Source organism: Lampris incognitus, chromosome 2 (assembly GCF_029633865.1).
Source record: "Lampris incognitus isolate fLamInc1 chromosome 2, fLamInc1.hap2, whole genome shotgun sequence".
Taxonomy (NCBI): Eukaryota; Metazoa; Chordata; class Actinopteri; order Lampriformes; family Lampridae; genus Lampris; species Lampris incognitus.
In genome coordinates, this window is record NC_079212.1 from 112,663,213 (window position 1) to 112,807,391 (window position 144,179).

Genomic DNA, 144,179 nt, shown 5'->3' on the forward strand with positions numbered 1-144,179 from the left:
AAGGCAAAAAAAAAAACCAAACAAAAAACAGGCAAAACAAAAACACCCCCCCCCCCATACGAGCCCGCCCTTCCCCCCCATACCTATGCTCATCTTCCCATCTATGATGAGCTGCAGGCAAAACTATTTATTGACTTCCGGAATAACTGAAAGAAAGCACTATCCTTCTTCTTCCTCTATCCTTAAAACAGAGAGCACTACCGAGCTTGCATATGTACTGTAAACACACATCAACAGATTTAGAAATAAAACAGGAACAGAGCAGAGTAGCATAAAAATGCCAGAAAAAAACAACCTAGTATATGTATATGTGTGCACGTCCACATCTACATACCCATACACACATATGCACATGCAACACACACACACGCACACATACACGTATGCACATGCTTAATCGCACACACAAACGCACACAAACTCCACACCATTACCTTGAAGGGTCAAAGCTAGAGATAGACCGATATGGTTTTTTCAGGGCCGATACCAATACCGATTATTAGTAGTCAAGGAGGCCGATAACCGATATTTGGAGCTGATATTAATTTGCAGTAAAAGGGAACATATTGGCGTCAAAATTTTGAATAATACAAACTCCAACACTTCACTTCGTTTAAATGCCTTTAAGCATATGTTTATTAAACAGCTTTTCAGATTTGCAACATGTTAAAGGTTTTTTTTAAATCTTGGACAATAGACATCTTTGTTTTAAAATTCTAACAAAAAGTGCAGGGAGCTCCCAGGCTCAGCAGCATGTCTTATAAAGTTAAATGAAAACTTAAACAAATAAATAGCTCCCTAAAGTTGTTTACAGTAAATAAAGTTGTCCAAAATTTCAATATAACTAAAATATTAATCTTTCACTTATCTTTGTTTTAAGTTCGAACAAAAACAAAAAGTGCAGGGAGTTCCCAGGGTCAGCAGAATCTCTTATAAAGTTAACTGAAATTTTAAATAAATAGTTCCCTGAAGTTTTATAAAGTAAATAAAACAGATTTAAATAAAATTTGCACAGCAATGTGAGTCTAAAATCAATTAGTAGTCCCAATTGAGCAGCACCAGATTGTGGTGCAAAAAGCAGAGTTGTTCAGCGTGCTCTCCAGTGAGACGGCTTCTTTTGCTCTCATAAATTGCAGAGACTTCACTGAAGACGCGCTCACTTGGGACTGATGAGGGTGATGCACAAAGAAACTTTCTTGCTTGTTTCGCAAGTAGCTTGAAGCGCCCATCATTCTGTCTCCACCACTGGAGTGGGTCCCCTTTACGCCTGTCGATCACTGGCTCCTTGAGGTACAGATGCAGCTCATCCTCAACGCAGCTACTGGCCAGCAGGTCACCAGTGTGATGTGCCAGCAGAGAACTGAACATCTCATCAACACGGCTGCGGAAGGATGTGTGTTCTCTCCGTTGCCTTTTGTGGGTGTTTCCGTCATTCTCGTGTGTCCCATATGCAGCTGCCTGCTCCTCCATACTGGCTCCTTCTGTGGCAGCCTGCTCCTCCATATTGGCTCCTTCTGTGGCAACATGCTCCTCTCAAGTGGTCTGTTGTGTGGCAGCGTCCTCTTCCTCTTTCAACCATCCTTTGGCCTTGCTCAATGTTGTGGCAGAGGAGAATGCATGACTCTTATATCAAGGATCTAAGAGACAGGCCAGCAGCACAGTTTTTGTGTCTTCTACTTTTGAGAAACGCTTGTCGAGGCTCTCCCTCATGGCTTGCCTGAGCGTTCTGATGCCTTTTGTGGAGGGCCCCTCATCATCTTGAAGAAGCATCTTCAGCACAGTCAGGCATGGAATGATGCAGGATGCTGATGAGTTGCTGTGGCTCACCTGAAGTGTCACTTCCTCTATTGGGAGAAGAGTTTCAATTAAATTGGACACAAGGTCCCACTGGTGAGCATTAGGACCTGCAAATCCTCCATGTTCACCACAGTAGATGGTAAGCGCACGCTTTTGCTCCAGCATTCTTTGCAGCATGTGGAGCGTTGAGTTCCACCTCGTTGGAACAGCCTGGATTATGTTGTGCTCTGGCAGGCCAAGTTCCCTCTGAATGACTCGCAAACGCTGTTTGGCCAGAATGGAGTGGTGGAAATGTGTGGCACACTTCTTAAGCATTGCAATGACATCTGTGACGGCTCTTTGACTTGCCAGACCGTCATTCACCACAAGTTGCAAGGTGTGCGCCGTGCACCTGAGGTCTGGGAGTTCAGCTAGCCTCATTCCCTTCACAATATTGGCTCCGCTGTCTCGAAGCACTAGTGCTACACGGTCTTTGCTTATCTTACAGTCCTCAAGCATATTGAGGAATGTCTCTTTCAGGTATTCCCCAGTGTCGGACCCATGCATTGCTCTTGTATTTAAGATGACCTGCTTTCTTGTCCATTCAGTGTTGATGAAATGGCATGTCAGGCTCATGAGAGACTCTGTCACACCAGACCAGCAGTCTGTGGTGAAGGAGAGAAAGTAGCCAGCATTCTCTGGTTGAATCAGCGCTTTGATCTTGTCCACAATCTTGTGGTGAACTTCTTGCAGCTTCTCAGTTCGGTAATACTTGTCACTTTTCAGTGCATATCGTGGCTCTGATGCAGCCATGAGGCGCTTAAAGCCAACATCAGACACCACCGAGAACGGTTGGTTGTCAGTGACTATCATCTCTAGGACTAGTTTGTCCGTTAGTTTCGACCTGTCATCTCGGTTTGTCCACTTTCTTTGTTTCTGAAACATGTCCTCTATTGTTGGCTGAGATGAAGTTGCCTCATCCTGATGAGATTCAGATTCCCGTTTCTTCTGTGCTGTTTCATACAACTCAGGGTGATGAATCCTAAGATGGGACCACAGGTTTGAAGTATTTTTGTTTTTCCCAGTTGTTGCTCCCATGCTGACACCTTCATTGCATGTATTACAGACTGCCTTCCCTGGTGTTGGTTGAGTGTAATACTTCCATACTGCACTTTTAAACTGAAGTCTATCCATCTGCAATAAGGGTTTGAAAAAAAGAGAGTTAAAAGTGGGGCCACATGCTGACATATGCTCAACTCATCATGCTTCATTTATTACAGCATTTGGGAAGCCTGTAGTTGATTTTATTATGTAAATGTTACATTTTAACAACATGTGATAGCAGGGACCCTGTCATTCAAAACTAGGCTGCTACATTAATAATGATTAATGTAACTATATCTGAAAAAATAGTACAATAGCAATAGGAGAGACTATTCATCCCTGAACACCATGCAGTTCATGTAGGCTTTATGATGCAGTTACATTATGTCTTAAGTCTTAAACAGCAATATCCTGCTCCTCTCTACAAGAAACTATCAAAGACAGCTTCGGGACACACTTAATCTAACAATATGTAATTTTCTGCTGCTTGGGATCTCTCAATCAACACAGAAAAAGGTAAAGTAAAATAATTTGGTAGTTAAACAGCCATTATTGCCTTACAGTTTTCTCTCAGACAGACGGTGCTTTGCTTACTTTTATCACTATTTCCCTATCAATATTATCAGCAACCTTGTTTCACGTGATTAAACCGTTAAAAACACTAAATAGCCTACAGCATCTTCACTTTAATAATCAGTTTATCATAGGAACAGACAGCTGCTGCTAACGTATTTGGCCTCACAGTAACGTTAGTAGTAGTGAATTGTAGAGTTTCTCATGTGGCTTCCACACAAACACACTATTCTCTACCATAACAGACATTCTCCCCATTCATAGTATTCCATGACGTCACTCAAAACGAACCGCGGCCAGTATAACAGCACATCGAGTGTGATATTACTTTTATACAATATTCTACAAGCGCCATTTATTAGTTAACAGTAATAAGCGACAACAGATAATAATTAGCTAGTTTATTTAATCATTTATTTGACTCTGCCAACAAAAATACTGCTGCATAGCACTAATTTTGCACTGTTGGTGCATTTCTAACGTTAGCTTTTGAACGCTGGTATCTTCTTGCTGTTTCTGTCCCTGTTGGTTAGCTAGCTGGCTGGATAACGTTAGCGCTAATGCTCCAGCTAGCATTCGCTAATTTACGTTAGCAGAGAGAGATCGTTATCTTAAATGCATTTGCTATGGCAATGGCTGTATGTTTACTTGCAGAGTGGCCAGTGTGCTCATTTAAGATAACGTAAGGATATCTCTCTGCTAACGAAAATTAGCGAACGCTAGTTGCAGCATTGGCGCTAAAGTTAACCAGCCAGCTAGCTAACTAGCCGGCTTATGGCTTCTTACCATGCTATACTAACGTGACAATAACGTTAACGTTGGTTGTCAACACTGGCATTAATCCATTTGATCTGGCTAGATTATAACCTCAATGAAGGTGCTCAGAACACATTGCTGCTTTGTGAAGGCAGGACATTTTTCCGGTTTATTCTGGCTAGCCTCCTGGCTTGGAGAAGGAGAAAGCGGACCGGTGGGCTAACGTTACGCTAAAAGCTAATCAGCCTTCACCTCAACGTGCTTCCCTGCAAAACTGGACTGAATTGAGTTCATTAGGTTTTTACTCTCTCTCTCTCACTCACACACACAGAGTTCTATCACGGAGTATTTCCATATCTATATTATCAGCAACCTTGTGTAACGGGGGCAGTCCTATGCTGTTCTATGCTGGTCAGCCTGCTGCACGCCCGTCACTCTCATCGTTAGCTCTGCGTTGTGTTCTATTTTGGATGGGGCCCCAGGTGTTGTGGGGGGCCCTCAGTCTCTCATCATCATCATCATGATCAAGGAAGGAGGGGGGACACACGGGACTCCATTTGGCCCACCTTGCCATTTATTTTGGTTTCAAACCCTTCGACAAACGTCCAGTCCTCCAGCTGGAGCGGTGTTTCTTACGGACGTGGGGGTCGAAGTTCAACCACTGCCCGGACTTCACTCGTGTGCGTTAGAAGGAGAAACCGTCCACGGGACTCCGATGTAAGAAAGTATAAACAAGTATTTTATCCCACAGCTTGCAGTATCTTCTTACAGGGATACTCAAGGTTATGTTCTCCTCAACCAGCAAAACTGCTACGGTAAGAAACACGCGTGGCTCGGCTCGATCGCTGCTTGAGACTCCTCCCACAAAACAAAAAAGGCCTCTCCCGCGTTCCCTCTTCCGTGTACCCACAAGACCTCTCTCTTAACGTGACAGTACAAGTATATGACGGTCGTTATAAAACATACATAAAAGTAAATAATGACATAAAATAAAATGTAGTAAACACAAATAACAGCACACAGACAGGATTTGGTGATATTTCATACTCAAACAAAATAAAATAAAAACATTGATTTTAACCTGGTTACACTTGTTTCAAGTGATTAATAGGCACGTCTGGAGGGACTGCGAGCGAGCAGAGCTGCCGCTTATGTTTATATAACGTTAATGGACTCACAGTAATGTTACTAGTAGTTGTGAGTTGTAGAGGACTGGGATGTTTATTACAATTTCGGGAGAGTCTGCTGCCTTAACTTACCTTCGAAACATATATCTGCTCTCCGAGTCCGGACCTTCTCCAGATTCGGCAAAACTTTTTCTCCTCTCCCCCGTGTGTGAGCACTGTGCATGCACAGCTATCACTGCTGATTGGCTGTGGCTCTGCGTGTAACCAATCAGATAGTGCTGTGGGTGGGACAATGCTGGAGAGACAGAGTAGTGACAGCAGACAGAGGGGCGCGCCTGCATCAGAGCCAAAATAACCCCGTTTTAAATTGATCTCCTATCGGCCGTTGGATTTAAAAAAAAAAAGGCCGATGCCGATATGCGTCAAAATGCCAAATATCGGCGCAGATAATCGGCCCGTTCGATAATCGGTCTATCCCTAGTCAAATCCCTTTAAGAAGCAGGTTCTGATTTTGAGATGACTGCAGTTTGAAAAAAGAAAAGTCCGAAGTAGACTTCTATGTTCAGTGCGTGGCGTAGTTGTCCGAAGAGACTCCGTTTTTCGTGTACTTGCTTTGAGGAAGCCGATATCATGGCGATCGCGGCAGTGGTGGAAAAAGTCCAATTGTAGAGTCCGGAATTAATGTTTAGTCCACATGTCCATATTCCAATGGCAGAGGTCCACAATCCAAAATCAAACGTTAGTGTTATAACGAGGAACTTTCGTCGGGTTGAAATAATCACATTTCAAAAAAAGGGCCGAGGTGCCCGGTAGCCAAATCAGTCGCCCACCGTGACACCTGGAATTATTTAATTGTTTATATAACTGATGCCTGGCCCGGACCGAATAGGAAAGCCTCGGCAGTATTTCAGGAGCCGTGTACGTTGCGAGCTTGTTTACTCATATCAATTTGCCTGGTGCTGGTTGTAGAACATTTCAGCCTCTTCTGCGGTGTGAAACTTGTGCGCAACGCCTTGGTGTGTTAGTGTAAGTACAGCTGGATGGCGGAGTGTGAACTTAATACCTCTCTTGCAGAGTTTGGACTTGATTGTGAGGAATGTGGCGCACTTCTTGGCCAGCTCGCTGCTCATATCTGGAAAACTAAAGATCCTTTAACCCTGATATACAAGTTGCCCTAGTTTTCTCGCTAGGGCGAGTACCTGGTCCCTCTGTTTGTAGCGTAGAAAGTGAAGGATCATGGTCTCCTTCCCCTGGTTTCGCTCTCAACGTGCGGTGTGCCATTTCAAGCTCTGGTGGTGAGGTGAACCACTCGTCTTGCAATATGTCAACGAAGAATGTAGACATAAAATCATAAAATCTGTACGTCCCTCTTAACCTTCGGGTAGTCCAACTACTCTGACATTGTTCCGACGAGAGCGATTTTCGAGGTCTTCTGTCTTGTGTTTAAGACGAAGGTTTTCAGTTTGGAGTTGTCTCAGCTGTGTTTCAATGCTGGTTAGCCTGTCGCTATGGTCGGACTAGTCTGTCGCCCTGTGATGGCCTGGCGGCCTGTCCAGGGTGTCTCCCCGCCTGCCGCCCAGTGACTGCTGGGATAGGCTCCAGCATCCCCGCGACCCTGAGAGCAGGATAAGAGGTTTGGATAATGGATGGAATGGATGGATTCTCAGTTTAAGTCTTGTCTTAAAGTGGACTGTTTACATGTTATTTTGCTACACCTCTACACCACAATTTAAATGGTAAATTTGAATATCTTGAGCTAGAACGTTCGCAGTCTGAACTCAGCGCACTCGTTACCTGAAATTTTTACACCGCAAACTTGTTTCTATAGCTCTGATTCAAGAGACACACCTGACAGCTATACAGCGGTTCCAAAACAAACACGATAAAAAATTATAGCTCATTCATGTGCATCAACTAAAGCTAGAGGTGTCCTGATTACAGCAGAAAGGAAATTACAGCTTGTGGTTATGGAGAATGGTAATGACAATGATGGTAGATTTGTCTATGTGCTGTTCTCTATTAATTATACAAAACTCCTATTAGCGTGTATCTATGCACCTAATGTTTTTGATGAAAACTTTTTGCCCTCCATCAGTATGACTCTGTTACGTTATCGAGACCCTCATTGCATTGTTTCTGGCGATTACAATACCACAGTCTACCCAGAGCTTGACAGATCTACAGGCGCACTTAACTCAGCTCCTCCCTTATCCTTATCTCTAAAATCCTTCCTGGTTGACTTGAACTTAGTGGATCTCTGGCGCATTCGTAATGACAAAGTTAAAGCCTATTCCTTTCATTCTGGTCATCATGGCACCTCCTCCAGGATTGTTTTTATATTTGTCAGCCCTTCCCTTATAAGTAATATACCCCATATTAACTCGCTCCCTATCTTAATCTCTGATCATGCCCCTGTGTCATGCACTTTAACACCGTTAATTAATTATCCCAAAGCACGCAGATTGAGATTTAATGACTATCTGCTTAGCAATGCTGATTTTCTATCACAAAGGAAAGCACAACTTGATGAATTTATTGAACAGAACGTTGGGTCATGTGACAATCCCCAAACATTATGGGAAGCAGCGAAATGTTTTATAAGAGGCACATGTATTAGTTTTGCTTCTAGGTTAAAAGCTGAACGCCATAAGCGGTTTTCTGAAATTGAGCAGGAGATAGAGTGGAGAAGGAACAGAGAGAAACACCTCTGAAGCCAACACCAATATTCTCGAGGCGTTAAGGGGAGAATATAGAAACTTATCTATAAGCAAGGCCGAGTTTATTCTACATAGAACCAAACAGAGATATTATTATGATAGACTATTAGCCCTCCGGTTAAAACAAAATTAATCCAAAGCAGTGTTTAAATAGTATTCGTACAACAGAAGATGACATTGTTACAGATCTCAGAGCAAGCAGCAATGTTTTCAAAAGATTTCTACAGCAGTCGTGACACATCAGACTGCCATGTAGACATGGAGAAGTGCAACGTGTTTCTTCAAAATTTAGCTTTGCCTTTAGAGAGCTTAAAATTAGAAAGCCCAATCTCTTTAGAAGACCTTGAAACAGCAGTAAACGTTCTCCAAAAGGGCAAGAGTCCTGGTTTGGACGGCCTACCTCCGGAACTGTATCTAGCCTTTTGGGATCAGGTAGGACTTCTTATATTGAGCTCTATAAACTTTGCCATTGAACAGAGATCCTTTCATAGCCAGAGAAATGCACTCATCACCATCTTACTCAAGAAAGGTAAAGATCCACTTGAACGCTCAAGTTATCGCCCAAGTTTGCTGGGCGATAACTGAGATGTGAAGCTCTATGCCAAGGTACTGGTTACTCACATGGAGACAGTAATTGGGAAGTTAATTCACTTTGATCAAACGGGATTCATGAAAGGGAGAGTAGCATCAGATAATGTTAGGAGGCTCCTACGTGTTATCGAGGTCGCACATACCATTTCAGAGGACTGTGCTGTTCTCTCTCTTAATGCTGATAAAGCTTTTGACAGACAGGAGTGGAGTTACCTATGGCTGGTCATGGAGAGATTCGAATTTGGGCCTATCTCCATGATAAAAACACGATACGGTCATGCTACAGCATCAGTTCTCACGGGAACATGTCAATCACAATCCGTTCCTTTACATCGCGGAACCAGATAAGGTTGTCCACTTTTCGCTCTGCTCCTTGTCTTGTCCCTAGAACCCCTGGCTCAGTACATCAGAGAGAGTGACACAATATCTCCTATAACCATATACCAATCTAGACATTGTATTATATTATATGCAGAAGATTGTCTTCTTTTCATATCTAATATTTGGACATCACTACCGCAGGTCCTAAAACTCTTTGATCTATTTAAAGGGATGGCAGGCTATAAAATCAACTGGACTAAATCTGCTTTTCTTCCATTGAATACTGCTGCATTAAAAACCAGTTTGACTGCTGACATCCCTAACTGTACATCCTTTACATGCCTTGGCGTAAAGATTTATCCCAGTTTTATCCCAAGATTACAGATGATCTGAAGAGGTGGGGCTCTCTTTATGTGTCATAGAAGGCAGAGTTACAACTATAAAATGAACATTTTGCCCCGGGTTAATTTTTTGTTTTTATGATCCCCTAGCACCACCTCCTAAATTTATCACAGAAACTCACTCCCTCATATCACAGTTCATCTGGGGGGGAAAGCATGCACGAATCAAACTTACAACCTTACAAATAACCAAACTCACTGGAGGCTTAGCCATCCCAAACCCTAATTTTTATTATGCTTTTCAAATTAGACCACTGTGTGTTTGGATAAACCAGGAACCTGAGGTCCCTTGGCAGGCTATGGGGGCAGCATGCTTGAAGCCACACCGTCTGGAAGACTTAGTATTATATACAGGCAGTGGGTGCAAAAACAATCTATGATACGGGAGCATTGTAACCAATTCTGTTGATGTATGGGAAAGAGTGGCGCTGATCATGGGCAAAATAGATTTATTCCATCAAACATCTCCGCTATGGAATAACTATCACCTTCAATCAGATGGGCAGCCTTTTACGTTTCATGCATGGTCACAAAAAGGTGTCTCCACTTTCAGCGATATTCTTAACAATGCTGGAGTCCGTTCATTCCAAGATATTAGGGAGGAATATGATTTACTGGGCACCTCTTTCTTTCTTTCTTTCTTTCTTTCTTTCTTTTTACTTGAGACTGAGATCTGCAATGAAAACATATGGGGTGCCCTGGAATGGGCCTTTGCCGGTGCACCCTATGGAGGAGTGGATCGGTCCTGGGTGGCGTTCTTAGGGGACAGTGACGTGTATATACAACTCTCTGCTTGATCGCTCTACTAAGACACTGGCAGTTGAAGGGGTGTGGCCTAGGGAACTCTGCATTGTCGGTCTGGAACCAAATTGGGAAACGATATGATCTAATGCAGTGTTTCTCAACCGGGGGTCCGCGGACCCCTAGTGGTCCGTGGTGTAATTGCAAGGGGTCCGTGAAAATAAAATATCTTTAAAAAAAAGATCCTATGACATTTATAGAAATAGGATTATTTTACTCAAATGTGACTGAGACCTTTATCTACCTAAACTATAAAGGGTAACAGGACTTTTTTCTCTAATTACATCTGTTTCACAAGTGTAATTTATTGTATTTTAATAAGAGATCTCGCTCCCGTTTGCATTGTTAAAAGTTACTGCATAAGAATTCTGTTGTTACATATATCTGAAAGTTACTGCATAAGAATTCTGTTTTGTTAACTATATCTAAGTTACAACTGAAAGCTCTTATTTTTGCCCCAAAGAGTGAATAAATGCTATAATGCAATTTAAAATGCAGTTTCTACTGTTTCTGTCAAATTGCAACCCCCCTCCCCCAAGATCAGGTGGAGGGGTCCTCAGGGTAGATCAAAAATACGCAGGGGGTCCAGGACCTCAAAAAGGTTGAGAACCACTGATCTAATGTAAGTAGTACCTCTAAAAATCTTGCGCATCAACTTATACACTATAAGATGATTCACAGAGCATATGCTACACCCATCAAATGTTTTAAAATGAAACTAATTACCAGTCCTAACTGTACTCACTGCTGGGCTCAGGTGCCGGGCACAACAATGCATATATTTTGGGACTGCTCACTGATCAGAGATTTTTTGGACACAGGTTATGTCAATGCTGTCAGAGTTATTAGGATCAACAATATTGCCTGATCCCTGCCTTTGTCTGCTCAACGATGATTTGTCTCTGTCTCTCAATTTAAATCAGCGAAGACTAATGATGGCAGGCCTTACTGCAGCAAAAAAGACCATACTGACACTGTGGTTTAATCCCAAACTTCCTTTAATTAATTGCCAGATGGCGTCCTCCCAGAGCATAGTGTCTCTTGAGAGTACAACAGCACGACTCAATAGAGCCAAGCCTGCCACTGCATGTACAGGCATGGTCAGGCATAGCTGTGTCCATAAGGGACTACCTTAAAAGAAGCGATCTCCCCCCTCCCACACCCCTCAACACCCAGTAACATCAGACCTGGAGCAGGCCAGCGTTTAGAAGTTAGTAGAAATGGATGGTTGTATATACAATGTAGAGCTTTGTTTTACTGTTTTTTCTTTCTTTCTTTTCAGTCCAGCTACTATGAATACGGTTTTTGTATTCTGTAAATTTATTTTCCCCCTTTGTTTCGGTCCTTAAACATTGTTACTAATGTGCTGCCCTGTTGCTTTTTGTGCATTTGTTGTGTTCTGTTTTTTTAAAAAAATAAAAATTGTTGATCACAAAGAAAATAAGACTACCAGTCAAACATTTTTCTTGTCTACATTTTTATAAATTACTGAAAAATGATGTGCTTTTTTTCTCCATCCTCTTTCCACTTGGCTCTGAACCCTATATGCTACCTGTGTTTTGTTGAGATACAGCTGATCTAACTGAGATTGCAAGAGTTGGTAAATAAGGGTTTACCGCTTTAAGAGCAAGGTCTGTGGTCGGACTCTGATTGGTTGGTAGGGAGGGGGGAATGAGGAAGTTGTTGTTGTTGTGTGGCGCGAACGGTATTGGGAGCTCCGCGCAATGAAAGGAAATACTATTGCTAAGAACTGTGATATATTGGACCTATGTCAACGTTTTGTGCAGCTGTGAAGAAGGATTAAATGTGTTTCCAAAGAGAGAAGACGGTGTCCTCGCCATTTTCAGACGAAGTGAACTATTGAACTGTGTTGGGTTGTACTCCGGAGTTTAGCTGGCTAGCACCAGGCAGTGACGGACAGCGCCAGCGAACTTCGGCCCTGGATCCGAAATAAATTCGGTTCCCCTGTATCTTCCGGCGAAGGTAGTCAGAAGACGGAGACAGGAAAAGTAACACAAGGTGTCAATTTTTTTTTGGTCCTCTACTCTCCAGTTCAACTTACTATAACATAAAAGTAATTTTTAACTAACTTTTTTTTATCTGCTTTCCTTTCCTCATCCGATCTTTTGCTAAATTGTACTGGATGTTGTCTAACAGTGAATTTTAAGTATTGTGGTGGACACGTATTGGGGACAGAATTCAACCCAGGAACTAAGGGTTAAGTCATGGTTGCCCTGGCAGGTTAACGCAGGGTTAAGTTATGGTTGTCCAGCCAGTTTTCTGGTTATTCTTGCCACCTCCGCTCAGTCGAGCTGTGGGTTTTGTTTGTCTCGCTGATTTACCGTGGATTAAAGAAAGTTGCCTACACGGCTAAAGTGTGAACCTACGGTCTTCTCCGTTACTTCGGCTCTACACTGGTGACCCCGACGTCGGTTTTCGGATAAGTTTTCTGAAACCACACACATTATGGCTACGAACGCCGTTGCAATTAAACTGCCGGAGTTTTGGGAGTCTTCCGCGGCTACATGGTTCGCGCAGGCTGAGGCACAGTTCGCGCTCAGAGACATAACAGCAGACGAGACCAGGTACTACTACGTAGCGGCAGCGCTGGGGGGCGCTACGGCTTCCAGGATAAGCGGTTTCATAACCAACCCACCGGCCGATGGTAAATACGCCGCACTTAAACATCTCCTCCTTGAAACTTTTGAACTGTCAGCAACGGAGAGAGCACGTCGCCTCTTCGCAATTCAGGGCTTGGGAGATGGCAAACCATCGGAGCTAATGAGCAGGATGTTAAACCTACTGGGTCAAGAAAAGCCATGTTTCCTGTTTATGGAGCTGTTTCTGCGCAACATGCCGCCCCACGTCCAGACTGCGCTCGCTAACTCCACCATCACTGATCCCCGTGAGCTGGCAAAGGAGGCTGACCGATTCTTCGTCGCTACACAACGTTCCTCCCATGCCGGGGTGCTGGCTCCTACCTTCACTGGCCCCCCGCCGACATCGCGGGCGTGGCCCGACGGTGGCGCCACAGCATCAGACCGCTACAAGCCCTCTGGACTCTGTATGTACCACGCTCGATTTGGTGCGAAAGCTAAACGGTGCCGTTCCCCCTGCAACTACAGGCCGACGGGAAACGAGAGGGCCAACACTCAGTAGTGGCCATGAGTGTTGGCGATACGAGCAGGCTACTCTTCATCCTCGACACCATCTCCGGTCGGCGATTTCTTTGTGACACGGGCGCACAGAGAAGCGTGCTCCCTGCTACTGACGTCGACATCATGGGCGGGGAGCGGGGCCCCCAGTTGGCGACGGCTGACGGCAGCCCTATCCACACCTACGGCGTGCGGTCTGTAGAACTGTGTTTTGGTGGACAACGTTTCACGTGGGAGTTCGTCATGGCCAATGTAATGCTTCCCCTCCTCGGAGCTGATTTTTTGTGCGCTTACGGTTTGCTAGTGGACATTCAGAACAGCCGTCTGGTCGATGCCTTAACCTTCTCCTCCTTCGCATGTACGCGGAGGGAAGCGGCCTATGCAGGTCTAGCCAACTCTCTCTCAGAGGCAGACAAGTTCACCCGCCTCCTCGCTGAGTTCCCTGACCTCACCCAGCCTACCTTCTCTGCACCCACTGCTAAGCATGGGGTGGAGCATCACATTGCTACGAAGGGGCCCCCGGTCTACGCCAGAGCCAGGCGTCTCGACCCCGCCAAACTCGCCATTGCCAAGTCTGAGTTCGAGCACCTGGAACGCATGGGGATCATCCGCCGCTCTGACAGCCCGTGGGCGTCCCCACTCCACATCGTCGCTAAGCCTGATGGAGGTTGGCGCCCATGCGGGGACTACCGCCGACTAAATGACGCCACCACGCCTGACCGCTATCCTGTCCCGCATATCCAGGACTTTTCTGCAAACCTGTCTGGCAAATGCGTCTTCTCAAAAGTCGACCTGGTCCGTGGTTATCATCAAGTTCCCATGCACCCCTCAGACATCCCCAAGACAGCGGTGACAACCCCATTCGGCCTATTTGAATTCCTACGAATGCCATTTGGACTCAAAAACGCGGCCCAGTCCTTTCAGCGGCTGATGGATTCAGTGCTCCGTGGCCTTCCTTTCATCTTCGTCTATTTGGACGACATACTCATCGCCAGCGCCTCCGAGGAAGAACACCTGTCCCATCTTCATGCCCTCTTCACACGCCTCAGCCAGCATGGGCTGATCGTCAACCCGGCGAAGTGCCGGTTCGGGCTGACAGCCATTGATTTCCTCGGGCACCGCATCACTGGGGACGGGGCAGTCCCCCTGCCCTCAAAGGTGGAAGCGGTGGCGGCCTTTCCGCGCCCCCAAACAGCTCGTGCGCTCAGGGAGTTCATCGGGATGGTGACATTCTACCACCGCTTCATTCCTCGAGCCGCCTTTATCATCCGGCCACTGTACGAGGCGCTGAAAGGCATGTCCCCCAACCAGGCGGTCGACTGGACAGCAGAGCGGGACCGTGCGTTCACCGAGACTAAAGCTGCGCTCTCCCAGGCTACCCTGCTAGCGCATCCTTCACCTACAGCGCCTATTTCCATAACCACGGATGCATCGGACTATGCTGTTGGTGCGGTTCACGAACAGTGGGTGGGGGGGGCTTGGCAGCCTTTGGCCTTTTTCAGTCGCCAGCTTACACCCCGAGAGCGCAAGTATAGTACTTTTGACAGGGAACTCCTCGGTCTCTGGCTCGCCGTCCGGCATTTCCGTTTCCTGCTAGAGGGCCGCGAGTTTACTGCGTACGTGGACCACAAGCCCCTCACGTTTGCCATGTCCAAGACGGCCGAGCCATGGTCCGCTCGCCAGCAGCGACAACTCTCCTACATTTCGGAATTCACTACCGACATCCAGCACGTCGCTGGTAAGTCTAACCAGGTAGCTGACTGCCTGTCTAGGGCAGTGATTGGAGCGGTCCACCTAGGCCTTGACTATGCACAGATGGCTGCTGACCAGGCCACGGACCCGAGCATCCTCCGTCTCCGGGCCTCCGACACGGGGCTCCGCCTGCAGGACGTTCCTTTCAGCGACACAGGTGTCACCCTCCTGTGTGACGTCTCCACAGGACAGCCCAGGCCCATCGTCCCGCACAGCTGGAGACGCCCCGTATTTGAAGCTGTGCACGGCCTCTCTCATCCAGGCGGTAAGCCATCCGTGCGCCTGACCTCTGCTAAGTTTGTGTGGGAGGGACTTAAGAGAGACGTGAAAGCGTGGGCCGACTCATGTGTTGCCTGTCAGCGGGCTAAGATACACCGCCACATTAAGGCGCCCCTGGAACGCTTCGCAGTGCCGGAGAGACGATTTGACCATGTCCACGTCGACCTGGTTGGTCCCCTACCCCCCTCCCATGGGTTCACCTACCTCTTCACTGTGGTGGACAGGACTACGCGCTGGCCTGAAGCTGTTCCCCTGGCATCCACGACGTCTGCTGATGTGGCCCGGGCTTTTATTGGGTCGTGGGTCTCACGTTTCGGTACGCCTTCCGACCTTTCATCTGACCGTGGGCCACAGTTTACCTCAGAGCTATGGAATGCTGTGGGTGAGGCTCTGGGCGTCAAGCTTCATCGCACTACCGCCTACCACCCTCAGGCGAACGGCCTATGTGAGCGCTTCCACCGGTCCATGAAGGCTGCGCTTCGGGCTACTCTCAAGGACTGCAACTGGGTTGACAAGCTCCCATGGGTCATGCTGGGCCTGCGGACCGCCCCGAAGGAAGACCTACAAGCCTCCTCTGCGGAGCTGGTGTACGGCACGCCGCTGCGAGTCCCAGGCGATTTCATGCCCAATGCAACGCGTCCCTGGTCAGCTGTGGACCAACGAGCCTCCTTGCTGGACGGGGTCAGAGCTTTCACACCCGTCCCTACCGCCCAACACGGCGCTCCGGTGTCCCAGGTGCCCCCAGGTCTGCAGTCAGCGGACTACGTGTTCATCCGTCACGACGCACACCGCCCCCCTCTGCAACCCCCTTATGACGGCCCCTTCCGCGTCCTGGAACGGGGAACTAAGCACCTGGTGGTGGATTTTGGGGGCACGGCCGAGCATGTTTCAGTGGACCGAGTTAAACCCGCACACCTGGACTTGACGCAGCCGTTGGAGTTAGCCCAACCTCCTCGTCGCGGTCGTCCCCCGGCTCCGCCTCCTCCCCCCGTGGAGGCCCGAGCTGCCTCTTCTGCTCCTCAGGCCGACCTCCACAGGCCCGCGTCAATGCCTCCCACAGACACTCCGGCCCCTGTTATCCGGAGCCGCCGCGGACGGCCTGTCGTCCACCCGCGCCTGCCTGACTTCGATTACTAGGGCGAATTCGGGGGGGGCTCATGTGGTGGACACGTATTGGGGACAGAATTCAACCCAGGAACTAAGGGTTAAGTCATGGTTGCCCTGGCAGGTTAACGCAGGGTTAAGTTATGGTTGTCCAGCCAGTTTTCTGGTTATTCTTGCCACCTCCGCTCAGTCGAGCTGTGGGTTTTGTTTGTCTCGCTGATTTACCGTGGATTAAAGAAAGTTGCCTACACGGCTAAAGTGTGAACCTACGGTCTTCTCCGTTACTTCGGCTCTACAGTATCGTCATTTCTGTGTTGAGGTAACTTAATATCATCATTTGTAATACCAATTTTTTAAATATTATTACAATATTCCTCATTTGTTGCCAAGTTTACATTACATTTCCAATAATCTTTGGCTTTATTAATTTAATTTAATTACTTGATTAAATTAAATTAATTTAATTTTTTTGTTAATTTCAAATGTATTATACAGTAATCACTTAGGGGCTATTTGAAATATAGGTTTCTGTGATGTGCTTTAAGTTTGAGTTTGATTAGCTCCATTATCAGAACAAGAACTGCGTGACGATTTGGAGAAGTCCTCATTTCTAACACTGAGCACGGACGCATCGAATCACGAGGACACGAAGCTCTTCCCTGTGCTCGTGCGCTGTTTCACCACAGAGGTACACCACAGACCACAGAGGCTTGGGATCAGCTGCCTTTACTGTTCATCCAGAAGTCCATGATGTGGACTGGCGATGCCCTGATTTAATCCAAGATGTGATAAAGGGCATTGGGTCGACTCGAATCTCTCCAAAGAGCGATGAGAGGCTATTTTTACGCAACCTGTTGCAGGTCTTGCTATCAGTATTAGTGTCTGCAGAAAACCCCCTCTCACACTCAGATGAAGTGGGAAGGTATGTCCTGCTTGCTGTACAAAGCTTTTCCAATGTTTTGCCTGGTGCTTTATCTTGTAACTTCCGGTCACGGAACTCCTCAGTCGCCTCTCTGGCTGGTTCACCAAGTGTTTTAGCAAGTGCCCGTATCTCGTTTTCTCCATACAGGATCAATGCTTTCGAGCTGTTACCCCCATCTCCAGCTTCTTCTGTTGGCTTGTCCTGCGTTTTCACACCGGGCGTTGGCGGGTTTGTGCTGACAGCAATCCCAGCAGGTGTAACATCAATGTCTGTTGTAGAAGACGCCTCTTGCTCTGGTTCCTCTTCGATGGGCTTAGATTTTTTTTTTTTTTTTTTTTTAGTAAATCCAAAATTTGCGACTAAACTCCCTTGGTTTCTTTTTGACATAGCTATCTGTATGCTGACTACAAATTAGAAATGAATAATGGCAATTCGGCGCGCAGACTGAGTGGGACTAAGAGAGGTTTTTTTTCTTTCTTTCATAAAGTTAGCTTTTTTTCTGATTGTGCCGCCACGCTTCAATGGTGATGGCAAGAATTGCATGCATGCCGGTATCTATTAAAAGTGAATAAGTGATCCTCGTATGAATCATGCACCAATAATAGCCTAATTGTACACATGATCCACGATGATGAAGACACCCCAAAAAATGGAAATGCATAGCATATTGTTAATATTTTAGAGACCCCCCCCAAATTTTTTTTTCACAAATCATGTTTTCAGGGGAGCTTATGTCTTATTAACGGGAGCCAAGCTCCCCTGTAGTTCGCACCCTGTAAATTGGCCGTGCCTGCGGGAGGGAATCTGGATGTGGGTATGTGTCCTGGTCGCTGCACTAGCGCCTCCTCTGGTCGGTCGGGGCGCCTGTTCGGGGGAGGGGGAACTGGGGGGAATCCTTCTACGCGCTACGTCACTCTGGCGAAACTCCTCACTGTCAGGTGAAAAGAAGCGGCTGGCGACTCCACATGTATCGGAGGAGGCATGTGGTAGTCTGCAGCCTGCAGCTGCAGGATGGCTCGGAAAAGTGGGGTAATTAGCTGGGTACAATTGGGGAGAAAAAGGGGGAAAAGCCAAAAAAAAAAATAACGGCAAAATGCTGTGATTACCTTTATTGTATCGAACATATTAGCAGTCCAACTCATTATACTTCTGCCAAAGTGATTTCAGAACTTCATTCCCCTGTTTTCTCTGCATACTGTGAAAATAATAATAAAAAAACATAAGAAAGCTAATACCCAATTCCAAACAAGCCACTTTTTAATTACATTCAATCTAACCAGAATGCCACGGAACATTTCCTTCTGTTAAGATAATAATAATAATAATAATAATAATAATAATAATAATAGTAATTGTAGCGCTATCTATCCTTTTTAACTGTCAAGGACAACGCTCCTGAGTTCTCTATACAACTCGGTATCCAATAAACTATTGAAGTATGTTAACTTCGCTTTTTATGTGTTTAAAGTATGTTCTAAAGGCTCTAAATGTCTTACAGTGTCATCTGGTAACTCCAACTAAAAAGTTGACTACCCCTTTAAGGCGCTCAAATATTGCATATGACCCCTTTAAGGCAATCTAACATGGTCTAGACACCACAGGAATAAACACACATGAATAATCCACACTCACACAGGTACATAGAATTATATATACAAATGTATTATGAGTAATAATTATTAGAATGAATGAAAGTGATAAGCCTCAATGGCTAATGAGCATCTGCATTCAGATATACACAAATTAATCAGACTAACACATTAGCATACAGCTCAATAACCCTATAACTAAGCCGGCAATAAAATAAAAGAAAGTCAACCCCCAGTTGCAGGCCTGTTTCTTTATCGGGTACGTTGGGACCCTAAACAGCCCTCTTCGCTCCCCTTGGAAGCCCGCACATCCAACTTGTACTCACAAAGAATGCTCCATCTCACGGTAGAACCGTGCGCTCGCCTCGGCAGGCCAACACGGCAACAGACGACTCCTTCTGCGTTCCTCGATGGTCGCATGAACCCACCACTACACTGTACTGATAACGTTACTTCGCTAAACTAGAAGACGGCCCGACTCACTGTGGGGAGAGCCCCTTACCGCATCCAGTCCATTCGCCCGTCTTGCTGTGCTAACAACGGACACCGACTGGCTAGCTCGCTCCGTCACGTCGCTGGGTCCACATATGGGACTGACGAGTAGTCAGTTTGTCTCCCAAATCCACACAACAGTTCCCGGGATGGGTCTCGGTCAGACACCCTCACACATCACTGTTCACTAAACTTCAATTACATTTCTCTCACCGCAAAATAGCATATAACAACTCGACATCAAACTGCTCCGTTTGGCTCACACAAAGGGACGAGTGACCTCCTTTCTCTCTCCGTTCAGTCTGCTGCGCTGACGTTCCCCGCTGCCCTCTCAACCAATCACAATCAAGGTAAGTTATTCTCTCCACAGCCAACCAATCACAACAATGGTAAGTTTTCAGCAATAAAAGTAAATGCATTTCACATTGGTAAACAACTGTTTTGCAGAACAATATCAACAATATAATATATTCATATTCAAAAGGTATACAAAATAACAAACATAGGCCAAACTCTTATCTAATAGTGCAATGTCATATATCTAAGGCCTATAATTTAACCACAGGGTTACACCCTCCCCCTACTGAACGTGTGAATGCCCTCATTCACCTAAATCTAACTAGTAAGGTCTCAGAACATCTGAGGGTATAAACTAAGTGTGGTGCACTAACTCTTTCCTGTCCTGATAGTGACACCTCTGTGTACTATAGTTATAGGCGTATCGCTGGCTTTTCCTGGCTCATCATAGGTAAGTCTTACGACTGGCTTTACTAACCTCTTCGGCCTACCTACTGGTTGTCTTTGGGGACTAGCTTCCTCATCTACGCTGCTAGCTTGGCCCTCATCTATGTCAGACTCTGACTCTTGAGCTAACTCTTCTTCAGCCTCATTCCCCCTCTCTTCTTCTTCTTCACTTTGGTCTTCGTCATTGTTGTCATCATTTGGGTCTTCGTCATTATTCTCTTCAGTTCTAGCACCAGGAGGTTCCTCTTCCTCCTGAGGGATAACTGCTTGTTCCCGTGCAGCTCTACGCTTGTTCAGGACATCTTCCGGGTAAGTGCTGTAGGGTCTTGGTATCGGTCTCTCGTACTCAGACTCTGTAGATGAGTCGGTCAAGCCCTCTTCACTATCCTCTTCTTCTGTACTGACTGTTTGAGACTGTTTGGTTTGTTGCTTCTTTCTTGTGTCGGCTCTTGTCTTTGGCTTTGGTGGTGGTCTGTGGTCGCTCTCTTCTCTTTGCATTCTGACTTGCTGCCCGATAGGTAAGAGATGATCTCGGTGCAATGTTCTGATTCCTCCGTTTCCATCCTCCTGCTTCACTCTGTAGACAGGTAAGTTTGGCATCTGACTCACAACCACATGAGGAATCTCTTTCCATCGGCTTTGGAGTTTGTGCTTGCCTTTGAGTCCGAGATTCTTCACCAACACTCTGTCGCCGGGTTCCAGGGTTTGTGATCCCACCCTGCTGTCATAGGCTATCTTGTTCCTCTGGTGTGTTTTGTCGGCTGTGGCAGAGGCCAGTTGGTATGCCTTCTGCAGATCTTCTTTGAGTCTAGCCACATAGCGTGAGTGGTGACCGACATCATAGCCATCGGGAGACGTCCCGAAACACACATCCACGGCCAGCCTTGCCTCTCTCCCGTATAGTAAGTAGTAGGGCGAGTAGCCGGTTGCATCAGACCTACTGGCATTGTAGGCATGCACAACGTGGGGCACTTGCTCACTCCACGGCCTCCTCTTCTCTGGATTCAGTGTGCCTAGCATGGGCAGCAGGGTACGGTTGAACCGTTGTGGTTGTGGATCTCCTTGTGGGTGGTAGGGAGAGGTCCTGGACTTTCGTATCCCCATCACTTTCAGCATTTCTCTGATTGTCTGGCTTTCGAAGTCTCGGCCTTGGTCTGAATGGATCCTTGCTGGCAGAACATAGTTTACGAAGAACTTCTCGTTGAGAACTTTTGCGACTGTGAGCGCCTTCTGGTTCTTCGTTGGGTAGGCTTGTGCATAGCGGTTAAAGTGATCAGTGACCACTAGCATGTTGCCAATACCCTTGCAGTCTGGCTCCACGGAGAGGAAGTCTATACAGACTAAGTCCATTGGCCCATTGCTCCGGATCTGGTGGAGCGGCGCAGCTCTCTGACAGGGACTCTTCCGTGAGACACACTTCCCGCAGTTTTTGACATACTGCTCTGTATCTCCTGCCATTCTCAGCCAGTAGAATCTTGCCTTCAGCAGGTCAGTTGTTCTCTCGATGCCTAGATGTCCCATATCATCGTGTAAGGACTTTAGCACGACACCTCTGAACACGGCAGGCAGCACCAGCTGAGAGGACTCTTCTGCTGATGGTCTCTTGCTAATGCGATGGAGTAGGCCGTCTCTCAGTTGTAGTCTTCCCAGCTCCCTTTTCATCTGGCTCACATCTGGATTGGCTTCCAGATCCTCTGGCCATTGGCCGTGTTTCAGAGCTTGGATCGTCAGTCCTATCACAGGATCCTCTTTCTGTGCGGCTTTAAGCTCGGACCTGGACATCTGTCCTAGCGCACTCACATCCACACGCGTGGGAAAGGCGTAGCGCTCAGGGACACTTTCAGGACGAGCTCCTAGCTGTTCAGCATATCTCGGAGATGTCTTTGGGGAGCTCAGAACGCTTACTCGTCGACAGATTGACTGCACGCCAGCTTGTGAGATGGTCTCCCTGTCTCTTTGCCTCTCTTCACCCCTCTCTTGCCTCGACAGCAGGTCGGCGTCGATGTTGCTTTTCCCAGGTCGGTAGCGGATGTCGAACTCATAGGTAGACAGATCGGCCAGCCACCGATGCCCTGTGGCGTTGAGCTTGGCTGTAGTGAGTACGTACGTGAGGGGATTGTTATCAGTTCGTACTGTGAATCTGGCTCCGTAGAGGTAATCATGGAACTTGTTTACCACTGCCCATTTGAGGGACAGGAACTCCAGTTGATGGATGGGATAGTTCATCTCAGATGCGGACAGCTTCCTGCTGGCAAACGCCACCGGCCTCAACCCCTCTGGGTACTCCTGGTACAGGACGGCTCCCAATCCCGTTAGACTGGCGTCCACATGAAGGACATAGGGCTTGTTGGGATCAGCAAACGCCAAGACGGGCGCGTGGGTGAGACAAGTGATGATCTGGTGGAATGCTGCAGTGCAGACCAGGTCCCATCGCTCTCCGAAGGGTTCAGACTCCTTCAGGTAGGCTTTCTTGGAGTCCTTCGCAGCTCTCTTTCCTTGCTGTTTTGGGGCGTATCCTTTTGTCAGCTCGGTCAGGGGCCTGACGATGGAGGAGTAGTTGGCGATGAACCGTCTGTAGTATCCGCAGAAGCCGAGGAAGGATCGCAGAGTCTTCAGGTCAGTAGGCTGGGGCCAGGTGGTGACTGTTTCGATCTTGGCTGGATCAGTGGCGACACCGTTAGCAGATACGATGTGCCCAACGTACTTGACTTTGCTCTGGCCAAACTGACACTTGTCCAGAGAGATCTTCAGCCCCGCCTCTTGCAGCCTGTCGAGGACTTTGACGAGCCTCTCCTCATGTTCCTCCAAGGTCCTTCCGAAGACTATCCAATCATCGAGGTAGACGAGCACTTCCAGGAGATTCATGTCACCCACGGCTTTCTCCATGAGCCGCTGGAACGTGGCTGGAGCTCCAGTGATCCCCTGGGGCATTCTCTCGAATTGATAGAACCCCAGTGGGCAGATGAACGCCGCCTTATCCTTGTCTTCCTCCTTCATGGCGATTTGATAGTATCCGCTTCTTAGATCCAGTACGCTGAACCACTGGCTTCCGGACAGGCAGTCCAGTGCGTCGTCAATACGAGGGGTTGTGTACTGATCAGGGATGGTTCGACTGTTCAAGGTGCGGTAGTCGATGCACATCCTCACTTTCCCATTCTTCTTCCGCGCGATCACTATGGGTGATGCGTAGGGGCTTCGGGACTTCTTGATAATGCCTGCTGCTATCAGCTCTTGCATATGTCGTCTCACGTCATCAATGTTAGCTGGGGCGAGGCGTCTGGACCGCTCACGGAAGGGTCGCTCATCCGACATCCTGATACTGTGCTCCATGCCTTTGGCCAAGCCAACATCCCATTCGTGTAGGGAGAAGACATCCGCACGTTGTGTGAGCTTCGTGCGGAGTCGCTCCTTCCCCTCCTGAGGTAGTGGCGAGTCCCCGAAGTCAATCTCGCTGGCATCCCACTCCACTGAATTTGGTTCTTTTTTGTGGGTGGAGGTAACGACATCTGTGGCATACACGTGACCCAGTACTGCTCCAGCAGGTATGATGGCTTCTTTGAGTGACTCATTCTGCAGCAGGACTGTGAACTGTTTGGGGTCAACATCATAGCTGGGCACTACTATTGACGTCAGTAGCACGCCGGCAGAGAGGGGTTTGGTAGGAGAGTCATCCATCATCAGGATCTCTTTCTCCACTGGCTGGGTGAACTCTACTTTGCAGCTGGCCGCACGGCTGGCCCCAGGTGGTAGAATGAGCGAGCCTGGACCTAGCCACTTCACATATCCCACTCCCTCGTCTCCATCTTCCGTATCGTGTAGCGGGAGGTTTGGTCCGGTCTTTGTCCCAGCATCCATCTTCTTGACTCCAATGGTTTGGGCGAGGTGCACACCCACCATTTCTCCATACAGACGTGCGAGACGCTTAGGTAGATTGGCCTTGGCGTTAGTCCCCACAATGATTGGTGTTTGCTCTGGGCCTCTCGGCGTCGGGCAGATCAGGGCGAGCACGGAGATCGTCTCAGGGGCACCAGTGACTTTCTGTGGGAATTCCATCTCCACCACAACATATCCTTTGTAGGGGTAGCTGGACTCACTCAAACCCCAGATGTCTAGGCCGTCTACTGGGTAGATGGGTACATCAGGTATGTACTTCTTGTACCAGCCTTCGAAGATTATGGTGACCTGAGAGCCACTGTCTAGTAGGGCAGTAGACAGATGTCCGTTCACCTTCACTGGCTCGAAGGATGGGGCTCCGATTAAGCCTGTTGGCAGGTTTGGGCCTCGCTGTACGTCAACAGCACTTTTCTTGGACGTGACAGTCACATTACCAGTAGAACTATCACTGGGAGGCTTCTGGCTCGTGACAGCAAAATGGCCGCTTTCACCACACCGGTAACAGAAGTGTTCATCGGAGCCACTGCGAGGCCCTTGGGGCCTGTGACGTACAGGGCGTGTCGTCTCCACTCTCATAACTGCTGCTTGGTTCTCTAGGGGACTGACTTGTCGGTGTGAGAGTTTATGCTGCAGCTGCTTGACTTGCTTCTTTAGGGCTGACACTTCAGTGTCCTGCCAGTGTTCCTGTTTGGGTCTGGCGACTTTAACCTCTTCAGCGACAGAGGGGCCCTTTGTTGACATGGTAGCGAACATTGACCTTAGCTCCTTGATCTCGGCTTTCAGGTTCTGGATCTCGTCCTGCTTGCTATTATCATGTTTGGTATGGATAGTCTGCACTGAGGGGTTCAGTCTACTCCGAGAGGTGTCATACTCTTCCTCACTGCGGATTTCGCTGAGCAGATCCACGAAGTTGGGAGGCTTGTCCGTCCTTTCTCTCAGTCTGAGCCGGATGAGCATCAGATCAGCCTCGATCCCGCCTCGAAGTAGCTGCTCTACACGGGCACGGTCAGCCCGGTCGGCTGGAAGTCCACCCTTCTGCACTACTTTGGTGAGGGAAGTCTCCAGGCGTCTCAGGAACTCGGACAGCTTCTCTCTGGGTTTCTGCTGTAGTAAGCGGAAGGAGAAATACAGATCTTCCCCTGACTCTGCTGTTCCGAACGCATGCTCCAGCGCTTCCAGGCACATTGCAGGACTCATGTTGGGGTCGGACACTCGCACAGCTTTGACTGTCTCCAATGCTGGCCCTTTGAGGCTTTCCAGGATCCGTCGCCTTTTCTCCTTGCCACTGCAGTCACTCTCTTCAACCATGAGTTGGGCTTGCTCTAGCCAGTGATCAAATGGCTCTTCACCAGCTGGCGTGGGTAGGTTTCCTGAGAAGATCCGTAGTCGCCGGAAGCCACCACTGTCTGAGGAAGGCTTGGAGGTTTTATCAAGTAGGACGCTGACCACTCGTAGGAGTGCTTCAGTGGCTGATAGGGGTTCGGCTGCGGGTGGAGTAGTGGCGACGAAAGCCTGCAGGTCCTCTTCTGTCTTCCCCTCAGCTTGCAGTAAGGCTCTCAATTTACTATTGAAGTCTTCAACTGTAGCTTCCGGCTCCCCTACCATGACGATGGGCCACGCCTCTTGTCCTTCGATAGGTAGCACTTCAGGGGGGACGGTCTCTGACGCTCTCTCGACACTCACACAGCACCATCAGCTTCCTTAGCTTCGTACTGAACCTCCTTCCTCTAACTCGTACTCTTCCCAAACACTTGATGGTTTCCATGGCTTCTTCAACTTTGGCGGTTTCGGTATCTTCAGGTGCTAGAACCATTACTGCACGGTCCTCTTGCAGGCCCTCACCTCTGCACCAGCTCTTTAGATCAATAACTAACTCCATGTTTGCTTGTTGTCTTGTATTTCTATGTAAACTTACTAATAAAGACTCAATTCTAATTTCTTGGCTCAGGTAACTGACTAATGACTAATTTAATGACTTGGACTTAAATGTACTGGTCTTACATACAGCTAAACACATAAAAAGATCCCAGCGGTGCCTCCATTTATGTAGCGCTATCTATCCTTTTTAACTGTCAAGGACAACGCTCCTGAGTTCTCTATACAACTCGTTATCCAATAAACTATTGAAGTATGTTAACTTCGCTTTTTATGTGTTTAAAGTATGTTCTAAAGGCTCTAAATGTCTTACAGTGTCATCTGGTAACTCCAACTAAAAAGTTGACTACCCCTTTAAGGCGCTCAAATATTGCATATGACCCCTTTAAGGCAATCTAACATGGTCTAGACACCACAGGAATAAACACACATGAATAATCCACACTCACACAGGTACATAGAATTATATATACAAATGTATTATGAGTAATAATTATTAGAATGAATGAAAGTGATAAGCCTCAATGGCTAATGAGCATCTGCATTCAGATATACACAAATTAATCAGACTAACACATTAGCATACAGCTCAATAACCCTATAACTAAGCCGGCAATAAAATAAAAGAAAGTCAACCCCCAGTTGCAGGCCTGTTTCTTTATCGGGTACGTTGGGACCCTAAACAGCCCTCTTCGCTCCCCTTGGAAGCCCGCACATCCAACTTGTACTCAAAAAGAATGCTGCTCTTCGTCTCGCGCTTCTCACCGCAGCACAGCAGCGAACGTCAGGCAGGCAGCCATCCTAGCTAACTGGCTAGTTAGCCGTTAGCACCATCTCACGGTAGAACCGTGCGCTCGCCTCGGCAGGCCAACACGGCAACAGACGACTTCTTCTGCGTTCCTCGATGGTCGCATGAACCCACCACTACACTGTACTAATAACGTTACTTCGCTAAACTAGAAGACGGCCCGACTCACTGTGGGGAGAGCCCCTTACCGCATCCAGTTCATTCGCCCGTCTTGCTGTGCTAACAACGGACACCGACTGGCTAGCTCGCTCCGTCACGTCGCTGGGTCCACATATGGGACTGACGAGTAGTCAGTTTGTCTCCCAAATCCACACAACAGTTCCCGGGATGGGTCTCGGTCAGACACCCTCACACATCACTGTTCACTAAACTTCAATTACATTTCTCTCACCGCAAAATAGCATATAACAACTCGACATCAAACTGCTCCGTTTGGCTCACACAAAGGGACGAGTGACCTCCTTTCTCTCTCCGTTCAGTCTGCTGCGCTGACGTTCCCCGCTGCCCTCTCTACCAATCACATTCAAGGTAAGTTATTCTCTCCACAGCCAACCAATCACAACAATGGTAAGTTTTCAGCAATAAAAGTAAATGCATTTCACATTGGTAAACAACTGTTTTGCAGAACAATATCAACAATATAATATATTCATATTCAAAAGGTATACAAAATAACAAACATAGGCCAAACTCTTATCTAATAGTGCAATGTCATATATCTAAGGCCTATCATTTCACCACAGGGTTACACCATAATAATGCATTTTATTTGTGGGCGCCTTTCAAAACACTGAAGGACACCTTACAGAACATAGTTAAAAAAAAAAAAGCAGCACTGTATCAGACAGCGTAAAATCAAAACAACGCAGGGTGGACAATATAAAGTTAACACAACAGATAAGTATAAAATCAACATCTGCACAAAACTCAGTGAAGCGTGGATCAGACTGAATATGCCAGTTTTAAAAGGTACGTTTTGAGACGGGATTTGAAGGTTGAAAGAGAGTCAATTTTGCGAATTTCTTGTGGCAGAGAGTTCCATAGGCGGGGGGCAGAACGACTGAAGGCTCTAGTCCCCATGGTAGTCAAGCGGGACGATGGTGTAGTGAGTTGGAGAGCAGAAGAGGATCTGAGAGTGCGGGAGGGCGTGCGGATATGAAGGAGTTTAGAAAGATAGGAAGGAGCTAAGTTATTCAGGGCCTTAAAGGTGAGTAGCAGGATCTTGACGTCAATACGGTATAAAACAGGAAGCCAGTGGAGTTGCTGAAGAACAGGAGTGATATGATCTATGGAAGGAGTTCTGGTAATGATACGGGCAGCTGAATTCTGGACCAACTGAAGCTTATGAAGACACTTGATACCAGATACCAAATATTTGTTTAATAACCTTTACAAAAACTACTCACAGAGGCCAATTATTGACACCTGTAACATCCTAAAGGAAAAAAAACCCCAGATACACCTGTCCACTGTCACACGCATTAAAAAAAAAAGAATTATTGAATCTCATATTCTGGTTGTAGCCTGTTATTTAAGACACACAATTTCTGCCAAAGCACCGTTAGTAATGTTTACGGTAGCCAAGTCAACATGAATGAATCAAATTTTTTCCCTTTCTTTCCGGTATGAGAATGTTATTCCAGAGCCAAAAAAAAAGAAAAGAAGGTCAAACGCATGCCAAATTTCAGCAATCGCTGCATTTGCAATGCAAATTTTGTGGGTAGACTGGAAGTGTCTAAAGCTTAAAGCACACACATGTTCACGCAATGTCTTTGCTTCTCTACACAGATCTCTGATAAACCTGTTACAGAGCAAATTGAAATCTAATTGAAACTGGTTTGAATTTACAATAGCTGAATGCATCATGTCACACGAAAAGTGCAGTATCAAGTATGCAGTAATACATGTACACACAAATTCACAAACACACACATTCACACGCACACACACACACACACACACACACACACACACACACACACACACACACACACACACACACACACACACATATATTTGCAAGACATGACTGCATGAACACCAATGCCTCCATGCTTTTACATATATTACACACATACACATGGGAATTAGTGGATTCATTTACACAGTCATCAACCACACACACACAAACAAATTACTCCAAAGGCCTGTATACACACAAATACATACACGTTCAGATCAAATACCCTATCAAACTGGCCAGTGAGAAGAGGCATCGGCATTTGGTTTGATTTGGTGTGTCTACAAACACTAGCAACTAAAAGTGTTGACGCAACCTGAGCACACCCTCTGTATATCTCACAATTGGTCCATTCAAACTGGCCAGTGATATCAAACTGATACTTCTCACATAGAAACTACAGATGAAAATACTTTAGGGACTGAAATAATTTTTAGAATTTAATTAGCAGACACTATCAGAAGATTTGGAATTCATTGATTTCTGGAATGAATTTAAAAATCTTGTTTCAGCTGATTGACTTGATTTGGTCCCAATGTATTCTTATAATGTTGGTAGGCCTTTTCAGGAGTATCTATCATTGCAAATCTTTTGACAAATGTGCAATGTTGAAATGTGCCAAAGCTATGCAAAATACTCCCTCTGAAGGATTCTGCATTTTCCACTTTGCAAATGAAACAAGTCATAACTGAAATTCCCAGGACTTCTTGCCTTTATTGCACAAAGGTTAAGGGAAATACTGATAAAGTTTCTAAATATCTCTGGGTATGTCTCTCCAGCTTGGGATCAAGATTGTAAACTGAATTCACAGAGATCTCAGTACCAGGAGATGTTTCTCTCCACATCAGCACAATTGTTTCTAGTGAGAAAATGCTCCTCACAGGCCCACACAACTCCAAGGCAAGTACACTAGTTTAATTTTGTATTATTCTTTCATAAGCAGATCAATTACTTGTAAGCTTGTGGTTTCAAGGAACTTGGTTTAGACATACGTAGTTGACCCATTACCATGAAAGGCCACTGACGGAGACCTTTTTCCTACTTAAAGTTATGAATTTATAGACTTTATTCATCAATACCAACATCATTTGTGGTAATGATGGAAATAGAAGACTACAGCTGTTACCAAGAAAAGAACTGAGCAAGATTTGATGAGACACACATCTTGCACTTGTTTTTCATAGCATGCTAATAACAAAAACCATAAAAGAAGAAAAGGAATATGAAGAGGAGAAAAAATCGGATGTACATTTTGCAGATGAAATAGATACCACCACTTAACAGATACATACATATAAGGGATACAGCTGGTCATGCATGATTTGCTGTTTCTCATCAGTGTGGGGCAAGTGTATTGCAACTTGAAGTTAAGGGTCAACTGGTAGTATTTGATGAGGTTTGAGCTAATCTGTAAAACACATAGCATGCTAGACTGAGGTCTTCATGCATCCTCCGTCCACACACACACACACACACACACACACACACACACACACACATGTGCACACATGCACGTGCGCACACACACACACATACTGTTGTGTGCATAGGTAAACATGATGGCCCTATAAATGAGTCAATGGAGCTGGAATTCCTTTGCACTCTCTCACTTACCAACTCTCGCTCTCAGTGTGTACACACCCCAGACAGGTGCTTTCACTGATGGTAATAGCAGTTGTGCTTTAGGCTGTGCCTTTCAGTCTTGTTGTAATCCAACCAAAGCCTGAGAGATAGTTTGAGGCCTCTGGGTAAATCAAAGAAGGTAGGATTCCTGCAAACAAGTGATCAGGTTAATACTTGGGCTTTGTACAGGGCATTATTACTAAAACTCTGCATCTGTTACTATCCAATCAACACTTTGCCTCTGCCAGGGACCGGCAATCTAGAGCACAGAGCATCATTGCCCAGGTAAGAAGATTTTGCTACTCTACATTCTTACATATGTGATGTTGAAACTTGCAAATATGAATATTTTGCATATTTTGTCCACTTGTTATTGACCTGTTTGATTTGGAATCAGGAAAGAATCATTTCTGTTAATTGTCCTATGGAAATAGACACTGACAGCCTGGTCTTGTCATCTTCTGGAAAATCAACAATGTGTGCAGTCAGCTGGTTTTTAATTTCCTCTATGGAACTGCAAATATCAAAACTCAATAGGGTTGCAACCTGTGCCATGGGACCATGAGAAGTGTTTTCTGGATGTATGCAAGCGTTTTACATATAAGGTCTGATATAGTGAACACAGGCGTGAAATAAATCCTTCTTCAATTTGCAGAAAACAGCATTCATTTGAGCATGGCGTTGCTAATCTATGAGAAATCTTTCATTCCGGGGAATGTGTCTGTTAAAACAACACAACTTCATGAAAAGGCACAAGTCCTTATGGGGAAAAAAAAAGATATGCCCACCGGCAATGTTGGGCCAAGTGCATTAAGCATGCATTGAAAAGACTAAAGCACTCCGGGGCCTCTTCAAATTGTTATAGTTGCATCTCATTAATATGCGCCAGAACAGAAATAACAGTTGTCATCCTGCGTTTTATCTAGATTGTAATGCTTTAACATGTCTGACAGGTTTTACAAGTGCAGTACTCAAGTTGTACTACTTAATGTTATTGATTTGTAGAATTTAGTTGCGGTATATCAGCCCTCGGGCCATTTTTTATTTGACAACATACATTTTTGACCCAAAAGGTCAGGAAGGTCAGGTCTTTGAAATTCGCATGACCATCTAACCTAAAATGGGAAACCAGCATATCATTTTAATAAAACTTTATCGATCAGCTAATGACTGTTGCCTTTTGACTTCACGTTTTTGCACGTTTTCAACCGGCCCTATCAGTTGATGTGTATCATGCTGGCTCATAACATCCCTGCTTCAGATCCAGCCCACAACCTTTGTTGCATATCTTGACCCATTCTCTCCTCAACCCGTCCCTCTTGTATGTCTCTTATCTAATAAAAGCGAGAAAAAAAAAAACCTCGCCCATTTTTTAAATGCTATTATGTAATGTCATTGTAGTCCAGATGAGTCAAAAATACACTTTTGATTTCACTGCAGCAGGTTTGAACTTAGTACCATTGAACTCCCGACCATTTCAATCTTCAATCCATCATTTGTACAACTATCCAACTCAGTGTCCAGGCTCAAAAACAGCTTTAAATATTGTTTCCTTTATTTTATTTACCATAACCCTGAGGCCTCTTGACACAGTTTGTCTTTGGTGATAATACATTCTGATTGGTGTGTTTGATAACTTTATTCATTCATATTCACGCTTTTCCTTCATTTTTCTGCAACATGCAATCAGTTGGTACAGAAGGGAAACTAATTAGAAATGCATTAGCAGGCAACTTTTCACTTTTGGCAAAATGAGTTCTGTGAGAGGTGTTGAACTTGGAAAACCAACAGCAAACCGTTACGCTAGTGGTTGGCAGGGTGTTTCCCAGAAAACTGGCATTATGCCATTGCACCTGTGTAACAGGTGACAACGGTCCAATGTCCTGAGAAAAGTGACAAAATTATCTGTCAATCAATCAACTAATGAAATGGGAATCTTGGAAAGCTGGTCGTGAAAAAAAACATCACAAATCAACAGGGAGAAGAGACTGCCTCAATGGTCAACACTTAGTAAACAGCAAATATATGAAAGAAGGTGCAATGCACTGAAATACAGGTAAAAAATGTTTATAATTTATGCAATTCATAGTATAAAAACTGGGGAAACTGACTTCCCTTCAAAAATCGTCCTTCTAAATAATGTGACACTTTTACACACTCTAAAAATGTTTGTTTTAGCATCAATTTTAGGAATTTATTGTGTGAACGGCACTCATAATCAGCACCCAGCAGTGTCAACCTTCTGATAATGTGTACTGAGAGATTATAGCGACACACGTCATTTCCTTTCACAGGACGTTGGTGGGTATCATTGTCATACTGAACACATGACTTTATGCAGACTCCTCCTATATACTTCTTTATTCTCAGTCTTGGAACAATAGCTTCCTTAGCTGGCCCAAGTTTCCCATGAGAAACAATAACAAAGCAACCACATGGAAAAAAAATCTTCCTTTTAAAGCCTTTGGCCCTTGCTCAAATGGCAAACAGTCACGCCTGGCTATATACACTTCTTTAACTCCAGACTCAAACAATAGAGCCCTTATTCGTAACCAACAGAGGGAGAGCGCTTGGTGGACATGTTGGTGACGAAAAGATAGGAGACCCCATGTCACGCTAATGACCTTCTTCCTTTCAACTATGATCGAACCACATAAATTTAAACACCACTGTGAAAGATCAGGCTTTTTTTTTCTGTTGGGGAGGAAATTACCTCTCAAGAGAAATCATTATTCATTAACTTAAACCTGAACACTTAGCTGGTCTCTTTTAAACAACTGATTCAGCAGTAGTGATTGATAGGTTATGCTCTCTCTCTCTCTCTCTCTCTCTCTCTCTCTCTCTCTCTCTCTCTCTCTCTCTCTCTCTCTCTCTCTCTCTCTCTCTCTCTCTCTCTCTCTCTCTCTCTCTCTCTCTCTCTCTCTCTCTCTCTCTCTCTCTCTGTCTCTCTCTCGCGATTCTCCTTCATATTAAGATCGTAGTAAGATGTGGGGATCTAATGGGATGTTTAATTTCAGCTAACTTCAGTCTTTTTTAATCCATAATTTACTCATCTTTCTTTTGTCAGAGCAGGATATGTATGGAGAATGGTTTATCCTGTATTCCAGTCTGCTACTAGGCTAATTTAGTGTCACAAGCATTTTAATATGGTTAACACCAAAGCAGAGATTTTGATGAAGATTCCCACCCACCAGACAGCAGACAGCTGCATCTGTACAAAAGGATGCTAAATCTCTATACAAAAAACCCCCCCCAAAAAAAAAACAAAAAAAACAAAAAATAGATTTAATAAATTGTGTATTAGTTTAGTTTTTTTTGGGGGGGAGTTGTTCCTTATCCGATGCGAGGGTCTAAGGACAGGATGTTGTGTAGCTGTAAACCCCCTTCAGGCAAATTTGTAATTTGTGATATTGGGCTATACAAATAAAATTGACTTGACTTGACTAGTTTAGTTTATATAAGCTTATGTAACCTTTGTTTGATTTATTTTTGTTTAGTTTAGTCTTGTTATTCCCACATATAAAAATGGCATACACTGAAACAAGACAACACTGGTACAGATGGTATACATCAACTCAAAAAACAAAACCAAACTAGGGGTCATGTGGCAAATGAAAACAAAAAAAAACTGACCTTGAAAGTGAAACAAATAAACCAACCATGCCTCGCAAAAAAAAAAAAATGTGATGCCTAGCTGAATTGTTACCATTCCCTCTGTGGAACAGAAATGCCAAGAACGCTGAAAAAAAAGATGGTTGCCAAGCAGGACGCCTACATGGAGCTCCTCCTTTGACTACATGTCAAAGGCTGACTTTGCTGAGTAAATGGAGCAAGCGCTAATTCTCCTTAAATGAATATCAGTATCTTGACCAAACTCATTTAGAGATCAGTCAGGATCTTAATCCCTCTCTCTGGGGTGGGTGTTTGCACCTTTTTCTTCTGCCCCCTCTAACGTTTCTGGAAAGAAAAAAAAAAGGTAATATGGCTAAATTTACTGGGCTAATGGGCTTAGCACAAGCTGTTACAGAGGGGAGTTGATGCACAGTGGCCACGCAGGCTGGGATACTGATGCGGCCTTTAATCTGAGGCCCGACTCATGGAAAATGAGCGTGTATTATGGTTTGTGAGAAATGGGGAGATGAAAGGCAGAGCGGGGGTCAAGGTTTTACAGTGGGGGGTTGCGGAACAAAGAAAACGAAAGAAGACTACTTTTGGAAAAAGATAGCTTGATCTTCCCTGAAGGTTAGGAACGCTTTGGTGAGATGATTCCTCTCTGCAAAGTCAGTGGAGAGCAAAGCTGTTGGAAACAGTGGCCATATCTAGATTGCTTACATACAAATTTGACAACACTGTTGTAACAGACCGGAAAACAGTTAATCAAGATCGTTGTGAAAGGTATAACTCAACCCTTGTTTTTTGAATAACAACTGCAAACCCTAAATGATGATAGTATTGCTGATAATTGAGGTGGAAATAAGACATATTTGGTATTTTAAAAAAACTGCAATTGTATTGTCTTCATGCATGCTCAATAATCCAGGTAAGAAAAACACAGAAAGGTGAATCAGTTTATCAGGACACAATGTTGTGTCTAGATGAACCGATTCACCTTTCTGTGATACAATTGTATTGCTTTAAAGGAGTCTCAGGTCAATGTGACTTGTGAATACTACATCCAACAGTACGTCCAATGCTAAGTAGTGAACACAACATGAGGGTTAATCTTGGTTAGTGTAATTTTTATACCTGTGAATGACAGGTGGGCTCTATTGCCTGTAGAGAGTTTATGGATCTCCATTTTTGTTTTTATGTCTCTTGACAAATAAGCCACCAATGCCATCTGAACATAAGCTCAGTGAGAAGCATACTTCCGTTATCAGCTCGGTACTCACAGCCCTTGATAACCTGGTGTGCAGCAGCCATGTGCCTCCCCGTATGCCAGCTGTGACCAGTACACCTTTTGTGTGCCATAAGCGAGCCCACCCTGAGATTACACTGCTAGCACCACAGCTGATGTCCATAAAATCTCCATGTAGGGTGGCAATTTCCACAGAAGGGAAAGGGACCTTGTGATAGACTGCACACGCCGTACGTCAGAAACAAAAAAAAATTGATGAAAGTGAGCTCAAATAATGAAATCAGAACAACAATATGCCTATAAGTATATTTTGTTTAATTTCTACTTGGAAGACAACCGACAGTGTTGACTGTGGTCAAAGCACATTTTGTGCACCCTGTCCCCCGCATTATCTGACCTCCATTTGATTAAAAACTCCAGCTGACAGTGGAGACAGAGGGCTGTACAGACGGCACCTTAAAAGCCAAGACAAACAGCAGTGTTGGTTCAGGTCTCAATGCAAGTCACCTACCCCCAAGCCGTCACCCATTCTGGGCCACTGACCCACAAGTAAGAGACTCAGTCAAATCCATTTTGCCCCATGCCTGCTGGCTCCGTGTGGTGACTCTCTTAAGGGTCATTTACCCAGTAGCTTAATTTGGCCAGGGGTTCATTTATAGAGGTTCAATCAACACAGTCTTACCTCAGTGTTGAGCTACTAACCACTCTGATACTCTTTGGATTCCTGTCTGCAGCTTCTCTGATGGACTTTCTGACGTTACAAAAAATATAGCTTGATTAGCAGCTAAAGAATATCACATCAAGGTATTGCAAACTGGATTTAAAGTATGCATGAATTTTGAACATGGTAAGATTGTAATTTGCTTGAATATTGCAACATAATGACTGTTGGAGAAGACTGATCTCTTGTCAGCTGCTGTAGAGTAATTGCTGGATTTTATTGATGTATTTGTGTTTGTAAGAAGTCTGCAAACATAAGAGTGCACAACACTTTGGTATCGTAGCAAGACAAATACGAAGTGCTTCCTTTGCTGACCCTAGAAGTACTTATGTTAGACATAATTGAACCAAGTGTTATTTGTTACTTCTGCAGCTTCTTTATTCTCACTTATTTATTTGCATACTTTTCATAACCAATTAGCCTAAGACTTGCAATAATTTTATCTCAGCTTGAAAAAAAAATCTCATGGCTGTCAATTCAAGTTTGCACATTATAAAGATGCATCATATGAATTTAGTTCTTCACTTCTCTCCCTATTTTACAAGGTATCAGCTATGACAAATCCCGTGGGCAGTTTATCAGAATACGGATCCCGGCTGGGACTGACAGAGAGCTCTCTTGCCATCCTGGAGCGAGACAGGGGGTCCGGAGAGACCTGGGATGTGGAGGACACCAAGCCATGTGTGGAGGTTTTGGAGCGTGGCCTCTACCTCTCCTGCTTCGACATGTTCCGTACCGAGGACACCGCCTGGCTGCTCAAAGTATCAGAGGCGTCCTCCGCGCTGACATTACCCGTATGTCGCACCGATGCACAGGAGGAACCCGAGCAGTGTCCCGTCATAGATAGCCAGGGACAGGGGCTGTCCTCTGGACTGGAAGGGCAGGAGGAGGAGCGGTCTCTGGAGCAGGTGCAGAGCATGGTTGTTGGAGAGGTGCTGAAGGACATAGAGACGGCCTGCAAGCTGCTCAACATCACCCCAGGTAAACTGTCTTCTACTGCAGCCACATTTGCTACCACAATGTTTGTCATCCTTGTGGAGAGTGGTAACCGGTGGTGTAGTATTAAGACATATAATAGACAAAGCGGTCACAAAGCATTACTTATTGCAAAATGATCTCAAAACTGCTGCCCGTTACGTGCAGGTAAAAAGGATATTGATTTAGAGATACTTGACCCTGCTGGATCTTACACCCAAAAACAACAGACATGTGTATGCATAGAGCAGAAAGATGACAGATATGTTGAGTAATGTCTTTACTGACGCAGGCCATGTTTGCCCTCTCCAGGATCTGTTTAATCCTGACCTTTGCATAAGTTCTGTTCGATTTTGAGATGGCTCTTTCCTGCCAATAGATGTGTACACAATATGAAGGGCGAGGTCTCCTAAACTGGCAAAGCAAACACAGAAGGCACTGTGTATTATAAGGCTTCGACCTGTCATAAACCTTTGCCATCCACAATCCTCTATGCACTCAGTGGATGTTTTCACAAAACCTAATGTGTACGGACCATCTACCCCTACTCTCTGAGAGTGTGATTGCAGGGAATCCCTTGTGAATCTTAAACCTCTCAACTGTTAATGCTTTCATGAGAAACTGAACAAACTACTAATACTAGGAAATTAGCTTAGTTAAATAGACCTAGTTTAAGTCATGAGGGACACTTGACCTAAACCAGGTAAGAGAGAAAGAGCTGCAAATACAGCTGTAAGTTTTCTCATCATAATCATTTGTCATTTATAGTGATTGTGTGTGTGTGTGTGTGTGTGTGTGTGTGTGTGTGTGTGTGTGTGTGTGTGTGTGTGTGTGTGTGTGTGTGTGTGTGTGTGTGTGTGTGTGTTTACACCCTCCCAGATCCTATAGAGTGGAACACAGGCAATGTTCAGAAGTGGCTGCTGTGGACGGAGCATCTGTACAGGTTGCCGCAGGCCGGTAAGGCCTTCCAGGAGCTCACAGGAAAGGATCTGTGTGCCATGAGCGAGGAGGACTTCAGGCAGCGATCACCCCAATGTGGTGACACACTGCATGCGCACCTGGACATATGGAAGTCAGGTGCGTAATGGTGTTTATGAGACAAATATAACAAAACCTACTGTGCTCACTATGTGTGTTTACTTCATTCAAGAAAGGCCTAAACACTTTTATCCCTCCAGTCCTGCATTAATCAGCAGATGGCCCTAAACAGGACTGCAATACTGATTTTTGGTATTGTCCATCTAATTTGTAGTTTCAATCCTCTATCAGTCACGTTACTCTTCGTCATGCACTTACAGTAAATACAGTTGGCATGACAAACACTCCTGGGTATGAAACGATGACTGCTCAGCACTCTTAAGATGCCTGCTAACTGTTGTTGAAGTCACCTTGCATAAAAGTCTGCTGATTTATAAAATGTAAATGTACTAAAATGGGAGGGATGGCTTTGGGTGTTTTGAAAATTTTGAACTTTTGAACAATCTGCTCCTGGGCCTTTTTATAAAAAAAAGAAAAAGAAAAGAAAAGAAAAAAAAACCTTGAGCTCAGTGCATTTGATTTATTGGTTGGGTGTGTGGTGGCGGGTGGGTTAAAATGAGTTAGGATTTCAATCAAATTTTGTCGATTTTAAAAATAAAACTTTTTGCAAAAATTGGAAAAACTTTCTTTCCACCGTCATTCTTTCTTTCAGCTGCCTGGATGAAAGAAAGGTGTTCGATTGGAGAATCTACAATTGGTGGTAGGTTTGATACTACATCTAAACAATGATAACGCATAGAAATAATAGCCTCATGCATAGCCTAGGACAAAGTTTAGAGAAAGTAATTCTAACTAAATTATATCTGAGAAACATAATGACCTGTGTTTCCTTTTTTCTTTTTCTTTTTTACCATCCTTGCACTGTGTGAGAATAAAATTGGTCATTCTTGTTTAAATTAAAATGCCTGTCTTTTTGAGTCTATTCTATGCTGTTAAAACTGTAGTGATTTAGAGCCAGGTCCATTGGGTATCTTACAGGAATTTTTGCCTCAGTGCAAATCAAACACTTGCCTTTTACAGGTAATCTTGGTATGAATGTCCTGATAAACTTCAGAGCCCTTACAGGCCCCCTTATCTTTTAGGCCTGTGGACATGTGCCTTAAGTCCCTGTGTAGTAATCTGTGTGTGTGTGTGTGTGTGTGTGTGTGTGTGTGTGTGTGTGTGTGTGTGTGTGTGTGTGTGTGTGTGTTGCTACCTAGGTGGTGAGGAGCTGTGGTCTGAGGCAGACTCCTCTTGCTCGGGCCAGCCCATACATCTATGGCAGTTCCTACGGGAGCTGCTGCTGAAACCCCACAGCTACGGACGTTGCATTCGCTGGCTCAACAAAGAGAAAGGTATTGTCATTTGTAAACACCATAGAGCTACTACACCCCCCCCCAGCATATTCAATTCAGACTATTCCCATGTCCGTACATGTCATAGGTGAGAGACTGCAAAAAGTCAAGTCAATTTTATTTGTATAGCCCAATACCACATGTTACAAATTTGCCTCAAGGGGCTTTATAGCAACACAACATGAGAGAGAGAGAGAGAGAGAGAGAGAGAGAGAGAGAGAGAGAGAGAGAGAGAGAGAGAGAGAGAGAGAGAGAGAGAGAGAGAGAGAGAGAGAGAGAGAGAGAGAGAGAGAGAGAGAGAGAGAGAGAGAGAGAGGAAGGGGGGAAGAGAGAGAGTATTGTGAAGAGAGAGCAAGAGAGAGTATTAGATGGAGAGAGAGAGAGAGTATTTGGGGAGAGATAGTGAGAGAGAGTATTAGATAGAGAGAGAGAGCATTAGATGGAGAGAGAGAGTATTAGATGGAGAGAGAGAGAGAGAGAGAGAGAGAGAGAGAGAGAGAGAGAGAGAGAGAGAGAGAGAGAGAGAGAGAGAGAGAGAGAGAGCGCGAGAGAGAGAATTAGCTGGAAATTAGAATTAAAATTAGATGGAAAGAGAGAGACAAAAAAAGTGAGAGTGAGTGCCAGAATATACTGGAGGGTTATTTTGTTTTCAGAGCCTAAATCTGTGTTTGTGGTATTGTAAGTTGCTTTCAATAAAACAAAGAGGCATACCGGCGGGAACAGTAAATAGGATTTTACATCTTCCAGGTATCTTTAAAATAGAAGACTCTGCCCATGTAGCCAGACTGTGGGGACTGAGGAAGAACCGGCCTGCTATGAACTATGACAAACTGAGCCGCTCCATACGTCAGTACTACAAGAAGGGCATCATCCGCAAGCCCGATGTGTCTCAGAGACTGGTCTATCAGTTTGTTCACCCTGTATGAAGACACAGTAAAAAGAGGAAGAGGGTAGAAGCCTACAAAGTTAAAGGACACAACCACCACATGGTGCACTTGAGCCGCTAAGCCCAAAGCTGAAAACGGGGTCTGAAAGGAAAACTGACTCAGAACACGTGCACTGACCAACCCCAATGTTACACACTGCCTCTGCCAACAGTGGCGTATGAGCAGGTAAGCTGACGGACGCATAAAGGCTTACCTTTACCTGGCCAAGAGGAGGAATTTAATCAGTGCACTCTTGGGGCTTTCTTTGTTCCTCCTACAGAAATGAAGCCAAAATTATAAAGTAAAAATATTAAAGAAATGAACTGCCTTTTTTAGTCTGCATGATCTGCCTGCCTCTGGCATATGACAATATGTAACTGTCACTCAACTCATTACACTACACAGTTAAAATTTATTGCTATCACTTCTTCAAGGGAAACGCCCATCTGCCCACTGCTACCTTGATATTAACTGTTGCTTGCCTTAATGTTTAGCGTGCTGTTATCCCCGTGTGTTTGGCACAGAGCCTGTTTTTCTCCCTTGAGAATGTGGTTGCAATTGTTTAGCTTCGCCACGAGTTCAGTCCTGGCTGCCATCCCCATAAGCAAACAGCCCCAATTTTGTTTAATCACTCACATTATATGGCACACTTTGGATCTCTTCCTGTTTAACAGTTCACTAAGCCCAAGTTAATTGAGGAAATTAGCCTGTGATAAGACCATCCTCAACCCATTGTGATTGTAAGGAAGTCTGCCAGTTTCCTCCAAAGGCTAACACTGCTAAACAGTTAATGCATTGTCTAAATATATGCAGTTAACGCCCCAGGGACACTACCGTACCCTTTTATGTTGTCATGTGTTGTTCAAATCTATCAATGGCCAACAAAATTAATTTCTGTTACATGTTGATATTGATTTGTTTTCTCTCAAATTTCTTCCTGGTGGACCTTTCTAATTTTAGTGCCTGGTTAATGGCTTGCATACACTTGGTTCTTTACCCGGTGGTTGATGTCTTCAACCCAGAACATAGGGAACTCATGGTCCAAACGGTAGAGTTCATTAAACCATCTTTTGGATTTTATGATATTTCTTTTAATGAATGTACAATAAAGGAAATGTCTCATGTGTCAGCTGAGTTGTGTTCAGAGTCATTTTAGATGACAGGTCTTGAAGGAAGGGTATCCCATAGCTAGCTGTTTTTGAAGCACTGTCAACAGTTTTTCTGTATTCACTATTTAGTTGTACGGCTTTTGTTACTTAAGATGTCTTTGCTCCTGCCACTCCGATAACTGATCCAGTTTTTGAAAACAACTTGTGAACAGCGGCTATATAACAAAAAATATGCCAAAATAAGGTTGTCTTGAGGGATATGTGGCACTTTTAGAGGAGATGCCTGTGCTTCAGTGAAGGCTAAAATTACAGTATCACCATGTGCCACTGTATTTTCACATTTTGCATTGGGAAAATATTCGTATAGTATTAAATGGCGCTAAAATAGTCAAACGCATAATAATAACGATGACAATTATTGAATGCTTATTGCTGCTTGGATGAAAAAGGACATCATCAAATGAGTCAGACCTGCTGAGCACCGGGTGTACATAGAGTCAGACTGAAAGTGGTTATGAGTAACCTCTAGTGGCAGGATCAGTTACAAAGCTAAAATTATTTTTTTTAAAAAGGACAACAAAACAGATTCATCACAACCCTCTCATTACTTTTCCTCTTTTTCACAGGAAGATGAGAATGAGGAGGCATGACTCGAAAGCTATAACCATCTGATATTCAGTGCTTTATATATACAAGGAAAACCTTTATGTATTAAGAAAGAAAATTATGAATTTTTAACAACAGCTACTCTGCAAATGTGAGGTGTGGGAGAACTACAAACTTAAAATGAGCATCATGTTAATAAAAACAGTTTGGAGGTATGCAGTGGACAGTGAGTGGGGCTTGAGTCTTGTGGACCCACACAAAGGCTGAGATGTTTTTTGTTTTTTTTTACCAATTGGATTATGATCTATTGTTGTGGAGTCTGTTCAGAAGTTTATCCCCATTAAAACTGGACCCTTCTTCGCCTCCTTCTGCAGTCACCTGTGCCCTTTTTCTCAAGCCATTCTTTACAGAACAGCCCGTGATGACACCAGCTTGAGTTTTAATGCTTTGGGTTTGGATCTTGGTTCCGTTTCACAGCTTTTAGTTGTGTATGTCCTACACCGTATCAAAGGCTTCTATAAGTTTCTCTTTGAGATTAAACATAAGCAAAGCTAGAAGAAGGAGAGCAATATGGAGGAAGCTGAGCTTATTAAAGCTGAGATCTGTGTTTAATTTTTTGCCACGTGACTTCACATTTCACTTGTTTCTGGTTTGTATAAACTGCATCTGGGCAGCACGATGGCTCGTTGGTTGACACTGTCCTTGGACTCCATGTTCATGCTGGCACAGAGCTGATGCATACGCAGGCTGATTGGCCATTTCCTCAAGTGGAAGGTGGGTTAATCACCCCTGCATCCATTTGGTAGTTTGGTGGTGTGATGGCAGAGCTGGGTGGGATGCTGATGCAGAGCTGCTGACCCGGTATAATCCGGTGTCCATTTTGGCCTGGAACTGACCTCCGCGTCTAAATGCAGATGGTGGTGATATGAGCTATGTTAGTGCAGCAGTCTCATCGTTTTAATCGATGTTAACCTATGCATTTCACCCCACAGACAGAAATCATTAAACCAACAACGAACTGAATGCAATGTTCTGCAAAGTTAATCAGAACAAAATAATGTCTATATGTGGCTGTTGAATTTGATGTGAATCAAAGAATGTTTGCGCTCGTCATGATGCATGGAAAATTCAACCAAACTTGACAAAGGGAATGTTTGACTGGTCAGGACAGATGTGTCCACTGGTACAAACTGTCTACTCCAGAGCCCGACCAGATTTGGTAGGGTTGCCCATGGATTTCCTGTGGGATGGGAGTCTGCTTGACAACTATCAATACAAGAAGGGAGATCGGGGAAGTCTATTTGACTCATTGTTGTGGGATTGGCATTGGAGTGAAAATCCACTCAGACTCCAGACTTAACTATTGTGTCAAATGTTAATCTCTGTTGGTTTGTGCACAACGTGCAAACACTTAATTTGTAAATGATCTCAGCCAGGCTGTTTGGTAAGGATCTTCTTTCATGCTGCTTCAAATTACATATTTTGCCACAATCTACAGGAATGGGGTATAGGTATAATTGGAAGATAGTGGAGGTACAAGGAAAGCATTTACTGCCGCTGGGTTTCATATATCCAAAATAATTGAGCGAAAATGCAGGCCAGCTCTAATTTGGCTTCCTCCCACGGAGAGGAGTCAGTGGAAACAAACATCATTCAAATATGTGTGAACCCAGGGGTCGGCTGCGGCAAAAAACGGCCCGGGACTCCATTGACAAAGCAGTAGTCGGGGGGGCTAATTTTTCTCTCACCCAGAGAAAAATGAGTTTCAGAGTCCTTTATTCCTGCATTCTTGGGATTTTTTTGCGAGTTAATCATGAAATAACAAGCCAACGAGATACCTTTTAAAAACTGTAAACAACTATCAAGCTTTCTTCAAGTAGGGTGGCACAGTGGCACAGTGGTTAGCACTGTCGCCTCACAGCAAGAAGGTACTGGGTTTGAACCTGGGGTTGTCCAACCTTGGGGTCATCCCAGGTCGTCCTCTGTGTGGAGTTTGCGTGTTCTCCCCATGTCTGCGGTGGGTTTTCTCCGGGTGCTCCGGTTTCCCCCAACATCAAAAAGACATGCATGTTAGGGTTAGTACTCCTGTCTGTGCCCTTGACTGAGGCATGGCAGTTGGTCCCCGGGTGCTGCGCGGCTGCACACTGCTCCTAGCTACACAGCTAGGATGGGTTAAATGCAGAGCGTAATTTCCCCCCGCGGATCAATAAAGTACCTCAAAATCAAATAAAATAATCCTCTCACTGGAGCCCTTGAGTAAGGCATTATATGAACTAAAATGGGATTCAGTCATCATAAGCTGAAAGACAGTCATGTATACTTTATAACTTTCCAATGACACCTTTTATTATGTATACGCGGATGAACAGGCACTACTACAGTTTGAAAATTACAACACTATGCTAAAAAAGACAAACCTCTAGAATTTTCCACAACAATGCAGACTTGAGTTTCCTGTCAGTTTCAGACAGAAATGAAAGGTTTTAAGCATTTTTAAATAAAATTTACTGTCATTCTGAGTATTAAAGGTGTTTCACAGTGAAAGCCATTGTTGCACCTTACATTAGACCGCATAAATTAAAGATAAAAACTGATAAAGACGTTTTTACAGCAAACGTGTGAATGCTGTTTTTATTCAAATGTATTACACAAAGATTGCAAGTCAAGGTAAGTTAAGACATGGGCAGTAATGACAGTCGACTCAGAGTTTCATATTATCATCAGACAAAGCGCCAGAGTGTGTAGTGGTATGGGTGTCAATTGATTGGGTAAGGAGTCAGTTTCTACTTATGTGAGCTCCCTCTCATTATGTTGAAGGTTGACAGTGGAGCGTTGTTTGATGATGGTGGCCGGTGGCACACAAAGGTAAGGCAACCCTTTGACCACATTACAGGAAAGTCTCTCAGAACAACACTCCTTTTAAAAGAAACAAGCAGACGCACCATGCAATTGGATGTCATAGTAAGGAACAGCGCTCACATAATGCTGATCCTGGATCCTAAAAATGAACTTCTCGCAGCGGAAAGGCAGTTTTCTCATCAATATTTCAGAGGCAGATCTTCTTTCTGCTTTTCTGCCCAGGGCTTCAGCGCAGCTTTCGCTGCGTGTCTCAGTAAGCGTACACCCTCTCCTCCTCATCTCAGATCAGTATGGGTATAGTATTCACCAACTCCCTGGGTTACTAGGGATAACAAAGCAATCTCACATAACAGTCAATCTTCTGCCATATACAGTCCTCATGGGTTTGTATGAAGGTTAGATTTAGCAGTAAAGAACTAAGATTTCGGTGTTAAGATTTGTATAACCTGCATTTGGGGTCATGTTTGGGATTTGCAAACTTGCACATGGTAAAATACACAAATAATAATCAACAAACTTAAAATCATTGGCATCCAATTTCATCCTTAAGGATAGTGAATTTGTCTAAGAAACTGTGAATAATTTAGTTGATAGAAATGCAGGCCATGCTCCAGATCAGTAGTTGAGATGAGGAAGACCAGCATGCAAATACAATCGGGGAAATAAGAAATGGTGTCTAACATTGCAAGGTTCACTATCATTCACTCATAGTAAACAAGGGTATGACTCGCCATTTATGGTGATTAAAAAAACCTTGGTTGTAAACTGAAGCACATATTTATACAAAACAACAATTAAGGTTAGACTTCCAGGCAAGTTTTTGCCCATGGCATCTGCATTATTAACACAGTTTGCATGGAAAAACAAAAGAAAGTGAGACAGGCAAATGAAGAATGATAACAATGACAGGCACATTACTCCGGATGGGCGTGCCGGTGAGGGTAGAGGATTTATTTACCTTGCAGCGATAGGGAGAGTACACATTACTATCCCAAAGAGCGAAGCTCAGCGGAGTGTCTATGGTATTTATGAATGGTGAGCTGTCTTTTTTGTTTTCTTTTTATCTTGTGTCTAAATGTAAAATCAGTGACTGATAGTACATGCTTCTGCATGGGTGAACACTAGGAAAGAAATAAAATCAACTGCATTGTGCTTAAAATGTAAAGCATCTCACAGAGAAGAAAACTCAACACTGAATTTGATGCAAAAACCAACCAACCAACAAACAAACAAACAAATAAAACACTGTACAACCATCCAGACTAAAAAAAGAGAAAACATCATGAAAATATATACAGGGAATGCACAATGCATAGCTCATTCTTGCTAACCAGGCACAACTTATATATGCCATATCAATACTTTTTTTGAGAGATCATACTGTATGGCATATCAGCTACATACATAGGTGAAATTGAGTACAGTTACACGCAAACTATACCAACATGTAGTTTTTCCAGTTCCAAGATATTATCCGGTCAGTATATGTATACTAACATGGTTTTAAGTTTTTGCAGGCCAAAATCCAAAACACAGATGGATGGATTTTTTTTTTTTCAGGACAGTCTCCTTTGATGATTTATGAGTAAGTGCTGGGATGAAGACAGCTCAGCGTGCCTGACAGAAAAGGGAGGCATTGCTCTGAAGTCTCTGGCAATATGCAGTATGATAGGACGGTACAGTCTGGATTTAGCCCTCCAAATGAGGAAGTGTCCTCTGCACCTCCAGCTAGATTGGCTCGACATAATTGGCTGGGTAGAGACCCAGCTGGCCACTGTCCAGGCGACCTTTACACCAGCCCTGTTCATCCTCCTCCTCCAGCTTAGTCAGCTCATCTCCTTTACCACAGGAGGGAAAAGTAAAATTACAATGGGGTGAGAAGATGTGAGACAAATTATAACTGCTATAATATACTATAGGTCCTAGCTGGAGTTTGACCCTGCAGCTGCCAACAAGAATATCAGCTCTACGCATGCACATTGTGTATCCAACATGAGAGAACAGTACACCTTCAAGAAATTCATTCTTGCATGATCCAAGTACTTCACAAATGGGTATCAATCATTAGTGAGATGCAAGTTGATTGCATGCTAAGGAAAGTACCGTTGTTAGTCTTTTTTTTTTTTGCCAGCATTTTTATTTCAAGTGACATTTTCATTTCATTTACCAGTGCAAGCTCTATGCAGTGGGTAGTGGCTGCATTTCAACACTTATTTTCATGCAAATCTTTAAGTTCTACAGAAGAAAAGCTGGTTGGAAATACTAAAAAAAAAAAAAAAAAACCCTCTCCTGAATAGCTCACCTGCTTTGAAGCTCAGTTCGTCCTGCTCTTGACCTTCATAGTCGTACAGTGCTCTTACTCTCACGCCTTGCCCCAAGTCCTCGTCGAAGGGGTTGTTCCCACCATTGGTGTCATTACCGGAGTTTGGGGCTGTCTGGTCCTCATCTGACCACTCAGTGGAAGCTGTGTAGGGTTGGTTTCTATCGTAGCTGGATACACTAAGGAGGAAGTATTTTGGCAGCACATTAGTACCACCGTGACCTCCATTTTCAGCAAACTAAAATGAAACATTATAATAATAATAATAATTGTATTTATATAGCACTTTTCTAAAAACAATGTTACAAAGTGCTTCACAAAAAAAAAGATAAAACCAGACAAGGCAAAAATAAGAGTAAGATCAAATAAGAGTAAAAATAAAAAAACTGTATAAATAAAAACTACTACTACTGCTATTACTTTCGGCTGCTCCCGTTAGGGGTCACCACAGCGGATCATCCGTTTCCATTTCTTCCTGTCTTCTGCGTCTTCCTCTGTCACACCAGCCACCTGCATGTCTTCCCTCACCACATCCATAAACCTCCTCTTTGGCCTTCCTCTTCTCCTTTTCCCTGGCAGCTCCATATTCAGCATCCTTCTCCCAATATACTCAGCATCTCTCCTCCACACATGTCCAAGCCATCTCAATCTTGCCTCTCTTGCTTTGTCTCCAAACCGTCCAACCTGAGCGGTCCCTCTAATATAATCGTTCCTAATCCTGTCCTTCTTCGTTACTCCCAGTGAAAATCTTAGCATCTTCAACTCTGCCACCTCCAGCTCCGCCTCCTGTCTTTTCGTCAGTGCCACTGTCTCCAAACCATATAACATAGCTGGTCTCACAACCATCTTGTAAACTTTCCCTTTAACTCTTGCTGATACCCTCCTGTCGCAAATCACTCCTGACACACTTCTCCACCCACTCCAACCTGCCTGCACTCTCTTTTTCACCTCTCTACTGCACTCCCCGTTACTTTGGACAGTTGACCCCAAGTATTTAAACTCAAATGCCTTTGTCACCTCCACTCCTTGCATCCTGACCATTCCACTGTCCTCTCTCTCATTCACGCATAGGTATTCCGTCTTGCTCCTACTGACTTTCATTCCTCTTCTCTCCAGTGCATACCTCCACCTCTCCAGGCTCTCCTCAACCTGCACCCTACTCTCGCTACAGATCACAATGTCATCCGCGAACATCATCGTCCAGAGACTCCTGCCTGATCTTGTCCGTCAACCTGTCCATCACCATTGCAAACAAGAAAGGGCTAAGAGCCGATCCTTGATGTAATCCCACCTCCACCTTGAACCCATCTGTCATTCCAACCGCACACCTCACCATTGTCACACTTCCCTCATACATATCCTGCACCACTCCTACATACTTCTCTGCAACTCCTGACTTCCTCATACAATACCACACCTCCTCTCTCGGCACTCTGTCATAAGCTTTCTCTAAATCTACAAAGACACAATGCAACTCTTTCTGGCCTTCTCTATACTTCTCAATCAACATTCTCAAAGCAAACATCGCATCTGTGGTGCTCTTTCGTGGCATGAAACCATACTGCTGCTCGCTGATCGTCACCTCTCCTCTTAACCTAGCTTCTATTACTCTTTCCCAAATCTTCATGCTGTGGCTGATCAACTTTATACCTCTGTAGTTGTTACAGTTCTGCACATCGCCCTTGTTCTTGAAAATCGGTACCAGTATGCTTCTTCTCCACTCCTCAGGCATCCTCTCACTTTCCAGGATTGTGTTAAACAATCTAGTTAAAAACTCCACTGCCATCTCTCCTAAACATCTCCATGCCTCCACAGGTACACTACCGTTCAAAAGTTTGGGATCACCCAAACAATTTTGTGTTTTCCATGAAAAGTCACACTTATTCACCACCATATGTTGTGAAATGAATAGAAAATAGAGTCAAGACATTGACAAGGTTAGAAATAATGATTTGTATTTGAAATAAGATTTTTTTTACATCAAACTTTGCTTTCGTCAAAGAATCCTCCATTTGCAGCAATTACAGCATTGCAGACCTTTGGCATTCTAGCTTTTAATTTGTTGAGGTAATCTGGAGAAATTGCACCCCACGCTTCCAGAAGCAGCTCCCACAAGTTGGATTGGTTGGATGGGCACTTCTTTGAGCAGATTGAGTTTCTGGAGCATCACATTTGTGGGGTCAATTAAACGCTCAAAATGGCCAGAAAAAGAGAACTTTCATCTGAAACTCGACAGTCTATTCTTGTTCTTAGAAATGAAGGCTATTCCATGCGAGAAATTGCTAAGAAATTGAAGATTTCCTACACCGGTGTGTACTACTCCCTTCAGAGGACAGCACAAACAGGCTCTAACCAGAGTAGAAAAAGAAGTGGGAGGCCGCGTTGCACAACTGAGCAAGAAGATAAGTACATTAGAGTCTCTAGTTTGAGAAACAGACGCCTCACAGGTCCCCAACTGGCATCTTCATTAAATAGTACCTGTTGGAGCCTGTTTGTGCTGTCCTCTGAAGGGAGTAGTACACACCGGTGTAGGAAATCTTCAATTTCTTAGCAATTTCTCGCATGGAATAGCCTTCATTTCTAAGAACAAGAATAGACTGTCGAGTTTCAGATGAAAGTTCTCTTTTTCTGGCCATTTTGAGCGTTTAATTGACCCCACAAATGTGATGCTCCAGAAACTCAATCTGCTCAAAGAAGTGCCCATCCAACCAATCCAACTTGTGGGAGCTGCTTCTGGAAGCGTGGGGTGCAATTTCTCCAGATTACCTCAACAAATTAACAGCTAGAATGCCAAAGGTCTGCAATGCTGTAATTGCTGCAAATGGAGGATTCTTTGACGAAAGCAAAGTTTGATGTAAAAAAAATCTTATTTCAAATACAAATCATTATTTCTAACCTTGTCAATGTCTTGACTCTATTTTCTATTCATTTCACAACATATGGTGGTGAATAAGTGTGACTTTTCATGGAAAACACGAAATTGTTTGGGTGATCCCAAACTTTTGAACGGTAGTGTATGTCATCAGGACCAACTGCCTTTCCACTCTTCATCCTCACTTCCCTCACTTCCTCCTTGCTAATCCGCTGAATTTCCTGATGCACTATCCCTACATCATCCAACCTTCTCTCTCTCTCATTTTCTTCATTCATCAGCCCCTCAAAGTATTCCTTCCACCTTCTTAGCACACTCTCCTCGCTTGTCAGCACATTTCCATCTCTATCCTTGAACGCCCTAACTTGCTGCACATCCTTTGCAGCTTGGTCCCTCTGTCTAGCCAATCGGTACAAGTCCTTTTCTCCTTCCTTAGTGTCTAATCTGTCATACAACTCACCATACGCCTTTTCCTTTGCCACCTCTCTCTTTGCTTTACGCTGCATCTCCTTGTACTCCTGTCTACTTTCTTCATCTCTCTTACTATCCCACTTCTTCTTTGCCAACCTTTTCCTCTGTATAATTTGCTGTACTTCCTCATTCCACCACCAAGTCTCCTTGTCTTCCTTCCTCTGTCCTGATGACACACCAAGTACCTTCCTAGCTGTCTCCCTCACTATTTCTGCAGTGGTTTTCCAGCCATCTGGCAACTCTTCACTACCACCCAGTGCCTGTCTTAACTCCTGCCTGAACCCCACACAACAGTCTTCCTTCTTCAACTTCCACCATTTGATCTTCGGCTGTGTCTTCACTCGCTTCCTCTTCTTGGTCTCTGAAGTCATCCTACAGACCACCATCCGATGCTGCCTAGCTACGTTCTCCCGTCACCACCTTGCAGTCTCCAATCTCTTTTAGATGGCGCCTTCTACATAAGATATAGTCCACCTGTGTGCACTTTCCTCCACTCTTGTACGTCACCCTGTGTTCCTCCCTCTTCTTGAAATATGTATTCGCCACAGCCATTTCCATCCTTTTCGCAAAATCGACCACCATCTGTCCTTCCACATTTCTGTTCTTGACTCCATACCTTCCCATCACCTCCTCATCACCTCTGTTCCCTTCACCAACATGTCCATTGAAGTCCGCTCCAATCACCACTCTCTCCTCCTTGGGTACCCTCTCCACCATGTCGTCCAACTCACTCCAGAATTCTTCTTTTTCATCCATCTCACACCCAACTTGCGGGGCATATGCGCTGATAACATTCAGCAATAAACCTTCGATTTCCAGCTTCATACTCATCACTCTGTCTGACACTCTCTTCACCTCCAGCACGCTCTTGACATACTCTTCCTTCAGAATTACCCCTACCCCATTACTCCTCCCATTCACACCATGGTAGAAGAGTTTGAACCCACCTCCGATACTCCTGGCCTTACTCCCCTTCCACCTGGTCTCTTGCACATACAGTATGCCTACCTTTCTTCTTTCCATCATGTCAGCCAGCTCTCTCCCTTTACCAGTCATAGTGCCAACATTCAAAGTTCCAACTCTCACCTCCACATGCCTACCCTTCCTCCTCTCTAGCTGCCTCTGGACATGCTTTCCCCCTCTCCTTCTCCTTCGCCCAACAGTAGCATAGTTTCCACCGACACCCTGCTGGTTAACAGTACCGGTGGCGGTTGTTGGTAACCCGGGCCTCGACCGATCCGGTATGTAAAGTCTTATTTATGATCCGCATATTTGATTTGGCAAAAAAACTGTATAAATAAAAACAAATATCACATATTTGTAAAAGCTTTCATAAAAAGAAAAGTTTTAAGACGAGAGTTAAAAGAAGCTAGACTTGGTTTGCCTTAGCTCAACAGGAAGAGAGTTCCATAGTGTGGGGGCTCTAACAGCAAAAGTCGGATCACCCTTTGTAACAAACCGAGACCTGGGAATAACTCGCAGGGCTCCATCTGCAGACCTTAATGGTCGAGGGGAATATACCAAGTCAATAAATCACAAATGTATGAAGAAGCAAGACCATTTAAAGCCTTAAAAGTGAGCAGCAAAAATTTAAGTTTAAATCTTAAATTTTAGTAACATTACTATTAACATATCAAATAAAACAACGATGATAACAACAACAATAATAATAATAATAACAATAATAACAGTATAATTAAAATCTTAAATCCCACCATTCAATTGACCAACCAACCAACCAACCAACCAACCAGTCAATCAATCAATCAATCAATCAATCAATCAATCAAACCTTCTTCTATCACACTTTATTATATCCTTTGTGTAATGAAAGCACTTCATAGGACAAAAAAAAAAAACAAAAAAACAAACAAACAAACAAAAAAACATGAAAAAGAAGATTAAGAACAGTAAAAACCAGGGGCTGGTTACACAAAACCGCAGAAAAACTTGGACTTTAAGGAAAATCTTAACTTATGGTGTTTTGTACAACTGGCCCTAGGACAATACAATCAGTAAAGCAGTAACTCCAGAATAGCTCTAATAATCGATTATAATGGAGTGTGTGTGTGTGTGTTTGTGTGTGTGTGTGTGTGTGTTTGGGGGGGGGGGCAGCATTGCCTCTTACCTCCCTCTGTCTCCAGCCTGGACATGATCCACTGCTGTTGTGACACTGGTTAGCATGACTCCATCATTGATCTTCTTTGCCTTCTCCTTCTTGGTGATGCTATGCGAGAGGTCAGCGTTGTACTCCTAGAAGACCCAGAGTGAAATCCATGCTAATGCTAACATAATGAAGAATATCCATCTTCAGACCTGGTTTAATATTGTCTTGAATCTCAAATTTCTTTCAAAACATCCCAAAAGAAGCCATTGGGGCGAATTCATTTTACTTATTTTCAGTGCAGGAGTCTAAGAATTTCTCCCAATCATCAATGGTATAGAGATTAAGAATATAATACATTAAAAATCCCTAATAAAAAATTACTTAATCTTAATCTTTGTCTTAACCTTTGCTTCCAAATGGAAACCTTTAGTGACTTATGAACCCATCATCAGAGGAAGAGTAGCGCTGCAACCTTTCTATACAACAAACTGATAGTAATGTGGTCCTTGAAAGAAGTTTTAATTTGAAACCATGCAGTTAAATCATCTCAAACCATTAAAAGGTAAGAATTTAAAGATTATTTCAAGGCTCTTTATGAGACTATATAGCTGACTAAACTACTTGTTAAAACACAAAATATTCTACAGGACAACCTGCGCTGATGTCAAAACTGTGTATCAATGTTGTTATCCTAACTCGCTCAAAACACATCCAAAGGTAACACCCTATTTTACTTCCAGGAGCTTTCTAATCATATTAGCAGACAAATCTCCCGGTAGTGCAGTAGGCCCATGCTTTGCAGGAACCCCGTCGGGTGCGCGTGTCTGAGCGACCGCTGTCGGCTATATCAGACACAGCCATTTGATTGTCATGGCAGTCGTAATAGAGTTTCTATACCTCAAACTGTGGCCAGTTCATGTGCATGCCGGGGCCATGGCTGTTGCTGAACCACTTGAGGTCCTCTTGCGGACTGGCTGACGTGATGAGGCATTCAAGATCTCTGTACACCGTTACATAGCTGGAAAAAGACAATGTGAGGATTCACTATTGAGTGTGTGTGTGTGTGTGTGTGTGCGCGTGCTTTTGCATGAGTAGTTAGATGTATTGATGTTTTTATTTCTTTTCAAAACAGAAAAAAACAACCACTGTGATGTGTTGACCCTCCGTGCCATTTTAAAGTGATTCAAATGGACACATTCACATTGAACGGGAAACCATGAATCGGTCAGCCAAATATCACAACCCAATTTAGATTGCAATTACTTTCCATCCAGCTTTCAAATAAATTTCAAGCGAATAATTATGCAAACAAAAAAACAAACAAACATCCACGTGAAGTTAAGTTAAATTTAGATAAACTTGAACACATTAAGTTGCGTTTCCATCAAATCTGTTTAGGTGAATAAAACCCTAAACGTAGTCCAATGTGTCCTATGCCATATTTCCATAGTTGGACACCCACAAATCTATCAAGAGCTGATTCATTATCCCCGCCAGGCAGATAGCCTGGATGGGATCATGTGTTTGGTCGTGTGTGTGTGTGTGTGTGTGTGTGTGTGTGTGTGTGTGTGTGTGTGTGTGTTTGTCTGTCCATGGTTAATCTTGGAAACTACTGGACCTATCAGCCTACATTTTTTGTGTAGTTATGACTGTATGATGAAGAACCTCTTGTGGTTGCAGTGATTCAAAATGTCTTTATACATGCTCAATAATCCAGGTAGGGAAATCACAGAAAGTTGAATCAGTTCACCTGGACACGTTTATTGAGAGAAACGCTTCATCACTCATCAAAGTGACCTCTTCAGTATCAACTGACTGCAGGTATCCCCACCCTTATAAACAATACAGTATCATAACGACCGAAAACAACAATCAATTTCATATGCAAATTGTCATGACCATTAAATAAGAGTTTCAATGGCCATGTGCACTATTCACAGAGGATTGGGGAATAGTTGCAATCACAGCATTGTATTGACAGATGTACTCTTAGCCCCCCTTTAACACTGACCAAGTGTGTCTGCTCCTGAATCTGTTTCTTCATTCCACATACTTGACAAACAAGGGGCAGTACTATAGGCAGGTGTGGGTGTGCTAAGGGTTCCCCAGTTTCACCTGTAGTGGCCAACTTGAACATGGAGGAAGTGGAAAAGAGAGCTATGATGTCCTACTCAGGGACACCACCTAGCCATTGGTTCAGATTTGTGGATGACACCTAGGTTAAAATTAAACCTAATTCAATTAAAATTAAATCTAATGAAATTAAAATTAAATCTAATTAAATTAAAAGAAATTGGTTCACCCCAAGGATCCAATTCCCCGGCACAAACGGAGCAATATATAGTGTACGCTGTTAAGTGCAAGGAGGATTGCCATTACTTGTACATTGGGGAAACTAAACAGACGCTGGCCAAGTGGATAGAGGATGGCACAACACAGGAGAGCTAACGTATCAGGCCAGGACTCTTTAGTCTGCACCCATCTACATGGTCACTCTTTCAAGGATGAGGATGTGTACATCTTGACAAAGAGGAATGCTGGTTTGAATGGGGAGTCAAAGAGGCCATCTATGTGAAGAGAGAACCATCCCTGAACCGGGGGGGGGGGGTGTCCTAAGAGTAAATCTGTCACCATCTTACAATGCTGTGATTGAAACTATTCTCCAATCCTCTGCGAATAGTACACATGGCCGTTGTAGCTCTAGTTAATGGTCACGCCTATTTGCATATGAAACTGGTCATTATTTTCAGTCGTTATGCCGCTGTGTTGTTAATAAACTTGCAGCCAGTTGAGAGTGAAGAGGTTACTTCGAAGAGTGATGAAACATTTCTCTTAAAAAACAGTGTCCATATGAACTGATTTAACTTTCAGTGATTCAAAATCTTTGAAAAATGTTTGTTCTCGCTATTGTCGTTCCCTCTCTTTATTCACTCTCTAGCTCACTCGGCTGAAGCTGCTTTTTGTCGCTGCCTGATCTGAGTCAATCGTGTGTATGCACAACTCACGTCTTCAGTTGACTTGGATCGGGCAGCAACATGATCAAAAGTTATTAAAAGAATTTTGATAATTCCAAAAATGTAAAAGTTATAAAGGAACAACTTCCTCTAGATTGCAGTCAAAACAGGATGTGTTGCATGTTCTTATTGCTGTCCGATCTGAGTCAGCCGTGGACGTGAGCCACACATACGCGAGCATAAACAGTTTAACTAACTTTATTATCTTATGAAAAGAAAGCGGGTTTGGGTAAGACAAAAATGGTCGCACAGCAAACCTTTTCATTTTGGGAAGGGCAAGTTCATATTAGACTTGGTCAGATTCATGCAAGGGTCCGCCTAGGAAGCTGCACAGTCGCAGACTGACAGTAAAACATTTTTATTAGGTAAATTTTTTAGCTTGAGTGCTGCATATTAAAAACTTTTTCTTTTAGACATATTTCCCGTTCAACCGACTTGGGCGCTGCGCAAGTCTCATAATGGCAGGATAAACACTGGATTTTCTCTCCGTGCGTATCGGCCTGCTGCTAATATCGCATACTACTGGACCTGTCAGCCTAATAATTCTTGAGGCCATTTATGACTGTATGATCAAGGACCTCTCATGATTTTGGTGATTTCAAAACCTTTGAAAAACCTGTTTTATAGCGCAGTTGAGTGCTAACTCCTCAGCTGGTTTTCCATCTAAGGTCAAGCACCAGAGAAAGGGAGGTATGCCTGGCAGGGATTTGCACTCTACTGAGTGCATTCTTCTAGTTTTGGATAAGTTTTTATTGATGGCCTCGTATAATTGCGGCACGGTGGTGCAGTGGTCAGCACTATCACCTCACAGCAACAAAGTCCTGAGTTTGAACCCCAAGATTGTCCAACATTGGGGGTCATCCCTGGTCGTTCTCTGTGAGGAGATTGCATGTTCTCCCTGTGTCTGCAGTGGGTTTTCTCCTGGTGCTCCAATTTCCCCCACCATCAAAAAGACATGCATGTTAGGGTTAATATTTCTGTCTGTGCCCCTTGACCGAGGCATGGCAAGACGAACTGGAGTTGGTCCCTGGGTGCTGCACGGCGGCTGCCCACTGCTCCTAGTTACACAGCTAGGATGGGTTAAATGCAGAGTGTAATTTCCCCACGGGGATCAATAAAGTAAATCCAAATCAAATCAAAATCAAAAATCAAAAGTCTGTTTGAAAGTGAAGGCAAATGCACTGGGAAATGTTATAGTGCTTGGTATCAAGCATGTGGTAAATTTTGTTAAACATTACGCTGCTCTTTTTTGTCTTACTACTTTATTAATCCCCATAGGGAAATTACACCCTGCATTTAACCCATCCTAGCTGTGAAGCTAGGAGCAGTGGGCAGCACCCGGGGACCAACTCCAGTTCATCTTGCCATGCCTCGGTCAAGGGCACAGACAGGCGTATTAACCCTAACATGCATGTCTTTCTGGTGGTGGGGGATATTGGAGCACCCGGAAGAAACCCACCACAGACACGGGGAGAACATGCAAATTCCACAGAGGACGACCTGAGATGACCCCCAAGGTTGGACAACCCCAGGGTTTGAACCCAGGACCTTCTTGCTGTGAGGCGACAGCGCTAACCACTGCACCACCGTGCTGCCGCTCTTTTCCATCTAATACTGCCGTCATCATTTTTTTTCATACATCAAAGGAAGGTTTTCATTTCCTCCTCTGTTCCCTTGTATCTAATACCAGCTGCCATTGACCATTAAGTTAAGATTGATAAACAGCTGATCATTTGTTTAAATTCTATTCACATTTCATTTTTTATTTGGCAAATACACTTCCATTCATCGCAGATCTTTTTAACAGATAAAAAGTTCATCCACCTTAAGAGTGTCAACATTTTTTTTAAATTAATTTTCGGGGTTTCACTCCATATTTACCTTTTCCATCGAGCCATTTTTCTTTTGAAAATGACTAATTTCACATTAAAACACCCAGATGGAAACGCAGTTAGTTTGAACATCTGAAAGAACTTCAGTCACGTCTGGGTTTCATGACAGTGACAAAGATGTTTGGATGTCTAGTCCCAAACCTTTGGTCCTCCGTCAGGTTGAGGTGGCGTTTGACGTCCAGCAGCACCTCTCGGAGGAAGCCCAACCGCCTATCCTCAAACTGCTGGCACTGGTCAAACACCTGCTCCATGTTCTCCATGTACTGAGGGGTACACTTACTCAGCTCATCCAAGGCCTTCTCATACTTCTCCTTGGCCTGGGGTGCGACAAAGAGGGACAGAGACAACACAAACAGAAAGAAAGAAAGAAAGAAAGAAAGAAAGAAAGAAAGAAAGAAAGAAAGAAAGAAAGAAAGAAAGAAAGAAAGAAAGAAAGAGAGAGAGAGATTTTTGATTTTTAAAACGTACATTTATTCCAAATACGCTACAGTCCAATAGTCCAACAGCTTATAACCAAACACAATTATCTCTTTATAATCCAGCTCATCCAAAAAACAGTTTCAGGGAAAAACTAATACCATTGAGTAGTCTAAACAAGTATTTGTAAAAAAAACATCTCCTTCAGACAGTTTTTACTTCGTAGCTATAAAATAAGTCTGGTGTGCGGCATGGAGACCTCATGTTGAGCAGCTGAGCTACAGCCTCGGTGTTGTTGAGTCCCAATCCTGCTGCAGCCACTATGCGCTGCGGGGTGATGGTTGTGGAGGAAAACAGTTTCTGGGAAATCCTGGAAGGCACCAGTCGTAGACAACCAGCCTGGTTCCATGTATCAGTGGCTCCTCCAGCAGCAGTAGGAGGAAGAACGCCCGGTGCAACACACTTGTCAACCAGCCTGGTCTTAAACATCATCAACAACATTGACCAGGATGGGACAAGATTTGTCTTATATTGCCTCTGACTCTTCATGTTGTAATTCTTGTTTAATTTTCAGAACTATTTTCCGTAACCTGTATATCTCCTGATCAGTGTAGCCGCATCCGTCTTTGTGTCCCATCTGGGATTTAACAGAGTACAGAAACAGTTCTTTGTCTGCAAAGAAGTCCTCAAGTTTGACATTTCTCAAAATTTTTGTTCGTTGCAAGAATTTCTTAATCTGGCGTGCATCGTAGTACTCCTGCCGTGCTACCCCTGACAACTGGGAGGAAGTGTGAGTCTGGCTGTCTACACCACCATCCTCCTCCAACTCATCTTCAGACATTTGTACCTCTGGCTGCTTCTTCTTCAATACAGGTACCCGGCTGCCTATATCACAGTCCCCTTCCTCCTCCTCTTACTCCATACTCAACTCATCCCCAGACAGGTGCTCCTCGTACTGCCTGCTTCTCTCCCTTGTCAACGCTCCTTTCCTGGCTTGAGAGCCACTCGTTTCAGCTGCCTGCTTTCTCTTCAGCACAGGAACCTTAGACTTTTTCGTCTTCCAGCAAGTCCTCCTCAGTGCTCAACACTACACCTTCTGCAACTCCACCTGTAGTGTTTGATGCCATTGCCTGTTCACGTTGTGCTTCGTTTTCAACATTTACGTATTCCTGTTTAGAGTTCTCACTATGTTTGGGTGGTTCAGTTTTGTCGCTGTGATCTGGACTCCGTCCCTTTTCTGTTGTCTCTTCGCTGTTCTGCCTGGTTTCACTCTGTTCGTGTCTCGCTTCACTCTGCGTTTTGCCATCGGAGGGGTGTTTCTCCGGACAGGCCCGAACCAAATGACCCTCTCCCCCACAGCCAAAACACTTCAAGGTCCCAGAGTTTACAAAGATGACATAGGCAAAATCATCCACCTTCACCCTAAAAGCCACATCCAAGTCCTGGTCTTGTTTGTTCAGGATCATGTGAACCTGTCGTCTGTGTGAATGTAACCGGGGGCAGTCCTATGCTGTTCTATGCTGGTCAGCCTGCTGCACGCCCGTCACTCTCATCATTAGCTCTGCGTTGTGTTCTATTTTGGGTGGGGCCCCAGGTGTTGTGAGGGGCCCTCAGTCTCTCATCATCGTCATCATCATCATGAACAAAGAAGGAGGGGGGGATAAATAGGACTCTATTTGGCCCACCTTGCCATTTATTTTGGTTTCAAACCCTTCGACAAACGTCCAGTCCTCCAGCGGGAGCGGTGTTTCTTACGGACGTGGGGGTCGAAGCTCAACCACTCCCCGGACTTCACTCGTGTGCGTTAGAAGGAGAAACCGTCCACGGGACTCCGATGTAAGAAAGGATAAACAAGTATTTTATCCCACAGCTTGCAGTATCTTCTTACAGGGATACTCAAAGTTACGTTCTCCTCAACCAGCAAAACTGCTACGGTAAGAAACACGCGTGGCTCGGCTCGATCGCTGCTTGAGACTCCTCCCACAAAACAAAAATGGCCTCTCCCGCGTTCCCTCTTCCGTGTACCCACAAGACCTCTCTCTTAAAGCGACAGTACATGTATATGACGGTCGTTGGAAAACATACATAAAAGTAAATAATGACATAAAATAAAATGTAGTAAACACAAATAACAGCACACAGACAGGATTTGGTGATATTTCATACTCAAACAAAATAAAATAAAAACATTAATTTTAACCTGGTTACATGAAACTACATGTCGCACCAGCGGCGATTTGCAGCCAGACGAGTTTCCTGATGGACGAGACTACTTTTCCATACCTCCACAGCTCTCTGGACAAAAACTAACCGGAGATGAACGGCGGGATGTTCGAAACGGTGACTCTTGTCGACGGCGTGGTGAGCGGCGACACCGACACGAAACAGTCATTAACAACAACGCTGCTTCAACGCTGCTTCAACCACCTGGTGTGCTTTGGCTACAGCGCCGTTCATGCTAGCAGCAGATTTAACGCTGCTGTGACCCACAACCTCCCCCACTGCCAAAGCACAGTCCTCCACTGAACACGGAAAACTGGGCGACACTTTAAGGCCATGTTCTCTGGCGAGTTTGGTAAACTCCATGTCGGCGTTTAGCGCGCCGACCAGCTCGACCGCAAACACGAACACACACAAAACCCCTTGAAACCCCCTTATATACACAAACCAAGCCAGTGACCCTACAAAACACACTATGTACAATATTTGCACGGAAAAAATGGCAAAAAAGAATAGAAAAACGCTCACAACCGCTCTCATGCGTCTGCTCAGCACGCTCACTCGCACTTCCGCTCAGAGAGAGAGAGGCACGTGCTGCTAAAGTGGCGAATAACTAATATTCAAAAAACATTTTCAGTGTTCATACGCAGGTTAATGGGTACATTGGTCGACCGTATGCAAATCGCATCAATTTCGGTTCAAAGGGTACTAAATCTGAATTTGAGTGTGAGAAAAAAAAACATGGCTTAAGAGGGTGCTGGCCAAAACAAGATCATAAAGATTCTAAAAAAAAGGCTTAAGGGAACAGAGTCCACTTTACCGCTGAATCGCTTGTGTTGGTGGAGGGAAGAACAGAGGAGAATAAAGAATCGAACGAATGAGGGCGCGGGGCGGAGGGGGGGGTTGCGGTCACACATTAGCCATACCATTGTAAACTACTAATAAGACACGTTAGTCCCCACCTAACGGGTCTGACCCTTTAGCCGAGCGGTTAGTGATGTCGCCTTATGGTGTAGCACACCTCATGTCGAATCCCGCACCGGGCAAAAAAATAATCGGTTATACCATGTTACCTATGTTGCTGTTTACATCTTTTGGCCCAGAGAATCCAACTGAGAAATCTGAAAAATAGCCAGCCGAGTTGATACGATCTCCTCTTGGCCTGGCTGCAGTGAATTGGCTCCCGCATGCTGATGATCTGACAACTTTTGCAACATTTACTGAATCTTAAAGGCATGATAAATGATTCTAAGTGCCATATTTTATTTTGACAGACTCAACATAAGGAATTAGCACTGCTGGCTTTCTGAGAAAACTCTGATTTATATTCCTCTCAATAATGGTGCGGATACACTGGAACGGAGCGGAGTGGAGCAGATACTGCAATGCAAAACGTATGCAAATGAGGAGCAAATATCAGTTGATCAAGTCATTTCATGTGACGTGTGTAGAACATTTGTGTGCCAGGTTGACATCTTTGTTCTGGTCAAAGATGTAGTAGCCCCAATAGTTGGTGCCACAGTTGGGACACAGCCAAATGACACCATGTCAACATTAGTAAACATGAAAATGAATATGACGGATAAAAATAGACTGTGATGGAACTTTTACAACCCCATTCATCATGGTGACGATCATGATGAATCATAATGCAACCTGATACAAGGGGCACCTTGTTGGTGCTGCAGGGTTCAATGCTCTCACCTTCTGTGAATCTTGTTTGCACTTGTCGACTTTCTCGTGGAGTTTCTTCTGCTGGTCTGCCGTGACAGAGGCCTCCCCCTTGCTGTTGGCTTCTCTGGTGGAGGCCAGTTTCTCCTCTTTGCAGGCAATGTGGTAAGACTTCTTGGCAGCCTCGAGCTTTGAGAGGCACAGTAAACATTCAAATTAGCAAGTACAACATTTTGATTTGTATTTGTATTCAGGTATTGAAAGTATTTGTTTGCATGCAACTATTTGAGATGGAGGCTATAAGTAACAATGTAAAAATGATGAAAACTTTGTTCCACTGTTTTTAATGTTACAGAGGAATTATGTTGTAATCAATAAAACATATGAGGAATAAGCTGCTGGGAAAAAATATACTGATGTATGTTATGTCTGCTGCCGCAGGCGTCACCTGTGCTTTCCCACTGGCTGAGAATCAAACTCCCCTCCCCACAACTGCCGTTCTCTGTCCTACTCTCAATCTTTCTACTTGTCTAATTAAAAAAAAAAGTAAAAAAGTAAGGGGACTTAATTCTTGGAAAATCTTTAGTTCGTAGTGGCCTCATATTTGACTTAAGCTAATGGAAGTGAAAAAAAATACATTTCTTTAACAGATTGTTGCTTGGTGCCCTTATTTAAAATGATTTGATTGCTCAAAAATGATTGCTGAAGGACACCAACAGGATACAAGGCTGTCGTGGGTATCGATCCACAGAACCTTCAGATTTTGGCAGTGGCTCAGGAGGTAGAGCAGGGCATCCCATAACTGGAGGGTTGCCGGTTCGATCCTCAGCTCCACTGAGAATCGAACCGGCGAGACACCTAACCCCTAACTGCTCCCGATGAGCTGGTTGTTACCTTGCATGGTTGACCCCGCCATCGGTGTATGAGTGTGTGTGGGTAAATATGTGATGCGTTAATAGTAAAGCACTTTGGAAACAAGCACAACATGTTTGCATATTTATCCAAGTCCCCTTGTTGCTTGTGACAAAGTTAATTTGTTAATGCATTAATTCATTCTCTTTCCCTGCTTAATCCAATTTAGGGTTATGGCAGTGGTAGAGCTTATCTCAGCAGGCACTGGGCTGAAGGCAGGGAGACACCCTGGATAAGGTCTGTCACACGTCCTACATATAAAATTACTCACACACAATTTGCACCTGTGGGCAATTTAGAGTGTTCAATTCACCTAAAATATATGTTTTGGACTGTGGGAAGAAACCCATGCTGACACAAGGAGATAATACAATGTCTACACAGAATACAGCCCCTTTTCTCAAGGTGAGGTAATGTTAAGAAACTGAGTCGCCCTGTGTCATGGTTATTAAAAACCACATAAAACAACAAAAGAAAAAAAGTGAAAAACCAAACAAAACCAAAAAAAACCCTCTCACCTCCTTCAGTTTTTTGGCCCATGGTTTCTGGGCCTTCTTGAAGCCCTCCTCTGCCTCTTTGGTCTCCTTGAAGCCCCCCATCATCTGTTTGTGGTAGGAGTCCTTCTGCCAGTTCTTCACCTTCTCAAAGTCCTCATTGATCAAACTGTTTTTCACCTCCTGATGAAGCTCACTCACCTTCTCCGCCTCCATCATCACGGCTAGCCAGGCCCTCTCAACTGTTCCGTACTGGGGGCCTGATGTTGTTTGGATGAAGAGAAAAGAGAGAGAGAGAAATTCACAATACTCTTCAGAAATTAACATTAAATATAAATGAGATTCTTGACTTTAACATTGGTGCAAAGACATATTGAAACATAGCATATTGACATGATACACACAGGTATACATGGTAAGAGCAAATTTGACTGTACATTTTAGCACAAAAGGACAGAGCAACACATGCAATCAGCAACAGACTACACATATCTCTCTGTTTATATACAGCACATTTAGTATTCTTCCCTCAATTGCATTCAGGCAACATGATATACAGCATCATTATTGTGGGTTTTTTTTTCTTTTGGCTTTCCCCCCCTTTTTCTCCCCAATTGCACTTGGCTAATTACCCCACTCTTCCGAGCCGTCCCAGTCACTGCTCCACACCCTCTGCTTATCTGGGGAGGGCTGCAGACTACCACATGCTTCCCCTGATACATGTGGAGTTGCCAGCTGCTTCTTTTCACCTGACAGTGAGGACTTTCGCCAGGGGGACGTAGTGCATGGGAGGATCACGCTATTACCCCCAGTCCCCCTCCCCCCTGAACAGGTGCCTTGACCGACCAGAGAAAAATACATTGTCTATAGCCATATACAAAAAGAGTTAGAGTGTGTTACCCTGCTTACCTTTGTCTACCAGCTGTCTCCATCTCTTGGACCAGTCGGTCAGCTGCTGTGCGTAGGCTTTCTCGATTTTGGCACGCTCCTGGATACAGTTCATCAGGTCATTGCAGAGCCGATGGCCATCGTCAATCCGCTTGACTGTCCGTTTGTAGTTCCCCACCTTTCATAGCAACAAGGGGTCAGGGTACTTTCATTAGAATCACTTAAATGTACATTATTATTACTTAGTCCTACTCAAGTCAAAGAAGATGGAGAAACTTACATTTGTTACCTTGTTTCTGACAAGTGTAAAGTATGATTGGAATAGACCAAAAAGCAGCAAAAATGGGACAATGTCTCATGTCTGGTTACTTTATTATCACTAACCATAAAGCTGCTGGGACATGCTATGCGACCATTTACTACAGTACATTTTCACCACCGAGCCTCAGATCAAGGATAGAGACACTTTAAGAATGTGTTCGTCTTCTTATAATGATCAACCACTTTTAAGGTGCCAACTTAAAATTAAACTCTTCCCTCAGCCTGCAGGATTTGACTCGATACGCTGATCGAGTGGAAGGTAACAGCGATGAAGGGGCTCGTGCCAGTACATGTGGAGTTATGCAACGGAAGCAGGGGGTGGGTTAATGCCATATAATTTACAACTCTCAATGGACATGGGAACAGCAGCCTCCTACAGGGCTGTATAATGCATGCTTGCTTTGCCCAGAGACAGAGTTGCAGATATAGGGAAAGAAAGATGGCTAGATAGAGGGAGAGAGAGAGAGAGAGACACACAGACACACACAGAGAGAGAGAGAGAGAGAGAGAGAGAGAGAGAGAGAGAGAGAGAGAGAGAGAGAGAGAGAGAGACAGACAGACAGAGAGAGAGAGAGACAGACAGACAGACAGACAGACAGACAGACAGACAGACAGACAGAGAGAAAGAGAGGTTCAAACCACTTCTTTCTTACTGCATCAATTTCACATTTTTATAGCAACTGAGGAAAAAGCACCACATCGTACGTACATTGCATTACCCCAGGGGCTCTGCCAAATGTAAAATACATGTTTACCTATTACTTCAATGTGAAACTGACACATATCTTCTACTAAACAGAGCCCTCCGCAGGCCAAACAATTGCATTCTGCTTCAGTTCTCTGCTACAGCAGCTGGCCGAGTCAGCTATCAGTGGGCCGGCACTGCCGCAGCCACCACTGTAATGCAGTGAGTGACTGTGATGTAGTGACTGCGTGCTGGAAGGAGGCACTTTCTCTGGTTCAGCTGCTTTTCTTAACACTCCATCGGGCTGAGGGGATGTGATAAAGATAAATTGGAGCTTGGTACAAGTTGCAAGACTAGGTGATTGCTCACTGCAAGAGGTAAACAATAGATGTTGGGGGAAGGAATTACAAATAACCATCAGGCTTTGCTTCTGACTTTCAGAAAATCTTGAGAGCTAAAGAAAAATCCATGATTGTGTAAAAGCAAATTTCTATGTATGAACGATTGATGAATGAGGCCCATTGTCTCCTCTCCTCTATCCCCTGAGCTATGATGAGCTCACCCGCCAAGCATACATTTTATTGTCATATGCCCAAGGGCAGGAATTGCAGAATCTGAATGGAAACACGGGGCAGTACGATTGCTTTGGAAGCTCTCTGCTAGCTGATGGCAGACAGCAGCAGCATCACTGTCATTACAATGCAAATATAGTGCTTAATATCTTTGTGAGCTCGCAATCAGTCACTGCATGCAACTGCTGACTTGTCATTGATGTCCAGGTCTCATACAAAATAAATGGACTTAAATCTGTTTTTAGTGTTTGTGCACAGTAAAGAGAGATGCAATGTGATCTTGTGATCCAAGACAGTAACATGATGTGATGTATACGATACATCACTGCCCCTTTCCCATCTTTGAAAAATGCTAAGAAAAAGTTTTGTTGTTTTTTGTTTTGTTTTTTTGTTTTTTGTTTTGGGTGGGGGTGGGGGGGTCTGTGCTACTAGCATAGACAAGAACAGAGGAGCCGTTGGTTGGGATCAGACTATTTCTCTGATCAGTGGGGATGGAAACGTTCATTCTTTCATTCAAAGTGTGACGTGTCTGTGGGTAGAAGTACTAGGACATGTAAGCACCTGAGACATGGTAGAGTACAACCACAGCCACAATGTTGGCAGATTTATTACAGGGAATACGAATATTATCTTATTAGCACAGAAATATTTTGATTTCATTTAAGTTTGATGCATTTCATTAGAAGAGAGCTATATATTTAATTTTTTTTCTGAGCAGGGGAAGTAGAGCTGCCGAATCTTTTGATTTGGCTGTTCTACTTCCCCTGCTCAGACAGAGGAGGTTTAATGTGTAAGTAGGTTTATGGCAAGGCTCATCACATCACAGCGTCTCCTCCCACGCAGACCTTACAGTGTCTATTAAAGCCACCCACAATCGTCTGTCCTCACCTCCCAGAAGCTGTCTGTGGTCTCCTCCTGGCTGGCGGACTCGTCGTAGGCTCCAGACATGATCCCAGGTTTTGGCAGAGTGGTTTCAGGCTGTGGCAGTCTGCAGTGGGAGAACGTACTTCATGCACTGTGTGTGTGTGTGTGGGGGGGGGCAAGCACAGAGGGAGGTAAAGGGTAAGACTGTGATTGCACCCTGTTATTACAGCTCCATGTGGAAAGCATAGTCACTCTGACAAAAAAATAAGACTTTCATCCTGGCAGCAACTTGTTATAGGGGCTATCAGAAGTGCAGCCATATAGAGAGTATTTCTGGTTGTTGTGTTCACTAAAACATCAAGGTTTCTGCTTGTTTGTGTTCCGATAATTTTGAGGAGAACCAGCATTTAGCACTAAAAACAGCATACTGTATGACTCTTTAGATACAGTCTATACTGTTGTTAGTTTAAGTCTATAGATTAACTGATGGTTCCTGCAGGTCACATAAAGAAACCATTCATGGTCTTAATCCAGATATACAAAGCATCAACAGATGTTTAAAACCCAGATGTTCATGTTCTCATCAACTTACCATCAACAAATTTTGCGTTACGGTTCTCAAAGTGGATATTTTACATTTACATAGCAACAAATGCAATGTAAATCAACAGTATTTTCAGTGTTTACAAAATTATCGACAGCACAAAATTATAACAAAATTTTGTACTACACCAGGTAACTTAAGTTATTGGTAAATAAAATAGTAGTATGACAAGGGGCCCAATTCTTTAACTATTGGTATCAAATACAATTCTTTAGATACTCTCTTTTTGCATGGATTAATTCCAGTGGAAATTTACTGGCGAATTGGATTTCAACTCTTCAAATATGAAGCATGTTGTTCCATGTACTGTGTTACTTTGTCTGTGCCAAGCTGCCCATTTCACCAATACATATGCAGTAAGGTGATGCAGCGAGGTTTACCAAAACATTCTGCAGAAACCTTTTCAAAACTGTACATGAAATTCTGTAGACTTCCTGATCTGCAAGCACCTTTAGAGGAAAGCCTGAAGTATACTGAGACCATGAAGTTAGTGTGAGCAGACTACAGGCGCTTTATTCACCTGCTCCACTACATGCAGTTGAATCATTATGATGGCTATTTATAATGCTATAATATTTAATAGCCACAATTGCCCTCATATCCTCAGCCCTCTAACCTTTCTAAACCTTCTGCTGTCAGATAACATCAACCTCCACCAGACAACTGTATTAAAATTGGGGTGCAGCTTCCTTTAATCCAAGTCATTACTAACACTATCTCCAGGCCTCATCTGAACACCTTATGCTCCTTGTTAAATTACTATCAGCAGCGTAGCTAATGATGGCACACTTGCCTGAAAAACAAGGTCACAAAAGGACTCCTTATGTGCAGCGTTTATTCAAAGGGAAAGATCAGGTGCTGTTACGGGTTGTATCAACAAACCTGACTCAAAGGGTTGAATATGCTTTGTGGAAGAAAAAAAAAGGCTTCTTACAAGGTAGCCAAGTAAATGGTTTAAGAGTTCCTGTAAAAGCTCAATGTTCACCGTGTAAGTTTGCACACACAAGGAACTTGACTTGGTGGGGTCCTCACACAAAAACAAAACAAGACACTGAACTCCCTAACTGCTCCTGATGAGCAGGAGGGTGCCTTGCATGGCAGCCTCCACCGTCAGTGTATGAAAGTGCATGTGAATGGGTGAATGTGAGGCATACACTGTAAAGTGCTTTGAGTGGTTGGTAGACTTAGAAAAGTGCAGTATAAATGCAGTCCATTTATTTCCCATTTAAGGTATATCAGCATGCAAAGAAAAAGATTCAGGATTTCGAAAATAATAAATATCTTTGAACATATTGCAAACAACAACAGCAACAACAAAGAAAATCTCCAAATTGTAGAAACTGCACAAGAAGAAATTCAGTGTTTAGTGGGTCTCCACCATGCAGTACTTAAACATTGATTATTGCTTCCTGCAGTTCAGAGCCTGGTGTTATTTCAGTATGGCAGCCAATCAAAGTTCCCAACCAGTGTGGGATTTGTGGGTCAGTGACACCATTTCACAATTTTAGATGTCCACAATTCACTGTCATGTCACCGAAACCCATTTTTTCTGAGACTTGTCAAACTGAAAAAAAAAAAACATTAATAAAAAGTCTGTGTTTTAAACAACCTGAGGACTTCTGGAGGTCCAGTTGCACTGAAAGCAATAATTGATGCGGGTCATTTGCCTCTTCTATGGCACACTGACAGCCTCCAAACAGGCTATCTGCAGTGGCAGAACCCCCCCCCCCCCAAAAAAAAAAACCCAGCTGTGTTTTAGTCGCTGGGTCCACTGTTGATACTCTAATATACAGACAAGTTTGGGGTAGCTGCCTCAGAGCAGATTGACATGACATTATGTGCTTTTGGTGCATGTTCGGCCATTTGAAACAACTGGTGTGCTTCAAATACATGTGTGCCAGACGATTCTGGTGGGTTTCTGCCTTTATATGGACCAGTTATATTAGTTTCCATTAAAACATGAGACAACCAGAAAATAATATTTCTGTTAGATAACCACCTCAGAAAAGAAACTCAGCAGTATCCAAAGGACCCGGAAAAGGCTCCTGGATGTTAACTTTGACAAAATGTGGCCTGCTTTACATTTTCGTATGGGGGTTCATCTTGAGAATACACGGGCAGTGTTTGGCAGCTAATTGACTGCAGACCTTTAAAGAAACAGATGAGCAAAGGCAGGCACAGGCTGAATGAGCACACATCAGCTCTGCACTACTGCTGCCTCATTGATGCCTTGCTCACTATCAAAGCATGATAGTTCACTTCCCGACCCACAATGCAATTTCACGAGGGAATGTCTTGTACCCTGGCTAGTACAAACACAAACACACACACACACACACACACACACACACACACACACACACACACACACACACACACACACACACACACACACACACACACACGGTCTCATTGTGAGGATACAAGGTAAGTCATTCCCAGTGTACGTACGTAATGTAGCATTGTGTTGCCAGGAAATAAAGGAGGAGTAAACTCACACTGAGATGGGGTTTGGATATATAGGTCTTGACTGCTTTCTCATTTGTTCTCATTGAAACATCACTCATCTTCCTCAAATCCCGAGCTGCTAAAACCTTCTTTGACTATTGCATCTTCAAGTGCTGTTTGTTCAGGGAACCTTTAGTAATTAATGGGTGGATATCTATTTAAAAGTGGTGCTCTTATCTACAAAAGAGATGATATAAGCAGACTACATGGTGAAACAATAAGACAGTATAAACACAATAAAATCACTGTTCAACTAACACAACTCAAAGCCAAGAAACAAATAAAGCAGTTCTTTATAGCCATGCTGCACAGCTCCACGCCTCTCTTAATTTTCATTTAAACATTGTTGAGAAACTTAAAAGTGAACCTCAACCTTAATCTTAACTGTCCTATAGACATAACGTCTAAGCACAACTTTCATCCATCCATCCATTATCCAAGCCGCTTATCCTAATTGGGGTCGCGGGGATGCTGGAGCCTATCCCAGCAGTCATTGGGCAGCAGGCAGGGAGACACCCTGGACAGGCCATCAGACCATCACAGGGCCGACACACACACACACACACACACACACACACACACACACACACACACACACACACACACACACACATTCACACCTAGGGACAATTTAGTATGGCCGATTCACCTGACCTACAAGTCTTTGGACTGTGGGAGGAAACTGGAACACCCAGAGAAAACCCACGCAGACATGGGGAGAACATGCAAACTCCACGCAGAGGACGACCCAGGATGACCCCCAAGGTTAGATAACCACGGGGTTCGAATCCAGGACCTTCTTGCTGTGAAGTGACGGTGCTAACCACTGCAACACAGTGCTGCCCAAGCACAACTTTCAAATAGATATAATTTCTTTTTGTGGAAAAAAAAAGAAATCATATCATCATGATCCATTTTTGCAGACAGCATTTTCCTTGACTTTGGAGTTTAGTTTAAATTATTTAAGGTACATTTCTTGATGATTAACCACATACGTTCAAAACTGGCAAACATAGCCTGGCGGCCTGTCCAGGGTGTCTCCCCACCCGCTGCCCAATGACTGCTGGGATAGGCTCCAGCATCCCCGCGACCCTGAGAGCAGGATAAGCGATTTGGATAATGGATGGATGGATTGACATGCAACTGGATGGATGGCCCTGTGATAGCCTGGCGGCCTGTCCAGGGTGTCTCCCCACTTGCTGCCCAGTGACTCCTGGGATAGGCTCCAGCATCCCCGCAACCCTGAGAGCAGGATGAGCAGTTTGGATAATGAATGGATGGATAACCACACAGCGGTAAAATACAATTATGGCTTATTGATGATCATTCAATGATGATTCACAGAACAGCATAATAAAAACAAACAAGGGATTTATTTTGCTCTGTTAATGCATACAGAGTACGTATATGATGCATTGAGTTTGCCAAATCCTTCTTCTGTGATGTTAGAGGTGCTTAGGTTGCCATGACAGCAGCAAAAAGTTCATCTCTCCCATAGGATTTGATAGAAAAGCAAGAAAGCAAAGCAAGAAATTACCATCAAACTCCACGTGAATGAAAAACTTTACACAACCCCGTAGTCACCAAACTGTTTCAGGATAATGCTTTTGTGCCAGTGCTATACACTTTGCTGAAAGAGGTGGTAGGTGGGCTGCCATGTTGCCAGTACTGTGTCTTTCTGTACAATGTGGCATAATCCATTATCTCACATGGAAAGATTGTTTTGAAAACAAAACAAGGAAAAAAACCCCAAAAAATGCAATATTCCACCACATTCAACTGCAATGGGATATCTTCAGCCCAACCCCTGCTGAGACCACCAGCAGATGGGGGCAGGATCCTGCGAAAGAGGGGCTAGAGCGCTCGATGCATGTGCACTATTGCCTCACTATCGACAAACCCCTCAAAAACCAGCTAAGCTCTCCACATATAGGAAACAATGGAGAGAGAGCGAGAGCGAGAGAGAGAGAGAGAGAGAGAGAGAGAGAGAGAGAGAGAGAGAGAGAGAGAGAGAGAGAGAGAGAGAGAGAGAGAGAGAGAGAGAGAGAGAGAGCTCTGCCTAGAGATGGGGTTGGGGGAAGGAGAGGGAGCTGCATGGGTATTTGGGTCAAATGTGGACCAATGGATGGAGGAACACTTATGACAATGGAGAGGGGAGATGAGATGAGAGTGAGGTGTTGGTTTCAAAATCCAAAAATCCATTTGCTCAGAGGGATTGCCTGTGTCGACTGACCTTATCTCTCTGGTCTTAATGAGAGCCTTGGCACCACAGCGCATGGTGTGTGTGTAGACTTGTGACTGTTTATCATGCTTGGTTAATCCATTAGCGACATAACGAGAGGGGGCTTTTGTTAAGAGTGGCCCCTGCTCAGCCCACAGAGGAGGCGGGATAGACGAGAGAACAAACAACTTCCCATTACACACCTATGACCAGCTTTGTCACATACTACTCTTTGAATGAAACTGGCATGGTACAGCTTGTGCAATATCAATAGTAATCCAAATCCGACAGAAATGATCCAGTAAATGTGACAACGTTTCAAACGATGAACACATTGCCCAGCTGCTTCTCCATTTGTAGAGAAACAAAAACAACACCATGGCACCTACTCACACATTTCCAGAGATCCTGGCAGCATCCCCTGAGCTTTAATCACCATCGCGTTTAGATTCATTGAAAACCCAGACTGTTTTTAGTCTCTCTCGCCAATACAGCCTGCAGCCCGCAGCCCTTCTACTCCACAATCTGCATCCTCACAAAAAAAAAAATCAGTTATGACTCAAGAGCACCGGGGATCCTCAATCCCTCTTAACCAAGCACAGTGATGCCAAACCCTAACTCTCAGCATGGCGAGCTGGACGCATCAACAGACAGCATATATATATATATATATATATATATATATATATATATATATATATAAAATAAAAAAATAAAAAACCCTCGGCTTATCCAAGACAAAGGGGCGTTAAGGCACCCAGGGAGGGGGGAGAACACAGCCTCCGCCAGAGAGCAACAAAAGCTTACCCCCAGTCCTCCATTAAAGCGACGCGGGTGTAGCCAAAGCTCGGAGACAGAGACACGTGGGCTCCTCCGGCACTCTGCCCCTCTCTCCTCCTCCCTCCTGTTATTTTTGTTCAACGCCGCTCGCCTTTAGCTCTGAGCGATTGAGAGAGAGAGAGAGAGAGAGAGAGAGAGAGAGAGAGAGAGAGAGAGAGAGAGAGAGAGAGAGAGAGAGAGAGAGAGAGAGAGAGAGAGAGAGGGCAAACAGCTCACAGAGCGTCTAACAGGAACTAGTCACTATATGATTTGTGATCTGAGATCCTCCTGCCGGCAGCACTGTATTGGAGCACTCTGAGAGCGTGTGTGTGTGTGTTTCTCAATGAGTAAGACATAATCCTGTGGGGTTTTGCTTGAATGGCTCAGATGGAGCAGGAGGCCACAGAGGTGTGTGTGTGTGTGGGGGGGGGGTTGGTTGGGGGGCTCATTTCTGAGTTTGCACGGCATCATGAATGCTGCAGGGGGGAGAATAGTTTTGAGGTAAATGGAATGAATCAGTGTTGATAATGAGACTATAGAAAGATCAGTAAAGGATATAATTTCATGAGATCAGGGGATGGTATCAGGAGGGGAGGAAAAAGGGACAGACGTCTTATAGGTAAGAGTTGTTCACAAACGTCTGATGGAAATTTTTAATTCTGAAATGAAATATGTACCACTTAGATTTACATTTTCTATTGTAGGTATTTGGCGAGTGCTTTAATCTGCAGCAACTTGCCATGAGAGGCAATGACTGAATAAGCTTTATTTCTTAGATCACCTATGCATATGCATCCAAGTTCAGGAGTTCAAAGGTCAGGTCCTTACAATATTGTTGTCAACTTTGAAAACCTATGTATAATCAAAGAACGGGAAAAAAAGTAGATCTCATAGAAGAGGGAAGCGAGTAGGCCTAAGTGGTATATTAAATAGCCTATAAAACCAGTTCTGGCTGAATCTCCTATAGCATGGGAGTAAACAGGAGTCATTACAAAATCTAACTGCCTTTGAAAAGCTCTACAAAAATGTAGAGAAAGGTATAATCTCGGGGATTTTATGTAATTTCAGGATTTCTAGGGTGATGGTAGTTACTGAAAGGCAGAAAAAGTCTGCTGGGAATACATAAGAGGACCAGAGAGCAACCCCATGCCCTTTAAGTCAACCATAAAAGACTAATAAATAACATACCAAACAAGCTGACAAAGCAGTTTTCAGAGCAAAAGTCGAGAGTTGATATCTATGCAAATGATCAAATGCCATCGCCAAATAAATATCCCCACATTTTAATTTCCCTAGCAGTAACTATTTTATAGGCATTTATATAATGACCTAATGCAGGATTTACAATGAGGGCAGTGAAAAACAACTGTAAGGATTCACATCATGCCCTCTCCATGCCAGAATTATTTAATATTTGTCAAGGCACAATCCCATATTTGAGGAATAAGAGAACTTTTTTTTTCCCGCACTTACCAATGATAGAAACAATATTCGGAACCTTAAAATGAGTTACACATCTGCAAAAAGGGTGAGATGAGATGTATGTTCTTTCATGTGCAAACTGATTTGTTATAAAGAATTTGAATCAGGTATTGCTTTTGATAACTTAGTGATCTGCCTTATTTTGCCTTGTTTCAAGACACCGATGCCCCTTTGGGGAAAGTTCCACCATCTAGTGCAACTGGCTTGGGACAGACCTGTGCTCCACAGCCCCGTGACTCTGTCTCTCTCCGTGGCTCGATCATCATCCTTGTGCATAGCGTTGAATAAAGTATCGACGGCGGCAGAAAGGCCAAGCAAGTGAGTGGGGGGGGGGGGGTGAAGTGGAGGCTGATGGTGAGAAAGCGAAAGTAGGACCAACAGTAAAATTCCACTGCAGTAAAAACAACATGTCTGCTCCTCAGCAACAGTGCCTTTGCAGCAAGGATAAATATACTATGTGAAAGTACCTTTATGACAAAACCGTAACAGCTCAGGAGGAAGCATGTGTTTTGACAAAATGTCTTGTCTATGCAAGGAGGACATTAGATGTGCAATACATCGAAAGCAGGGGCAAAAATAATACACAGTAAGGCGTCCGGGTAGCATAGCGTCTATTGCCTATCAACACGGGGATCGCCGGTTTGAATCCCCGTGTTACCTTTGATTTGGTTGGGCGTCCCTATGGACACAATTGGCTGTGTCTACGGGTGAGAAGCCAGATGTGGGTATGTGTCCTGGTCGCTGCACTAGCGCCTCCTCTGGTCAGTCGGGGTGCTTGTTTGGAGGGGAGGGGGAACTAGGGGGAATAGTGTGATACTCCCACATGCTACGTCTCCCTGGCGAAACTCCTCACTGTCAGGTTAAAAGAAGCGGCTGGCGACTCCACATGTATCTGAGGAGGCATGTGGTAGTCTGCAGCCCTCCCCAGATCGGCAGAGGGGTTGGAGCAGCAACCGGGACGCCTCAGAATTAATTGTAACTAATTGTACCCGGTAATTTGCCGGGTACAATAGAACGCTGTTCCCAGCCTCTCATATCAGACCATTATGAGCCAATAAACAATAAACAAGGTGGATCCCTGCATTTTTTTTTCTTTAATCAAAAACGACTAGCTGACTTATCCCTTTAAATGTCTACATGCATTTACAGCTCAGCTGGATGGAAAATTAAATCAGCAAAGCCAGTTCATTAAGTTACATAGCCCATGAGCCGCAAAAAAAATAAAATAAAAATGTACCATTCAGAAAACTCAACCTCAAATTCACTCTTGAATGACGTCTGTTCTTTTTACCAGTTTTCACTTTTGTTCCCAATCCATGAAGCCACTTTGGGCACTCCTTCTCCAGCTAGCTGTCATATGGAAACTGAGGATGTGAGGGTCTAAGGACAGGATGTTGTGTTGTTGTAAAGCCCCTTGAGGCAAATTTGTAATTTGTGATATTGGGCTATAAAACTGACTTGATTTGACTTGACTTGACATGGTGTATTCCAGTCTTTGAGACAGACTTCTGTTAAAGGCAAAAAAAAAAATGTAAAAAAAACCAAGAGTCAATTGCCATGTCAACTTTAAAGCTGAATTGGAATTTGTTTTGGTGTGCTCAAAGAAAACAACACTAAACATATAACCACACAATACATACAAGGAGTGTCCACAAAAACATACTCCTACAATTATAATTCACTTAATGCAACCATATGTCCTATGCCCTTAAAGTGACAAATTAAAGTGCATGTGCTTAAGGAGACTAAATTTGGACAACGAGTGAAGCATTTGGGATGCAGACTGCTGCAGGGTAAGTGCTATTGTGGAAGCAAGATGTTCTGGAGTCAATACAAAACAAAATTTGATCGACAGTTGCCTCTTTCCCTGTGAAACATGACAAATGGATGTAGAGTCACGGCTGAAGTTCAAAGCCCTCAGTCAAAGACTTCAAAAATATATTGCTGTAGAACAGGAAATGATAACGCAACCATTTCCTTTGATGTATCTGCAACTTTCTTAACAACAGGTTGACACTGATGGTAGGTAGTTATCTGAAATTACCTACACCTTAATACAGTTGCGCTCATATTATCAATCCTTAAGTAAACGGTATTTCTTAATCAGAACCGATGCATGGGCTGTGCAGTGTGTGAGCACACAGGGCCTCTGCAGTTTTTTTTTGTTAATATACAGTTTTTTTAAATGAATTTTTGTTTAAATTTTGCATTTACATTTTTTTTAAATGAATGAATGACATTTTTTATGACTGTTCTTGACCCAACATGCTTTTAAAATGAGATTCCTGTGTGTCAGGTCCATTGTGCATAGTCAAGGTCACATGAAGAAAAAAAACTAAAAATTGTACAGGGTTTTTTTTTCTTTCATTTTCGATAGTGTTACTATGTAGTGCATGCTCCATCTCGCTGCTCACTGCGAGGAAGAAGAAGGGGAAACAATGTTGGTTGCATGAAAGCGCGACCGATTTCGTAAACATGAGTCAGATGCAGAGCAAAGGAAAAAAAATAATTTAGAGAGAAGGAAGAATTTCAGAAGTCACTGCCAGGGTTGCTGGATAAATTTGTTACCACTTCCAGAGATGTGGTTGCTGAGCAGGTGTCCAAAGCTACCCAGTGCACCCGGTGAATGTGACCGTAGGTTAAGTGTAATGACTGGTCTGAATAATGATCTAAAATCTGAATGAAATCTAGGCTATAGACCTGAAATATTGAATTGTAACATATTCTCATATTTCAACATGCCAAAATATAGTGACAGCTGAGCTGACTTATGTAAATCCAATAGTTTTACACTTAACTTTTTTCCTTTCTGCTATTAGTTGTTAATAGCAAAAAGTCATAGCTGAGATTATGCGCATGATGATGCTATGGTAACCGGTTATTTTCTTGCCCGGTGCGGGATTCGATACGGGCCGTACTGCACCACAAGGCGACATCATTAACCGCTCGGCTAAAGGGTCAGACCCGTTTGCTAAGGACTAACGTGTCTTATTAGTAGTTTACACTATATTATTCTGTTTGTTAAAATTGTATTGCACTGAGATTACGTGTGCAGTAGAACTAGAATAGTTATGTACGTGTGACTGTGATTCATGCACATACATGTAAATGAGAGGCCTCGCATGTCAAGTTTGCACAGGGCCTCATACCACCCCCCAACCCCCTCATGCCGGCCCTGTTCTTAATACTATGAAAATCAGATAGACGTAAAGTAACCATTGGCTGTGAAAAGCGATGAGCTACTGTGAAAATGTAAACACTTCAACAGCGTGTGGAAGGCCTGTATATTTCATTAACAAAGACATCCTGGCTGGTACTCTGTAAATTTGGTAAAGTTGGCCAACTAGTGGTTGAGAGGTTGCTGGATTGAACCCTGGTACCAGTGGGGCTCAAGCCTACGACCTTGAGCCAGGCAAACTCATGTGCTGTACCCAACTTGACCCAAGAATGTACTGAAGACTAGTCAATATTCACAAAAATATGGCAGTACCACAAAACAGACTGTTGCTTGCAATAGGCTTGATGCATTAATGTCAGCTGCGGAACTTCCGGGTGTGTCTGTTTGCATAAGAACTTCCGGTACAACCGGACGCTTACATCCTACTGAATCATTAGTTAGCTGCTAACTTATCCGTCCGAAATCTTAATCTCATCCAAAAAAATCAATGAATCAAACAGGGCAGAAAGGGCGTTCAAATGTCAGCGCCGTGAATCAGGCTCCACTGAGCACTGTTGTGTGCCAGTGTGTGAATTCGGGCGCGCTATAATTCTCTTTTAATTCCCTAATAACTGCGAGGAAAGAGCTAAGTGGCTAGCGAAGATTCTGAGGGATGCATTTACCATCACCAACAGTACAAAAGTGTGTTGTCGGCATTTTGAACCGGATGATTTCGCTGTGCCAGCTACAGGTGTGTTAAGGAGGCTCAAGAAAGCAGCTGTTCCCACACTCTGGGTGGAATGAGCACTCCAAACCCGCACCCAGGCTAGGTGTGTGGGAGCGCCGGGAGCGTCCTGCTGTCGCCCCTCTGCCATCTCTGGACTAATGAGGTGGATGTCAGCAGCTGCCTGCAAGAGCATGACTATTGCGTGGCTCCTAATCCTGCCGCTTTGGATGATGCCCTGGCCCAAAACGAGTCAATGAGGAAACAAATATAAGTGCCCCAGAAACAACTAGAGACCGTCCAGCTACAGTCCAAATTTGCAGGTTCCGATGAGGACATTCAGTTTTACACCAGGTATGTCTGATTTGTATCATTTCACTTAATCGCCCCTGCCAAATTAACTCACCTGTTCAGTCTCTCCGCCCCACCACCATGCCTCTCTCACACACAGCCACACGTAGTAGATTGCAATAAGTACTGGGCTATACTTTAACAACTGTACAGAAGATACAATGTGAAACTACCATGTCATGTATTATGGCTTATGCCCTAAGGTTTGTTACCTATGAGCATTTCATGTGCTTCTGGCGCTTGATCGAGCGTAGTTCTAACTCACCCTCGTACTTGTCGATGTAGCTCGTAATGTACATCTTAAACCCCTTTTCTTTTTTGCTCATCTGGGCTACCGAGGAAGCACTCACGATGCGATGTACAGCAGTGACTGTGATTTTAGGGAGGTCCTGCAAACAGCGTGTAAAACAAAGCCGTCTCTTCTCTCAACAAACCAGACCGGAGGTTCTTGTGCAAATACTCGTACGTCGGAAGTTGAACGAGACGTCATCTTATGCACCCAGGCTATACCGACACTCGTCCGCAGAATAGATCATCAAAATGCGGATATGGAAAATACCATGTAAGATTTAAACAAAACTAAAATTGTCACTTTTGCAATAAAAGCACAAAACAACGACACTGAAAACACCCCAGCTCACTTCTCCTCGGTAGAGCTGCCAGACTGTGTTGAGATGAAACACTGCAATGACAACAGAATGGCAAAAGCTTGCCGACAGCTTCCAAAATAGTTGAGAGTGTGATGTTCAGTAGTAGGGGCATACACCTTTAAGGACACGGGGAGTTATGGGATAGTAAACAGAGCAGCCACGGGAGCGGGAAGGTAGACGAGAGTCAGTCGGATTATGTGCACCAGGCACGTAGCCAGGTAGGTGGTTTTCGTGTCTGACCCCCCCCCCAGAAACCCCACGGCCCGTCTGAAATGGCACCAATAATTATTTAGCCATCGTTTTGATTATTTGTCACCGCCCCTCTAGCCTACTCATACACTGCATCTATCGTGACTGACAGGCGTTAAACCTGTCAGTTAATTTGTTTCCAAACATGATGTATCTTATTGGTCTGTTTCGTAAAACAAATAAAATCACACGCTTTTGATTGGCTCAGGGGTCTGACGAGTCAGCTAAGCAACCTGCCACTGGTTATGCTAGCTATATGGTCGATCTATAGTTTGCTTTTCAAAAGCAATGGAGCCGCCGAAAGCTACCTGTAAATCAGGCAAGAGCAGTTGTTTTTGTAAGCACTGTGTTGCGTTTGCAGTCGAGCATGTGGGCAAGGGAGGGCACAGAAAAGCTGGCAAGCTAATTAATGTCCACTTCTCAGACTGGAAACATGCTTTAGAGACGTTCAAAGACCATGCACAAAAGGCACATCACAAGGATGCATGTTTGAAAGCGGACAATTTCCAAATGGTTCTCAACAATCAAATGGATGCAATTTCACTGAGGCTAGATTCAGAGAGAAAAAAGCGAGTCCAAGAAAACAGAGAAAAACTCAAAAGCATCATTGCAACGTTGATTTTTTGCGGTCGTCAAGAACTCGCCCTGAGAGGTGATACTGATTCAGGACCAGTGACATTGAATGAGCCAACTCACAGTGACGGACATTTCAGGGCTTTACTCAGGTTTAGGGCTACATCTGGCGACACAGTACTGTTACAACACTTGAGTAAATGTGCAGCAAACGCTAGCTACTGCAGTCCTGATGTACAAAATGAAATAATCAGCATAATTGGAGATGTGATAACAAACAAACTGGTGCAGAAAGTAAACTCCGCGCAGTGTTTCGCTGTGTTGGCAGATGAAATGAAAGATGTTTCAGGGCGGGAGCAGCTTTCTGTCTGTGTCAGATACGTGAACCAGCATGACAGCCAATAAAGCATCAGAGAGGATTTTTTGTCCTTTGTTGATATCGAGAAGTTAACCAGGGAGGCAATTGCCAATTCAATCGAAAGTCAGTTAACAAATGCAGGCGTTGATTTACAGTTTTTACGTGGCCAGGGATACGACGGCGCATCTGCCATGAGTGTCCGTTTACATGGTGCCCAAGCTAAAATCAAAGAGAAGCACAAGCAAGCAGTTTATGTGCACTGGGCCAGCCACAGTTTGAATTTGGTCCTAAACAAGTGTTGCACTGTACAAATGGTGCGAAATTGCTTTGGAATTGTCTCGGAAATCTGCACTTTTTTCCATGATTCGGCTTTGCGGTCTGCATGCAGTCTGCGACACGAGACGGAGCGTCTTTTACCCGACTGCAAGAAAACGCGACTGACGAAGTTGTGTGAAACGAGAGGGGTCGAACGCCACGACGCAATATTTACATTCAACGAGCTTTTAGACCCTGTGCGATCCAGCCTGCAGAAAATCAGTGAAACCTTCACAGGAGACACATCTGTCAAAGCCACTCAGCTCCTTAATTCAATTGACAATGCAGAATTCATGCTGTCCATGAATGTGAGTGAGAAGATGCTTGCAAAAACCTACCACCTGTCCACCTTCCTTCAGAAGGAAAATTGTGACTTGGTGAGTTGCGTTTCAGCTGCTGATGCTGTTATTAAGCAGGTAGATGAGATGAGGGCTAACTCTGAGATGGAGTTCAGACAGATTTTCCAAAAGACCTCTTCCCAAGCAGCCAAGTATGGGGTTGAATTTCGACCACGAAGAGGCATGGACTGCAATGAGGATCCATTGAAGGCCTGTGAAAATCACTACCGGCAAAAGCTTTTCTTAGTCATGCTTGACTTTTATTCATCACAGATGAAGGAACGCTTCAGCAAACACAGAAATGTGATCTCCAACCTCTGCTCCTTACTGCCATCTAAGGTCAGCATGCTGAACGACAGCTCAGCTCAAGCGCTCTCCAACCTGTATCCTGATGAAGTGTCACCGCATCTGGAAGTTGTAAAGTCAGAAATTGACACCTGGCGGGATAAATGGAAAGATGCAACTTATGTTCCACGAAATGCCACTGAGGCATTAAATGACTGTAACAGTGAGTTGTTTCCAAGCATCTTCAAGCTTCTCCGCGTTTTGACCACGCTTCCTGTCACCAGTGCCCATGTCGAGAGAAGTTTTTCCCGTCTGGGAAGGATCAAGGACAAAATGCGCAGTACAATGACGGAAAGACGGCTTAATGGACTGACATTGCTCTCGGAGCACAGAGACATTGTGGTGACGCCGGAAGAGGTACTGGACATCTTTTGCAGACAAAAAAGACGATTGGACCTGCTTTTATAAGGTAAGACCCACTTTTATTTATTAATGCATTGATGATTATCTATGGGCCATTAATACGTTGACATTTACCGTACGGTTGGGTATTAGGCTATAGTATACAGTGTGGGAATTTTATTTACCGGTAGCTTTCGGCAGTGTTGCCCGACCCCCCCCAAAAAACATGTTTCTGGCTACGGGCCTGATGACGCCGGAAGAGGTACTGGACATCTTTTGCAGACAAAAAAGACGATTGGACCTGCTTTTATAAGGTAAGACCGACTTTTATTTATTAATGCATTGACGATTATCTATGGGCCATTAATACGTTGACATTTACCGTACGGTTGGGTATTAGGCTATAGTATACAGTGTGGGAATTTTATTTACCGGTAGCTTTCGGCAGTGTTGCCCGACCCCCCCTCCCCCAAATATGTTTCTGGCTACGGGCCTGATGTGCACGTTATGCATGGAGCGAAATAAACATGCCGACGTTCCACGGCTAATTCAGAAACGGTGTTATCGTGCGTGAGAGTGAAAAGAAGGTCATTACAATGGCGACGAGGACTTTGTGGATTGACGGAACCTGCACTGCGGAATTGAATTATGAACTCTAATCAATAGTAACAAAAGGGTAGTAACGTTCAGCTAACTGCATTAGCTGAGCTAGCTAGCACGAATCAAAAGTTCATCCACGTCATCTGCCATCTCATCATGGCAAAGTTTTTCGCGTCGAGCGACGCGTTCCCGGCGTTTCATATCCATGGAGGTGCCCCGGGGACGTTGGGACCTAGATGGGAGAAATGGAAGGCTCGTTTCGAAAATGTCTTGTTGGCCATGGACATCAAAGACAATACTAGGAAACGTGCCATGCTGCTTCATTATGCGGGCGAACAGGTATATGACATTTTTGTGACGCTGCCTGATAAGGGAGACGCTAAAGACTTTGATAAAGCCGTTAAGGCACTTGAGACTTATTTTTCACCAAAGAGGAATGTGGATTTTGAGGTGTACAAGTTTAGGCAATCTACACAGTCTGAAAATGAAACCGTTGGGGAATACTATGTCCGCTTATGCACATTTGCAGTATCCTGTGAGTTCTCTGATGTTGACGCAGAAATAAGACGCCACATTGTGCAAACCTGCGTATCGCACAAGCTTGGGAGAAAAGCTCTCACTGATCCCACGGTGAATCTGACAAAACTCCTGGAACTAGCCAGGCTGGAAGAAGCGTCTGAACAACAAGCACGTGAAATGGAGAAACGATCAGACACCGTTTCGGATGGTATTTTGGCTCTGCGCCACCGAGAGCGCAGGAATCAGCGGGCTAAGCAACCTGGTCGTTCTGCCCTGCAGCCTGCACATACGGCCCCAGGCGCGCACGGACGTGAGTGCTTCAACTGCGGTGGCTCATTCCCTCATCAAGGTGACTGCCCAGCACGTGGGCTTGCATGTCGCAATTGTGGCAAACAAAATAATTTCTCAAAAATGTGCCGGTTGCGCCAAAGACAAAGTATGAACTATGTACAATGTCAACAGTCAGATGACACCTCAAAATCAAATGCCCACTCACTGCGTCCCAATGAAGACAGCACAGACCACTCCCCCAGATATCTTTTTACACTGAAAGACCCAGCTATCACAGCGCCAAAACAGACCATTCAGATAAATGGGTCGCCTCTCGAAGTGCTGGTAGATACAGGAGCCTCAGTCAATGTAATGGACTATTGCACATTTCAACCACTCCCAGCCCGCCCAGTACTGCAGAACACATCAGTCCAGATTTTTGCTTATGGCTCCCGCATGCCTCTGCCAATGCGTGGGCAATTCTGCTCACAACTCAGCTTCCGAGACAGAATTGTCAGAGAAACATTCTTCGTGGTCGACAAGCCAGTGATTCCTGTAGTAAGCTGCCAGACAGCAGTTGCCCTCGACCTAGTCCGCCTGGTCAACAATGTACGTGTGCCGCTCATGTTCCAAAAAAAATTCCCCACCGTTTTTCAAGGCATTGGAAAGCTCAAGGATCACCAAGTAAAAATCCACATTGTCATTACAGTGCAACCAGTGGCTCAACAACACAGGCGCATCCCCTTCCACATGAGACAGCTAGTGGAACAGGAGCTGGAGAAACTAGAGGCGCTAGACATCATCGAACGTGTTGAAGGCCCCATGCCATGGGTCTCTCTGGTGGTAGTAGCTCCAAAGCCCAAACAACCAGGAAAAATCAGACTGTATGTTGACATGAGACGCCCAAACGAAGCCATCAAGCGTGAGAGGCACCTCACTCCCACAGTGGACGACATTCTAGCAGACCTCAATGGGGCAAAAGTGTTTTCCACACTTGATCTGACAGCTGGCTACCTCCAGATTGAACTCCATCCTGACTCCCGCTACATAACAACCTTCACAACACATGTGAGCCTGAGGCACTACAAACGACTCAACTTTGGGATATCTTCAGCGGCAGAGATTTTCCAAAACACCATTAGAGAGACACTGTCTGACATCCCGGGTGTTCTGAACGTCAGCGATGACATGCTGGTGTATGGCACTAGCCAAGAAGAACATGACAAGAGCCTAGAGGTGGTCCTTACGCGTCTCAGTGAATGTAACCTCACACTCAATGCTGACAAATGTGACTTCAACAAGACCAAGGTCGAGTTTTTCGGATATGTATTCTCAGATCAAGGCATCTCAGTGGACCCCAAGAAGGTGGCTGCAGTCAAGGAGACCCCAGCCCCACGGAACCCAGGAGAGGTCAGAAGTTTCCTTGGCCTTGTCACATACTGTGGTCGTTTCATTCCAGGTCTAGCCACCCTGACACAGCCTCTCAGAGAGCTCACAAAGAAAGACCAGCTGTGGGACTGGTCCCCAACCCACCAGACAGCTTTTGACAAACTCAAAAATGCACTGAGCAGTGACACAGTTATGGCCTATTTTGACCAATCGAAACACACAGAAGTTGTTGTGGACGCAAGCCCTGTAGGCCTAGGGGCTGTGCTTACCCAAACTGACTCTGATGGTACACTGCACACACTTGTCTATGCCAGCAAAACACTGTCACCTGTAGAACAGCGATACTCACAGACTGAGATGGAGGCTTTAGCTATAATCTGGGGCTGCCTTCATTTCCAGCTATATCTACTCGGATGCCCATTGACAGTGGTTACTGACCACAAGCCGCTGGTGCCCATGTTTAACAAGCCATCTTCCTCTCCCCCTCCCAGAATTGAATGCTGGCTACTAAAGCTACAGAACTTCAACTTCTCTGTGACCTACAAGGCAGGTGTTGGTAACCCAGCAGACTACTTCTCCAGACACCCAGTCCCCGCACACAAGTAGAATAGCACACATGCCACCGAGCTGGCTGAAGCACATGTGCGTTTCATCATTGACCATGATGTTCCCCGCGCTATGTCACTGCAGGAGATCCACACTGCCACACAGTCTGACCCATGCCTCCAGCAGGTCATAGCTGCGGCCAGAACAGGAGAGTGGCACACTCTTCTGGAACAGACAGCAGACATGTCTCCAGCCCAAAAATCACTCCTCCGATGTTTTCATGCACAGAGGTCAGAGCTCATGGTGTCCACATCTGATCTCCTTCTCAGAGGTAACAAGCTGGTAATACCTTCATCCCTGCATAACCGAATGATTGACATTGCTCACGAAGGCCACCAGGGGTTGGTAAAGATAAAGAAACTTTTGAGGGAAAAAGTGTGGTTCCCTGGTATAGACCAAAAGACAGAAGACTGCATCAAAACCTGTCTATCTTGCCAAGCAGTGACAAACACAACACAAACTCACGCACCACTCCAGATGACTCCCCTTCCAGCTGCACCCTGGACTGAGGTGAGTGTGGATTTCTGCTCATTGCCAAATGGAGAGTACCTACTTGTAGTGATGGACGATTATTCAAGGTTCCTGGTGGCGGAGAAGGTGTCCACCACATCTGCAAAAGCTGTTATACCAAAGCTAGACAGCATGTTCTCATTATTTGGCATCCCAGAAGTTGTCAAGAGTGACAATGGTCCTCCTTTCAATTCTGAGGACTTCTCCAGGTTTGCTTCATACCTAGGCTTCCGCCACAGAAAGATAACCCCTTATTGGCCCCAAGCAAATGGAGAGGTTGAGCGCTTTATGAAAACGTTGAAAAAAACGATCCAGATTGCCACACTTGAATGCAAAAACGCTCAACAAGCACTGAATCGCTTCCTGAGAGCATACAGAACAACCCCACACAGTACCACTGGGAAACCACCTGCCACAGCCATCTTTAGCAGGCAGGTGCGCACAACCCTACCCAATGTCCAAAACACAGTTCCAGACAAGCTCGTGAGAGCCAGAGACAAACAAGCAAAAAAGAAGATGAAAGGGCATCACGACAAACACTTCTGTCGCCCATCCCCTGCTCTGAAAGTGGGTGACCATGTGCTGGTGAAAAGACTGCGACCAGAAAACAAATTCCAGTCCATTTTCCATCCGGAGCCGTTTCAAGTCACTGCAGCAAAAGGAACAATGATCACTGCTCAACAGGGGCAGCAGGTGGTGACAAGAAATGCATCACACTTCAAGTGAGTGTCCCCCACACTTGGTCCAACTGGTACACTGGGAGAGGACAACAGCACGCGGAGTGAGACTGACCCAAATGACTTTGTTTACAATTATGAACTCAACCCAACGTCAGGCCCAGTGACCTCAGGCGCCCCTCGCTACCCAAGAAGGGTTGCCGTGAAGCGGCCAGAGTACCTTAATGATTTTGTGCCATAAGATAACACCTTGGACTGTGTTGTAGTGGAGCATTAGTTTGGTTTTTGTATGCTGTTAATTAAAAAAAAATGTTTATGTTGTGATACCTCTAGTGGGATTTGTTACAAAGAAACTTCAACCCCTATCCTATAACAGGAATGTAATGTTTACTTTCTTGGGAATGTTGGAGGGATGTGATGTTCAGTAGTAGGGGCATACACCTTTAAGGACACAGGGAGTTATGGGATAGTAAACAGAGCAGCCACGGGAGCAGGAAGGTAGACGAGAGTCTGTCGGATTATGTGCACGTTATGCATGGAGCGAAATAAACATGCCGAAGTTCCATGGCTAATTCAGAAACGGTGTTATCGTCTGTGAGAGTGAAAAGAAGGTCATTACAGAGAGAAGTGGAGTTCACTTCGGGTAAAGGCAAGTACCGGCAACTAAATCACTTTTAGGTCGAAAGTCTGTGATAAAGTTTTCACCATGACACAGACAGAAAGGGGGCAGCGCTATTTGAGTATCAGCTAAGTGGCCAGTGGTCAATTACTGTACATGGACATCTTCACACACACACACACCCACACACACAGAGATTCTTGCATTTTTCACTGGAAGGGCTCGCTGTCTTCTAGTTGCAAACGCCTATAATGAAATCTTAGCTGCATTTGTCAATTGCAGCATTTTTCTTGTTCTTCCCCTCACGGCAGACTCTACTGCTACCCTCATCAGATTAAAGTCATATAAATAGCTTCAACGCCATCTATTATTCACAGTGCTGTGTCAACAGATAGAGGAGATGGCTCACCTGACTCACCTGGAGGACTCTTAAGATTTTATTTGATCCCCCAAGTGACTTAGAAAACACACGGATCAATACATGGGTGCATGAACATTGCTGTGCCCAGAAAGCATTTTTGTATGACTCACCTTTCTGTTAGATGTGTTTCATATACTGAGATTGACAGATACTCCTGAGAGGAATTGGGCTACAAAACTCATTTTAAGTCACCAATCTGAAGAGCAGAGTTTACATACTACTTAGATTTGTTTTTGTTTTAGCTTTTAACTAGTCGGGCCTCTGTATGAGGATTTCACACATAATCAAAACATATTTGATATGCACCCCTTTTATATTAGACTGCCAGTTTTAACAAACAAAAACATTATCATTAACAACCTCTTTCCTAAAAATAAGATATACTCAACCAGGCAAAATAAAGCAACATATTGGGCTCGTTTCCAGCAAACCCACTTCAGAGACACACACACACACACACACACACACACACGTTAAAGGTGGCCTTTGGCACGGAACCTAACCCTTACGCTACAGCACAATAGGTCATGGGCAATCAGCTGAGGATCATAATTACTCTGGGTGACTCCTGGATATGAATGTGTATAAAAGTGAAACATTCTGAAGCATGTTTCTACTGAAAAAGGGTAATCATGCTCTGCAAAACTCCCTTGGATAAAAAAACAAAACAAAACAAAACACTCTTGTTCAGTGCAACAGTAGGTTAATCTTAAACTGAAATACCACCAATATCACAAGCAGCCGATAACAGATGAACAATCATCACAACAGCAACCAGAGAGTGGTGTAAGCAAAACATATCCCTTCTTCCTAGAATATTCATGTATGGTCAATAACTGCTGAGTCATGCAATGAAACCCAGGAAAGACTTTCTTTAACAGAATACCTCATTTTAAAGTGAAAGTAGACAACTTTTTTTAACGTATCATTATGATTGAATGTTGATTGCACAGCGTAATAACTATTGAATAATGACACCATTGTGGCGGACACTAGGGGCTATGCCTCTCACCCATCAGGACTGTGAGCTGGGGGCGTGGTTTACGTTCCCGGGCTCGCCGGGGCAGGGTTGTTCCTGCTGCAGTTGGTTTTTGGAGTTGAGGAATAAACATCAAACTCGCCTTGGTCTCATGTGTTTTTCCTCATTCCTGCCACATTGGTGACCCCGAATTGAACATGTTTGGAGCAGAAGATGTGTGTGAATCCACTTCGGCCACGCCGCCCCGACTCTCACAGCCGGCCGTTCTCGCCGCGGCTGTGAAGCTCCCAGAGTTCTGGCAGAGCGACCCGGCCTCGTGGTTCCAGCATGTCGAGGCGCTGTTCCACCTGCGTGGAATCTCCGCGGACGACTCCAGATACTATCTAGTCGTCGCTGCGCTGGATCAGCAGTCCACACGCCTGTTAAAGTGTGTTGTTACCTTCTACTAATGAGACGTTACAACTCGTTTCAACCCCACGGGGCTATAAACTTTAATAATAACTTCGGCACGTAAGGTTATGCATCATGCTCGGTCCGTTATTCCAGGTGCAACAACCTAAACGACCCCTGTGTAAACAAGTAACTAAACAATGGTTCCTAACAATAGTTCCTATTGTTACATCCTTTCTCTTTTCAGTTTCTTCTTTTTTTTTTAGAACCTTTAATACATTTGCACAACATTTGTGATTCACTTTTTTTTCTTTTTCATTCATGCCCCCCCCCAAAGTCCATTAGTGCTACAGATCCATTCATCTATGTGAGGTCACAAAGTCTTTGTATCGCTGCGGCTGCACAACAGAGCGGCCTGATCTGGTGGTAACAGGGTTGGCCCTGTCACCAGTGTCCTTGGTTTTGTTTCCTGCTAAGACACTGCGAGAAGGAACACTCTCTGAATGTCCGGGTTCAACACTCTCTGGCTGACTGGGGCTGCTGATCTCCATGTCCATAGTGTCAGTGAAGATTGCCCCTGGTGCATGCCTGAGGTGTCTGCGATTTCTCCTGATGACACCACCCGTGTGCAGCTGGACCTCATAGGATCTCCTATCGACCGGCCTCAGCACCTTGCCCACTCTCCAGCCAGTGTGGGGTGCGAGAGGCTGAACTCTCACACATTCACCTGGGGCAAGCGTGTCCAAGTCTTTAGCCGACCTGTCGTAGTATGCCCTCTGCCGTTGTTGGTTATTTTGTAAATCCTGTTTCACCTGCACAACTTTCGGCTGTAACAGGCTTGCCTTGGTTGGCAGTAGTGTTTTGGTACGGCGACTGAGCAGCCGCTGTGCTGGTGTGGTATCAGTACCCTGTGATGGTTTGTTGCGGTGGTCCAGAAGGGCGAGATAAGGATCCCGTCCAGCAGCCTTGGCTTTGAGCAAGAGTCTTTTTGCTGTCTTAACAGCTGACTCAGCTTTGCCGTTGCTTTGCGGGTAACCTGGTGATGAGGTTTTATGTTGAAATCCCCACAGTCGACTGAACTTCTGGAATTCTTGTGACGAATACTGTGGGCCATTGTCCGAGATTACAATATCTGGGATACCTTGGCGGGCAAAATGAGCTTTCAGCTTCCGTATCACTGTGGTTGACTTGGTATCTGCCAGGTAATCTATTTCCCAAAAATTTGAGAAAAAAATCAACAATTATGAGGTAGTCTTTGTTTTCAAACATGAACAGATCCGTGCCCACCTTTGCCCACGGCCTGCTTGGCACATCATGTGACATTAGTGTTTCTTTTTGTTTTTTAATGTCCATTGATCTGCAGATGTCACGCTTTGCTATATATGATTTTATTTGGTCGTTCATGCCCTGCCAATAGACACACTCCCTAGCCCTCCGTAGGCATCCTTCCACACCCAGATGTGATGCGTGTAGGCGGCAAGTGATGTCTTTCCTCAATGCATCAGGGATGACAGCGCGCTCACTCCTGAACACTATTCCATCTTGGTGGCTTAACTCCTCTTGGAATGAGAAGTAGGGTTTGATTTCCCTTGGTGTGTTTGACTTATCGTCAGGCCATCCTTGCTGCATCATTTTGATGAGAAGCTGCAGTGTTTCATCCTCTTTTGTGGCAGATCGTATATCATGTAGCCTGTCTGCTGCGATAGGTAAGTGTTGTGCCATGTTGACAGTCTCTAGTTCTGCATCCGGTGCACTCTCAGGAAGATAAGCTCTGCTCAGAGTGTCTGCTAGCAGCATGTCTCTACCTGGCGCATATACTACATCTAGATCATACTTTTGTATGCGCAGCATCATTCCCTGCAGCCTTTTGGGTGCACTTAGTAGAGGTTTTCTCACTATTGTTTCCAACGGCTTGTGATCACTTTGCACCGTCACTTTTCGGCCGTGTGTGCTGGTGAAATCTTTCCATGCTAAAAACCATTGCTAAGAACTCCTTTTCTATTTGTGCATACCCACGCTCTGTTTCAGTGAGTGCTCTGCTTGCAAATGCTATTGGCTTACCCATCTGCATGAGCGCTGCGCCTAAACCTGTGTCTGAAGCGTCACACTGCCATGTGAGTTCTTCATCTGGGTTGTAATATTTCAGTACTGGGACCTTTGCTATAGTCTCTTTCAATTTGAGGAAAGCCTCCTCATGCTGTGCTGTCCAGTTCCACTCCCTGTTTTTGTGTGTCAAATCTCTCAACACTATGCACTGGTCTGAGAGGTGGGGACAAAACTTGGCTAGATAATTTACCATACCTAGCAGCCTTTGCACTCCTTTCACATCAGTCGGTGCCGGCATCTTCTCAACGGCAAGCACTTTCTCTGGATCCGCCCTGAGTCCATCAGCCGTCAGGCGGTGTCCAATGTATGTGGTCTCCTTTTGTCTCAGCTTGAATTTGTCTTTGTTCAGCTTGATGTTCTTTTGTCTGCATCTTTCAAGAAACAGTCTCAGTTTTCCATCATGGTCACGCTCAGCTTCCTCCTGTGTTTCCCCTTGGCCTGTGATCAGTACATCGTCAGCTATAATGTAGAAGCCCGGTACACCGTCCAGCGCTTGTGTGAGCTTTCTCTGAAAGATTTCTGGGGCCGGACTTATCCCCATTGGCATCCTCAGCCACCTGTAACGTCCGAATGGTTTCCCACTTGGTTTCTGTACCACCACCATTGCACTGATCCAATCTGTACTGCATTCCACAGGTGTTATGATCCCTCTTTGCTGTAGGTCCTGTAGCTCGTCCTTCAGTGGTTTCATCATGGCGACTGGGACCCGCCTCTTTGGCAGCTGTACTGGTTTCACTGTGCTGTCCACCTCTATTTTGTATTTTCCCTCGAGGCAGCCATCGCCAACGAACACATCAGCATACTCATCTTTAATTTGTCCCATTATCCACTGTCCTGTTGTTGTTTCTGTTGTGACAATACTGTCTATTGTCATGATGTTTTCATATTGCACTTTTATCAATTTCATGGCCTCACTGGCTCTCCTACCCAGCAGAGGCACTGTACCAGCTGCATTCACCACCTGGAACTCTAAGCGATATAGCTTGTTGTTTCTCGGGTTTCTTATTTTCACTTTACATTTTCCCAGTGGTTTTAATTTGGTTTTATTGTACATTACTAGTACACTCTTCGTGTGTTCTAATTTGGCATCTGGATTCAGCAGGTTAATTGGGATGATATTGCAACTGGCACCACAGTCTATTTGGAATTTGATCATGTCCTTGCCTAGAAGCATGCCAGCATAGAGAAGCTGAGTTTTCTTCATTTTCTCAGTTTCTTTTACACAGGTGATAATATCTTCATATTCATCACTCTCAGATTCAGTTGTTATTTTACTCACATATTTCTTTTTCCTTAGTTCCGGTTTTACTCTGCATTTTGCTGCAAAGTGGTTCTCTCTTCCACACTTTGTGCACTTCTTCCCAAACGCTGGGCACTTTTGTTTACTTTTCTCATGCGTTTTTCCACAATATCTGCACTCCACAGTGTTGCTCGTCTGTTTCCGATACTGTGCTCCTTGCACTGCATGTACCTCTTCCACCATCGATCCCGAGATGGTTTTCACATTGTCCTTTGAGAGCTCAGCGGCTCTGCACAGCTGCAAACATGTGTCCAGCGTCAAGTTTTTCTCTCGGAGCAGTCTTTCTCTTACGATTGTGTTGTTACCTCCACACACAATCCGATCCCGAATGAGCGAGTCTCTCACTGTCCCAAAGTTGCATGTTCTTGCCAACACTCTCAGTTCCATGACATAATGGTCTATATTTTCACTGGTGCCCTGGTTTTTTGTAAAAAAACGGTAACGTTCCACAGTCTCGTTAACGCTGGGGTCGCAGTGATCATCAAACTTCTCGATAACGTCATCTAACGTCCATGCATCCTTCGGTGTGTCGCCCAGTAACGTGTCCATAAGTTCCCTGCCACTCTCCCCGACAAGATAGCTGAACAGTTTCACCTTCTGTTTGTCATCGGCGTCAGCCATGGCTAAATCCACATACAGAGCAAACTCGTCCCTCCAGGTCTTCCATGTCCTCGAAAGGTTGCTTGAGTCCAGACGTAACGTTTGCGGTGGTTTAAGCCCATCCATGTCACACGGCAGTCTCACGCTAGCAGCTAATGCTAACATATACTGAACGTTGCTTAGGAACACTAACCGCTCTCCCGCTCCTAGAAACTTTTCCGCACCAAACTTCAAACCGAGTCGTCCGCCGCTGCCACCATGTTAAAGTGTGTTGTTACCTTCTACTAATGAGACGTTACAACTCGTTTCAACCCCACGGGGCTATAAACTTTAATAATAACTTCAGCACGTAAGGTTATGCATCATGCTCGGTCCGTTATTCCAGGTGCAACAACCTAAACGACCCCTGTGTAAACAAGGAACTAAACAATGGTTCCTAACAATAGTTCCTATTGTTACAACGCCGGGCCATGCAGCTGTTGCGCGCCCCTCCGCAACACGATAAATACGTCGCCCTCAAACATCTTCTGCTCCGGAGGTACAGCCTATCTGCCGCAGAGAGGGCAGATAGAATCCTTTCCCTACCCGGCTTCGGCGACGGGACGGCTGTGGATCTCATGGACAATATGCTGTCGCTGCTAGGCTCGGACGAAGGTGGGTTCCTTTTCCCGCACGTTTTCTTGCGCCAGCTCCCGTCTCCTGTGAGCGCGGCTTTGGCTAACTCCCCGTGTCTGGCCGCTGGTGACTGCCGAGGTTTGGCTGAGGAGGCCGATCGGGTCCTGCTGGCTACCAGACGGTTCTCTGTGCAGAGTGTGGCATCGGAGCCTCTGCAGCCGACGTCGGAGGACGCGGACCCGGCAGTGGTGGCTGGAGTGACTGCCCGGAGACGGCGCGGGAGAGGACTCTGTTTCTTCCACCAGCGGTTCGGCGGCAAGGCGAGGCGCTGCGTCCCTCCGTGCACGTTTGAGACGGCGGGAAACTCCAGGGCCAGCGCTCAGTAGCAGCTGTGGGCGCTGGCGGACGTAGTGAGCTGCTCTTCATTAAGGACACGATGTCAGGAAGACGGTTTCTGGTGGACTCAGGCTCGCAAAAGAGCCTACTCCCTCCTGCTAAGACAGACAGGTCGGCCGAAGGCGGCGGCCCACAGTTAAGTGCAGCTAACGGTTCGTCCATTGCAACGTTTGGCACAAGTTGGTGACTGTTTGCTTCCACGGGCGCCATTTTGAGTGGGACTTTGTAGTGGCCGCCATTACTGTTCCTATTATCGGCGCGGATTTTCTGTGTGCTAATGGTCTGCTGGTTGATGTTGCAAACCGCCGTTTAATTGATGCTGTGTCTTTCGCCACTGTTCCGTGCGAGACAAGGGGAGCCGGGCCGTTAACACACGCTAACTTTTTAGCATTAGGGGATGTTTTTCAGCGCTTGCTGGCGGATTTTCCATCGGTGACTACGCCTGCCTTTTCCACCGCGGTTACTAAACACGGGGTAGAACATTTCATTCCCACTCTGGGACTGCCAGTTTTTGCGCGCGCGCGGCGCCTCGACGCGGTAAAATTGGCTATAGCTAAGGAGGAGTTCGCCATCATGGAGCGTCTGGGTATAGTGAGGCGTTCCAACAGCCCGTGGGCCTCGCCGCTTCACATGGTGCCCAAGGCGGATGGGTCGTGGCGGCCTTGCGGCGATTTTCGCCGCCTGAACAACGTCACCGCCAATGACCGCTATCCCATCCCACACATACAGGACTTTTCCATACGCCTGGCAGGTACCACTATTTTCTCTAAGGTGGACCTGGTGCGCGGCTATCATCAGGTTCCCGTGCGCGCAGAGGACGTGCCCAAGACCGCAGTGATCACTCCGTTTGGGCTTTTCGAATTCATGTGCATGCCTTTTGGCTTGAAGGGGGCAGCGCAAACCTTTCGGAGGCTGATGGACTCGGTGTTTTGTGACCTTGATTTCGTGTTCGTTTATCTCGACGACATATTAGTGGCCAGTCCGTCAGCTGACGAGCACCTGGCGCACCTGAAACAGGTTTTCCGTCGTCTGGACGAACACGGCCTGATAGTCAACCCGGCCAAGTGTCAGTTTGGACTGCCGGTGATTCACTTCTTGGGTCACCGCATTTCGCCGCAAGGCGCGGTCCCGTTGCCTTCTAAGGTGCAAGCGGTGGCGGAATTTCCCCGCCCGGTCTCTGTTAAGGCATTGCAGGAATTCTTGGGAATGGTGAATTTCTATAACCGTTTCCTCCCTCGCGCTGCCCACCTCCTTCAGCCACTTTACGAAGCCCTGCGGCTTAAGAAGGCTAACGACCCTGTCGACTGGACTCCCGAACAGGCCCAGGCCTTTGACGGAGCTAAGTGCGCCCTGGCTAACGCTGCCCTCCTCGCCCATCCCACACCCACGGCGTCCATAGCTTTAACAACGGATGCGTCTGACATAGCCGTGGGGGCTGTGGTTGAACAGCGTGTGGCGAATGCGTGGCAGCCACTCGCATTTGTTAGCCGCAAACTGCGAGATAGCGAGCGCAAGTACAGCGTTTTTGACCGGGAGTTGCTGGCACTGCACCTTGCAACCCGGCATTTCCGCTTCCTGCTGGAGGGTCGCCCATTCACGGCTTATGTGGATCATAAGCCGCTGACTTTTGCCATGTCCAAGGTGACTGAGCCGTGGTCTGCTCGTCAACAGCGCCACCTAGCGGCGATCTCCGAGTTCACAACGGACATTCAGCATGTGGCCGGGAAGTCCAACCCTGTTGCTGATTGTCTGTCGCGTGTGCTTGTGTGTCCTGTGCACCTCGGTGTGGATTTCTCCGCTATGGCTGCCGACCAGCCCAGTGACCCGGACGTCCTTGCCCTTAGGTCAACGCGTACCGGTCTCAAGCTAGAGGACGCTGTGATGCAGGAAGGCAGTCCTGCCCTCCTCTGCGATGTCTCCACCGGCCGTCCCCGCCCCGTTGTTCCAGTGGCCTGGCGCCGTCGAGTTTTCGATTCGATTCACTCCCTCTCGCACCCTGGAGTTCGGGCATCGGTGAAGTTGGTCGGTTCCAAGTTCGTCTGGCCTGGCCTCCGGAAGGACGTCAAGGGGTGAGCAGCTGCATGTGTAGCGTGCCAGCGCGCTAAGGTCCACCAGCACCCTAAATCGCCCCTCGAGCCGTTTCCGATCCCGGCCAGACGTTTCGACCACGTGCATGTGGACCTGGTGGGCCCTCTACCTTCTTCACAGGGTTTTACGCACCTGCTCACAATGGTAGATCGGACCACCAGGTGGCCAGAGGCTGTCCCTCTATCCTCCACAACATCCTCGGATGTTGCACGCGCTTTTCTTTCCTGCTGGGTCGCCCGTTTCGGCACTCCGTCAGATATCACCTCAGACAGGGGCCCCCAGTTCGTGTCAGAGCTCTGGTCGGCACTTGCGCGATCCTTGGGTGTGCAGTTACACCGCACTACCGCGTATCACCCTCAGGCTAACGGGTTGTGTGAACGTTTTCACTGGTCGCTCAAGGCAGCGCTGCGTGCTGCGCTCTCGGATGGTAACTGGGTGGATCGTTTACCTTGGGTTATGCTCGGGTTGCGTTCGGCTCCTAAGGAGGACCTCGACGCGTCACCCGCTGAGCTGGTGCTCGGTCAGCCACTCCGCGTCCCTGGGGAATTTTTGCCTGGGAGTTCCGCTCCTCGACCCCGTCCGGCCGTTTATCCTTTTTTATCTGACAGCACTCGGGTTTCAGGCCCCGTTCACCACTGTTTTCCGCGGTCGTTCGTGCCTGCGGAGCTCATGTCGGCTCGTTTTGTTTTTGTACGGCATGATGCTCACCGCTCACCCCTCCAACCCCCATACGATGGTCCATTTCGGGTTCTTGAGACGGGTCCTAAGGGTTTTGTGCTAGATATGGGTGGGCGTAGGGAGCGTGTCACGCTTGATAGGCTTAAACCGGCGCACAGGGTGGCAGGCGAAGTTGTGTTTCCGGCCCAGGTTCCCCGTCGGGGTCGTCCTCCTTCCAGGACCCCGGCAGTGTCTTCACGGGTTCAGCGTTCTGCTTCTCAGCCGGCTTTGGACTGTGTTTCACCTACTGTTTCGGCTGAGGGACGGCGCAGCCGTTATGGCAGGCTGCTTAAGCCTCCAGTGAGACACTAAGTTTCTTTCCAGGAGTCCCTTCTGGGTGTTCGGGGGGGGGGGGCTGTGTGGCGGACACTAGGGGCTATGCCTCTCACCCAGCAGGACTGTGAGCTGGGGGCGTGGTTTACGTTCCCGGGCTCGCCGGGGCAGGGTTGGTCCTGCTGCAGTTGGTTTTTGGAGTTGAGGAATAAACATCAAACTCGCCTTGGTCTCATGTGTTTTTCCTCATTCCTGCCACACCATCAGCGTTTAGATTGGTTCACTATGAGCCTCGCTTTCACTATGCCATTCTGTCTGCAACCGGGCACGATTTTTCCCGACAAACTGATTTACGGCAGTAGCGGGCTAGACAATGGCGGACGGTGGAACAAGCGAAGTAATTGTGGAAATTCTACCCGACAAAAGAAAAAGAACCCAGTTGACGGCGGAGGCAAAGAGGGAGCGTGCTATAAGACGAGATAAAACAAGACTGAACCTCGGACGGGCATTCACTCAATAGAGAGAGCTCCGGGACTTGAGAGGGTCCAGGCTGACATTAAGTTGGCATTATTATTCTACTTGATCAGTAACTAACACATCCTGCCTACATATTAAATATTACCGGATGTTTTACTCTGCCTTTATCATCGCACTGAGATCGGGGTTTCTAGTTCAGATTGGGATTCTTATCGTTGTTTCTTGCTTTGGACAATTAACCAGGCTGCTAGCAATTAGCCATGTTGCTAATGCTACCGCTAGCTAAGACTAACAGACAGAAAATGAGCTAGGAGCTACAAGGAATGCACAAACATGTTTGTTTCTGGCTGTTAGTGTTAGTGTAAACTACTAATAAGACACATTAGTCCCCAGCTAACGGGTCTGAGCCTTTAGCCGAGCGGTTAGTGATGTCGCTTTGTGGTGCAGTACACCTCGTATCGAATCCCGCACCGTGCAAGAATGGTCAGACCCGTTAGCTGGGGATTAGTGTCTTATTAGTAGTTTACAGAAGCAAGCATTAGCCATGTTGCTAACAGCCAGAAAAAATCCACATGTTTTCTTGCGGTGGCCTTCCTAAAGTGAACAGTGAAAGATAATATATTCTGTTATGATCAAGGCGTTGATAAGCAGGCAGATGGTTGAATATTTCAAGATGCCTTCAGGTAAAATTAGGTAAACTTTAAACGTAAGTATGTTGTTATTATGCAATGCACATTGTTACAACTGCCAGTAGTTCCCAGATTCAATATAAAATTATGACAATTTCATTTTACCTCCTTGGTGAACATGCTTCTTCGTGGAAATGTGTAAACAAGTGCACGTGTGTCCTGTGTTGTTGTGAGTTGCTAGGCTCTGAGGAAAGCTGAAATCGATAGCGTGTGTGACAGCGGACTGTCTTTGAGACAGCGACGCAAACAATACCGCTTGGAAACGTTGGGGGGGGTGAAAAGTTGTCTACTTTCACTTTAAAGTAGCCAAGCCTTAATTTGGTAAAATCAATGTCTAATACTGGACACGACATATCATTAAGGATAAGCTACTCGGGTTGTTAGTTTTGAGGCCAATAATTCACACAAAACACAGCTCGGCAAACCTCAGAGAATCAACATCAGAGTCAAAATAACATGACTGGAACTGACTTACAGCAGTGGTTATGTTCACAATAACGAACATAACGGAGAAGTATTCAGGGCCAGGGTCCTGCTTATAAAGCCAACTTGATAAAATGAAAAGCTGTGGCGAGAAGTCACGTCAAATTTAAAATGTAATAATAAAACCCCCATTCATGAAAATCGGAATAGCTTTAATTCACCAAGTACTATCAGCTTCTTATGGCTGTGACCATTTTAAAAACCAATCCATGAAATAACGATAAACACCCTAGCTGAATTTGCCACGTATAACAGACGCATGAGACAATTATCGGGGATGACTGGTGCTGAAATGCTACAGCGGCTGTACACAACTCTCCACAAACCATCTAAAAGTAAACATTAAACTGTGTCATTTTAGATGAATGCAGCTACTCAACCTGGGTCAGGGGAAGGGTTCTTCTTCTCTGTGGCCGCTAGGTCCCAGTAGGTAGGTAGGTAGCGTCACTCTGAACAATTTCTGATAGGCATTTGGAGAACAGCCACAAAGACAACGTGTTAAGGAGCAGAGCTGTACAGCCGTAAATGTGACACATGCCAAGGTCCACCACTCCTCCACACAGGCACCCACACACACACACACACACACAGATAAGCACACATACCAAGAAATGAATGCATACCAATGCACACACAGATCCAAAGATACATATGGGCTCGTACGTACAAGGACACAGATATAAACCACACACCTAAACAGAGACTACACTTTGACACGTCCTTCAGAAGAAACAAAAGGCTATTAATAATTAGCTGCTAAAGAAGGTGGAGTCTAAAAAGCTAACAGTTCTCCCCTTGTCACATAACTTGAAAGGTGCCCTTTAGTCTAGGAGAGGAAAGGCAAATCCAGCAAAACAAAAAAAAACAAAAAACCAAACAAAAACAAACGAACGTTATTATATAGAGAAAAATGATCTGAGGAGGTGATTTAAATGACAAAACTCATTCTGCAAGCCTGAACTACAACGATTACAACAAAAGTGAAAGTGGCAAATAGATTGGAAGATTCGTACTTCCACCATATCTTGACACCTGATGAAATTATTGTAAAATGGATTAAGGTGAAAATAGTTCATAGTCTGTCTTTAAAGCTACACTTATAAATCCTCAGATGACCTCTACCACGTGATATAATATTAAAGCTACAATATTTAATTTAGGAGAAATGAGCAAGAGTGCGCTATATCTTGAAAAGACAACAACAACAAATCCCCCCCTCTCTGCTTCCTCCTTCCCTCATGTAACCTCTCCCTCGAAACCAGGTTCATATGCATGCATATATTTGCCCATTGTAAAAGGCAAAATCGGTATTGTTGTTGACAGTCTCTATATGTAAAAAAATATTCTTTTAGTTACACCAACACTGTAGCTCGTTCATGAACTGGTGGTGTAGAGATTCAGGGCTTACCCAGGCTCCACATCTTTTCTATGAGACGAACTCCACAAGTGTGCAAGAACAGATTTGTTCACCCCATAATTTCATGAACGAGACCCATAGCTAATGTGAAGTAGTTTTACTTCTTACAGCCCATAAGTTACAGGTAATGTAGGTCGCTGTTTTCACTTGGTCAGGGGAGACAAACTCACAGAAAACGGGGCTTCACCCGAGAGCTGCAAAGCATGCATGTCGATTGCGGACACAAAGTTGATTGACATCGAGGAGGTCCGCCCCATTTCAATTTGAGCTTCTCTGATTGGTTAGAAAGGCAAGCTCGCCGTGACGTTCATACCAGAACGTATCTGCGCTCCTGCGGCTGCTCTGGTCTATGAAACTCAGTCACGGTGGACTGTGAGTCAGTGTGTTCATGTTAAGATATGTTTTGAAGCGAATTTCGGACAAAATAATCTTACATATTGTAGCTTTAAGCTCTGACTTATTAAGGACAAAGGGGTCAGAGATACAATTGGGGGACAAACCTATTGGGGGTGTATAAATGATCAGCAAAATCTTCACGTCAACCCCGAAACAACAAGTAAAACGATACCAGAATAGGGGCAGTGGGATTTCAGCCCCAGTTAATATTCTAGCTGCTGCCTTCTGCATCAGTCAGGGACTTTGGGTATAGACTTTTGAGTGTGGTAGGGATAAAGAATTAGTCCAGGAGAAATAGAAATGCATGGATCACAAAGATGAGTCAGCCTCTTGAAAGATAAAGGAGAAAGATATGGGGTCAGCGGTGCAGTCTAAAAAAATCAATACAGATCTTCTGATGTGGGAGCTGACTAAATGCTGAACATAAGACCCCAATGTGTCACTTTGGATCGACCCGAGACAGACCTATAAACTGCACTGTGTTGATAAATGTTTAAAAAGAAATTAAAAATTACTAATCATTACAATTAGTAACAAGCAGTGATTAAAGTGGGCCGGAGCTACCCGGATCCCGACAGCGGCACTTCCCCTCCTCCCCCAAGTCAACCGGAGCTGAGATCCGGCACTCTGTAGACAGGAGTAATTTCAACCTTTTTGTCACAGTAAATTTTAAAACAAAAAACATGATGCAGCCAATTCACAAGCATTACAAAATAAATCGCAAATAAAGTCGTTCTTCTATTTTTATACTACTTTACTTTTTCTAAAAGTTTGAACGATATCGCGTCCTCACGTGACCCGCACCTGCCTGCTGTCTGGCTTCACCAGACTTGACATCAAAGGAGACTGGCTTCACACTCACGGGTGAGTCAGTTCACCGCACCAGGCAGACAAGACTCGAGAGAGCGTCAACCTGCTACCTGCGCTATTATCTTGGATTGGGGGGCATAAAGAGTGAGTATCTTCAGTGTATTTCCAATAGTATTTCCAATAGTTTTGTCTAGCTCTGCTGTGGTTTTCATTCAAGCAACTAACGTTAGCGAACGTAACGTTCTAGCTAACTAGCTATCTTCCACCCGGTAACGTTGCTAGCTAGTAGCTGACGTTGCTGGCTAGTTGTGGCACTTTCAACTAATACAAAAGACTGATTAAAATGCATTTCAATTTTTAAATTGAACATTCAGCCAGTGATTTATTGAGCATGTAGTGGGTGTGTGTGTGCATGTGCTCGTAGGGTTAATTTCCTGATTTCAGAGATCCCCCACTTACCAAATCCCACTTTAACCCCTGGTAACAAGTTCTACAAATGAACAAAGAAAACGATATATGAAAGCATATGATTAACTACATAGGAATTAACACATAATGAGGGTAGAAAATAACATATAGACATTACATTCTTTAAAAAACTCATCTCCATGCAAGTGTACAACACTGGTTTCCACAGTTGGGCGTGCGCTGCAGGGAGCAACAGGAGTCAGCGGTGACCGGGTGTGTATCTGCAGGGAGCATTTCAACTCAGCCCCCCCGGACAATGAACAGAGACGCCTCAGTGGGGGAGGAATACCTCCCAGCCATCACACAAGTACCCCGCAGACAAGAACATAGCAGCCTCTTTCTAACGATCCTTTTAACAGTTACCTCAGACACACAGCCTCCCTTCGGAGGATGGGACTGCAGAAGGGGACGAATGCATCAGTGGATCACTCTTCGAAACTCCTCGAAGGCCTCAGATTCACGAAAAACAAAGGCAGTCGTCTCCCCGCATAGACGGACTGCCCGGTATGTGCCATCTGTGTTTTATCCATGTCATCTGCTCCCTGTGGGGCTCACTCCATTTGACCTCGCTGTTACGTCCCATTATTGCCAGATGTAATTTAAGACCACAGTGCAGGCAGTTGAAATGAAGGCGTGGCGGGCCTGGTCACTCAGTAGTACTGAAAATCGACTCTTTAAATTAGTTGTTCTATCTTTTGCCTTCTTTCTTTCTTTTTTATTTTTTTTTACAGTGCCCATGTTTCCCCAAGTACTTTTAAAAGTGGTATATAATTGATCGCAGTATTTTGCAAGGGTTATTTTATGACTGGAACACGATATTTTGATGCCTTCACATCTCAGTTTCATTTCCCATTTCTTTTCTTTGGGCTGAGAGAGTTGACCTAAGTCATATATATATATACAGTATAATGAATGCTTCGCAGTCAGAACTCTTTTAAGCGAGGGCTGCTGTTGACTGTGACCAGAGAAAGCAAAGGAAAATCTTGCAGGTGCTGGTCACATTCACATTAAAATTTGTATGCAAGAGTGTGGAGTACTATTTAGCATTCTGTGCAGAGCCATTCCACCATCCTCTAAGGTTAGAAAATTCAGTCAATACCTCAGAACGAACATGAAGCTCCACTGTGCCCTTCAGCTGAGTTTCGTTTTTAATAAATAAAATCTTTATTTATTTACTTATCGACTTATTTATTTATTTATTTATTTATTTATTTATTTATTCATTCATTCATTGGTACAAGCCCGGAAAAAAGCTGGTAGTGTGCACAGAGTATTTATAAAAACCAACGGCTCAGTTCAAATACACCCACAGCCCTGGGTGGAGGAATGTTAAGTATAGACAGGCATCCCTGGTGCTAATAGGAAGTAGGCGAATCGACTCATTCAAAAGAATAGCTGCAAACAGGAAGGAGACACACGTATACGTACACAAGCACAAACGTGTGCGCACATCCATACAGCTACTAAATACAGGCCTTCACTGATATTCCCATGAATGAGTGCTTATCTGGACACGGCTGCTGTATCCCACTGAGAGAAAATGCCATCAATGATGCAGACAGCTAGCTAGCTAGCTATACATATTTAGCGCAGTCATCAAAGCCTAGACTATCACTTTAGCTGCAACCTGAAAAGAAAAAAATGTAACGAAAGTTATGATTGATACAGCTGCATACCCTAATCGAATATAATTGGGTTTTTATGTCAAATGCGCAACACGCAACATGCACGTGCACACACACACACACACACACACACACACACACACACACTGGAAAAAAAAATGACTGTGCATAAAAACCATACTACAGCACCAATGGTTAACATGCAAATTACACATACATACAATGTACCATCTACATACAAACACACACATGCACACACACACACACACACACACACTTGCGCAATCTATGAAGACCCCCCTCCTTACCAAACCCTGTTGCCATGGTAACACAAAACACTTTTTCCTACACTTTCCTATAATATTTTCCTTTGGCTCTGGAGCACTTCAGTGGCACTATAAATCTGAGATGCACTGCACCGCTGAGGAGCAGCAAAAAAACCTGAAACCACCTTCTAATAGCCTAATCCTGTCCCTCTTGCGTTATAGGGAAGGGTTCCTATACCGAGACGACAATGCCTGGGAGATGGAGGCAAAATCTCCTGAAGGCTGCAGCTGTCATGGTTCTCTACATTAGTCTGTCTCACATGATGCAGCTTCGCCAAGACCAGTTTTATCTTGGTGTTTGCCAAATTGAGAGCTGATGATGACACTGAGCTAAGCCTGCCCTAAATATCTGTCCTACTCTGTAGGGTTCTCTTCTTAAATCAATAAAAATTAGTAAAGACATGTGGATTTTGTTTTTATGCATGGCCTCTCTTGCTATTTTTATTAAGTTTTAAGTGACCAGCATGCATGTAAGGTGAACTGTCATGTTAGGCCAAAGCCATCAGTCACATTATCCAAAGGAATTGAATCTAGTGCAACTGGACTTGGTATATATCCATGAAGACGTTTCGCCTCTCATCCAAGAGGCTTCATCAGTTCGTGCCTTTCTGACTAGACCAAGCTAGTCTGACTGGCTGGTGATGAAACTCAGATATTTATCCTCTTTGGAGTCGTTATCAGAGCTAACGATGTCCATGGCTCTTTGTGTTCCGATGTGTAGTAACGCCCGTCGTTATCAGAGGTATTGATATGCGTGGCTCTTTGTGATCCGATGTTAAGCAGCGACGGTTGTTGGGGGTGTTAGTTTCGACTTCGTTAGTGCTCCAATCAGTGGTCATGAGTCGTTGGAGCCGTTAGTGACCGACTGTTGTTCTTGGAGGCTAGGCTTCTTGAGTCTCCTGGGTAGAGATGAAAGGACGGCATTGTAAGTGGCTGATAGTTGGTGTCGCAGACCTCCTCCTCTGTTGAGGGATGGTTTTTCCAGGTTCACATAGATGGCTTCCTTCACCCCTCTTTCAAACCATCTATCTTCCCTGTCCAAAATGTGTACGTTGCTGTCCTCGAAGGAGTGTGTCTTCTCCTTTAGGTGTAGATAAACTGCTGAGTCTTGTCCTGAGGAGTTTGGCCTTCTGTGTTGGGCCATCCGTTTGTGTAGTGGTTGTTTGGTTTCTCCTATGTATAGGTCAGTGCAATCCTCATTGCATTGTACAGCATACACCAGATTGCTTTTTTGGGTGTGTGGTACACTGTCTTTGGGATGAACCAGTCTTTGTCGGAGTGTGTTGCTGGGTTTGAAGAATACCGGGATACGGTGTTTGTTGAAAATTCTCCTGAGTTTCTCGGAGCCCTCAGAAACATATGGGATGGGATGACTGTGCTATACCTTCTGTTCCTTTTCTCCTCATCGCTCACCCGGTTGGTCTTTTTGGAATGTGTTGCAGTTTTCACAAAGGTCCAACTGGGGTAGCCGCAGGTTTTTAAAGCTCCCCTCAGGTGTTTGTGTTCTTCTCATTGGGCCTGAGTGCTGCTGGGCACATTGTCAGCTCTGTGTTGCAAAGTTCTGATGACGCTCAGTTTGTGTTCCAGCGGGTGGTGTGAGTCGAAAAGTGATATTGGTCTGTGTGTGTAGGTTTCCTGTAAACCCCAATGTGGAGGCTCCTGTCTTCCCCAATGTGGATGTCACAGTCCAAGAAGGGCAAACTGTTGTTCTTTACGTCTTCCCTTGTGAACTTAATGTTCTTGTCCACTGAGTTGATGTGTTTGGTAAACGCTTGCACCTCGTGTTTGGATTTTGACCCATGTATCGTCCACATATCTGAACCAGTGGCTCGGAGGTGTTCCTCTGAAGGAGTTCAGGGCCCTGTGTTCTACCTCTTCCATATATAAGTTGGCTACAATGGGCGATACTGGTGAGCCCATTGCACAGCCGTGTTTCTGTCTGTAAAACTGGCCCCTGAATTGGAGATATGTAGTGTTCAGGCAAAGGTCCAGTAGTTGGCAACGCTGGTCTGGGCTGAGGTTGGTCCTGTCGTGGAGGGTGTCGTCTCGTAGCAAACGTTGCCTCACAGTTTCCAAAGCCTCCATGGTTGGGATGCAGGTGAATAACGAGGTCACGTCGTAGGATACCATGGTTTCATTCGGTTTCAGTTTTATGCCTTGGACCTTGTTCACAAAGTCAATGGAGTTTTGGATATCATCTCATCTCTACCCAGGAGACTCAAGAAGCTTAGCCTCCAAGAACAACAGTCGGTCACTAACGGCTCCAACGACTCATGACCACTGAATGGAGCACTAACAAAGTTGAAACTAACACCCCCAACAACCGTCGCTGCTTAACATCGGATCACAAAGAGCCACGCATATCAATACCTCTGATAACGGCGGGCGTTACTACACATCGGAACACAAAGAGCCATGGACATCGTTAGCTCTGATAACGACTCCAAAGAGGATAAATATCTGAGTTTCCTCACCAGCCAGTCAGACTAGGTTGGTCTAGTCAGAAAGGCACGAACTGATGAAGCCTCTTGAATGAGAGGCGAAACGTCTTCATTGATATATACCAAGTCCAGTTGCACTTGATTCAATTCCTTTGGATAACCATGACCTGGATGAATGACAGCATTCACAGGACATCAGTCACATTAGGTTAAAGCTCATTTCTTGACAGAAAATGAAATCAAGAAAGGCCTACTTTATTATGACCGCTCATGAATAAAAACATCTCAGTTCATCTAATATATAATATAATCACCCTAAACACTACTAGAGGGATCACATTTTTGCAAATGGAGCTATGGAAGTGGAAAGCTGCATACACAGACAAATAAATGCCTTGCTTCAGACAAATGCCTGCCAGGAACAAGTCACAGGCACATTCCTTATGATTGACTGTGAACTCTGAGTCAAGTTATGCATCACTAAATTGAGTTAAATAGTGTTGAAATACAGCTTTGGACTGGTGGGAGTGATGTAGGTAAGAGGGTTCTCGACTAATCCAACCTCGACTTATACAAGCTTGGCTAGATATAAAAAACATCATTAATAAAGTTCTGGGACTTTATAAAGACCCTTGAGCTGTTGGAGTACTCCAGTTATCAGAGTTCAACTCAAGTGAGTTCGACTGCATAAGTCAATCCCCAGATCTGCATTTACAAAATATTAGCTTTTTGAATTTAGCATCGTATATCGGCTGAGTCACTGTAATACCTAACCTTTTTGCAGTAACCAATGTAGAATTCAGTAATGAAATCCCTGATATGCAGCATCTGATTTCTGCCATATCCACAAAGGTATTTGCCATCTGCCAGGGACCTGAACGGCCCACTGGGTGAAGTGTTTAATAACTGCTGTGCACGGCTAGGCTTCGTGTCTGGACTGGCTCGGCCCTCCATCACCACTTCCCAGCAGGATTCTCCTAACTGGGAGTCATCCTTAGGTGGGCTTGGCCATATAGCCGCTATGATCACCGACTGAGAAGATAAGCAAACAAATTAATAAAGAAAAGGAAACAGGCTAAACGTCAAAGAAAACTGAAGAAATGGCTTTTGCCCCGGTCTGATTGATTTGTAAATCATCTTCAAAACAACAACAGAGGCAGATTTGTGATTGTTCCTTAAAAACATCCTTGCTTTATGGTCCCATCAGCAGGATCTAGACCTTGTTTGAGTTATGATGTTATACTTAGGAAACGGTTGACAAGTGGAATGGAAAACAATAAAAGCCAATGTCCTCTCTTGAAAGGAAAGAATAAACACTCCTCTCACACATGGAAATGCACATACACAAACACAAACACAAGACAACAACAACAACAACAGTTTTGCAGTTCTGGTAATATTGCACTAGGCCACCAATCAGTCAGATAGGATTTAATTATTCTGTTGCACTGAGTCAAAGTAAGAGTCAAAATAAGCATACAAAGAATATACACCTGGAGATAGTACTGATTCTGTTAGTTAAGCCCTACCTATTTTCATAACCTTTCATAACTTTCATAATCTTCTTCTGGATCGCCACCTTGCCATGGTGGAGAAGCTTGCATGCACTAATGATCCCAAGAGCTATGCCGTCCGGAGCTTGGCTCCTGGTAGGGTCATATAAGGCAGATTGGTCAAGACTAAGTGCAATCCAACAAAGACTTCAACAGCAGAACTGGCGGAATATGTCTCCAGGTCACAATGGCAGTGAAGTTGGATGAAAGCTGCAACAGAGGGTAGTCCCCAATCATCTTGTTTCTCCATGCTATTAGACTCTGGCCACCCCCTGCCAAGGACCATGTGGTGGCTGCAGGTGCATCAGCCTCTCTACATCAAAAGCTGTCACATGCAGGCGTCCTCCTCATTATGTGGCTCCAGAATCGGCCTGTACGCCCACCTGAGGACCCAGAGGGACCCAGAGGGAGCATGGTCATACTCGACCCCAAGTGATTGCCGATGATGATGATTTTCATAACCATACCTCCCTCATGACAGCTGGGCAGAACCGATGCAAAGTGAAAAGCCAGGGCCTTTAAGGATGTTCAGCCTGTCTTTTTCCCATCATCCTCTGTAAGGATCCTGCCGGGGGCTCTGGTTACCCTGCTCTCTCCAGCACTACACGGCTGAGGCACTTAGAGCCCTGCAGATAATCACCTCCATTCAGTGGTGGAAATTATCACCTCAGCTATAAGTATTTATATCTGAATCCAGTATGCTGTCTGGGTGTGATTATCACGAAATCAAATCAAATCAAATCATTCAAGTTGGTAACATAATTTACAGGACAGCAAGGACAAACTCCAAATAAGTGGTGAATCAAATATCACTGTAGTTTAGTGGAGCTTAAATGCACGTAGATGATACCAAGACATCAACCAGCTGCAGATACCAGTAGAAACTTTGTGCAAATTGCCCAATATGTAAAAAGCTCAGAAAATGACTGAAGCCACTTTCATGGGTACGTGTTCCCTTTATCATTGTAATGTTGCAGAGGGATTGTGAGCACCAGATGTGATATGCCAAGCTTGTAAGTACAAGTGAAAGTTGCCTCAAACAATGATATCTGTCCCATCTGGGAATAACATTGTCAGATACACATTTATTTGGGGGGGAGAGAGAGACAGAGAGAGAGAGAGAGAGTGTGTGTGTGTGTGTGTGTGTGTTTGGGGGGGGGGGGGGTGATGGACCGGGATGTATCCTAACTAATTACATTAGCAATGACTCCTCATCTGTCATCTCCCCCACTGAATGGAGAGTACTTGAAATGGGTTCTCCAAAATCAAATGAGTGGCCCTCATTTGTCACATGAATTAATCCAATTAGGCACTCGCAGCTAAGGGCAGTTTAACATATGTGCAAGGATACACACAATCCCACCCACATGTCTGTCTCTCTTCTCTTGCGCCATCTCTCTCGCTGTTGCTTCAAATAACCCGTGGCAAAGCACTTTTCATGAAATGATTAAATGGATTTTAGGGCACTTAGTTGTATCATGTATTGGGCAAATTGGGCATCCACTTGTTTTTGGATGGGCTCAGATGATACATTTGATGGCAACAGAACACCTTATATTCCTCTAAATCCATTCCCATCATAAAACTGGGACCCTCCCTACAAACACTTGAGGCCAGATTAAGATATATCAATGGATTTGATCATCAAAACTGACACAATTTCTTTGCAGCAAACACCAAAGGAGGCAGAGGCTTCGACATGTTCAAACTTAAGAGCTGAATAAATCGACAACACAATGACGACAACAACAACAACAACAACAACAGAATAAAATAAAACAAAAACAAACGAGAGCTGAGAGTACGTGTAAGTACTTGGTAAGTGTGTATGAATAAGCCGATATTGTGCACCAGGAAGAGTTTTAAGAAGTGTTGCAAGTCATGCTTGGTCCTACTGCAATGTTTAAAGTATTTGAATCTTGAATCTGCAGGCAGAGTGGCCCAGGCCGACTTGTCCAGGTGATTTTAGAGAGTTCAGTACCCTGGATAGTTCTCTGTGAAGCAAGTCTGTCTGCATGGAGGTCAGCATTTAAGAGAAACTCTTGAGAGGGGACACCAACCAGCTGGTACCTAACGACGAATCACTGACAAATCTTTTTTCTTTTTTTGTGTTGCAAATGCACTCCCTCGAGACGAGCTGTATGGTCAAGTCATTCAGAGCGATCTGCTGCAGTAATTGTTGCCTGCAAGTAATCCAACCACCGCTGAATAAGGTGCATAGCAAAAGTTGCCGGATATCTGTCCTTATTTCATACTAAACATGCTATAAATCGACGATTCGCACCGAGTGTCATTAGCAATTGCGGGGCAAGAGCACAAGTCCTTCGGCTGACCGTCTGGCAGCGGTTCAAGTTGTTTTAGCCACACGTTTCCTACACAAACACCAAACAACTGCAGAACCACGAACAAAACAAATATATCTCCAAAACATAGTCAGGTATTTCTTTCTTTCTGTTTTTTTAAACGCAAACCCAATTAGTTTCAACTTATAAAAACATATAATGCTTCTATTTTAGATAGGTTGGAAGGTGCATGCAGCTCTTCATCACAGAATAATAGATGTAGCGGTTTCTAGTCCTAATTAAGAAATGGAGACACACATCTATCGGCTACCGATGACGAATATGCGCATTCAAGCATAACATACCAAGAAAAAACGAGACTGGTGTCCGACTTCTTTACAATCGGTTTGTTATCATTTTCCAAGGCGAGGGTCTTGGCTCCGTTGTGTCGCCAATCGTGGTGCTGCCGCTGCTGTGGCGCTGCTGAAAGGGGCGGCGAGGCGCCAGATGGGGGATGGTCCAGAGCAGATATCTTTAAAAAAATGCACCCCTCGAGCGACAGAAGTTCAACGTAACACCATAAAATGAACGCAAAATTAACTCAGGTATATAAAAAAAGATGAGTTGAGAGTTGCTTCCTTTGTCGCTAAGAAACGGTTTGTGTGTTGCTAATTAATGTGTTGTGAGCACGTATTTCCTTATTTCCTCCACACCATTAGGGAGCGCTGTATCTTCAGCTAGCTGAGTGCGCGGCGATAAAACCGGCTGATTGACCCAGAGTCTTTCCTTCCGGCTCCGGTCCCTTACAAAGTGGAAAGGTAGAAGAACTATCCGTTTTAGCAATCTAATTATATCTTGTACATCTTTTGTCATTGGAAATAAAAATCAGCATTATGTGATAAGAGTTGATGTTCTAGACAAAATATTTAGGGTATTTTTGTCCTCTGTTGTGTATAACGCGAGATCTGTGTGTTAAACTCCGCAGCGTTAAGCCTGCGGAGCCTCCGTTATCTTCAAAGACTGCAATGTTTAACCAAGCGTAGTCGGGTTTCGTATATACGATGTAAAAATGCCCGGTTGGATTTATGAGAGGCAAACGGTAATACATGCCATCTTATCTGGTTATCAAGGCACATTTGACAAGGCTCCAACTGTTTTCTCAGGCTCCATCTGTACGTAAGGTTACATTGGCTAGCCAGGGAGCTAACACGACAACGTAATGGAAGCAATCCCTTAGCAAGACTGTTGCGAGATTATTAACAGCTAGTTTTTGGTCAGTAAGCTGCACTTCAGTGTTCTTAAGCGACTCAACTTATTTCGATTTTGCTTTTGGTAGATGCTGATGCCCAAGAAAAATCGAATTGCAATTTATGAGCTCCTCTTTAAAGAGGGCGTAATGGTTGCCAAAAAAGATGTCCACCTGGCCAAGCATCCCGAGCTTACCGACAAGAATGTGCCCAACCTTCATGTGATGAAAGCAATGCAGGTGAGAACAGAGATTTGGCTAAACATTGTGTTCAAGACTATCAACAAGAAGACGAGCCACGCGTGCCATTTTCTGTAATGCAGATCCTTACTCAGTTTGGACATGTTTGCTTAAGGGCTTCATTTGGTAGATGGAGTTTGGGATGCTGTTGCAGTGGAAAGGGAAGTTTGGAACTGCCTGACAGGCCACAGTCAGTGGTTGTGAGAAGGTGGCTGGGTTTCCCTACTTGGTAGTTTTTCCAAGTCTAAATACATCTGTGCTTGTTTTTCCAGTCCCTGAAGTCTTGTGGGTATGTCAAGGAGCAATTTGCCTGGCGCCATTTTTACTGGTACCTGACCAATGAGGGTATCCAGTACCTGCGCGACTTTCTCCATCTCCCACCTGAGATTGTGCCCGCTACCTTGCGTCGCCAGACCCGTCCTGAGACTGCAAGGCCTAGGCCAAAGGGTAAGATGCCTGAGTGTCAAATAAGTAATGATGAATATTTGAACAATAGTTCATTGTTATAGACTTTTCAAAATGTAACTTTTTAAGAGCAATGAATTATGGCTTTTTATGAGTTATGTTGGTATTTTTGAGGAAGTTGGCAAACCAGTGTGACATGAGTTATCTTTGAAACTTTGGGACCATGACAGGTAGTGGTTGTCCCTTCTATTCAGTTGATGGAGATGTGCTGAGTACAGACATTCCAGAGAGCATAACGGTCAGAATGCTGATTTGCAAGGTTTTAAACAGTTGACAAGGGAACCGTACTAATCAAGACCACACTTCTAAATAGCAAGTAATTTAAAATATAAGCCCTTTAAATCCAGTCACTCAAACTAATATGCATTTTGACTGTTGAGATCTTAAAGCTCAAATGAAATATAGCTGAGCTCCTATCTAAGAAGAGTTAAGGCTGTCTTAAAATTGTCAGATGCTAATATATTTTTCCTTATTTTGTTATTGCACTGACTTGTTCTTGTTGCTGCTTTGACTCTTCATGACTGAACCAGTACTTGTTGTAAAGCTCACTTGTCAGGCACTGACTCAGATATGTGCACTAGCACTTATGTACAGAGGCATTCAACTTACCCATATATTCTTCACCCTGTCATTTCGTTACTTTGAAACTTTTTTTTTTCTGTTTGGATGAACACTAGTGTAAATTTCATCAGTTGATTTACACATTGGGTACCAGGCCAATGAAAGTGGTTAAACAAGGGTTACATTGGCTTCCATATTCTTAATGCCCAACAGTAAATGTGTATAATAGTGTCATGTGATTTATAAGTATTACCATCACTTATTGCGCTTTGTCTACTGCGAGGAAATCTCATGGGTGTTTTTTTTTTCTCCCCCCTCCCGTGTTGGTCCTTTTTTACTTGTGTGTATGGGGTCCTTCGCATTAGTTTGATGACCCAAAAACCAGTGTATAGTTTTTAATTTTTGACCGAAGCTTAATAATCCATATTTTGCTCACCTGTGGTAGAAAATAACCATGTTCTTTGTCATTTGATGCCTTTTTCTTCAAGGAATGGAAGGGGAGAGACCTGCCCGTCTTAACCGTGGGGAGGCTGACAGAGACACATACAGGCGATCTGCAGCACCCCGTATGTATTTAATCAACCTGCCATTCTTCCTTTAGTGTTAAGCTTGCATCTTGCTTTCAGGCTTTAAATTAGTTCACTGAAGATGTTCTGGAAAGTTTTTACACTGTGGTTAATTGATGATCTCTGTTAACTTATTTTTTTTTGGCACTATGTAGGGCTGGATTTCTGAATCTGCACTGGAGTTAATCAGCTAGAGCTTTATGAAAAAGGGTTTTTGCTAGCTCATTTGTATAGTTGTCAATGTTTTTGAGTGCTCATTAATGCCATTTTCCTCTAGCTGGTGCTGACAAGAAAGCAGAGGCCGGTGCTGGAGCAGCTACAGAGTTCCAGTTTGTAAGTACCACTAAAAGTTAGAGGAATTATTTCATATTTTTCGAGATATGTTTAAGATCAATTTTCTTTGCAGGGCAAATGTTAAAGTGAGGAAAGAGTTTCTCAATTTGTACTTGGGTTTACCAAAATTGCCTTTTATTAGTAGTCCTTGGAGTCATGCTGGCCATTCATAGTGTCTGAATATTGGTTTTAACACAGTGGGATGCTGATAAAGGAACTTGTTCCTCCATATTGTATCAAGTACTCTGTAAAGGATTTGGAATACAGGCTGTTTATATCAGTCACCCTGCACTTTGTGATATAAATAACTACAGTTTTGGGGCAAGGCTTGAGAATATTTTTTTAAAGATTGAATGTTTACTGTTAATGATATAGAACTAAGTATGTATGAAACTTTTTTTTTTCCTCTTGCAGAGAGGTGGCTTTGGGCGTGGCAGAGGACAGCAGCCTCAGTAAATTTCTGTTTTCACTTTCTGTACAATAAAGATCTCAAAATACTCCTTTGTCTCTGTGGCAGTATGTTAGGTGTGAGGACATATCAGCATTGTTCATTGGAAGATTAAATAAAAATGGACTGTTTAAATGCCTGTCCATTGCATCATAGACCTTGTCTGTGCCAGTAAGCATAGCAATTGAAACTGACATGGAATGAGAACAGATGTATATCACAACATAAGCTCCTCATAGAGAACATGGTGAATAAAAGATGAAACAGGGCAGGTGAAATTAAACTCATTCAATCCATTATAATTTTTTTTACAACTTGACGGGGCAGTACAGTGACAGGAACATAGAAACCAGGAATAATGGCAACAAAGGCCCCAAGCCAGACTTGACCTGAGCCAATGCAGTATGCATTCTACCAGCTGAGCTACTAGAGTATCCAATCCAGTGTGAAGTTTTACTGAAACGTAATGGGGATTTGGATGGAGGTGACTAGTGATCTGTAATTGGGTTTGATGTTACTAGAGTGAGGAAGCAGGGACTGAAATGGGGCCAGTGGTGAATTGAAACATCTGGATGAGTAAGGCTTAAATGTCAAGGGTACAAAATAATTCAGTATATAATAGACTTTATGGCTTAAGTTTAAGTGTTAAGCACAATCACTGCATTTTGGGGATTTCAAGTTAAGGAAATGTTATTTTGGCAGCGTTTTTCAAAAGGCCCTATTTGATCAATACCTTTGAGCTTGATGTGAACACAACGCTAGTATTAATCAAAATGATGGAAAAATAACGGAACAGGTTTTATTTTAGGGGACTGAATTTGCTGTTGCACAATGTAGCAGAGATGGACTTGCAATGATTTAAAAAAAAAAAAAAAGTACAAATACGTTTATTGTGAAACTGGTCTCAAAGTGGTGCTACTCAAGGGATAAGTAGTACACAAAAACAAAAAGTTGATTTAATAATACAAGCTATTCTGTCATGGACATGACAAAGTTTAATGCATCACTTGGACTTTGGTGTACTGCAGTGCGGTATATGTTGCTGACTGACTTGGAAGCATCAATCAATCAAGTTGCATTTTATATAGCATCAAAAACATTGGACGGAATGTGAAATACTGGTGTTTATTTATTGGCACATTTATATTACAATCTTCAGTCTTCTCACACTGGTTTATTCCACAGTCCCAAATGACAAAGAAGGAAAAGAAAATTCCAGTGACATACCTTGGAGAATACCATTATAACATGTAACTTCAAAGCTGAGGTCAACGGCTCGAAGTGCATGCTAAATCCATTAGTCAATTTAATTTCACATATTTTGAGGGGGAGTTATTTTCTTTCCTAAATCAATTAATTACCGTTATATTAGTCAAGAAAATGATCTGACAGTAACAATTAAAATTCTACCAGGCCTGCTATGCTAAAAGAAACTGCAGAATAGAACAATGAGTTCAAAGCGATGTATCCTAGTGTTCTTTGACCACTAGATGGCACCAACTCCTCACTTGGTGGCTGATAACCCTTACTGGAAATATCAAGGCCCAACTATTCTTTACAGAATACATTTCAAATTTATTTTTTCCTCACTCAATTTTTTATAGTTTGGAGGTACCGATGTCACAAATATCAACTCATTCTGTGTCAGATCAACAAAAAAAAAAGGTGAGGCTACAGTCCAAGCTGGACAGGAAATTTCATTTGTGGAAACAGTCACTTCATTACCTCACTCCATTCTATTTTAACACTTCAGCTCTTGTCACCCTGTTCTGCCTTATACAGAGGAATTGGCCGAATTTGGATTTCAAAAGAGGAATCAAAAAGAAAAAAATATATTAACCATCACTGAAAAGAACCATAGAGGGGTGTGGGGGCTCTTGATGTTAGCTATATACAAGGACATTATCTTGTCAATGACACACAAGAGAAGTACAAATAGGAAAAAGGATAAATAACAAGTGGTCATAATTTTTCAGTCATTGGCTGTGAAAATCCTCCTCACATACATTTTGACAACACCTGTCAACCATATCAAAACGTCACCACCACAAGGAAACTGAATCCCGCTAGCATCACAGGAATTTGATTCTACCCAGCAGTCATTCTGTTACTGTCTACCTGCACACTTAAAATGGAGGCTCAAAGGTCTAATCAACCTGAAATCATTTAGTGCCAAAACGTTATAAATCAAGACTTTGGCCACCACACCTTTCTTGTGCGCAGCAATAAAACTCGTATTCAAAGTCTCAAACCTTTATAGGAGAGAATTTTCAAATATGCAGCTATACAATTTGCTGGCATTTGTCTCAACTGCCTTTAAGGAAGTAAATCGATTTCAGTGATAATCAGGAGGATAATGAACATGGCTCCAACGGTGAATTTGGTATTTCTCAATTCAGTGGGGCAATGGTGGTCCAACAGATAATGAAAGAAAGAGGCCTATACAGAATGCAGTAAGAAATCACCACTATATGACAACCACTACTCTGCCACCATTTAAGCTTGCCAAGATCTAAAATCAGGGGCAGTTTACAACTAAGTGGTATGAATGGTATATTAATGTTTTGGAAATTTTAGACTGCACTTAATGTCTATTTTAGAAGTAGGCCCCAAAAACTCCCAACATATGGCCAGGGATTTCAATTCATATTTACTTTGGTCTAAGGGGGGAGAAAAAAATTCTTAAAATATTCAGTTTTTATAAATAGGCTCTTCAATCCCACAGCAACACACAGTCCAAAACATTTCTTGTTCTATAGCCTCAATTTTACTGGACACCATCTCTTGCGAGAAAATCCTTAACTGACTTTAAAGCCAATGTCACTCCCTAAGATCTTTCAGCCTCAATTGGAAACGACACATAGCACTCAAGGATGTATAAGAAGTGTTTGTCATTTATACTCTCACCTTTTGATCTATACAGAAATAAACAATTTACAATAAAAACGCCTTACATGCTATCTACAGTGCCTCCAGTTTCACAGTATTGGGCCAACTGCTCCATGCCACATCGAGGCAAGTGACGCAGCTTGGCTTAAGAGACTTTGCCAGACGTTAGAGAGAGAAAAACAAAACAAAAAAGGAAAAAAAAACCCTAGTATTCAAAAGCATTTTACATGTTAAAAACGAGGTCTCAAACTGTACAAGGCTTTGTTTGTTCTGCATCTTGCCAAAGACAGCATTTTGGATTCCTTTACTTTCAATGTCAAGCGGGTGTTTGAGTGCTTTTGAGGATGCAGATTTAATGTCAAAGAAACAAGGGTTTTTACAGAGGAAAGCAAAACTTAGGACCACACTGAAAAGTGCCCTCTAAAAAGTTGTGTTACAAATACCGGTCTAGTGCCATGTTATGGACACAATGAACACAATGTAAACAATTGATATTAAACCAAATGAGAAGTAGAATTATGGAAAAGGGCTCGATTAAGTGATATGCGCTCTATTTTGAAATCACAGTTCCATAGTTTTGAAACCTGTGCTCCTTATACCCTCTTAGTATATTGGGAGGAAGACTTTGCAGTCATTCACAAGCAAGAATTTAAAAGCTAAAGGGGGCAGGAGGATCAAAAGGGGGCGAAGACACTGAGGACAAATCTGGTTCGTGTTAGTTAAAATGTGTGCGGATATCCTTTCACTTGCTCTCTCTCTACATGTCTATATTCATATGTTCTGTTTAAAATGAAAACCTGTGGTGATTGGCTGGCTCTCCAAATAAGGGAAGATCGTACTCGACACGTGAAAACAAGTAAAGGTATCAAGGGACTTCATCCATCTGATTAATCTGATCCTTTAGATCAGTGGTGGCTAACCATGTGCCACGGAGAGCCATGTGTATGCAGGTTTTCATTCCAACCCAACTCCACACCAGGTGATTTCTCTGATACATTCTTCCTCTTTGGTTGAAGATTTGCAAATCAGTGAAATTACCTGGTGTGGAGTCCATCTGGAATGAAAACCTGCATACACATGGCTCTCCATGGCACATGGTTAGCCACCCCTGCTTTAGATTAATCACAATCATTAATCTGAGATGTTGATGACCACAATAAGGAACAAAATCAAGAGAATCCAAGAACCTTACCACTAAGGACTATCACACTCAGCATAGGTCACCCCAATGAGTGAGGCAAAACAAAACAGTGTTCATGCAAAAGTCACTTCCCACAATTCTGTTCATTCAGACACAGAGAACATTTCCTATTTTTATGAAAGGGGAGAGAATACACTCATGGGCACATTCATTCACAGAAAAGTAACCACAAAAAAGGGCAAAATAAAAGACATTTAAAAAGACCACCAAAAGCCTTCATCTTAAGCACTAAGTATACACTTTAACATTACAACAGTAAAAAGTAGTTCTTGCATTCAATAAACACGCTAAGGGCGTGATAAGGAAGGAGAATGAAGAGGAGAGTGGGGGTGAGGGATGTTTCATGCAATTGTCAGTAAAAAGAAAAAAAAAACAGGTGTTGAAAGTTAAATTTACATTTACCAAGTGTTTCAGAATATTCACCCAAGACTTGTCATCAAGTCTGTGCCACACTTGTGGCACAAAATAGTTGGCAAGGCAAACAATGTTGTTGAGAAAAGGAGAAGAGAAGAGGAGAAGAGACTATAATACAAGTAAGAGCGCAAGTGGTGGCAAAAGCTGGGGTGCCAGTGTTGTGTTTTAGTTATCTGATACCAGAGACAGAGCTCTGATTGATGTTGTATGTAGGGGAGAGATCCCCACCTATCGTGGCCACCAAGGGCGTTCCGTTACTGGTCAGGCAACTCTCTTGGAGAGCCTCGAAGTAGGTGGCCTGTACAGGCTTGTGACACCGCAACACTTGTATGGCATCATCTATTTTAAACCATTCCCTTTTCCTCCCTGTTGACAGAACAGCAAGAACACATATTGTTGGACAGGTTCAGGCATGTGAATTATGCAACAACCCGCATCACCCCAACCAAGAAGAACAAAATTGGAATTAACAGTCTTGCCCAATTATCAGCTTTACACCCACCATTACGTAAAAAAACAAAAGGGAAAAACAGAGCCGTTGTTACACTGCCGTCAACAGCATATATGATAAAATCCCCAGACTGCAATTCAAAATGGGCCTGGAGAAAGCCTCAGATTTTTTAGGCCTCAAACAACATGCAACTAACTGATTGAGAACTTTGTCCATACAATCCCAAGTTTTGATAAAGAAACAAATGGTGTACAATACCAATGTTGACAGAATCCTCCCAGTCCTCCAGGACTTCTGTTACGATGAGGACGTAGACGTAAGTTCTGTGTTTCCGCTCTCGGTTCTGTTGGTGCAAGATTTGTCATTTAAATAACGTCCATATTAACACTCTATGCATATTTCTTATTCTTTTTTTTTCTTAAATCTGTTCTCATGTATAGTGCTTTGCATTTTGATATAAAAAATGTGCTGAGGAGTTTGACTTATTCAACTTATTGCAGAGTACATGAAATTTAAAAAAAGGACACCAATGCAATAGGGAGCAGCTCACCTCAAACACTCCAACCAAGCGACCTAAAGTCCCCTTCACACCAGCCTGAATAAGCAGAAAAACATAACATAATTAAAATAGCGAGTGACCGCATTATGAAACACTTAGCAAAAACGTTTTATTTTCCAAACATAAATAAATATGATCTCAATTTCCACCTGTGTATTGAAACATCAAAATAATGTGGAATGCACCAATTAAAAAAAAAAAAATCCAGAATAAAAGGAAAAATACTCCCAATGAGCACATTTAGTGTGCTAGACAGTAATTAAAAACAGAGGAATTGCTGTGCTGTATACTGTGCATGATCAAACTAGTCATTTAAGAATGAGATCCAAGATAATATAGGCCTCTTTGCTGGGAAAAGGCCAATAGTTGGGCACATAGTTTATTTGACCAATTTAAAGGCAAGATGTGGTCATTTATATTTATGAAAATTTAGAATTACAAAATAGATTCTGCTCAGGAACTTTCTTTACCAAATTATACCTAAAAAACAGGACACTTCAGGGGTGTCAAACATTTTTTTTTTTGCCCCTTTTTCTCCCCAATTGTACTTGGCCAATTACTCCTCTTCCGAGCCATCTCGGTCGCTACTCCACCCCCTCTGCCGATCCGAGGAGGGCTGCAGACTACCACATGCTTCCTTAGATATATGTGGCCAGCCGCTTGTTTTCACCTGACAGTGAGGAGTTTCGCCAGGTGGATGTAGCGCGTGGGAGGATCACACTAATCCCCCCCAGTTCCCCCTCCCACCCCAAACAGGTGCCCTGACCGACCAGAGGAGGAGCTAGTACAGCGACCATGACACATATCCACATCTGGCTTCCCACCCGCAGACACGGCCAATTGTGTCTAGGGATGCTCGACCAAGCCGGAGGTAACACGGGGACACATTTTTTTTTTTTGTGTTTTTGAGGTTTTTATATCATTCTGTGGCTTCCCGGTAGTGTTCCCTATGTAATCAAATCCGAAAATTAAATTTTGGTTGAAGTACGTATGTTTTAGCATCAAAATGCAATTTTCTCAAGCCCTTCTAAAAACTTTTTCCCATGTGACCTGACATAGGTTTCCGTTCTTTCTTTAAACACTTTTGTCACTTTTCATGCTTACACTGTCAGTGAACTGCATGTGTGTGTGTGTGTGTGTGTGTGGGAGGGGGGTGTCGGGCATCAGCGCTAACCCGCGTCACTGCTTTTTGCAAACGGAGGAGTGGGCATTTCCATTTGAACAACCCGGAAAAGAACGCAGCTGGTGTCGCCCTTTAAACCCAGTGTTTACAAGCAGTGCACATAAACACGTTTTAGACCTTAAATAACTCACGTGTCTTTGATTAAGCTGTTATATACAGTTTCTTGTTGTGAGAAAGGTCACCAAAATTAGGGGTAATACATCTTCAAGCCAATAAATCACTACATTGAATAAAATAAAGTGATAACAGTATTGTAACAGCAGGTACCATAAAACAATTAGCCTAGCGTCTCTCTATACCCTCGATTACTCTCGCCGCACCCATCATAGCTGCTGAACATACACCCTGAAAATGTCAACTACCATTTTGTTTTGTTCAAAACTAAGTGTTTCAATCAACAAGATGTTCTCTGGGATTTATATAGATTAGGATGTAGTCCTAATCTGTCAAAGAAGTGGGCAGTGGGCAAGGTTGGTTTTTTTAGACAAAGAGCCAAGCCACAGCTGACATCTTCACAGCGTCTTCTTCAGCTTCAAGTTTCAGTCTATAAATAAATGTTCACTCGAAGCACTGTACCCTAGTCTCAATCTTACACTCTTTGGCTGGATCATATGAGAAGAGGCCCACCCCTTGAAGCCCTTGAGAAGTACAAGTGCCAATGCTTAGGTAATAGGCCCAAAGTCAGCCCGTTTTTCAGGAAATGACAGTGCTTTCCAAGCATATGACTTGACCTAAGGCTACTATGCTAGTAAGCATCATCTTGAAATAATAAGTCTAATAATGAGTTTGTAGTACAAACTATGCAGTACTAACCCATGTCCTCATCATGAACAAGGATGTACAACTGTTCACGTTCTCAGCAGTCAGATACGCAAACCTTGGTGACCTTTAGCCTGCTCCGTCATCCCTGGCAAGACTCCAAACCAATAAGCATAAGCAGTCAATCACCTCTCATATTGTCATCAGAATAAGCTAAGTGAGGATTAGGCAATGTTCTGTTGCACCACCATCTAATAAGAGGCTTAGGAGCAAGTGCTGCTGGTGAGGCATTGGATACTACTCAGACAAGTTACCACAAAGTTTCTGAATGGCAACGCACTGCCTTTTACCCCTTTAAACAATCTTCAAGAGTGATGGGACACCTCTATAGACTTTGTGTCATTTAAAAATGTGTTGCCAAGCCAATGGACCCAAGCAACTGCCAACCCTACTGAGTAGCAGCCAGGACAGGGGAGGAAAAAAAAGCATCGCTTAGTTAGACATATCATAAAGAATAGGCTTTATATGGTCAGCGATCCACCAAAGACTGACAGGCAGATGAGATTTAGTGCTGTTGCCCTGTGATCCATCTGTTAAAAATGCACAACTGATGCATCCCAAATCCAAAGCTACTGATTTGGCATGTGATTTTGTGGCATGCTGTTGGGATGGTTGGTTTACGGATGAACATACACTGTGAAAGTAGGATGTTGATTTTAAATCATGTTTAGAATTAGTTACTGACAAAATGTGTCAAATAAAAACAAACAAAACAAACAAAAAAAATACAAAATGAGCCGAGCCTTGTTCTTAGAGAATCTTCCCGTGTTTCATGAATGGGATCATTCACAGAAAAATGTAAGACTCCGACTGAGCCATTGATATAAATTATAACACTGCAGTGACTGAGCAATCACAGTGTGACCCCCTTTGGCACTTTAACACTGCTTTGTAACATGACACTGTGATACAGTTTAGATGTTGCTAGGCTCTCTCTATCCATGCAAACAGGATGACTACACTGACAAAATGGGTTGAGAGCAGTTAGGCATTAGACCAAGTATTAAATACAGACATGATTTAATCAAAACAAAATACAATTCTAATAAGCCTATACTCTTATGCCCAAGTTCAATAACAGAACTGAACCAACCTCTTCACACACTTCTCGGGCAGCAGCAACATTGGGTTCCTCTTCTGGCTCCATTCCACCACCAGGAACAATCCACTTGTCAGGATGTCGACTACTGCTCACCAACAGCACCTAAAGGGTGGTAAAAAAAAAAAAGTTAAGCAGAACACTCCGACTGAACCTACTGTTAACGAAGTTGGTGATTTGAGTGTTTGTATTTCACAAGTGTTTGATGGTTGAGGCTAAAATAGGATAGAACAGTGGTCATATATTTTACTTTGATGAGATCTTCCTTTCACCCCCCCCCCCCCCCCACACACACAATTAAATTCTGTACAGCAAAAACCCAGTATTGGGCTGTAAATGCCAGCCAAGGTGAAACTTGTCAAGAATGTTGCCAACTCTGATTGGAAAAAAACAAAACAAAAACTGCCAACATCTAACTTGGTAGCTTTAAGTGCACTTGGAGAAATACTGTATGATAACTATAACCTGGTAAGCTTCTGTGTATTGTATTAAATTCAAGTACTGTTGGCAGATGATTTGTCCAGTGGTATATTAAAACTCAGGGCTTTACTCCTTTAGCATATGAGTCAAAAATTAAGCATCATCTCTCTAAATATAAATAAAAGATACATGTCAAGTGTTTTAATTTAATGTAAAAAAAGTCCCACTGTATTGGCCATATTATTGCATCCGCTGAAATCAGTTGTCCATCATTTTGCCTCTTCCTTAACCAGAAACCGCAGCTGATATGTTTCGACTCTTCTCCTTTTTTCAACCTTTCCCAAGTACAAAGACATCTTTGTGAGCGTTGCTGACTGGAAGACGACTTCCCATCTCTAATGATCTTATTCAATTATATAACTACCACGGATTTCTTTTGAGTCGTAATGAGCAAAGACAGATATGATGTAGATATGGTAAAATATATATAGCAAATTTAATACATAATTAATCAATACGTTTAGTCTTTGGACCTCAGCATAGAATTCGATAGAAGAAATGATACTTTATTTCGAATTACTGATAATTATTAGAGTTGTAAGTTGTGTATCCTACCTACGCCTTCTCGGTTACTGGCGGCTAATGCTAGGTAGCCGTTAGCTAGTTACCAGGCCAATGTTTTAACAATTAAAGTTGCACTGACAATTGGCTAGAAAGCCAATTTGACTGCGAAACAAAAATAACTTGAGTCTCCAAATAACGTAGTTTCCTGACAAACTGTTCAAAATAATAAAGTTACATTGCTGCCGACACAGTGGGCAACAGTCGTTGGCCTAAAGCCGACTAGCTTCAGTGGCGGAATCGCCCCAGCTGGTAACTACAGAAAGCTAAAGTTAGCGTGCAATTAGCGTTAGCTAATGCGTTGAGTCGATGTCCCGTTTTGTATGATAGCTGACAAGTTAGCTAGCTAGCTTAAATATCAAACCTGCTAAATAAATTCAAATAACTGTTCGCCAAACATACAAATCGCAATTATCAAAATGCGACAAGAGGATTGCATTGAGCAAACTATCGCTAATGATTGACATCAAACACCAGCGGTGCTCATTATGTTAAATTTCATGAAAGAGAGACGAGCTAGTCAGGCCCGCCAGGATCCACCGTGTCGTCCTCGGATTTACCTCCTCCTCAGTCTCACTCCTGAAACACAGACAGGCGGCGCGTTTCTTGTAGCCATCCCCATCGTATGTCCGGGTTTGGTTTGACTTGAGCTTCATCATTTCGGGGTTCGGAAGTTCAAAAGCGTGGTTCAGTTAAACCCCTAAGAAAGCTGTTGGTTATAGACGCAAAGTCCTCCTTTTGGGAGCACGGCGTTTTTCCTTAAAAGAAATAACTTCTTCTTCGCTTCATTTTCACAAACCCAGGCACAGCTAAGGCACGGTCGCCATTACAAGAAGCCGCTACGCACACGACGTAATGTAACCCCGATGGCACAGACAGCGTAAGAAATCCACGGACAACGTTTTGAAGAATTGAGGCATCAAACGGCGAAAAAAAAAAATTTCAATGCCACGCTCTGACTGCTACGGGCCGGCGTGGAAAGTGGTACTTTTAGCTCAAACTCTCTGGATGTAGCCACGCCGATCAGATGTTGTTACATCTTAGTATCTAATTGGACACCGCTGGTATTTTACGTTTTACTTTTCGCCAAGCCCCCAAAGTCTCAAAATGGGGTACAGTTTTGTTTCATCTCCCATTTAATTGAGCTCAGTTTCAGCACCCCAGGTAATGGACAGCGCCAGCGCGGTCCCTCGCAACATTTATTCTGCGATGAAAATCGGTTTTAGGCAGCCATATTTGATCGTGGGTTTAAGACACTGTTACGGCCACGCGTCTGTCCGTGTCCGTATAGTTTTGTGTTGCCTTTTTGTATTTAACGCTCTCTACATTCAGGTATCCACCAGGTGCTCCTCATCACCTAATCAACCGGTCAACAAATCGTCCAATTTCCATCAGCTGAGCAGTCTCCCATTTAAATCCCAACATGTGTTCAGTTCACTGGCCAGCTAGTTTAGTTTATGTGATTTTGGTTTGTGTGACGTAGCTACTTCGTATCGTTGTCTCTGTAGCTATTTGGTGTTTGTAATGTCTGGCTCGTTTTTTGTTAAGTTTGGCATTGTTTAAATCCTGAGTATTTTGAGTTATGTTTAGCCTTTAATTTGTTTAGTTCTTTTGGGGAGGGGGATCAAGGTAAAATGCCCATGTGCAAACACCCCATCACGTAGCTTACCTCTGTTAGACACACTAGGTTAGGAGCGGTTGCCACCTTCTGTCTTTAGGTTGGGTGCTTTTCAGCACTGTCAAAGGTGGGTTACTGTTGTTAGTAGTTTGTTTTGGCAACCGTTCGGTTCCCTTGTCCTGTCATGGTGTCAATAAATATATTTAAACGTTTATGTCTCACTGTGTTGCATGCTCACCTCACTGTTACCCAGTACAATATTGTTGCACCCTCTCCAGACCGAGGGTTGTAACAGACACCATCTATGGGCACCCTTAGTTAACCATTTACCCAATTAGACATATTCTGACACGTTTTTGATTGTGGGTTTAGGATATATGATACAAGCAATGGACACTCTAGTCAACCATTTACCCAACTGGGCAAATTCTATCAGACAGTCAGCTTTGTAACTGACTTTGGAAAAAAAAAGTCCAACACCGAGGGCTGCAACTAATGATTATTTTCATAATAGATTAATCTATCAATTATTTTTACGACTGATCGACTGTTAAAAGTAAAAGATACTGATGCATGCCTTTATTAAGTTTCCAAGGTCCAACGTGATGTTTTTAAACTGTTGACCTGACCAACAGCCCCCCCCCAAAAACCCCACGAGTATTAATTTGACATTGATCAGAGAAAGGCAAGCAGATCTTTGCGTTTATGAAACTGCAACCACCAAATTTTTGGTATATTTAATTTATGAACGACGTAAACGACTACCAAAATCGTAATAGATTAATTTTCTGTAAGTCAACTAATCTATTAATTGACTAATCGTTTCAGCACTTTAAGCACCACATGTTTTGTACAGATTAATACAAGGAATGCCTTTCCAATGCACATATTGGCCCCTGGAACAAACCTCTCACCAGGCTACAAGCGAAGGCTGTGTAATCTATCAGACAAGGTAGTAACTAGAGTCCCAGGGCGGTCAAACGTACGGCCCGCGGGCCGGATCAGGCCCGCGAGATGATTTTGCAAAGTATAAAAATGAGCTACAATTTTTCAATGAAACTGCTGTTCCAAATGTGCCCACTGGACGTCGCAATAGCAATTCCGTTAAGCAAGCAAACTGTTTATACCGGGGCTGAGCAAGTAAGTACAGCTAGCCCGGAGCTACCTTGTCGTTCTGCCTGCACTATTACGTCTTCTACTTTGAACATTACGTGCTTTGGCACCTTCATTGCCCCAAAATGTCTTTGTCAAAAAAGAGAAAAGTAGACAGAGTGCAGAGTTTTCCATGAAAAATGGTCATCCTCCTATTTATTCACGGAAGTGAAGTTTTTTGCTCGCCATTCACCATGAATGCCTCTGATCTGCCCGTCAACATCCAACCTGAAATAATAGTGTAACGTGCATGGATAAGAAGACACGCTGGCCGCTGGCTCGCGGGTCTGACCCTTTAGTCGAGCGGTTAGCGATGTCTCCTGCGGTGCGGGCGATACGGGTTCGCTTTCCGGCCGCGGCAGTTCCTGTGGTTGCATTGTCTCCCGAATTCGCTACCATAGATTTGCAGTGTGACTCAGACTTGAAGGGCAAATTTGCCACAGCTGGCTTGGACACATTTTATCAGTATCTCTTGCCAGGTTACCCCAACTTGACAGCCCTTGCTGCAAAAGTGTTGTGCATGTGTGGAACCACATATCTTTGCGAGCAAGTTTTCTCTGTAATGAGCATCAATAAAACAATGCTGCGCTCAAGGCTCACGCACAAGCACTTGAATAACACCTTGAAATTGGCTGCCACTCAGGATGTGACGCCTGATATTGATACACTTGTGAAAGCAAAACGATGCCAGGTTTCAGGAGTAAAATAAACAGTGGGTAACCCCACTTAAAATGATGCATGAGACACTGCACCCTGATATAGTTTTGTGAAAATGGTTGTCTTCTGTGGAGATTTAAAGAAAGTGAACAGTGTGTGATTTACTGTAATAATGTCAGTCACTTCAGTTAATAAGTATGGTTTGTTGAAATTGTTCATGCATTGCACAACTTTTTTATTTTTATTTTTTATCAATAAATAGTGTAGCCTACAAGGTAGGGAGTAACTCAACCCTCTTGAATAGTTTCTACCTCAGTTTGTATGGTTGGGTGAGTTAGCACAGGATTAATATGTGGAAATGACAAATGAAGTATTTGATACCTAGAAGAGTTGTTTGTATTTTGTTCAATCCCAGATGTGACTTAAAGTTGTATGGCTTTGTAGATACACTGAGACGAAGTCTAAGTTCCAATCACTGAGCCATTGTGTTCTTGAAATTGCACCATTTTTTCCTCAGACTTTTCAACTAATTTGAAGTGTTTTGTCAAGAGAGAATTATTCGTGATGTGTACATTTTCAGAATGTGCTTGTACTATTTTGGACCAAACTAAAAGAAAGAAAACAATCTGAAGTTGTCGTTATTTTTAAGTTATTATGCCATGATTTTACCGGTCCGGCCCACTTGGGAATAGATTTTCCTCCATTTGGCCCCTGAGCTAAAATGAGTTTGACACCCCTGAACTAGACCCACGCTGGTTGCTTTATAAAAAGGACTGTGGTGGACACGTATTGGGGACAGAATTCAACCCAGGAACTAAGGGTTAAGTCATGGTTGCCCTGGCAGGTTAACGCAGGGTTAAGTTATGGTTGTCCAGCCAGTTTTCTGGTTATTCTTGCCACCTCGTCTCAGTCGAGCTGTGGTTTGGTTGTCTCTCTGATTTACCGTGGATTAAAGAAAGTTGCCTACACGGCTAAAGTGTGAACCTACGGTCTTCTCCGTTCCTTCGGCTCTACACTGGTGACCCCGACGTCGGTTTTCGGATAAGTTTTCTGAAACCACACACATTATGGCTACGAACGCCGTTGCAATTAAACTGCCGGAGTTTTGGGAGTCTTCCGCGGCTACATGGTTCGCGCAGGCTGAGGCACAGTTCGCGCTCAGAGACATAACAGCAGACGAGACCAGGTACTACTACGTAGTGGCAGCGCTGGGGGGCGCTACTGCTTCCAGGATAAGCGGTTTCATAACCAACCCACCGGCCGATGGTAAATACGCCGCACTTAAACATCTCCTCCTTGAAACTTTTTAACTGTCAACAACGGAGAGAGCACGTCGCCTCTTCGCAATTCAGGGCTTGGGAGATGGCAAACCATCGGAGCTAATGAGCAGGATGTTAAACCTACTGGGTCAAGAAAAGCCATGTTTCCTGTTTATGGAGCTGTTTCTGCGCAACATGCCGCCCCACGTCCAGACTGCGCTCGCTAACTCCACCATCACTGATCCCCGTGAGCTGGCAAAGGAGGCTGACCGATTCTTCGTCGCTACACAACGTTCCTCCCATGCCGGGGTGCTGGCTCCTACCTTCACTGGCCCCCCGCCGACATCGCGGGCGTGGCCCGACGGTGGCGCCACAGCATCAGACCGCTACAAGCCCTCTGGACTCTGTATGTACCACGCTCGATTTGGTGCGAAAGCTAAACGGTGCCGTTCCCCCTGCAACTACAGGCCGACGGGAAACGAGAGGGCCAACACTCAGTAGTGGCCATGAGTGTTGGCGATACGAGCAGGCTACTCTTCATCCTCGACACCATCTCCGGTCGGCGATTTCTTTGTGACACGGGCGCACAGAGAAGCGTGCTCCCTGCTACTGACGTCGACATCATGGGCGGGGAGCGGGGCCCCCAGTTGGCGACGGCTGACGGCAGCCCTATCCACACCTACGGCGTGCGGTCTGTAGAACTGTGTTTTGGTGGACAACGTTTCACGTGGGAGTTCGTCATGGCCAATGTAACGCTTCCCCTCCTCGGAGCTGATTTTTTGTGCGCTTACGGTTTGCTAGTGGACATTCAGAACAGCCGTCTGGTCGATGCCTTAACCTTCTCCTCCTTCGCATGTACGCGGAGGGAAGCGGCCTATGCAGGTCTAGCCAACTCTCTCTCAGAGGCAGACAAGTTCAACCGCCTCCTCGCTGAGTTCCCTGACCTCACCCAGCCTACCTTCTCTGCACCCACCGCTAAGCATGGGGTGGAGCATCACATTGCTACGAAGGGGCCCCCGGTCTACGCCAGAGCCAGGCGTCTCGACCCCGCCAAACTCGCCATTGCCAAGTCTGAGTTCGAGCACCTGGAACGCATGGGGATCATCCGCCGCTCTGACAGCCCGTGGGCGTCCCCACTCCACATCGTCGCTAAGCCTGATGGAGGTTGGCGCCCATGCGGGGACTACCGCCGACTAAATGACGCCACCACGCCCGACCGCTATCCTGTCCCGCATATCCAGGACTTTTCTGCAAACCTGTCTGGCAAATGCGTCTTCTCAAAAGTCGACCTGGTCCGTGGTTATCATCAAGTTCCCGTGCACCCCTCAGACATCCCCAAGACAGCGGTGACTACCCCATTCGGCCTATTTGAATTCCTACGAATGCCATTTGGACTCAAAAACGCGGCCCAGTCCTTTCAGCGGCTGATGGATTCAGTGCTCCGTGGCCTTCCTTTCATCTTCGTCTATTTGGACGACATACTCATCGCCAGCGCCTCCGAGGAAGAACACCTGTCCCATCTTCATGCCCTCTTCACACGCCTCAGCCAGCATGGGCTGATCGTCAACCCGGCGAAGTGCCGGTTCGTGCTGACAGCCATTGATTTCCTCGGGCACCGCATCACTGGGGACGGGGCAGTCCCCCTGCCCTCAAAGGTGGAAGCGGTGGCGGCCTTTCCGCGCCCCCAAACAGCTCGTGCGCTCAGGGAGTTCATCGGGATGGTGACATTCTACCACCGCTTCATTCCCCGAGCCGCCTTTATCATCCGGCCACTGTACGAGGCGCTGAAAGGCATGTCCCCCAACCAGGAGGTCGACTGGACAGCAGAGCGGGACCGTGCGTTCACCGAGACTAAAGCTGCGCTCTCCCAGGCTACCCTGCTAGCGCATCCTTCACCTACAGGGCCTATTTCCATAACCACGGATGCATCGGACTATGCTGTTGGTGCGGTTCACGAACAGTGGGTGGGGGGGGCTTGGCAGCCTTTGGCCTTTTTCAGTCGCCAGCTTACACCCCGAGAGCGCAAGTATAGTACTTTTGACAGGGAACTCCTCGGTCTCTGGCTCGCCGTCCGGCATTTCCGTTTCCTGCTAGAGGGCCGCGAGTTTACTGCGTACGTGGACCACAAGCCCCTCACGTTTGCCATGTCCAAGATGGCCGAGCCATGGTCCGCTCGCCAGCAGCGACAACTCTCCTACATTTCGGAATTCACTACCGACATCCAGCACGTCGCTGGTAAGTCTAACCAGGTAGCTGACTGCCTCTCTAGGGCAGTGATTGGAGCGGTCCACCTAGGCCTTGACTATGCACAGATGGCTGCTGACCAGGCCACGGACCCGAGCATCCTCCGTCTCCGGGCCTCCGACACGGGGCTCCGCCTGCAGGACGTTCCTTTCAGCGACACAGGTGTAACCCTCCTGTGTGACGTCTCCACAGGACAGCCCAGGCCCATCGTGCCGCACAGCTGGAGACGCCCCGTATTTGAAGCTGTGCACGGCCTCTCTCATCCAGGCGGTAAGCCATCCGTGCGCCTGACCTCTGCTAAGTTTGTGTGGGAGGGACTTAAGAGAGACGTGAAAGCGTGGGCCGACTCGTGTGTTGCCTGTCAGCGGGCTAAGATACACCGCCACATTAAGGTGCCCCTGGAACGCTTCGCAGTGCCGGAGAGACGATTTGACCATGTCCACGTCGACCTGGTTGGTCCCCTACCCCCCTCCCATGGGTTCACCTACCTCTTCACTGTGGTGGACAGGACTACGCGCTGGCCTGAAGCTGTTCCCCTGGCATCCACGACGTCTGCTGATGTGGCCCGGGCTTTTATTGGGTCGTGGGTCTCACGTTTCGGTACGCCTTCCGACCTTTCATCTGACCGCGGGCCACAGTTTACCTCAGAGCTATGGAATGCTGTGGGTGAGGCTCTGGGCGTCAAGCTTCATCGCACTACCGCCTACCACCCTCAGGCGAACGGCCTATGTGAGCGCTTCCACCGGTCCATGAAGGCTGCGCTTCGGGCTACTCTCAAGGACTGCAACTGGGTCGACAAGCTCCCATGGGTCATGCTGGGCCTGCGGACCGCCCCGAAGGAAGACCTACAAGCCTCCTCTGCGGAGCTGGTGTACGGCACGCCGCTGCGAGTCCCAGGCGATTTCATGCCCAATGCAACGCGTCCCTGGTCAGCTGTGGACCAACGAGCCTCCTTGCTGGACGGGGTCAGAGCTTTCACACCCGTCCCTACCGCCCAACACGGCGCTCCGGTGTCCCAGGTGCCCCCAGGTCTGCAGTCAGCGGACTACGTGTTCATCCGTCACGACGCACACCGCCCCCCTCTGCAACCCCCTTATGACGGCCCCTTCCGCGTCCTGGAACGGGGAACTAAGCACCTGGTGGTGGATTTTGGGGGCACGGCCGAGCATGTTTCAGTGGACCGAGTTAAACCCGCACACCTGGACTTGACGCAGCCGTTGGAGTTAGCCCAACCTCCTCGTCGCGGTCGTCCCCCGGCTCCGCCTCCTCCCCCCGTGGAGGCCCGAGCTGCCTCTTCTGCTCCTCAGGCCGACCTCCACAGGCCCGCGTCAATGCCTCCCACAGACACTCCGGCCCCTGTTATCCGGAGCCGCCGCGGACGGCCTGTCGTCCACCCGCGCCTGCCTGACTTCGATTACTAGGGCGAATTCTGGGGGGGCTCATGTGGTGGACACGTATTGGGGACAGAATTCAACCCAGGAACTAAGGGTTAAGTCATGGTTGCCCTGGCAGGTTAACGCAGGGTTAAGTTATGGTTGTCCAGCCAGTTTTCTGGTTATTCTTGCCACCTCGTCTCAGTCGAGCTGTGGTTTGGTTGTCTCTCTGATTTACCGTGGATTAAAGAAAGTTGCCTACACGGCTAAAGTGTGAACCTACGGTCTTCTCCGTTCCTTCGGCTCTACAGGACCGTCTTTTGTTCCGACATGTAACACAGATCCTTTTGATATTGAAAATCATCGTGTTGAGCTTTTTTTTCGAAAAATCAAATTGAGGCATGCCCTTGGAAATTCCAAATGGGGAATGACAAGGGTCTGAAAGACCTGTGTTGAAACCAAAACTCATTCTTTCACCTGTAGAGTTTAGAACGGGAGGTCTGTGAGTTTGTGGATTCCTGACCTCGTTATATTAAAGAGAATCTCAGTTATAAGGAAAGAAACGCCTATCTATCTATCTATCTATCTATCTATCTATCTATCTATCTATCTATCTATCTATCTATCTATCTATCTATCTATCTATCTACCTACCTACCTATCTATCTGTCTGTCTGTCGGCCCGCCTTCCTGGCTGTCTGTTTTTTTTCTGTCTGTCTGTCTGTCTGTCTGTCTGCCTTCCTTGTTGTGGTTCAGCCCCCTGCTCGGCCCTCTCTGGTTCCACCGTGAGGTCACGAAGCACATCTCTATCATCCGTCTGAAACAGCAGGCACGTCTGCGCGCACTCTTAAGAGCGTCGCGTAGACACAATCAACAACGCACCTGTCTACAATCTACAACCACCACACCTGCGAGTGATCTGCTCCACCAATCTATAAGACCCCAGCCAACCCATTGTGCCGTCGCCAGAAGGTGCCGAGAAAGTCGGTAACGCTGGTCTAGCCTATCTAATTTACTCGTGCCTTCTAGTCTAATTGTTAACCCAAGTTTTCCTTTGTGTCTTCTGGTTCTCTGTTTTCCCCGTCTTCTCAAGAATCCCCCGAGCTCTGCCTTTTCCCACGGATCCTAGTCTCTCACTTGGAACTCCCGGCTTTTGGTTTTGGACCCCTAAGGAACGAGGATGGTTGGAGCAGTGACATGTTCCCGATATGGTGATTTTTGTACGGAAGAATAAATGACACGTGTTCGTGTAATCAATGAGAGAAATTGTCCGTCTCTATTTTCTTGCAATTTCCACGCGATTTTTTTTATTTCGTGACGTAGATAAGTTCCAACCGGTCGAGTCTACGTCACCATTGGCCTCGCAAGGTTCAGAGTGGATTTAAAACAGTAAATGGCATGTTGAGACATTTTCAACCCATTAAATACAGATTTTTATAAATTTGGTAAGTAATGTCAATATCAACACCAACACTGATGTGTTTCATCACCGTACAGTCATAGCATTCAGTTTACAGCTCAAAAAACATGTGTGTTTTGTACCTCTTTAACCTTTGACACGTTACTTTTCCAAGTAAAACACGCAGCATGCATGGCTTAATAAGATGGAGATTGTAGTGTTCTGTCAAAGGCCAGTATAGATTGTGTTTACCTTGATGCATTAAAAAAAACGAAATTTTATAGTGATGTAATCTGCTGCATATACGGGTACATCGCCGTCTCTGCAAACGGAACAACTTTGCAAAAAGTTACGGGAAAATTGTCAGTATTTTATCACATGACTTCTTTATTCATACTGTGGCTTTGCACAAAGTTGTACAGTATTTAATTCAACTCTACTGAAGTTCTGGTGCTCAAGCTTAGTACTCAAGATAGAAATAAATCTATTTTCAACCAATCACTACGTTCAGTTAAGTTTATTCAAAGTGCTTTTGGTTGAATTGCAAAAGTTCTGAAATTTGCAAGTTGAATGGCAAAAGTTGCAGATTATACAGATGCGTTTTACGACAATATCTTTAGTATCTTGTCAATTTTAGGGACCAAATTAATAGGCACAGTTTGTGAGAGGATCTTGTACACCTTAAGACACCTTGTTGCTCGTTCATCATGAATGCAAACATTTGCAATGTGTTGTGACCTGCTCATTTGTCAGCTGGCATTTCTTGCGTGTAAATGCAGGCATGATTAAGCATACATTCCATTCCTCTAGCAAGTCCCTAATCGTCAAGCCACAGTCCCCCATCACCTCATCTCCAGCACGCAAATGGTCAAGAAACCCTGAGTTCTGTTCAATGAACCTATCACTGCATTTTTCACCATAAGCCTCTGAAATAAGAATTCCAGATGGAGCACTTACAAGATACTTGACAGTATTATTGGCATAGTAGTGACTGAGTCACTACTATGCCAATAATAGCTTTCTGCAAAATAATAGCTTTCTGCAAAACACTTTCTGTGCAGTCAATTACACAAGTTGTTTGGAAAATTGTCCTTAAAACCCTGTGGCAAGGTGGCCTTTATCGTTTCATGAGGGAGCCATGGAATTAGATCCTTGGTGTGCTCAGCAATCACATATATCCAAAATCTCAGTGTTTTACTCACCTGACCAGGTGACCTTTTGAAGCGTCTTGCTAATGTAGCCCGTGGAATTAGATACCACACAGGACACAATTACTTCCGGGGTTCTTGTAGCTTTCTACAACAGTCACTGTCGCTAACGTTTGGATGCACATCATTAACACATTCTGTTTCTGTGCCACAATTTCTCATATCTGAATAACCTTCCTCAGGTCCTTCACCGTCACTCTCATCTGTGGGTGCTGTCACAGGTAAACTAACACTTTCTGCTGCAAGAGGCAGGTTAGGTACTTGCACAAGCCGGCGAGGGATGACTTCCTCAACAATAACAAAATAAGCCTCAGGTGACTCAGGCTCATCCTCAGCTACAGGCTGTGTAGTGGTCTGTAACCTAGTTCTAGTTCTTGGTTTGGGAACTGGTTTCGCACAAGGTCGCAACTCTGACCTATGAACTCTTTTAATGGGACCTCCCTCAAAAGGTTCAACAGTGTGTGTGGTACCCTGGATGTCAACTACCTTGTAGACTGTTGAGGTCCATGTGTCCTGAATCTTATGTCTACCTGGGGGTCTGTGACGTAGGAAAACCAACTGACCAATGTCCACAGGAGGACAATACACCTTCTCATTTTGCAGTGAGATCCTCTCAGCTGCCTTCTGCTCTGAGTACTCTCTGGCTCTCTCATGTGCCTGTCGGAGTCTCTCCTGATGAACAGACAACCAATCCTGTTTCCTGTCTGACACACACTCACGCCCTAATAAAGCATCTACTGGGAGATGTGGCTGTACCCCGAAAAGCAAATAATAAGGCGAGTACCCTGTGGTGGAATGAGGAGTGACATTATAGGCATATACTACTTCAGACAGATGCTCTGGCCAACGCTTTTTTTTCTCTGGTGGGAGTGTCCTTAACAAGTCATGGAGTGTGCGATTGTATCTTTCACACTGACCGTTTCCCTGTGGCCTGTAGGGAGTTGTCCGTGTCTTTTTAACCCCATAGTTTGCACAGCTCTGCTATAATTTCACTCTCGAAATTTCGACCTTGGTCTGAGTGCAGTCTCTCTGGGACCCCATATTTCATGAACCACTCCCTGAGCAAAACTTTAGCTGTAGTGTCAGCCTTCTGGTCTTTGGTAGCATACGCTTGTGTGAACTTTGTAAACACATCGGTCACAACAAGGACATTTTCACGGCCATCTGAAGCTGCCTCCAACACTGTAAAATCAACAGCCACCACTTCTAGAGGTCGGGAGGCCAGGAATGCCTGAACTGGAGCATGGATTTTTGGCTGAGGCATCTTGGTCAAAATGCACCGCTCGCAGTTTTTAACCCAGCTTTCAACATCCTCGCATAGCCCTACCCAAAAACACCTCCCTCTTAGCAAGTTTACAGTGCGCTCTATGCCCTGATGTCCCATGTTGTTATGTACATTTTCTAGAACTTGGTCCCTCAAACAACTAGGCACAAGTAACTGCCACACTTCTCCATGACGTGGGTCTGTGATAACCCTGTACAACAACCCTTCTCGTTGTTGTATGCATCTCCATTGTTTCAACAATCTTTTCACTTGACTAGACAGGGCTGCTCTCCATCTGGGACATGGCCTCCTCCCCCGATCCCAAAATGCCCTAAACTCTTTTAGGGTGGGGTCACCGGCCTGAAAACCTACCAGCTCCTCTCTGGTATAACCTGGCAGTGTGGGGGTGTTGCCCTGTTTAGTACCTGTCTCACCAGACCTCGACTCCCCAGCACGGATCTGTCTCACTTTGTAACACTCCAGACCTCTAGAGACAAGACCAGGATCCAGAACTGTTCCTCGCTCAATCAGGTTACACACAGTGATACAGTCGTCAAAATCCGAGTCAGGGTCTGTTTCAGGCTCCCCTGCAAACTCCTGCCTAGAGAGAGCATCTGCGGCGGCATTACTGCAACCAGGACGGTACTTAACCTCGAAATCAAAAACAGACAGTTGCGCTACCCACCTCTGCTCTATAGCACCTAACTTGGCTGTCTTGAGGTGGCAGAGGGGATTGTTATCAGTCAGGACAACAAACTTTGAACCAAGCAAGTAACCCCTGAATTTTTCAGCAACTGCCCATTTTAAGGCAAGCAACTCCAACTTCATGCTACTATAATTTCGGTCATTCTTCTCAGCCTGGCGTAGTCTGCGGCTAGCATATGCTAGGACACGTCTGGTGTCACCTTGCTGCTGACACAATACAGCGCCTAATCCATGCTGACTAGCATCTGTCTCAACTACAAATGGTTGTGTGAAATCGGCAAAACCCAAAATGGGAGCAGAGGTAAGTTTTTCCTTTAACTGCTCAAAGGAAGAGTCACACTCTGGTGTCCACATATTACAAAACTGGTGACCTACTTTCCCTGTTTTTTTCCCACCTGAACATTTGTTGACTAGGTCATGCAGTGGCCCGGCAATCTGTGAGAAGCCTCGAATGAATCTCCTGTAGTAACTACAGAAACCCAAGAACGACTGCAGCTCTTTGGCAGTGGTTGGGACCTTCCAGTTCTTAACAGCAGAGACCTTGGAGGGGTCAGTTCCTATACCTTCTGCTGACACCTGATGACCCAAAAACTTTACTGACTGTTGTAGAAAAGCACACTTCTGCAACTTCACCTTAAGGCCCGTCTCTGCCAGTCTCTTAAACACAGTCTCAAGTCTCTCCAAATGCTGCTCAAATGTCTCTGAAAAAACCAAGATGTCATCTAGGTAGACCAGGAGTATCTGAAAAATGAGATCATTCATAGTAACTTGCATAAGTCTCTGAAATGTAGCTGGACCGTTACAAACACCAAAAGGCATTCTCACGTACTCATACAGACCAAACGGTGTAGTAAATGCAGTCTTAGTCCGATCTCTCTCATGCATAGCTACCTGGTGGTATCCGCTCGCCAGATCTATGGTCGAAAAGAACTTTGCCCCTCTCAGCGCATCAAAACTCTCATCAATTCTCGGGAGCGGGAATGCATCACGTCTTGTCTTTGAGTTGAGTTTCCTGTAATCAACACATAGCCTCAGACTACCATCTGCCTTTCTCACTAGTACTATGGGCGAAGCATAAGCACTAGAGCTTTCTTGAATGACCCCTTTTTTAAGCAGCTTGCCAATATGTTCCCTGACTTCACTGTACTGTGTGGGTGGGATTCGTCTGTATGGCTGTGTTACAGGTATCATCTGTCAGATGGATCTCATGTTGTACTTTGTCAGTGTGGCCTAGATCTTCATCTTCTGTTGCAAACACAAAAGAGTACTTCTCCAGTAACAAAGTCAGCTGTGCTTGCTGTTCTGGGCTACCACAAAAATTGAGCTTGCCGAGAATTTCCTGCACATCTGTCGGTGTTTCGGGGTGTTCACTGATACTCACTTGTTCAGTGTCCGCGGAGATTCTCTGGAACTGTACCTCACAAAGCTCATCACTTTTCACACAGTCTACCTGAGTCAAAACCCCTAGCCTAGTCCGTGGCCCTAGCCAGATATCTTCATCAGACATGTTCATGACTCGGACTGGAAAAATGTGATTGCCCGATGAAACCAAAGTAGGCACAACAACCAAACCTCCAGGAACGGGGACACCCACAGACTCCAGCAACAAAAAAGAACCATCCTCACTCACGGTCCTGAGTCCCCTGGCCATAACTGTAGCAGCAGATGAAACAGGTACATGGACTACATCCTTACCAGCTACCCTAGCGAAAGAGAGTCTGTCTGTTGCATGTACTGCATGAAGATGATTAAAAGCCTCTCTCCAGTTTGAGTCAAACCTCTCCTGCAGTGTGGTGTCAAACTCAGTGTGTACTAGCTCTCTGCATTTTTTGACAATGTTCATCCCTATTAGACCTGGAACAGAGGAAGTGTTCAGAATCTTTAACTATCAGAAAACCTCGCTCTGGGATAGTCAGACCCATGGCTTCTACATCAAGCTCCACATAGCCCATATAGGGTATGTCTAATCCATTAGCTGCAGTGATCTTTAACCACTCAAATGCCGGGTGAATGTCTTCACCTTTCACTGACAGGTGTTCCCTGAAAAAACTCTCAGAAATTGTACTGACCTGGCTACCAGTGTCAAGTAAGCAGGACACTGTAACACCTCGTAGTTTCACCTCAACAGTTTTACATTCTCCGACTGCACGCTCTAAGATCCTGCTTCTGTCTGGAGTCTCTTTTGGTGAGCCAGCTTCCTCCCCTCGAGTTGTGTGGCTCATGACAACTGAGGGTGCGAGTTTTCCTGCACTACATAAGAACTAGGTGTTGCGTCCCCTTGACCCCCTCTGGCCTGTGAGCATTTTCTTGCAATGTGACCTATGCCTCTACACTTGAAACAGATAGGCTGACCATCTGGTGTGAACTTTGGCTGGGGTCTAGGTCGTGGCTTGGGCTCTAGGAATGTCTGTTGAGTGCTGCGCTTACTCAGTTCACCTACAGCAAAGGCTAGATCAGCGAGTGTTTTGCCTAACTCTGCTAGCTGTTTTTCTTGATGGGCTACTGCTCTCCGAACATCATTTAATGCAATACCTTGGTCATTGTTTGTTTTAATAATAGAGCACTGGGTTTCCGGAACCTCTGATGTAACTTGGTTGCTCTTTATGACCCTGGGACGATGAGACCTGCTGTCCTCCATCTCCCACAGGAGGGCCTCGTTCCTCACATCTAGAAGACTGCTCTCTGGTTTGTCCCTAACCATTTTCCTGAGTTCACGCCTGAGTGCTGCTTCTCTTAAACCCTCAATAAACCGGTCTCTGAGCACAGTTTTCTCATTAGGTATTACATCTGTGGACTGTTTCACTACAGAGCTCAAAATCTGGGATAGTGCATGGGAGTAGTCACGGAGGTCTTCTCCATCAGTTTGGTTACGGTTGTAAAAGGTCTGCAAAAGCTGTGTGGAACTGCGCTTTTCCCCAAATGCATTGCTCAGGTAAGAGTATAAATCACTGGGCCCCACTGACTGACCCCTCATGCATAGTCGCACCTCTTCCAATGCAGGGCCATGCAATAGAGATAGTATATAGTCACATTGTTCTTCTGTTGTTTGCTCTCTGTATCTTAAAACCCTTTCAACCTCTTCAATAAACTCTTCGACAGATCTCCTGTCTGTACCACACTCCCCACTAAATGCTTGGATCTGGCGTTCTCTTGGAAAGTAGATGTATGAACGTGTGGGTGCACTGTTATCACTTGCTCTCTGAGCCCTTGCTTCACCATTTAACCTGGTGAGCTCATCTCGCAGTTTGGCAAGCTCTTGCATGGTGGTCTGCATTTTTTTTGTAGCACCTTCACCTATACCCATTATGCCACCTGAGGTGTGGCCATTATCATTACGTGAACTCCCTTCATCACCAGAATCACTAGACATAATGATATATTAATCTTTACTCAGTCCAGTATAAATGAGGATATTTAGTTCAAAACCTGGTTCAAGGATACTACAAGGACAGTCTTTAACTTGGAGCCTTGCTGGATCTTGGTCTTTGTAGCTGAAGTTAGCGCTGGAGTCCTCTGCGCTGGTACGGCTGAGTCGTGTGAAACAGGAAGCACCAGAACCTCTTAGATGCCCTCACGTCGTCTCTCGCTGGTCACCACCTCCACAGCAGGATGGCTTCAGACTCAACACCAACGGACGTCACCAGCAATCTTCACCACTGCCGTATTTTTTTTTTAAAGTAAAAATAAGCCACTCTGTTGCCAATTTAAAAAAAGTTTTAGCTACACCCCACTCCTGGTACCAAAATTATGTAGCCCGTGGAATTAGATACCACACAGGACACAATTACTTCCGGGGTTCTTGTAGCTTTAATTTTATTGTTTGAACCTTCGAATGCAGATCGTTTTACTGAGTGCATACATTCCTGTGTCTTTCGAGCAAACAGCTCATAAATGTTCACAGATGTGGCAAGTTTAACAGAAAAGATTTTAAAAAGGGAAATAATAAATACAAAATACGGTGCAAAATACGGCAGTGGACTATGTACGTTAAACAGGGTTTAACAAAGACATGTGGAACTTCCTGAAGATCGCGCAACTTCTCACTCTGTCAGTTACCTTTAAACAGAATTAAAATGCATATAAAACCTTTACATCCCAAATACAATGGCATGGTGTGGCTTTATTCACGCCAACATTACCTTGTCATGCCTGCAATGGCGAACAGCGGTCGACGGCTCGCGCCCAAAATCACCGAACATCAACTCCAGTAGCGTCTAAATCGAACCATCTTGTCAAATTACCGACATACAATATTGTTTGGAATAATGTTACAGGTATATTTCACAAGATATTTACCCTTACTTACTACGGAGTCAGAGCACTGTCACACCGCAATCTTCAGGCGCTCCACACAAGAAAAAAAAGAAAGAATACCCAAAATGCACTTGGATAACTTGCACGGAGTTACAATAAAAGTCCGCCACTGCCACTTACTGGTCAAAACATGCAATGACAACCAAAACTATAAAAATACACTCACAATCTGCCTCACAATTTAAATACATCAAATGACATTTTACATGGCTTGACAGTGTAACAATTACATATATTAACAGTTAAACTATACTAAATTTAAGTGGAAAATCATTTAACATATTTAACAGATTTACCACCCGGCTACACTAAATCAGCTATGACAAAGTTGTATCTAAGTTTCATCAGTGTCAACAGGATTTGGTCAACAATTGGCAGTGATGATGATGTGGGGGCAAAACCTTGTAAGCAAAACACAAGAGTGTTGATCTCTAGCAATGGAATCCCTGTGTACAGCAGGCAGTCTGCATCATCTTTCAGTGTAACATCTGCAACAGTCAGCGATCTCTCGGGGGATGGTGTTGTTGTCAAGCCACATGTGATGGTTGCTCCTTTGGAGTAGCTGTAGTCCTCAATTGCTGGGTCTGCCCACTGTGTTTGGGCACCATAAACAATCTTTTAAATAGGACCTGGCTCCTCAGAAACCTCCATCTCACCAGACTCACCTGCAGGTAATACATAAAGTGCATATTTAGGTCACAATTTTTTTGAATTTTTTCATTTAACCTTTATTTATACAAGTAATCCTGTTCAGACAACGGGGTCTCATTTTCAAGAGAGACCTGCCCTGGAACAAACAAACAATACAATGCAACACTGAGTTACAGACAGGTTGGTCAGTACAAAACACAAAACACCAAAAACATGAGATGTATTCCTTCAGTAGTTATCAATTCAAGGATACATGGCCTAGGTTTAATATTTTCAAAATAAATATTCTGTATCTGTTGGTTAAAACAGGGAATGAAATTAGCACCTGCCAAATAAAGGGTAACATTAAATGTCCGTGGCAAGTAAAAATTTCCGGTCACCTGCCTGTCACCATGGCAGACAGGTTTTCCTTATACTAATGATATCTTTAAAAACAATGCTTAAGAATAGTCAGGGATAGACAGATTCTGAAAACAGAAAAAAAGTGGTGTAAACAAAGCTAGCAAACTCAGGCATGAAACGGGTCAGGGGTGAAAAAGGTGAGAAGGATATCACCCTGTAGGGGGGTCCGGGGGCATGCTCCCCCGGAAGACAATTTTGAACATTTTATATTTAAATGCATCAATCTGGTGCATTTTGAGAGAAAAATCAAGCATAATTACAAGACGGTATGTATATGTTCACATTATGCTATATAAGAAACGAGACTGACAACTCTCATGAAATGCGCAAGAGCGCAGCTTTAATATAGGGTAATACTGGCAAAACAAGATAGGAATACTAACAACATGTGTATGGGTGTAGTTTATATCTTTTTGGCAGAGAATGCACCGTGCGAATCCTTGTTTATTGATCTTCCGGAAGACATCTGACAGATGGAACGAGAGCTCTTGTTCTTTCACTCTTATTTTCCCTTCTAGTTTAAGCCACGACCAACTCCAGCTGCATGTGATGCCTGCCTCCACTCTTTTTACAAGAAGAGCATCTTTCTCTCCTGACACACTCATTCTGGAAAAACAATGTTAACGTTAGTAGGGTTGACTTCTAGCTTAATTGATAAGTGGTGGTTGTTCACACTTGGATCTGACGTTACATGTTATACAGATATCTGTCCACTTGAAATCAGATGTGTAAACGAGTGTTTCACAAGTTCAGATAAGTAACTTATACTATAAGCCTAACGTTACCCTAACCCACAGAGTAAAATTGAAAATTGTTTTACACACAACGTTAGGTCTACATACATAGTTGGATTTCAGATTAAAAGGTATCCGGTATTTACAGTTACAATATAGTAGGTTAATAAGTAACATTATATCCCTTCCACTGACTAACATTACTCAACATAATTCTGTGAATGTAAAGTTACACGATGTATTTCGCTACGCTCGCCTGCGCTTTAGCGTGATCCTGGGACAGCCAGGCACTAGAGAGCCCCCAGGCTTGCGCCACTCATAAATCGACGGTTACAGTCCAGTTCTTTGATATAAGCCTGTCCTGTGACACATACACATAGGACAGTGAAATTATGATATTGTTAACGTTCGCTAACGTAACGTTAGCTAATTTGTTGACTCAGATTCTACAATGTGAGTTAGCTAACTTAGAACACAAAAAGCTAGCTAACATTAGCTAGCTAGCGTTAACGTTACCTCAGCCTCCCACCGCACCAGTTCCTCAGTCCACACGTCCTGAAATGGGTTTTAGAGATTTTGAGAATTAGCCAACAGTTAACATTCATCGTGTTTCTTTTTGTGGGATAACGTTAGCTATACAACCTAGTCTGCCGCGTATACGGTGTAAGCTAACGTTAGCTAACGTTACCCTACTAACTAGCTAGCTAACAATTTTCCACAAGACGCAAATCTCTCCACCTGTCTGTGTGGAATATAGCTAACGTATGCGTCGATGACACGTGGATTCTTTATTAAATCTCTAGCTAGTGATAGATTAGCTACCTGAAATCATGTAGGACTAGGCTATGTCAACAGAGCTCCTGAGTAACGTTATACATCAGAAAATATTGAAATGATTGAAACGCTCACCAAATTCAGTCAGGCAGGCATCAGTCAGCTAACGTTAGTCCAGAGTCGTCTTCCCTCAGCCCCATGGAATGCTCAGCCCCACGCGCTGCTCCATCAATCGCTTTGGTCAGCACAAGCACTCGCTGCACGAGCACTTCACGAACCAATCGGGTAGCGGTACCTTCCCAAAGAAGACTGGTGACGCGGACCCCTCGCGCTCGTAGGGGGAATATTGTAGCGAACTCGGGGGACAACGCAACCACAGGAACTGCCACGGCCGGTGTAACGGGGGCCGTCCTATGCTGCTGTTCTTTGCTGGTCAGCCTGCTGCACGCCCGTCACTCTCTTCATTAGCTCTGCGTTGTGTTCTAGTTGGGTGGGGCCCCAGGTGTTGTGGGGGGCCCTCAGTCTCTCATCATCATCATCATCATCATGATCAAGGAAGGAGGGGGGACACACAGGACTCTATTTGGCCCACCTTGCCATTTATTTTGGTTTCAAACCCTTCGACAAACGTCCAGTCCTCCAGCGGGAGTGGTGTTTCTTACGGACGTGGGGGTCGAAGTTCAACCACTGCCCGGACTTCACTCGTGTGCGTTAGAAGGAGAAACCGTCCACGGGACTCCGATGTAAGAAAGGATAAACAAGTATTTTATCCCACAGCTTGCAGTATCTTCTTACAGGGATACTCAAGGTTACGTTCTCCTCAACCAGCAAAACTGTCCTACGGTAAGAAACACGCGTGGCTCGGCTCGATCGCTGCTTGACACTCCCCCCACAAAACAAAAATGGCCTCTCCCGCGTTCCCTCTTCCGTGTACCCACAAGACCTCTCTCTTAAAGCGACAGTACATGTATATGACGGTCGTTGTAAAACATACATAAAAGTAAATAATGACATAAAATAAAATGTAGTAAATACAAATAACAGCACACAGACAGGATTTGGTGATATTTCATACTCAAACAAAATAAAATAAAAACATTAATTTTAACCTGGTTACATTCACCCCTCCTGAAATTCACCAACATCCTGACAGCAAGATAAAAAGAGAAAGAGGAAAGGAAAAGCCCATCACTGACTACTGGCACAAGTGAAAAGAAGGACCTAGTCCTCCAGTCAACTTAGGAGCTACCTCGGTTACGAGGTTCAGAAAATAATGAGGTTGATCAAGTCTCAGTATTCCCCTAGATCAATGTGACGCCTGA

At 44.6% G+C, this 144,179-nt stretch overlaps 5 protein-coding genes across 5 annotated transcripts; 2 read left to right on the plus strand and 3 right to left on the minus strand.

The window, feature by feature from the left end:
- Positions 1 to 1,035: 1,035 nt before the first annotated feature.
- LOC130131513 (zinc finger BED domain-containing protein 4-like) lies at positions 1,036 to 35,842 on the minus strand. Its single transcript, XM_056301218.1, is given in 7 exon segments — positions 1,036 to 1,434; positions 1,555 to 2,970; positions 23,352 to 23,481; positions 23,794 to 24,400; positions 24,533 to 24,639; positions 24,856 to 25,038; positions 35,748 to 35,842. Coding segments are annotated over 7 exon segments (2,937 nt in total).
- Positions 30,367 to 41,321, plus strand: LOC130107021 (SAM pointed domain-containing Ets transcription factor). Its single transcript, XM_056273413.1, has 6 exons — positions 30,367 to 30,649; positions 36,489 to 36,924; positions 37,798 to 37,995; positions 38,609 to 38,656; positions 39,156 to 39,290; positions 40,038 to 41,321. Exons 2-6 carry the CDS (start codon positions 36,498 to 36,500, stop codon positions 40,214 to 40,216), a joined length of 987 nt encoding a protein of 328 aa, XP_056129388.1. The 5' UTR covers positions 30,367 to 30,649; positions 36,489 to 36,497; the 3' UTR covers positions 40,217 to 41,321.
- A 5,019-nt stretch (positions 41,322 to 46,340) lies between these two features.
- Positions 46,341 to 66,646, minus strand: pacsin1b (protein kinase C and casein kinase substrate in neurons 1b). Its single transcript, XM_056273416.1, has 9 exons — positions 66,535 to 66,646; positions 64,090 to 64,246; positions 63,205 to 63,440; positions 61,808 to 61,963; positions 57,608 to 57,783; positions 53,458 to 53,578; positions 52,582 to 52,706; positions 47,093 to 47,289; positions 46,341 to 46,628 (listed from the first exon to the last, which is right to left on the minus strand). The coding sequence occupies exons 1-9, from the start codon at positions 66,592 to 66,594 to the stop codon at positions 46,519 to 46,521; spliced, it is 1,338 nt and encodes a 445-aa protein (XP_056129391.1). The 5' UTR covers positions 66,595 to 66,646; the 3' UTR covers positions 46,341 to 46,518.
- A 43,728-nt stretch (positions 66,647 to 110,374) lies between these two features.
- rps10 (ribosomal protein S10) lies at positions 110,375 to 113,497 on the plus strand. Its single transcript, XM_056273415.1, has 6 exons — positions 110,375 to 110,406; positions 110,925 to 111,074; positions 111,347 to 111,521; positions 112,589 to 112,666; positions 112,944 to 112,999; positions 113,414 to 113,497. Exons 2-6 carry the CDS (start codon positions 110,925 to 110,927, stop codon positions 113,453 to 113,455), a joined length of 501 nt encoding a protein of 166 aa, XP_056129390.1. The 5' UTR covers positions 110,375 to 110,406; the 3' UTR covers positions 113,456 to 113,497.
- Positions 113,498 to 114,249: 752 nt separating this feature from the next.
- nudt3b (nudix (nucleoside diphosphate linked moiety X)-type motif 3b) lies at positions 114,250 to 123,922 on the minus strand. Its single transcript, XM_056273414.1, has 5 exons — positions 123,664 to 123,922; positions 122,057 to 122,167; positions 118,953 to 118,997; positions 118,661 to 118,745; positions 114,250 to 118,317 (listed from the first exon to the last, which is right to left on the minus strand). The coding sequence occupies exons 1-5, from the start codon at positions 123,760 to 123,762 to the stop codon at positions 118,121 to 118,123; spliced, it is 537 nt and encodes a 178-aa protein (XP_056129389.1). The 5' UTR covers positions 123,763 to 123,922; the 3' UTR covers positions 114,250 to 118,120.
- Between the last annotated feature and the right edge of the window lie 20,257 nt (positions 123,923 to 144,179).

What these genes read in the sequence shown, in the direction of transcription:
- LOC130107021 (XM_056273413.1), top strand. Translation starts at nt 36,498, where the DNA reads ATGACAAATCCCGTGGGCAGTTTATCAGAATACGGATCCCGGCTGGGA. An exon ending in GCTGCTCAACATCACCCCAG is followed by an intron (nt 36,925 to 37,797) that starts GTAAACTGTCTT and finishes ACACCCTCCCAG; the next exon opens with ATCCTATAGAGTGGAACACA. An exon ending in TGGAGAATCTACAATTGGTG is followed by an intron (nt 38,657 to 39,155) that starts GTAGGTTTGATA and finishes GTTGCTACCTAG; the next exon opens with GTGGTGAGGAGCTGTGGTCT.
- rps10 (XM_056273415.1), top strand. Translation starts at nt 110,925, where the DNA reads ATGCTGATGCCCAAGAAAAATCGAATTGCAATTTATGAGCTCCTCTTT. An exon ending in CAGGCGATCTGCAGCACCCC is followed by an intron (nt 112,667 to 112,943) that starts GTATGTATTTAA and finishes ATTTTCCTCTAG; the next exon opens with CTGGTGCTGACAAGAAAGCA. An exon ending in CAGCTACAGAGTTCCAGTTT is followed by an intron (nt 113,000 to 113,413) that starts GTAAGTACCACT and finishes TTCCTCTTGCAG; the next exon opens with AGAGGTGGCTTTGGGCGTGG.
- pacsin1b (XM_056273416.1), bottom strand. Translation starts at nt 66,594, where the DNA reads ATGTCTGGAGCCTACGACGAGTCCGCCAGCCAGGAGGAGACCACAGAC. An exon ending in GAGACAGCTGGTAGACAAAG is followed by an intron (nt 63,441 to 64,089) that starts GTAAGCAGGGTA and finishes AAACAACATCAG; the next exon opens with GCCCCCAGTACGGAACAGTT. An exon ending in TGAACTGGCCACAGTTTGAG is followed by an intron (nt 52,707 to 53,457) that starts GTATAGAAACTC and finishes TGGGTCTTCTAG; the next exon opens with GAGTACAACGCTGACCTCTC.
- nudt3b (XM_056273414.1), bottom strand. Translation starts at nt 123,762, where the DNA reads ATGATGAAGCTCAAGTCAAACCAAACCCGGACATACGATGGGGATGGC. An exon ending in GGAGTGAGACTGAGGAGGAG is followed by an intron (nt 122,168 to 123,663) that starts GTAAATCCGAGG and finishes ACCACCCTTTAG; the next exon opens with GTGCTGTTGGTGAGCAGTAG. An exon ending in GGAGGATTCTGTCAACATTG is followed by an intron (nt 118,318 to 118,660) that starts GTATTGTACACC and finishes TTCTGTCAACAG; the next exon opens with GGAGGAAAAGGGAATGGTTT.